At 51.6% G+C, this 142,291-nt stretch overlaps 1 protein-coding gene and 1 pseudogene across 3 annotated transcripts; one reads left to right on the top strand and one right to left on the bottom strand.

The window, feature by feature from the left end:
• Positions 1-26,620: 26,620 nt before the first annotated feature.
• ESRRB (estrogen related receptor beta) lies at positions 26,621-135,114 on the top strand. Of its 2 annotated transcripts, none has more exons than XM_080679320.1 (7): positions 26,621-26,662; positions 80,963-81,372; positions 97,094-97,210; positions 118,596-118,706; positions 119,216-119,377; positions 127,742-128,011; positions 134,634-135,114. In XM_080679320.1, exons 2-7 carry the CDS (start codon positions 80,976-80,978, stop codon positions 134,876-134,878), a joined length of 1,302 nt encoding a protein of 433 aa, XP_080535446.1. In that variant the 5' UTR covers positions 26,621-26,662; positions 80,963-80,975; the 3' UTR covers positions 134,879-135,114. The 2 variants fall into 2 exon arrangements, with proteins under 2 accessions (XP_080535446.1, XP_080535447.1); XM_080679321.1 differs by lacking the exon at positions 26,621-26,662 and adding an exon at positions 30,944-31,026.
• LOC308253494 (large ribosomal subunit protein uL11-like) lies at positions 86,756-90,273 on the bottom strand (annotated as a pseudogene). Its single transcript has 2 exons — positions 90,268-90,273; positions 86,756-87,275 (listed from the first exon to the last, which is right to left on the bottom strand). The product of its transcript is annotated as a large ribosomal subunit protein uL11-like (transcript).
• Positions 135,115-142,291: the final 7,177 nt, after the last annotated feature.

The raw sequence follows: 142,291 nt of genomic DNA, 5'->3' as shown, positions 1-142,291 counted from the left end.
GGAGTGGGGATGGTTTAGATCATCAAAGGCTAATGGCGAAGGCTCCTGACTTTCCCGGGTGACTCTTCCGCTCGGCAGTGTTGGCAGATCTCAGGGACGTGGCATCTGGGGGTGGTGAACAGGGCATGGAGCTGCAAATTCTGTTTCGGGTGAGGTTCGCTGGCTTGGAAGTGACAAATACCATGAGTTTGGGCACTGGACCTGGGTTGGACCGATTGAGCTCTGTTATGAATTGGATTAATCGTTCATTTCTCTCTGAGCCTCAGTTTCCTCGTGAGCTGCATGGGTGTGATCATCCCTCCCTCTCGGGGCTGGAGAAATAACCAGACTGGGTCCAGGCTACACCCGGGTTAATCAAAACGTGCTCCGGCTGCTGTCCCGGGGAGCCCCTTCTCCTTGCTCCCTCCAGGAACGGGGTCTCCCCTCTGCCCCTGTGCTCCACCTCCCGGTCCTGAGACCTGACGTTTCTCAGAAGAGAAGCCAGCGGGGCTCACCCAGTCTAGACACCATCCAGCTCTTTGCTCACTGGTTCTCCAGCTGGGGCCTGTGTCCGCTGTCCGTCCCCAGCCACCACATTTGGCCTCTTTCAGAAATACCCCAAATTCACACCCCTTTGGCTGCCCCTCCGATAACCAGGTCCTGTGATCATTGCCCGTGGCGTCCTGTCCCCTGAGACCTGTCTGGTCCCTCCTGACGCCATCAGAGAGCCCTTGTTCCCAGGCCCTGGGCACCAGTATCTCTCCCTCAAGAGAGAGTTGGCTTGACAGCATTCATGCTTCTGGCTGCCAGCCTCTCAGGCCTTGGAAGGAATGAGCCCTGGGGTTCTGGATGTGGCGTGGCGAAACAGGCCTGTTAGTTCTTTATGAATTATGTAATTTATTAGATAACCTTGCTGCACAGAGATCTTAGTTTCTGCTCAGACAGGTACATAAACCTACCCACTGTCTCTCGGAGCCTAGTACGGTAGTCAAGTGGGTATTTTTAAAAACTACTTGCAGGAAAGTGAGAACATTGAAAACGGAGAGAAGGGCACCACAGGCTCGGGATATCTGAGAATGTCCTTGGATGAGAATTCTGTGAGACATGTCGACACTCCAGACTTCCCTTTCTCCAAGCAAAAACTCTGTGGGAGAATGATGGTGTGGGAGACGGGTCCTCGGGGGGCGGAGTTAATGTGTCGCTGAGCATGCCCCATGGGGCCGCTCACCTGCTTGACCCTGGACTTGGTCTGACGGGGAACCCAGGGTGGAGTTTCATAGGCAAGGCTGATTGGGGCATGGAGGACAGGCGGGGGAGGTGGTGACAAGGTATACAGAAGGAAAAGACACGGTCCAACCCTAGAGACACCAGGACGTACATGGAGAGACAGAGCCAACACCAGACCCTACTGGAGAACCATGGAGGGCTCCCTGGTGGCACAGTGAGAGTTCACAGGAGGGACGGGCAGCATGGGCCACAGTGCCTGGAGGCCTCCGCGGGTGTGAGCTATCATCTGTCCTCTGTCTCTCTAGATCACACACCTTTCTGAAGAGGTGGCATTCCTTCTAGCAGGGAACAAGGAACATCAGGAGCAAAGGTGGCAAAGGGAACTTGGTGAGAGCCCTAAGCAAGCCTGTAGGCAATGCCTACCAAGCTCCGGGGTCTTTGCCAGACCAGGGAATACTGCCAACCCAGCAAAGGTATTCCTCCACCTGACACGTGACGTGTCCCACTTGCCTTCTTCCCCCGTGGCTAGCCAACATGAGAGGCAGGTGATGGGATGATTCCATTGATCAAGATGAGGAAACTGAGGCAAGTGAAGAGACTCGTGCAGAGCAGACTGGTGTTAAGCACATGGGCGATGGGGCCAGAGTGCTGGTTTGAATTCGGTGCATTGAGCTTTGATTTTCTTGTCTGAGGAAGGGAATTAGTATCGTTCCTGCCACAGAATTGTAGGATGGACACCACTTAGCATACTTCCTGGCACAGAGTAAGAACTCAAAAAATAGTAACTGCCTGAATTTTTCATTCATTCATTCATCCATTCGTTGAGATGATATTTGCAGAGCACCTACTTTATGCCAGGCATGGTGCCAGGTCCTGGGGTCACAGCAGTGAACAAGGCAGCTGAGCTCCAGCTCTGGTGGCACTTAGGAACTAGTGGGGAGATGGGCAATGAACAAAGAATGGGATCGTAACAAAGTGGGATAAGTGGTGATGAAGGAGATGAACCGAGTGGTGGAGAGACAGTGGCCGGGGGAGACGGAGGGATCTTCTAGGCAGCGTGCTCAGGGAAGGCCTTTCAGAACTTCCTGATCTCAGGCCTGAAGCGTGAGAATGACCGAGTCCTGCCAAGACCAGCCCAGGTAGAGGCACAGCAAGTGCAAAGGCCTGGGGTCGTTCCACTGTCAGAGGAACAGAAATGAGGGGAGCCCAGTGCGGGGGAGGGTGGTCCAAGGAGAAGTTGGACCGACAGACCAGGCAGGGCACTAGGTGCTTGGAAGGCCAGTCCCCACGCCACGCCTTATTTCCCAGGCACCCCGACTCTGCCCACACCCCTCCGCTGGGCTGCTGCCTCTGGGGCCTGCTGTCCGCATGGCCAGGCCCTGGGGATGTCTGCCCCGGCTGCTCCCGACAGGCTGTCCCAGCCAGGCTGAGCCCAGGCCCTGCCAGCACTGAGTGTGCCGAGAATCAACCAGGATTTCGTAATTGGACTGTTGTTCTTTCCTTTTGCCACGCCGTAGCGTGCAGATTATAGGCACCACATGCTATAGATTTCCTGTCAGACCTCATGAATCAAGCCCCACTGTCTTATTTACTGTTGGCCAGCGACTGTGAATAACATCGCCCCAGGCCCGTGCTTGTACACACCCTGCCTGCAGAGCTGAGCTGCCTGGGAGGGGGCAGGGAGGGAAGTGCCCCCACCCCCTCTCGGCCCTGGCTCTTGGGAACCAGCAAGGGGTTTGGTCGCTGGGACAGCAGCCTCACTCTGTAGGGAGATTGCTTCATTCAGACTTTACTTTTCTTTATCCAAGTTGGAATGACTCTCTGTGGGCTTCAGGGAAGTCAGACCCTATAGACCAGCATGTTGTAAGTCTGGGCCTATGCATGTAGATGGTAGAAAATGGTAATATTGTTCATGGGCTCTGGGATCAGACAGATGTGGCTCAAATCCCAGCAAGGCCTCTTGCTACCTGTGCAACCCTGGGTTGGTTCCATAGACCCTGAGTTCTAATTTTCTCATCTGCAAAATGCAGTGATACAGCACTAGTGTGTGTGTGTGTGTGTGTGTGTGTGTGTGTGTGTGAGAGAGAGAGAGAGAGAGAGAGAGAGAGAGAGAGAGAGAGAGAGAGGATCATAGATACTGAGCCAACTCACCAATCTGCCCAGAACTCCTCCAGGTGGGGCATGGCTCCATTTTGCATATAAAGAACCCAAGGCTCAGAGGGGTTTAGTAATTCGTCCAAAGTTGCACAGCTATTAAGTGGTAAAGCCAGGATTCACATTCAGCTCTTTCCAGCCCTGAGTTCCAGGACATCTTCATTAGGCCCACTTTGAAGTCAAGGACTCCAAGCAAACTATTCAGGAGCCTCTTCTCCCTACCAAGCCACCAACCAATCCAATTGCCAAGGCGACACCCCCTTCATCCCTTTCTCCTGACCTGGCGGGGACTGCGAGGATGGACATTTACCCTCCTTGTGGAGCTTAAACCCTGATCATCTTGCTCAGGGCTGGCGGGGGGTCGGGGTGGAGCTTAATAGATGTTTGCCTTTTGTTACAGAGTGCCTATCACTGATAGCATGCACGTCAGACAGGGAGCCTCTGAGGGCATGCGCCATGCATGTCTGCTCCACGGTTCTCCCTGCACTGAAACCAGACAGGAAGTGTCTGAATGGTTAGGTGGATGGATGGATGGATGGATGGATGGATGGATGGATATGTCCCTACCAGCTTCATAAGAAAAATGTCTGAGTGCATTTTAAACATAATATGTGCCACATTTCCCATGGAATGTCTCTTGTCCAGGATCCTCAGTAACAACCCCTTCGAGATGGCACGCACCTGGGGAAATCATCATTGAAATTCAATTTAAACAGAGATGCCGGCTCCCAGCAGAGGGAACACCAGTGACCTTCTCCACCCTCAGGAGTGGGGCGGACCCAGCCCCAGGGTGGGTGTCTGGGGTGTGACCCTGGTGCTCCCAGAGGCTTGCAGGGGGCTGGCCTTAGACAACAACGGGACCTTTCCCTCCTGAATGCTGTTTCATCACAGCCACCACAGCCTGATTTCTTACCTTCCTCTCCTTGAGTCTTCAAGACCCACGTCGGGAAAGGGGACTGGGGCTTCCATTTTTCCTGGGTTTTCCCCAGTCACCGGTGCTAGAACTCAGGATCATTTTGACTAATTTCGTTGTTAAAGGCCGTGTGGTTCCTGAGAAAGCAGGTCACTTTGTGTCTCTGAGCCTTGATTTCCTGACCCCTGAAATGGGTTGAAGAATACCTGTCTCACGGGGATGGTATGGAGCCTGGAGGCTTTGGTTCTTCCCTCAAGCCGAGGATGACGGATCATATTTCATTTCTTCTGTGTCTTGACAGGCACATGGGCGCTTTTATTATTTGTTTCGTTTTGTTAATCCTCACTCAAGGATATTTTTCCCACTGACTTTTTAGAGAGAGAGGAAGGGAAGGAGTGAGGGAGGGAGAGAAGAGAGAAAGAGAGAGGTTGGTTACCTCCTGCACATGCCTCAACTGCACTGGGGCCGGGGATCGAACCTGCAACCAGGTACATGCCCTTGACCGGGAATTGAACCTGCGATCCTTTAGTTTGGGGGTCAGTGCTCTAAGCTCTGAGCCAAACGGGCCAGGGCTAAGCATAGGTGCTTTTGCCAGGACCTGGTACAGCCCATGTTGAAGCATGTACCAGCCCCTTTCTCTGGGGGTAGACACATTTCCTTCCTTCCCCCAAGAAGAAGACTTCCACGTTGGCCCGCCAGACAGATAAGGTTGGAGTGAGACCCACGCCCTTTGGGGCACCGCTAACCGCAAGGCCTGTTCTATAAGTCATCCCCAAACAGCCCGCTCCCGCTCCCCCAGAAATGCTTTCACTGGCTTGTTCTGTGCCCAGAGGAAATGCTTCATCCTCAAGTGTAATTGTGTCTGAGGAGGTGTCCTCTGCGACCAGGCGGGTCAGGGAGCCCACGAGTGAGTCAGCGCATCCGGGCTGAGTTAATTAAGGCGGTGAGGGCTGGCGGCAGCTGGAGTCCGGGTGCGGGGCTGCTGCGGGGGAGATGGCTCCAGTGTGGGCCTGGGCTCCCCTCTGCGGTCTGCTGGAGGCCGTGGGCATGAAAGGGGTGGTCTGGGTCTGGGCACAGAGGTGGAAACAGGGAGGGAGGTGGAGGCCTCAGTGGCTCCCCAGCCAGCTCAACACATTGGCTTAATATTGGCTGTTTCCACTTCCCTTTGGGTTCTGTACACAGTATCCACAAATAATCAAGTTTCCTGTGGCTTCTCTGTGTCCAGTGAGATGGACTGGTCTGGCAAGGAAGGTAATTCTCTTAGATTGCTCTTCACCCATCAAGTGTGGCCTCATGATGGGCTCCCAGGACATCCAGAGCCTGGCATGGGGCCTGACACCCTATAGGCACTTCATTGATAGCTTCACATGAATATTGAGATTGAGACTCTCCAACTGGAGGCTATCTTAGCTACTAAGAGCTAGGTCAGAGGTCAGAGAAGAGTGGAAAGAAATGAGCTGTTAAAAGGGCATCCGCTAGAAGTAGATTCTACAAAGGCGGGATTTTTGCCTGTTTTCTCACTGCTGGGTCTGTCCTAGCACCTAGAACAATACCGGGCTCAGAGTCATGCTCCTTAAAGGCTTGTTAAATGATGAGTTATAAATAGGGAAGGAAGGAAGGAAGGAAGGAAGGAAGGAAGGAAGGAAGGAAGGAAGGAAGGAAGGAAAAAATGGAGGGAGAGAGGGAGGACTCATGCACCTGCGTGGGTCTAGTGAAGGCCAGGCAAGCTTGATGAGAACAGTACTATTCTCTATACTGTCTTCCTTTCTCAGGCACCTCTTCATGGGGAAGACAAACATTCTCTTAGTGAATGATGTCCCAGGTTTCTTTTCTCCTGCACACCCTGATGCCACCCACCAACCTGCTCTGATTTCTCAGTCCCAGGGTCGGCTCCAGCCAAGGGCTGTCTCCAGTCCCAGCTAGGACGTCTACCTGGAGTCTCTGCCCCTTTCCCTCCCTCCTAAGCTGGGCAGACAATCCAGAAGGAGCCTCTACTTCTAAAGCATGTCCCCATCCAGCCAGCTGGGGCTGGGGTCGGGCAGGCCACGCGCCAGCTGCCTTTGATTGCGGAAGGTGCTGTGCTAGACAAGAGGATTCAGAACAGCCTCTCCCTCCCAAAGTTTGCCGCCTTCCGCAGACACAGGGCATCTGCATAGGAAAGCCTTCGTGCCCAGAATAATGCAGTGGGCTGAGGGTTACGGGAGGCTTGCCAGGCTGCCCAGGAGATGGGAAGTGAGCACAGCTGAGGCCCAGCCTCCCAGAGAGTAGAAGCCACTAGGTCCATTCGTATCCGCGGCTCCACAGTGAGGGACTCGGTCAGTCCAGTGTTTAGATTTGTCACTCATTTCCCATCCGAGTGAATCAGCGTCAGCCTCCCGAACCCGGAGCCCTCAGATGCATCAGGCAGGCTGACAGCTGTAACCAGGCACTTTGTGGGGTAACTGTTGAGTGACTCCCCACAGCCCTGATGGCCTCTGTCTGCCACTGTCGTGGGCCACCTGGACACAGCTGGTTGGACTAGTATGAGTTGGCCTCTCCCTTTGCCCCTCCCCCTCCAGGAATCAATAAGCAGCACAGCAGCACCACCGGGCCTTGGCAATGCCGAGGGGGGCTGGCAGGGCTGAGGCGGGCAGGGGAGGTGTGGGGGCCTGGGCACACCTGCCAGCTGTCTGCCCTGCCTCTGCCAACTGGATACACCTTTAGCATCCTGGCTGGGAGCCATGGGCTGGTGCAGACAGGTAGAGGACGGCGAGGCTGAGACCATGGCTCAGTTGTGGCCAGCGAGCTTTGTACCAGTGCATGGCCACGGTAACACCCCTGACCCTGACCTTGACCACTGGGAGGTGGAGGGAGAAAAACACTGGATGGATGAGCCAGGTTCATCCCTATTCATGGGAACAGAATTAAACTTAATACCATTAGAGGAGCTTCCTAGCAGCAGGAGTACCCTGGGTGGCTTGAAACCACAGAAATGTGTTGTCTCAGTTCTGGAGCCTGGAAGTGTAGAATCGAGGTGTCAGCAGGACCACGCTCCTTCTGAAACCTGTAAGGGAGAATCCCCTCTTGCCTCTTGGTACCTTCTGAGGTGGCCGGCAGCCCTTGGAGTTCCGTGGCTTACAGGTGCATACTCAGTCTCTGCCTTGTGTGAGTGAGTGTGTGAGTGTGCGAGTGTGCGAGTGTGAGAGAGTGTGTGTGAGTATGTGTGTGAGTGTGTGCAAGTATACCCCCCACGTCCCACGTGGTTCAGGGTTCAGGTTCAGGGTTTGGGTTCTGGAGGAGGCCGCACACAAATGAAAGAGACAAGACAAGAAAATACTAATTGGGAATTGGGGGCCAGGCGGAAGCCCAAGAGAGACTCCGCTTTGCTCTGGCCTTACAATCCCTTTTATTCAGGTTTGGGATCCACCTATAGCCGTTAGGCAGGCAATTTCCAGTAACAGGCAAACTATCCTATCAGTAAGGATTTACATGAGACTAAAAGGTGGAAGTTGCTTCAGCTACCTTTGTCTCCACCAGACAGTGGGTGTATAGCTTTGACCCTTGCCAGAGCCTCAAGGTTGACCAGCCTTCCAGGTTCCTTGTCCACCCCTTTCTGCTAGTGAAGGCAATGGGCAGCTTCCAACAAGTGTGTGTGTGTGGGTGGGTGTGTGAGAGTGTATGTGTGTGAGTGTGTGTGTGTGTGAATGTGTGAGTATGTGTGTGTGTGAGAATGTGTGTGTGTGTATGTGTGTGAGTGTGTGTGTGAGAGTGTGAGTATGTGTGTGAGTGTGTGTGTGTGAGTGTGTGTGAATGTGTGTGAGTGTCTGTGTGAGTGTGTATGTGTGAGAGTGTGCATGAGAGTGTGTGTGTGAGTGTGTGTGAGTGTGTGTGTATGTGTGTGAGTGTGTGTGAATGTGTGTGTGACTGTGTGTGTGAGTGTGTGTGTGTATGTATGAGTGTGTGCGTGAGAGTGTGTATGAGTGTGTGTGAGTGTGTGTGTGTGTGTGAGAGAGAGAGTGTGAGTGTGTGTGTATGTGATTGTGTGTGTGAGTATGTGTGAATGTGTGTGTATGTGTGTGTGTGAGTGTGTATGTGTGAGTGTGTGTGTGAGAGTGTGTGTGTGTGAGTGTGTGTGAGTGTGTGTGTCTTGTCTAAGGACACGAGTCATGTCCCATTAGGGCCACCCTACTCCAGTACGACCTCATCTTAACTTGATTACATCTGCAAAGACCATATTCCCAAATGAGGCCACATTCACAGGCACAGGGGGTTAGGGTTTTAAATATCACGCTGGGGGACACAATTCTACCCATAACAACCATCAGGGTCAGGAATATGCTCACATATGGCACCACAAGCAGAAAGCTTGTTTTCCTCTCTGTTCAGTACACATGGCCTCCTCTCCTAAGCCATCTGGAAACAAGAACTGGGGTGATGTCACGGGCTGATGAAGAACGGAAGCTCCGAGAAAGCAAGGGGTTTTATCTGTCCTGTTGACTGTTGCGTCCCCAGCACCCAACCAGTGCCTGGCACAGAGTAGGTGCTCAATGAAAGTTTGAGAAATGAATAAATGAATGAATGGATGGATATGGTGGTGGGACCCCCAGAGGTTGTCACGTTTTAACTGTGTCTTAGAATCACTTACCTCTCTGACTTGCGTTCCTTGTATGTAAAATGGAAATAAGAACGAGCACATATAATTCACACAGTATTGGGAGCGTTGCATGAGAACCTGTGTCAATGCATTAATGAGTTAATTCCTGGCACATAGTAAGTGATCAATAAATGTTAATTACAGCAGAGTCTGTTGGAGGCCATGGCGTGGTTGTTGAGTTTGGCAGCTGGAGAGATGCCAAGCTGCCGAGTGGAAATGTGGCTCCACACCTTCTTTGCTGCAGGGAGGGGCTGAGCTGCTTTAACCTGGGAGGTGCTAGTGAGAAAGTGATTGACCCTCAGATGGAAGGAGAAGAATGGATCACTAGAGGGAGATCATTATAACACGTCTCATGAGGGCACAGGCTCCGAGCGGGTCTCTGGGGATTTGGATCCCAGCGGTGGCCCTCGCCAGCTGAACGACCTGTGGCACACCGAGGCTCAGTTTCTCCAGCTATAAAGTGAGGCAATCATAGCATCTATCTCCTGGGGCTGCAGTGCGTGAGGATCGGATTACGGTGTCCCGCACAGAGTGAGAAATGTGTGAGTTTAGAATGATTAGTACCACTTTTCTAAGTGCTCTGCCCTAATTGCTCCGAGCTAGATCATTGGAAAACCTAACCCTCCAGTTCTCGGCTGACTTCCGGGAACGCAGGCTCGCTCCCCTTTCTTTCCGTGCTCCCCAGCACACAGGCCGGCGCTTCCCAGCCCGCGCCCGCGCCCGGCCAGCGCGCGCACTCTGAGATCCAGAGCGCCCTCTGGTGGCGCTCTGCCTGAGATCGGTCGCAGGAGGACCCTTTGCTCACAGCTGGCGAGTGGAGACTCACCGGGTGGGAACTCCTGCTGCTCTGCCACTTCCCATTCCCAGGCACGCTTGGCTGTGCCTTTCTACCCTTGGGGGGTTTGGAGAGAAGCTGTTTTGCTCCGCAGCTTCCCTCGCGCCGCTCTCCTGGAGCGCTCTGGAGTCCACCGGCCTGGAGAGCAGGGAGGAGAGGTGTCAGGGTCTGCTCTCCTGTCCTGAACAAAGGGCGGGGGCGGGGGCGGGGGCGGGGGCGGGGGCGGGGGGGAGCGGGGAGCAGAGCTGAGGAGCACTGTTTTGCATACCCTCAGGTACTTTTAGAAGTACCCCACTACTTCTCCCTCAGTATGATGTTGAAACCGACTGGCTGCTGAAAGGGGCTAATCTCTGCAAATTGGCCTGTTTGAAGGTTCACCCTGTATACCTTGGATTCACAGTCATTTCCAACCCCTAAGACCAGGGATTAGAGTTCCCACCCTGTCTATTTTGGCATTTCAACGTCAGGATTCAGCAGTAGCATCTCTAACTTTTATTTAGACTAAGCCCGGGCCAGGCACGGTGCTAAGGGCTCTGCGTGTATCACTCGTTTTATCCAGGAGCGCCTATGAGGAAACTGAGCTCGGAGAAGTGAGTGACTATGGCAGATGGCACAGAGCCGGGGTTTGGATCCTGGCTCCAAGCTGATGTCACTCCCACTGTGTCTTACTAAGCCCCCTACTGATTCTGTGTAGTGGACCCGGCCCCATGCCCTTGCATATGTGTGCCCTGACCTCTCCATCCAGAACACTCTTCCTCACCACCAGGGCATCTGCTTGGCAAACTCTCCGTGAGTTCTCCCCCGCCTCCCCCGTTCCACTGCATCTCTCCATGTGCCTGTCACCTGTGCCACTCATTTGCCTCTGCTGCTGGGCTATAGAGTCTTGCTCTCCCTGCTGCTGAGCACAGATCCAGGCACACAGCAGTGCCCACTGGGTGAAGCCAGGCTCAAACAGTGGCCGCCTTTTCCCAAGGACACATCCCACCCTTACCGCCTGAAGTGGGGAGGGAAAGTACGTTCGTCCCATGTTAGAGATGGGAATGCCGAGGTCACAGTAACAAGGGATTCCACCAACTCTGCAGAGTGAACCGAATCGATGTTCTTACCTCAGCCCCTTGGTCTGTGTTCAGCTTCTCGGGCCAGAGACTTACCTGGGGGTGGGTGTCTATGTAGGAAGGTCCTAGGTTTTATCTGTATAGGAGAGAATTTGAAATCAACTTTTTTTTTAATTCCCCATCCTGTGAGTACAACTTCCTCCCTGATGTGTCTCCTTTGCAGGCAGACTTCTTGGCAGCCTGAAGCAGGGACCACATGGGCAGAGACAGTGGAGCCCTAAGTGGGGGCTGGAGGAATTGAGGACGGTTACCAGAGACTGGGGTGCTGCTCTCCAGGGATAGCTGGGGTCTGTAAGGCAGAGTGTATGCCTGTCAAGGGCCCTGACACACTCTCACTCGCCCCTTCTCCCTTTAGTGACCGAAATGCTTGCCTCACTCCCAGTGCCCACCCCGTCGTTCAACCTTCCAAGCCCAGTCTGAGCCTGGCCACGCCTCTTCTGGCCCAAGAGGCAGGTCTCCTCTGCTCCATCCCAACTGCACGCCGCTGAGCCCCGAGCCACGGCACGGAGCACTCGGTCAGCATGGGTCGTAGCATGGATTTGCCAGGCCAGTCCTGTTTCTCCCCCGACAGTGGATGCTCCTTGAAGAGAAGGCACAGGTAGAAGGTGCAGGTGGAAGGTGCGGCATGGCTGCCATTGACTTCACCCATTACAGAGCCCCTTCCCACCTTTCCCATAAGTGGATGGATGAATGAATGGATGGAAGAATAGGGCCAGGGCTAGATTTCTTATTGATTTTTAGAGAGAGAGGGAGGGAGAGAGAAACATTGATGTGCGAGTGAAACATTAATCAGCTGCCTCTTTTTTATTTATTTTATTTTATTTATTTTAATTTTTTTATTGTTTGAAGTATTACAAATAGTAGTACATATGTCTCCTTTTTTTTTTTTTTGCCCCATTGACCTCCCCCCCGGCCTCCCCTACCCCCCAGTACATGCCTTTACCTGCCCCCCCCCCCCCAGTGTCTTGTATCCATTGGTTATGCTTATATGCATGCGTACAAGTCCTTCGGTTGATCTCTTACAGCCTCCCCCCACCCCCACCCCCAACCTCCCCTGCCTTCCCGCTGTAGTTTGACAGTCTGTTCAATGCTTCTTTGCCTCTGCATCTATTTTCCCCCCCATTTCTTTCCTTTAAAAAGTCTTGCCTCTGCAGACTAGAAATAAACATATAATAACAAAAAATGTTTGAGTCCCAATTTCAATGTCCAACAGTTCTGAGTCCCCGTTTCAATGTCAAATAGTTCCTTATGTGTACATGTCAGCAATGATATCTGGATGGTGGGCACATGGTGGCAATGCAGGTCCGACCCTCTCTGGTTTGGTCCTAGGCAACCTAATCAGCTGCCTCTTGCACACCCCCTACCAGTGATGGAGGCCAAAACCCGGGCATGTGCCCTGACCAGAATCAAACCAGCAACCTTTTAGTGCATGGGGTGATGCCCAACCAACTGAGCCACACTGGCCAAGGCTAGGATTTCTTTCCTTTTTTTAAAAAAAAAAAATATATATATATTTTTATTTCAGAGAAGAAGGGAGAGGGGAGAGGTAGAAACATCAATGATGAGAGAGAATCATTGATTGGCTGCCTCCTGCATGCTCCCTACTGAGGATCGAGCCCACAATCCAGGCATGTGCCCTTGACCAGAATCGAATCCGAGACTCTTCAGTCGGCAGGCCAGTGCTCTATCCACTGAGCCAAACCAGCTAGGGCCAAGGTTAGGATTTCTTGATGTGCACTTGTGTTCATGGGTGATGGTGTGAAGGTCAGGAGCAGATGCTGCTTAACCTTTCTCCCCTGGCTGTCTTCCAGCCAAATCATGGCTCCCCCAGTGTATCCAGAGGTAGGTTTATTGGATATGCCTAGGTGTTTTCTCATATTAACTCATTTCATCCTCATAATAACCCTATGAGCTAGGTACTGTGTTTCTCACATTTTACATGTAAGGATACAGAGAATTTAGCTCTGGAACCTGTGCTGTCTACTGTCACGCTGTCTCCAGGATGACAGAGCAAACATTTTAATTCGAACCCCACGGCCTGATTTCCTCTAGTCCCAGCCTGCCTTTCTGGCCCATGGCTGAGTGGGCCTGCCCACCTCACATGGACCAGGGGAGGGAGAACTCTCTACTCAGGCCTCCCAGCTCTGAGCTCTCTCCAGACTCATCCTACCCTTTTGGCGCTGCCCAACTTTTGAGGAGAAGAGCAAGTCCCTGGGAATGGGGAATGAGCAGCACATGAGTCAATAATCACTCCTGTCGGGCTCCATCAGCTCCCGGGCCCATGATTGCTCAGGGAGGCTGGACTCTTTCTGTGGGTTTTAACCCAATCTTACTTTCTTGTCCAACCTTATGACCTTTCACTGCAGGGCATCCACCATCCCTTGCTGGGCCTTTGAGGGCCACAGGGAGCTTCCTGTGGGGACCCTAGGAAAGGTTTACACTCTCCTGGAACCACCCCCACCCTGGGGGGAGGGAGGTCCAGGCTCCCTGCCTGTTGTTGGGGTCAAGCTACTGCCTTCCTAACGGGGTCAAGGGCAAGAGTAAGTCATCAGCATTCTCCACTCCCACCCAATGTTACCAAAAGTGTTTTCCTGAGTTCGAAGGAGGGTGGGATTTATATTCAGAATTCTAAGATGCTGGGAGGAGCTCAGAAGTGCACAAAGTATTACCCAAATGAGATGGGGTTTGAATTTTAAAAAACAATGCAAATGATAAAGAGGCCCACTAAAATGCCAGGGCCTTTGACAGTAACTTCACTTCTGAGAGCTGAATCTACAGAAATCGTTCTGGAAAAGAAGGAAGCATGAGGTCCAAAGAAGTTCATTGCAGAAGTGAAAGTTAGAAACAGCCTAAATAGGGGGTCTGGTGAAATTGATGGACAGTGCAGAAGGGAATGAGCAAAGTTGAAATAATTTTGGTGTAAGTGATTAGGGTGGCAACTTTCCTTTTTAAAAATAATTTTCCTCGTTGAAAATATTCCCACAACTGAAAAAGAAAAAGAAATGAATGGGGGCAAGAATAGTGATTGAAAGGGGGACCCTGGGGTGTTGACCAGGTTCCATGTATTGATCGGTACCGGGTACATAACTGTGTTTATTCTGTGAATATCCAGGGAACTGTCCACTTAGCTGTTTCTATATGTCTCTTACTTTCATGAAAACTTGAAAAAGAAATGTGAGATATTAAAAATGAAAGGGTGGTCCCCCATGTTTAATCAGATGCTTGGTGAAGTGCAGACCGCACCATTAGTGAGGGTTTATTTTTCCTAAAATGTCCTCTTATTAAAGACCAGAGGCCTGGTGCATGAAATTCGTGCACGGGGCAGGGGGGAATGGGGGAGGCCGGGGGCGGGGAGTGTGTGTCCCTCAGCCCAGCCTGCACCCTCTCCAATCTGGGACCCCTTGGGGGATGTCCGACTGCCCGTTTAGGCCCGATCCCAATAGGATTGGGCCTAAACGGGCAGTCAGACATCCCTCTCACAATCCAGGACTGCTGGCTCCCAACTACTCGCCTGCCTGCCTTCCTGATTGCCCCTAACTGCTTCTGCCTGCCAGCCTGATCACCCTTTAACCACTCCCCTGCCAGCCTGATTGATGCCTAACTGCTCCCCTGCCAGCCCGATTGCCCCTAACTACCCTCCCCTGCAGTCCTGTTCCCCCCCCAACTGCCCTTCCCTGCAGGCCCGGTCACCCCCAACTTCCCTCCTCTGCTGGCCTGGTAACCCCTAACTGCCCTTCCCTACAGGCCTGGTCGCCCCCAGCTTCCCTCCTCTGCAGGCCTGGTCACCACTAACTGCCCTCCCCTGAAGGCTTGATCCCTCCCAACTGCCCTCCCCTGCTGGTTTGATCACCCACAACTGCCCTCCCTTGCAGGTCTGGTCCCTCCCAATTGCCCTCCCCTGCTGGCCATCTTATGGTGGCCATCTTGTGTCCACATGGGGGCATCCATCTTTGACCACATGGGGGCAGCCATCTTCTGTGTTGGAGTGATGGTCAATTTGCATATTACTTTTTTCTTAGATAGGATAGAGGCCTGGTGCACGGGTGGGGCCAGCTGGTTTGCCCTGAAGGGTGTCCTGGATCAGAGTGGGCATTCCCTTGAGGCATGGGGCGGCCTGGGCTAGGGGCCTGTGGTGGTTTGCAGGCCAGCCACATCCCCCAGTGACCCAAGCGGAGGCCTGGTATCTGGGATTTATTTATCTTCTATAATTGAAACTTTGTAGCCTTGAGTGGAGCCAACCCTCCTGCTTGCTCCATGGCCTTAGCCATTTTTGTTGGGATTTATTTATCTTCTATAATTGAAACTTTGTAGCCTTGAGTGGAGGCCTGGGCCAGCCAGGGTGTGCGGAAAGCTTGGCTTCCTCCATTGCCGGGAAAACCCAAGCCTTCTGCTCACTCCGTGGCTGCAGCCATCTTGGTTGGGTTAATTTGCATACTCACTTCTGATTGGCTGGTGGGCATGGCTTGTGGGTGCAGCGGAGTGGTGGTTAATTTGCATATTACTCTTTTATTAGATAGAATTAGTAATGACTATTTAAAAAAGTTCTTTGCTCTGGGATTGTTTGAAGCTGAAGACATGGGCTGCAAGAAGGTAGACTTAAGAAATTATACTACTTAATGTGTGTGAAACCTTTCAATTAGGTTTCCAAGCCTGAGGTGCATCCAAATCTTCTGGGTGCCTGACTGCTTACTACAGTACAAATTGCTGATCCCCACCCAGGGCTGGAGTGGGGCCCAAGACTCAGCATTTCTTCTTCTTTTTTTAAAGAATAGTTTACTGATTTTGAGAGAGAGGGGAAAGGAGAGAAACATCTATGTGAGAATGGAACATCGATTGCCTCCTGCACAACCTCCCCTCCCCCGCCACACACACACACACACAGGGGATCAAGCCGAAACCTGGGCATGTGTCCTGACCGGGAATCAAACGAGCAATCTTTCAGTGCACGGACAATGCTTGACCAACTGAGCCACACTGGCCAGGGCTAAACTCAGCATTTCTAACAAGTTCCAGGGTGATGCCTGTGCTGCTGGTCTGTGGAACCCACTTTGAGAACCATTGCCCTAAAATAACCCTCTGGAATTCCAAGCAAGATGGCAGAGAAGGATCATTGCTGATGAATATTGAGGCATATTCTTCCTTTTGCAAAACCAAATCAGGTCTGGTGTGAGAGGGACATAGAGACAAAATCATTCAAGGATGCAGAATATACAAATTAAAACTCTTGGCATTGTATCTTTATTTTTATTATTTTTTAAAATATATTTTTATTGATTTTTTTACAGAGAGGAAGGGAGAGGGGTAGAGAGTTAGAAACATTGATCAGCTGCCTCCTGCACACCCCCTATTGGAAATGCGCCCACAACAAAGGTACATGCCCTTGACTAGAATCGAACCTGGGACCCTTCAGTCCGCAGGCCGACGCTCTATCCACTGAGCCAAACTGGTTAGGGCGGCATTGTATCTTTAAACATAAATGAGTGACATTTTAGGGGTGAAAAACCAGTAAACACCTATTGAGCAATAATTCTGGGCCAGGCACTATGCCAAGAGCTTTATTATACCCTTGTCGCAGTTCAGAGCCATCTTCTGAGGTCACTACGACCATTATCCCCATGGCCCAGAGAGTTAAGTAACCGCCCAAAGCCCTGTGTCTTACACAGGGAGGAGCAGGATGGAAGCCCAGGTCCAGAGCCTGAGGCCCTGCCCAGGCAGAGGCGATGGGCACGCATCACCTGCTCTGGAACCACCTGCAGAAGTGGCCGGTGGAGGAGAGAGGCCGTGGACAAACCAGGGAAGGGCTGGGTTTCACGGGAAGAGATGGTAGGGAGATATGCTTGGGGAAGGCAGGCCTGAGAAGGAAGAGAGAGAAAACATAGTGTGGGGAAAGACCCAGAAAGCAAGGCAACATGGGCCTTGTTTTCGGGAGTGAAGGAAATGCAGCTCACTAAAGCCCCCAAGGCTCCCAATGGTTTTCAAAGTGGGTTCCACAGACTAGCCCCACAGGCACCACTGCTTTTTAATCCTGACTTTCCTGCAGGACATAATAGAGAAGGAACATAAGTATCTACAGTCAGGTGGCCAGGGGTCTAGTTTTAGCCCCTGAGGGTGCTGCCTCAGTGCTCTGAGGCCTCAGGCTGGGATTGCCCATGCCAGCGGCCGCTCTTCTTCCCTCACAAGCAGTGAGTGGCAGGGTGGGAGCGGGTGCCCACAGCCTGCATCCCTGTTGTGCTATCCCATTGCTCTGCTCTGTGTCCAGCCTGGTGTTTGAGGGTGGCATCCTATTCTGTGCAGCCCACCCGGACAGCCGTGGACCTTAGTAGGGTTCCTGTTGGTACCACTGGGTTTCCTCCTGCAAGTGCTTGTGTTTCACTCTTGCTCCCTCCTCCCTCCCCATGACCCAAGGCTCAGGGCTCTCTGGAGCAGACCCTGACCAGGTTGGTCACAGACGGAGGAACTGGAAGAAGAGAGGAGAACGGGAACAAACTGGTTTTGTCTGTAAGAAGAAGCTGGAAGCCTCGAAGGTCAAGTGGGCAAGACAGAGTCCTGGGAAGGTCCTGCCACTAGTAGAATGTGGCCCAGAAAATGTCCTAGGCACTAACCGATCAGATGAACTCCTCCTGCCTTTCCTGTGGGCAGAGGGGGAAGTGTGGGGAGCGGGCTGCCAGTCCCCTTTCCTCTTTAGCAGGCGTCATTATATTAGGTGGGGTGCCCCACCAAGTTGAAGGTGACTGCTTCGCAGACTGCCTTATTACGGGCTCTTTGTAGTAGCTGCGTTGAGTATAAAAAGACTGAACAGATGATAAAGATGCACTATGTATTACTCTGATCCTGGGTTCAGATCTGTAAGCACCTACTTTTTGGGTTGTTCCATCCTGAACTCCAAGAACATGCTGTTAATCTTCAGTATCTTTTCTCTGCACAACCCCCCCCCACCACCACCACCACCAAAAAGGGCCCGCGAGTGTGACACAGAGGGTGGATTGACTACTTCCCACTTGCCAGGTAGAAGGTATTGCTCTGCCTCTGACTGTAAGCTAATAAGACTCATGAGATAACATTGAAGAAGGGCTTTGAGATGGCAACTCATCGTACACACGTAGGGCTTCCCCCTGCTTGGAGGTGATGCCACCTGGTTTCTCCTGCAGATGTTGGACAGGGAACTCTCTCACATTGTTGGTCATGAACTCATGAAGGACCATTTGAGAAGCCATCTCTGTGTTTTCATTACACCCAGGCCATCCTACATTGGAGATGGTCCCAACCCATCCCAGGTGACATGGCTGCCCAATGGCCACATAGGTGGGGCCAGGGGCTCACATGCCTCTCTGCCTGGGCCCATTCAAGGTGGCTGCATTGAGCGGTTCCTTGAGATGGGCGGCTGGGGTGTGAGGGGGACCTCAAGGTAGTCATCTCCCTCTCTGCCCCAGCAGGGAGGTGAGGCAAGTTCAGCTGTGGGAAGTTAAATAACCCTGTCCCTTCATTACCTCCAAAAGGTCCCTTGGAGAAGAAATGGCCAGCATTTGGATTTTTACATATTGATGACTTTTCCTTCAAGATTAAGAGATGGGAGTAATTAATATATACACTTCTGAGGGTTGTCTGGGCAACATCTGGTGTTATTAACAGGTGTGTAGAAGAAAGGACTTTTAAGGAGGAATAAGTCTCAGAGGCTGCAAGAATGCAGTTCTTTAAATCCCTGCTGAAGGACGCAGATCCCATTGAGGTGTTAGGTTGGCATAAGGTTTCATGTTTGACTCACAACATGGATTTGAGAGCATCTCTAATGGGTGGTCCTGATGGTGGCCTTGACCCTGATATTGAATGAGAGTCTACAGCTCACCGTGATGGGCCAGGCATTCAACACTTGGGCTGTGAGTTTGAGGAGCTCATGGTGAGGTGGGCAGAGGATGGGGGGCTCTGAGGAACCGTGCTCCAATTACAGCTGAGAAGATGCTGTTTCACATCCTCAGGGATCTGGAAATGAGATGAGGCAGAGAGGGGAGCATGTGAATAGGGCTGTCACCGTGAATAAAGTCAGCCACTGACTAAATGCCTCAGTTGCTCTCTCCTCTGGGGAGCTGAGTGTAATATAGATGATGGATATGCTATAGAGAAGAAAATCACCGTGAGAGGCAGGCTAGAGTTGAGGTCAGGACCTCCATTTAGGGAAGGATGGAGCAGAACTAGTGTCTGTTGACCTACTATGTGCCAGGCACTATGCAAAGTGCTTTATACACACTCTCCTGCAACAAAACATTTTAAAAGTTGAGAAAACATGGATAGGGAGGTTACATACTATCTCCGTGTCATAGCTAATGAAGGGCAGAGTGAGGATTTGAACTGAAGTCTGCCAGACCCCCAAGCCCACGCCTGTCAGCTGCTTCCCCCCCAGATACATACAACAGGAAACATTTACCTGGAGACATGTTCCCATTAGCATACAGGGTGTTGCTTGTAATTCACAAAGCAGTAGATGTATCTTCATTCACCCCTTATGCTCCACCCAAGAAAGCAATCCCATGCAAGTAAGTGAAAGTGACATTATTAGGTACTAAATGAGGAGGAGTATTGTGCTTGCGAATGTTGGTACTTTACCAATATTAATATTCCTAGTAACTGACTTCATACCTGATTTGAAATCTACCTGTACAGCATGATGCTGGTTGAGCACCACCACGCTACACTACCCTGATAATGAACTTGGTCCTTGCTCATAAGTATGCTGTAAGGCCAGCCACCTACATGGGGTTGGTCTCATTCCGAATGGCAAAGGACAGTGATACAAAAAGCATGATGTTTGGGCAGGTTACTACCTTTTAACCATGGCCTCCTCTAGCATGCCCCCCAGGCCTCCAAAGGGATGCCGTTCTAGGCATGGGTCTGATTTATAGTAGTGATGCTTCTTATTTTATTTTTATTGGTTGATTGAGTCGATGCTATTTAGAGAACACTGATTTTAGAGATACCATTTTGATTTTCAAAGTGTGCTCCCGGGGGACCTAGGGTTCTATAGAGGTGGCTTTGGATCTCCCTGGGGGTGGGAGGGAAGGACCGAGAGGGGACCCACTTGTCTAAACCAGGACAGCTACTTTTTTGCTGCTTTATATATCAGAGTTCTAGGTACAGTTCTATCTGAAGACTCTTAAAAAAATTAGAAATCATTGCTTTAAAATTATGCTTTTGCAATCCCATAGGTAAAAATCATTGTGGGAGAGTCTGTCTCCTGTGGACCACTTGGTTGGCTGTCACTGACGAGTGTTAAGGAACTAAGTCTCTGTAGAGACCCATCTAGCCCATCCTCTGATATTGAAGCTGGAAGTGAATCTCCTTAATTGAATGGGTAGGTAAGTTAGGATCCAAGAAACAAAGGGAAATGTGCATTGGTTGATGTTGGAAGAAATAGGGGGGAAAAACACACATATTTGGTCTTGTGGTGGCCTTGCAAACTAGAAGGAGAAAGACTATAAGGTAATGGGCCCTCCTTATTTTATTAAGGAATTCACTCTACCTCTAGAGGGGACCTCCTAATTTCCTGGGTGTGTTTATAGAAACCATTCAAGCACACCCAGCTGTCTCAGAATTTCTGCCCATTTGAACCTGCTCCAACCAAGCAAATTGGCCCAAATGAGGAAATTTTGCTTGGCAGTAGATCATCTTCCTTTTCATCACCTCCTCCTCCTTCTTCCGGTTGCCCTTCACTTTCTCCAAGTCACAGAAAGTTAAATTTTACCCCTTGGCATCATTCCATGAAGTCAGTCAGTTTCTTCCCCAACGTTACACTCCTTTTCTCATTTTCTCCCTTTCGTGCTGAGTGCACACCTCACTCTGATTTTAAAGAACGCCTTTATTAGGAATGAACCTCTTGCTAAATGCATGTACAATGGGGATAGGTCTGGTTCTTGCTGACTACCCAGGGTCTATGTTCCTAAAGTCCTCTTATAAATTGGTTGCTTGTACCTGAGCTCTTATTTTCCCAGGTCCCTATGATGCTAAGTAAGGTTCCCACACTAGCCCACAAGAGCCTTTTCCTTAGTCATAAGATGTAGTGCGGTGTGGACTCCATTAACGTGACCTAGTAGAATGGACAGGGATTTGGGGCAAGCTAGAAGTGGGGTTAAGTTTCAGGTTGTCTTCTGACCTTGGGCCACTTACTCTCACTGCTTCAATTTTCTCCTCAATAGATAAAATGAGGGTGATCATAGCCACCTCAGATGGAGGCTGGGCTTGATTACCCTGTGCCAGGGCTAACTGGCAGAGCACGGTGGGTGCCCAGCACAGAGTGGGTGCTCAGGAAGTGGTAGTCCTCCTCACCCCTCTCCACCCTCGTCATTGAGTCTGAAGAGTCACACTAGAGTTAGTGTTCTCCAATGAACGGTGCAAAATGAAAACAGAGAATTAAACATATCATGAATAAGAAATAGAGTTTCTGTCTTTATTGATGGCATTTGGTAAAGGGCAGAATTATTCAATTAAAGGGAGACATGATAAAGATGCTGAGGGGATTTTTGGACACTTTCAGGCTTAGACTGGTTACTACTGATCTGTCTGGATATGAGTTCCCTTAAATATATCTTAGAGGATGCCTGCTAGTGTGGCTCAGAGGTTGAATGTTGACCCATGAACCAGGAGGTCACGGTTCGATTCCTGGTCTGGGGTGCGGGCTCCAACCCCAGTAGGGGGTCTGCAGGAGGCAGCCAATTGATGATTCTCTCTCATCATTAATGTTTCTTTCTCTCTCTTCCTTCCTGTCTCTGAAATCAATAAAAAGATATTTTTAAAAATATACCTTAGGGGAATATGGACAGTTGTCTTTCTGGTTTTGAGGACTACTAGCCCAGCTCGGGGTGGGAAGATAAAAAGAACAACTGGGAAAGAGGAGGAAAGATGGGAAAACCTTGAGTATTTGACACCTGGATCTGCCCTCCTCTGTACAACAAAATTATACTTAGTAATAATCGTGCCATAATTAATAATTAAAATTATTTTCCTGATTTGTTGATTAACTTAAAAACCATAAACAATTCAAAATGAAGAGTAAATGTCTATGCTAAAATATATTCAAGTTCAATAGAATTTGTCATGTAGGAACTAATATTTGAATTTACCACATCTCACAGTTCTGCCCTGAGCCACAGTTTTAAAGTTTAAATGCAAACAGAAACGCCAAGGGTCACATACAAGACCATGACTGGAGCACTTCCAGTTCTTCCTCTGTCTCAAGAGTCACTGTGCCTTAACTGTTGTTTTCTTCTTATTTTTTAAAAATAAGATTTTACTGATTTTTTTAGAGAGAGAGAAAGGAAGAGGGAGAGATAGAAACCTCAATGAGAGAGAAACATCAACATCCATTGGCTGCCTCCTGCATGCCCCCTGCTAGGGATCGAGCCCACAACCTGGGCATGTGCTCTGACAGGGAATGGAACCATGACCTCCTGATTCATGGGTTGACAGTCAACCACTGGGCAACACTGTGGGGTGCTGACCCACAGTCATTCCCACCTCTGCTCTAACAGAAGCAGATTTGTTTGCCATTGAACGTTGGTGCACTCAGGAACGGTGAGCCTCGCCCCCAGCTTTTGGGAGTAAACATATTTTAAACCAATCATGGTGATCCATTTCTCCTCGACAGTGATTGGTTTGGAGTGAGTATGTGACTGGATTCTGGCCAAGAAGATGTGAGGATAAGCCTGCTGGGATGGGGATGGGGAAATTCTGGGGAAGAATTTCCTCTCGACTAAAGTAAAATCAAAACAAACAAATGACAAACAAACTAGAGTCATAAGGAGCAACATTTCCCCCAACATAAATGCACATCTGCATACACCCCTTTCCTGGATTTGGGCACAGCTTGGGGAGGCAGTGGTGCCTATGCCACAAGAGCCATCCTTCAATCACGGGGGACAAGCTGGATGTGACAGCCATTGTGCCAAGGACGGTAGACCAGAAAGTTGAAACTACTTGCTGCTTAGATGTCTGCTGTGTGAAGCCACAGACTTCTACTCCTAAAGCCACTGGACTCTCCTGGGCCGTAAGCCCAAAAGCAGCTTAGAGTTATTGTTGGGTGGGTGTGGGTGCGGGGGAAAAACAGGGAAAAGGGAGCGTACAGTACAGGTGACCCATGAACAACCTTTTGCAGTCAGAAATCCACTAACTCCTGGCTCCCCAAAACTTTATATTAATAGCCTACTGTTGACAGGAAGCCTTACCAATAACATAGTGGATTACCATGTATTTTGTATGTTGTATGTATTACATACTATATTGTCACAATAAAGTAAGCTGGAGAAAAGGAACTGTTATTAAGAAAAATCATAAGGAAGAAAAAATACATTCATGGTATTTATTGAGGGAAAAATCCAGGTATAAGTGGACCTGTGTAGTTTAAACCCTTGTTGTTCAAGAGTTCGTTGTATGCGCTTGGCCTTCTGGGTATGTTGGGTGAAGGAAAAAGAAGAGTGGAGAAGGGATACTGGGCCAGATGGTCCCATCAGCTGGTTTCAGATGACACCATGGAGCTGAACTTCTTGATGGTAGAGTCAGAGTGTCCGAGTGGATGGGTGAGTGGGTGGGTAGGTGGGGACCACGTGGGCCTTTGTAAAACAGGGAGTCTGTAGCTCATGCAGTGACCACCCATCGTAATCCATCAATTGCTGTCCTCATTATGCTCGCCTCTCCTAACCAAGGGAGGGGTAGTAAATAATAAAATAGTTTCAAGTGAGAGCAAGTCAGTGGACCTTCGTTGTTTGCTCATTCAGCCTGTATATTAGCCCTGGTCCCCTAGAACGGAGAGCCTGAGACAGGCATGGAAAATGCTGACACTTCATTTGGGAGGTGCAAGGCCAGGGAATCGAGGGTGAGAAAAACGGGGATTGAGGTGAGGATAGATGCTAAGCAGTCTGACATGATATGCTGTGGTGCTGGCCACCACTTCCCATGTAGCCCCGAAGACACTTGCAGGTGGCTTTGGCATGTGTGTCTTTTTTGGAAGGTTTCTTTGAAAAAAAAAAAAATCACCACAAAACAGTACACAGAGGGCAGAAAAGGAGGAATTTGGGGAGCTACCCTCCTTCACGTCTGGGGTACATTATCTGGCCCCTCGGTAAGCCAGACTCATGCACTGGAAGTGGAGGTGAGACTTGGCCTGAATGGGGTGCTGAACAAGAGACAGAAAAAGGAGGCAGTCACAGGAACTTGAGACGACACCTACTGGGTGTGTGACTCAGCGCGGGGACCCAAGTATTTATCCATCCGTGTGCAGGGACAACCCATCCCACCTTGCTCCACGTTGTCCCTCTCCTGGCGGGGCTCCAACACCTTCAGGAGGCCGTGGGCACTGTCTCCACCTCTCTTTGAGACCTTTCCTCCTCACCCTTCCGGTCTGCTTTCGAAGCAAGCTCCTTGGGGCTGAGCATAAAATTCCATCTATGCCTTTTGTAAGGGAGAGTAAAGAGGAATTATTGCTGCTCCTTGCTCGGCTGGGTTTTGTAGAATTACCCCAAAGCAGTGTTTATCATGCCATTGAGCTGGAGGCCCATGCTTAATGTGCTATCTGTTCTGACCCCAGATGTCTCTCTGCATCGCTGCTCTCCCACCGGCTCTGCCACCGTCCGCTCCTTCTAGGGTCATTGCTGACAAGTGTATTACCGGTGTTTATCCATATTAAATCTTGTATCACTGACTGCCTTCCACCCATTTTTTCTAAGCTTTGGTGGGTTCTGCAGTTTCCCTTCCTGCCTTGTCTCGTCCTTCTAGGAAAGGCAACCGCTTCTAAGTCAGGAATCTTCCTGAAGCTCCATGCTCCCAATTGCTTGTGAAGAATAAAGATGTGAGGGATGGCCCTGCGACAGAGCCCAAGACTGCAACTGGAATTGGTACTGACCACTCCCGATCACGTTGTCCCGAGCAGTGGGCAGTTCACCAGCGGGGCTGGCTTCACTGTGATATACATTGTGAAGGTCGTGCTGGGCCAGCAGTTTGCTTCTGGAGGAACACCGTCAGAAGGTATCGCCTTGATCATGTTTATGTAGGGACAGCACTTTACAGTTTACAAACCACATTTGATTGTTCCTAAAACCTAAAAGCATTTGCTGGTGTTTTTTTTTTCTTCTCCCATAAAACATTTTATTAGAGTGAAACAAACAAACAAAAAGCATTTTATTCTGAAAAAGGATGAAATAACAAGGTCTACCTTCACCGAGCCATTAGGAAATGAAGGCGCGTCTGAATGTTCCCAGTTTTGAATCTCATGTCACTGATGCCAGGGAGACAGGCTCGGCCAACATCTTCCTTTGTTCCCACTCAACAGCAACACCTTACGTGTGTGTGGTCCCTTTGAATTCATTTTCCAAACATTTCGTGTATTTTGAGGTTTCTCTGAGATAATTATCCTTGAGAACAGGAATGTACACGGAGGCGTAATCTGTGAGTTTGCAAAGCAAACTGTTAATGCTGTGGCCAGTGTTGACCATGAGATATTCACAGTTGTTTTCCCATCAAAGAGAGGCTTTCCTTTTACTGATGATGAGACCTGAGAAGCAAATTGTATGGCTATGTGAAACCAACTCTGGTTTATTCTTCAATGGATGCAGAAGTCATAAGAAATTGGATGGTAGATTAATTATATGTGACACAGGATGCAAATAAGGTCAAATTTCTTTGTTATAAGGAAAGAAAACCATAATCCACTCTCACGGAAAATATTTAATCAGACAGATCACTCATTTAGTCAATAGCCAGTTGTTCGATGCCTCTTGGGTACCAGGTACTATCAAGGCACAGTGCTCCTTTCTCCTCCCCTCCTTCCACTTCCTCCTCCCTCTTTACACTTCTTCTCTTCTTGTCCCCCCCGCCCCCCCGCAACACACACACACACACACACACACACACACACACACACACACACACACAGAAATTTGGCAGAGGCAAAGCTACCATGTCTTAATGTGCTTCTGTTCTCCCGGTGATTGGGAGGGAGAAAGGTCGTTGTTTCTATTGAGAGACGTGTGTCGCACGCCTGACCCCCACCTGCATGGTGGGCAGTTGCCCCCTTGCCCACTGCCCGAAGGAAGGGGCCTTTTTGGCAAACAGAGAACTCTGATATACTATTTAGCCATGTTGATGGGAATAGGATTTTGAGACTCAGAAAAAAAGTCATACTGGATCTTTGAAATGCCTGGAATTCATTCCAAGACTCCTGGTAGGGCTTTCAGATAATGAAAGGGATGACGGTGATGGTGGGAGGGACCCAAGCATTTCTCCACTCAAGACGTCGTCCCCTTCATATTTTCTTTGGTGTCATGGTGGCAGTGCTAATAGGACATGAGCCTTCTTGCCCCAATAATGGCCCATTACAGCGCCAGGAAAAGCCATCATGCTTCCGCAGCATTTATCTGTCAGCAGGAGACTATTATGGGAGTACAAACTCACATTGTATTAGTGTTATCAGTTAATTATGATCCTTGGGATGCGTGCCAGCCAATGGGCCGCCAGTCTGCTGACCACCACTCGGGGATATAACTCCGCACCCCCGATTCAAGTAGGGGGACAAGGGTGAGTGGGACCGCAGATGTGTGGGGCCAGCAACATTCTCCCTAGCCTGGAGGCCATGGCGCCCGGGCCTGATGGGCACTGTGCCCGGGGATGCGCGGGTTAGGCTTGCTGTCCAGGCCAGGCCCTCCTTACTCCTCACAGACTGTCAATGGACCCTCCTCCGCCAGCGCTGACCCCGGGGCAGAAGAGAAACAAGCTTGGAGTGTGATTCAGACAGTGGGTTCCACGGAGCTCCTCTCCGTCCTGGGCTGGTGGTAAGAAGTGGCTGAGCACCTCGGGTGTTCCGCAAGGCACCATTCTCAACTGGAAACGTGGGTTCAGGGGATGTGGGTGAGGCTGAGGGTCAGGGGTGGCGTAACAAGTCAATTAGTGTCCACATTCACTGGACTTGGGCACATGCGGCGGAGTCTCCAAAACTTCCCGGTGGCTCCTGTCTTTGAATGGGGAAGCCATCAAGTCCTCTGCCCTCCTGGGGCCCAGGTTGAGCCCACCAGCTCCTACTAAGTTGCCTGGCTTGAAAAGTGAGAGAAAAAGAACTGCCTCTTCTTATTGGGTTGTGAGCATTACATAAGGAGGGGATCCAAGAACCCAAGATAACCTCCTTGCTGCTGCCTTATGTGTGCAGAAATGACTGGTGTCAGGGAGGCTGCCTCAAGCGAGGGACGATGCACACCAAGACCAGACTCTGAGAGCAGTGGGGTTTTCACCATCTGTAGCAAGGGGTGCTGTGCTGAGGTCCGCCACTTGGATCCCAGCAAGGCCACTTGGGTGACCCTTGAGATCCAGGTGCAGGCAAAAGGACAGCCCATTCTAAGGACTTAGTCAGACTGGGATGGGAAAGTGGGGTGGGTAGCGTGGACCTGTGTCCCACATCCACCATTCAGTTGGAGGTTTTCGTACCCAGAGAAACACAGGTTTGGGGAACAGGAGGGCAGGACTGCGTCTGGGAATGTTTTTCCTAGGCATCTGCCTCCAGGAACCACCTCCCAGGAAACCACCTGGGGAAGGGTGCGGACATAGAAGCCTGGGTGTGTGTTGCCAGTGGCGCTGCTCGGGTTTGGCTTCAGATTCCCTAGGAAAGAGCTTGAACTTGGGGGAGGAGAGAGGAGAGGAAGTGAAGAGACTTGAGTACAAAGATTCAGGAGCTGGATAAGTAGAAGTCCATAGATGGCATGCTTTGCTAGTTACTTGCTGTGTGACCTTGGGTAGGTCACTTCACCACACAGCGAAATTCACAAACTTCCTTAATTATAAATTCTGATGATGGTTCTAAATGATCCCTAAGCCTTCTTACCCGTAAGGTTCTGTGAATGGAATACATATCTATTTAAGGGGGTTTGTCACGAAAACAAAATGAGCTGCGGTCCCCTTACACACTCTGCAATTACTGTGTCTAATACCTTTTGTCCCGTTTCCTTTTGGCTGGCTTGCCCAGTTGGGGGTGCAGTATTGGGACATAGGACAGTGAAGGGGAGGCGTAGAGCTTTTTGTGAGAGATGGATTACACATAGCCCCTGCTCTGGGTGAGCAGTGGAGGTATGAAGTGATGATTGATTGGTTGGGTGAATTTCCGGTTTGAAGGAATCCAAGAGCCCTGCCTGTCCCATTTACCCCCTGTGCCATCTTGGTTTTCTGGAGAACAGATGACTTTGGCAAGGTCACATGGATCCAGGATCCTCTGCACTCATTCCTCACCCCACCCCCACCTCCCCACCCGCTGCCTCTCCAGCTACATGGAAACAGACCCTGGCTCTGGGGAGAAACCCTGTCCCCTGTGAGCTGACTGTAGACAGAGTGGGCTGGCCCCATGAACACTGTGTAACCTGGCCATGGTGGCCTGGGCCTGCCAGGCTGCATCGGATTCCTAGGGCGTCCCTGCCGGCAGGCCCTCATCTCTCCTGTAGCAGGGTCTGCAGGCTCACGCTTGCCAGGGAGGCAAAGGAGAAAAAACTCTGCCCCTAGGCTAAGGCGGTTGGATGGGCACAGTGGAGGGGGGCAGTCTGAGGAGGACGGGTCTCAAGGACCTCCTTCTAGGGAGGACAACCAGCTCATGCCCAGAAGCGAGGCGAGACAGACAGTGCTTGCGTGCAGGTGCTAGGCTAGCTTCCTAACCGACGCAGACCTCCTCATGTCCCTCATTTGCTGCCAGTGGCTTTGCATCCACGGCTCTAGGCTGTGAAGTGTTCTTTTCATGCTCCACCGAGTGTTCTGCCTCCAGTTAAACACAGTGTACCCACACAAAGCAGAGCCAGCTGATCCCAAGCAACCTGCCAGGGCTTCACCCCCTTCTGGGGCAGCAGGCTCTGGCACCCCACCCCAGAAGGCTACAGTTTACAAATTCATTCACAAAATCTTTATCAAGCAACTTCTAAGTGCCATGAGATTCCCCAGTTAACCAAAACAGACATGGTCCTCGGTCCTTGCCTTCACAGAGCTTACAATCTAGTGTGTGTGTGTGTGTGTGATTGCTTGTACCGATATACATATATGTAATTGCAAACTGGTAAATTACCCGAAGCAAAGTGACTAGCAGAAGGTTCTGGTGTGGTCTGGAAGGTGGGGTGTTCTAGGTGGCAGACGCAAGGACTGAGAGGCGTGTGGCCTGGGCCAAGTGGGGCCTTCCTTGTAGGCCACAGGAAGAACTGGGGTCTCTTTTTGAATTGTGACAAGGGCGCATCGGACGTGCATTTACAAAGCGCTCCCTGGCTGCTGTGTGCTTGGAGAAGGGACTTCCGGAGCCAGACAGGATGCAGAGAAACCAGCACTGAGGTCTTGGCAAGATAGGGTGCTGGTGTAGCAGCTCAAGGAAAGAGTCTCGGCACCCTTTCCTTCTCTAATGTCACCAAGTCCTTATGCGGTTAAAACAAAAAACAAAAAACCCCGGGGCTGCTGGGGTTCTGCTGACAGAGCAGACATCTTCATCCATCTCTCTGTGAGATACCTGCCCCAGCCCATGCGCGGAGAATCCCGCGTTCCTCCACTTCAGCGCTTATGAAAGATCTCAGCTGCGCCCCAGCCTGCGCGCTTTCATTTATCCAAGTCAAGAATCATCTGCAGCCTTGCTGCCCAGTCCCCAGCCCCTCCCAGCAGCTGGCCCCTCCTGGGGTTTCTCACAACCCTCCTGCTTTTATTCCTGAAGTGCTTGAACACTGCCTGGAGTTACACTCCATTTAGACGTTATTTTGATGATAAAATTATGTCTTCCCCCCCCCGCCACCACCCACTGCTCATTGTCTTCTGTAGAATCTAGGAGAACAAGGTGGTGATCTCTCCTGAGGGCTTTTCTTCCCCTTTTAAATAATTCTATGCCTACCTCCCTCCCTACACTCATTTGAATCATCAAATTGATTATTATCCCTGTGGCTGGCACATCTCAAAAGATGACAAGCCCCAGAAGAAGAATTGGGGCATGGCTTAGAGCTTGCTTTTGGTTCAGTGGCAGCCCATAACATTCAGGTTCATGGAGGGAGCAGCAGACAGGAATGCAGGTGTTTTCGTAGCTGGGGATTCAGGTGTGTATGTTGAAGTGTCTACTGTGTGCCTCGAAGTGGATGTGGCAGGGAGATTGGTTGTGTTAACCACTATTGTATTTTCCGAAGCGGACTGGAATTTATTTGCCTGTGTCTGTGTCCTGGGTACATTTCTGAGAGTTGCCAATGAAGAGAGCGTCATTTTATGCATGTAGAGAGCATTTTATAGATGCACACTCTGGGTATGGAGCCATATGAAAGCGGTTCAGAACCAACTGGCCCAGGTGAGGGGCGCTGGGCAGGGAATTGTTTCTCTTCTCCTCTCTCTCGCTGTGCCTCACCTGCTGGCCTGACCCTTTGCACTTCTGCACACCAAACACAGGGTTTGAGGCTGCAAATGTCTAGGGCGCTGGCCTCTTCTCCTTGTTGTGCGAGTGGAGAAATGTGACTCATTTTTAATCTGGAAAACAGACCCATTCCAAAAAGCTGAGAGGTGAGTTTGCTAGACCTGCCAGTTAAAAAGATAGGACGGAGGTTGAAGGGTATATAGGCAGCAAATCTTTCAACCCCCCAGTCCCACGAGCCAGTTGGACAAAAATTGTTTTTTCTTTAACGGTGAGAGGGCAGGCTTTGTGGCTCCACTGCCTAGTGCCCCTGCTCCTCAGGAGGTGGGGACCTCGCTGGAGCGTTTGATTCCATTGAAGTCTCTCTGGCTCCCCCCTCCCCCCACCCCAGCTTGATTCTGTCACTTTAAGTCCAGCCCCTGAGAGGTAGCCAATAGGAGCCAAACCATACATCAGTCTCCCAGCCTTAAAGCTACAGTAGGGTTAGTGGGCTCCAAGTCTCCAGTGCCCGAGCTTCCTCCACGGCCCCTGTCCCCTCTGCCCGCTCGGAGTGTGTGCAGGAGCCGGTGCGCCGGGCTGTGCGCGCACCGCTCCCCGCCTCCCCCTCGCCCCGCCACGGCGCTTCCTCCCGCCCTGCCTCCTCCAGCTCACGGTGCCCGGCCGGACTCGCACCTCGCCAGTGCCCTTCACTCGCTCTTCCGCGTGATTTCCCCGCCGTCTTTCTTTACCAATTGGGAATGCTAAACCGGGCCTGATGGACGTGTCAGAACTCTGCATCCCGGACCCCCTCGGCTACCACAACCAGTAGGTGCACGGCTCCTCCGTGGGTTGGTCGGTCTGTCCTTCTGCCGGTGGGGCTGTCTCTGTCCTGGGTGTCGCAGTTCTTCTCGGCATCCTTGAAGTGGCCGGGACCCCGGGTGCACTTGGGGAGTGTCGGAGGGGGAAAGCCGCACACTTCCTGGGTTTCCTTCTCGGGGGTGGCCTGCATCTAACTTTTCCCGTATCCCCTTTACAAACTCTTGACTTTTGGAGCAGCGGTTTCTCATTCACTCTCTCTTCCTCTCCTGAAGAGAAAATATTTGCGTTTCTGTGGAACGGGGAGGAGCAAGCCCAGAACAGGTGCGGGAAAGTCGCAAAGATGTCTCGTCCTGTGTGAGAAAGCCTCCCTTTAACTTGAACATTTATTTCCATACTGGGGGTCAAAAATGGTGGGCAAGGGAGCGAAATCATAGGTGGTGCGCGGGTTTGGAAACAGCGGGCGGGCAGCGCCGCCTCGCCCAGCTGTCCGAGTGGGGAGCCCCGAGGGCGCGCACTCAGCGCGGTTCCCGGAGTCCAGGCTCCCCAGGGGTGCGGACGGCACGGCCGGGCTGGGACGCACTGCGCCCCGCAAGCCCTGCGAGGGAAGCCCGCACCAGCCAGGAGTCGGGACACAGCCCGGTGCTGCGGCACCAGCAAAGTTGGTTCCAGGCTTTGGAGGAGGTTGCGCCCTGCGGAACAGACAGGCGAGATTTCCGTGCCCCGGGGCGGCTTTGCACTCACCTGGAGGGAACCTGGGGTGGTCCAAGCAGCGTTGGCGTAGGTGGCGGCGGGGGGCTAAGGAACTGGACTCCCAGGAACCGCGGGTCCCCGGGCTTGGGCAGCGCGCCGCGCACGCGCGCGCGCAGAGTGGAAAGTGGAGAACTGATCCCCCTGAACGACGGGGGGCTGACCCAAGCATCCAACCCTGGGCTCCGCGGAGTCAGGCTCTGGCCACCGGCAGTTTCCCTCCCAGGGCCACCTGTCCGGGTCCCTCTCCGGGTCCCTGCCCGGGTCTCCCCTCTGGCGCTCAGTGTCCCTCCGCTTCCGGGCAGGTGCCCAGGCATCTGGGTGTGGGAGCCCGCAGAGTGGTCCCTCGGAATGCTTAGAAAATAATAATAAAATGAAAAGTCTAGTTTCTCGCGGACCTGCTCAACTTCGTGCTTTTCTTCCTCTTTTTTTTCTGAAGCTAACTAAACTACCAGAGTCACTGCTCATTCCACCGTCCTTTCATTTTTGTACCCCTCCTCCCAAGACGCAGTACATCCCTAACATAAATACTCTGGGTAGTGAATGTGGGGTTCCAGGGAGTGTTCAACCGCCCCCTCGCTGCACAGACCACCTCCACCCCGGGTGGACCACGCGCGCGAGAGCCGAGGCAACTTCACAGCAGCATCTCCTGTCAACGACCGGACTGCTCCAGCCTCCACGCTGACCTTTTCGGTTCTAGTTTTAGGAGTTCCTTGGGTGAGGGTCCTTTTGGTGCCGCTAGAATTTAGACAAGAGTGTCAGAAGGTGGTGCGTGGCTTGGGAGATGAGGGGAACCCTTAATTATAATGGATTCAGATTTCCCTCCGCTTGAAAAGTGGCTCTTCATTCTATTTATAGGTTACACCGATGATCCCAGCTTGTATGGCCGGTGGGCTGAGGGGTTGGGTGGTGCCATGAGATGCTCCCTCCTCAAAGCTAGTGGGAGCCGTGAAAGAAACCTCGGGGTGGGTAGGTGAGGCTGAGAACAATGTTTGATGCTTGTGGGGCATTTTCTCACATAACACTACCAAGTGAGACAAATATTTGATATTTAAATTATTTAGGCTCCCTCTCTCCAGAGGTGACTTCTTTAGGTGAGCTGGAAATATCTATGTATGTGTCCCTGGCTCAAGTCATAGACAATAAATATGAAAATTCAAATGGGGGAAATACGTCCTTTGACTATGTTCAGAAAGCAAGGAGAGGGGAGATGGAGGGTTTAGCAGCTGGGTAATTCATCGAGTTGATGGCAACCCTGGCTTGAGTTTGAGGAGAAATATGGGCAAAGAGGGAATGTCAGGGAAGCAGCCAAGGGGAGTGAGGGAGCCGAGTCCTAGGTGTCTGGGAGGTTTGATGTGGGAGTCATTGATGGAGTGAGCCTGACCGTGGTTTGGATTCCCTACCCTTCCTGGCTTCTTTGCAAAGAATTAGCTTCTCACTCCATGGAGCACAGGAAAACCCATAAATATACCCGTTGTTGCCCCCGAGGAGCAAGCAACCCTGTGCGATGCCTGGCACATTGGTGAGCTGGCCCCATGCACGGAGGTGAGCCTCCTGGCGAGGTTTAGGTCTGCTATGGTGCAGGTGCAAAATCTCCAAGGGCCCGGCTGGGAGGGCAGAGGCTGGGGTGCCGGGAGGCAGCTTTCTGACCTCAACCCCCGTGCTTCATGACAAGTAGCTTTAGAGCCCTTGGTAGCATTTTGTGGTTGGTTGGAAGGACAGTAGGACGAATCCATTCATTTCAGTGCTGATGTTTCTCTGGGACCATATCCATGAATGGGTGCATGTGCTCTGTACACACAGTTTCTACCCATGTGGCTTAGTCAACATTCCTGGACTTGAGAAAACCCAGGGCCACAGGGACCACGGTTCAGCTCTCCTCACCTGCTAACATTCAGAGAGCGTTTTTCAAGGCTTTAGTGTTATTCTCACTTTCCCAGGTGAGAAATTCTCTCTCCCTGCCCCACACATATACATGTGCACGCGCGCGCACACACACACGTACCTTCATACCTTTCTATCCTTCATTTTCATTTTCCTGTAGCCAATCCTGTAGGTGACTCCATTACCATTTCTAATCAATATTTTATGTACATATATAATCAGCTGGAGTGGGAGTGAGCGTGCTGGCCTGCGTGTGCCTGTGTATAAATGTATCCGTGAGCCACCCGGCTGGAGACCCTCAGCATAAAAACTGGGGGGTGGAGGGGGGGCTGCCAGTGACCACTTTGTTGCTATTAAAGAAACAAAGAACAAATTGTCCTGAAGGTAAAATATGTGGCTTCACACGTAGGAAAAATGCCACATGGTAATTCAGAATCAGTGACCCAGAGAAAAACAAAGGGGGAAATTAATTTTTAATGGTACATTTAAAAATAAATCACAGTGAGGACATTAGCCTTGGTTTTCCAAGGGAGGGGCTCTAGGAGATAAACCTATGTGCCTGCCACCATTCTGGAAATGCAGGCTGCCGTGGAAGAGGATGGGTGATAGGGGGCTGGACTTGTTCAGGCCCAAGGGCGATAAACTAGGAGGAAACAGGAGGTCAATGAGGAAGGCCCAGTCCCGGGAAGGCCCTTTCCAGCTCAGTGAGAGCCTGACATCAACTGGAAATTTCCTCCCGGGGCTTATTATTTCCCCAGTCCCCTTCATTTTAGAAACAATCCTCTATTTTACCAGTAATGAGGATATATGAAAAGATATTTCATAAATATATATATATATATATTTGTAGAAACAACCTGTCCCACAATTAAGTATCCCATTTAGTCCAAGAGAGAGGGACAGAGGGGACTTTTCAAGGAAAGCAGTGCGAGGGAAGTGGCTGTGATAGAGAATTCATGTCACAACCCCGCCGTCTCAGTCTCAGAGTGCCCCTGGCCCTAGCTCAAGGGGTCCTTGTATCTTTGTCTGGATTCATGTTCCTCATAACTGGTTTTTTAAAATATATTTTTATTGATTTCAGAGAGGAAGGGAGAGGGGAGAGATAGAAACATCAATGATAAGAGAGAATCACTTATCGGCTGCATGCTTCACGCCCCACACTGGGGATCGAGCCTGCAACCCGGGCATGTGCCTTGATCGGGAATTGAACCGTGACCTCCTGGTTCACAGGTCGATGCTCAACCATTGAGCCATGCCGGCTGGGCTCCAATGGTTTTTAAAGATAATATAAACTCAATGAAGAAGTTTGCCTCCTTCCTCAGTCCTTTGCAAAATGCCTTGTTTCTTTGGAGCGCTTGGAACTGGAGGGGTCTGCGCAAGTTTAGCAGGCCAAAGGAAAGGGTGTGAGAGAGACATTGAAAACGCATGTGCATTGGGGGTGGCGATGGCATTGGTGTGTGAATGGGCAGGATGCAAAAGGAGAGACAATTTACTAGTAGAAGACAAAGGGACAAGAAACAGATGCTTTTGACCGTTCTACAGTGCCCTTCTCTGGAACTTGTCTGTCCAGATGCTCTAGGACTTCCTCAACACGATTCAAATTATTTGTGGTTCTAATTTCAGGGGGAGGGATAGCAAATATTTAGACCATAAGCTATTCCTTCCAAGTGAATTCTGACCCACACCCTGAACACCCCATGCTGATGCCTCCCCACACCTGTGGGCCCCCCTGGGGCTCTTTCCACCTCCAGAAAGTGAGGCCCCCGAGTGCTGGCCCAGCCTGACCAGGAGGTCTGCCCAGAATCAGCCAGAACTCCCTCCGGCTCTGCTGGGAGCCTCTGTCTTACAGTCTGCTGACTCTTGACCGAATGTTCCCGTAGGGACCCTTCGTGCTCAATCTCTGATGTCCTCCATAGGCACTTAGTTCTTAGAGGGCACGTGCGCCCAGGAAGGGGTTTTAAGTGGAGGGTCCACACACCATGCCAGGAACTTGGGATGGGCTGGAACCAGACAAGTCTGAGTCCACATCCTGCCTGTTTGCCTTGAGGCCTTTTGCTGATTTCTACGGATAAATCAAAGACTGTAAATGCTGGTGACCCCTGACTGGGCTTCGTCTCTGGTGAGCTTCCCTTTCTCAGCCCCAGCAGTCCCAGACCTCTGGGAGCATGCGCGTGGTCATTCTTCGGAGATGGGGCCCATAGGCTTCCTCTGGTCCCGGTGTCCCCTGGCGTGGCTGGTGTGGCCTGGTCCCTGGGCAGGGAGGTGTTGGTAGTTATAATTGCAAATGTAATTAGCAGACCAGCTCTGGGGGTCGGGGATGCTCAACTTCTCTGCACATCACGGTGACCCTGCGATGGCAGGCCGGGCAGATTAACTCTCACCGGGCCAGCCTGCCTCCTGCCTCTGGTGCGGCCACTGACCTTTCACTGATAATGGCAGAGCTGTCCTGGTAACGAGCAGACCCCATCCTCAGAGGGGATGTCAGGGCAGTGCCTGGGAGAGGTGAGTTATTTCTTCCCTAGGCCACTGGACAAGTGACCCTCGCCTCCTGTAACAGTGTGACCCTGTGTGGCAGGCTGCTCTGGGGCGTTCCCTCCCTCTCTTCCCCAGCATGCTGCAAGGCTGTGACTTTGGGCCCATGCTGGTCTGCAGCCCTGGGGGCCTTCTTGGAGAAAGGCAGGCTCTAGAAGGGACACATCTTAACTTCCAGCGAGCACTCCTAAGGCTCAGCGGGCAGGGGGAAGGGCCTGCCTGCTGGCTCCTGGGTTCCACAGAGCTGGACAGCCCGGGGGTCCCACTCAGGGAGGGGCTCAGCCATAGGAGAGCAGTGGCTCCATTTGTCCCTGGGAGCAGAGAGCCCCCAACCAACCACCTGGACAAGTGGGGAGCCACGGAGCCACGTGGTCTCCCCTCTCTGGCCGGTGAGTGCACTTGTACCTGCCTATCTAGAGCATCTTTCTGTACTGACCGGGATTAGAATAGGAAGGATCCTACAGCGCCTTTATTTATAAGCAGTGGCTTAAGGGAGTGTCAAGTCCTTTCTTATTGCTGTCAACGCCCCTGTTGGAGGGGATTTCTCTGAACCTCGAAACGTGAAAAGCTGCATCCATTCCTGGGAGAATTCCTACCTGAAGGGTGTGTGTGTGTGTGAGTGTGTGTGTGTGTGTGTGTGTGTTATGGACTGTTCCCCTTCAGGATGGGAGAAAGAGGGGGCAAGGGGCTCTGCTATTTAAATGCAGCCCCTGCTGCCTGCGGTACCCTGGCCTGGGCTGAGGTCAGGCTGTGGCCACATTCCAGTGGAAGCTGTGGAGCCTGGGGTTTTTCCATGGTGCGAAAGGGAGCACGGAGGAAGCTGAGGGCAGGCTGTCCCTGCAGCTGGCTTCGGTCTTTCTTAAGGGCCTCTCCAGTGTGCTGGGCTGGGCAGGGCTGGGCAGGGCCCGGAGGACGTGAGGGGGCAGCCCTGGCCACACTTGCAGGAGCATTTGGGCAGTTCGGGGCCAGGTTCCTGGCTTCCCCTCTCTCCCTGGGTGTAGCCATTGATCATCTATAGCTGAAAGGGTCAAAGGTTTTCTTAAATCGAGGAAAATCATACCAGTTAACCTGCCCATGGAACTTTCAGTATGGAATTGGACAAGGTAGAAAAACACCCCTATTGCTTGAATGGCTTAATTCAAATATGTATGAACTCGGATCAAAATAAACCCCAAATGAAAGTTTTCCTGGGGGTTAGAGATATAATTTTTCCCCATCTTTTTTTTTTTTTTTTTTTTTTTTTATATTTTATTGATTTTTTACAGAGAGGAAGGGAGAGTGATAGAGAGCTAGAAACATCGATGAGAGAGAAACATCGATCAGCTGCCTCCTGCACACCCCCCACTGGGGATGTGCCCGCAACCAAGGTACATGCCCTTGACCGGAATCGAACTCGGGACCCTTCAGTCCGCAGGCCGACGCTCTATCCACTGAGCCAAACCGGTTTTGGCTTTCCCCATCTTTTTAACCTATACACATTTTAGTCCCAGAGAAGTGTTCCCTCTCTCTCTCTCTCTCTCTCTTCCTTAGGACTTTAAAATATTCTATTCACTACTATTGTTCTGCATCTCTGGGATTGAACCTTTTCTGGGAATGGTTTTCTGGACAATGTTATTTTATTTCTCAATGTCATTTCATCCAGAGGTCAATAGGCAGTCAAACAAACTCCGACAAGGTTTTGTTGTTATATTCTGGTTTTAAATGTGATCAATTTTCATTTAAAACAATATCAGGGTCCTCTCCTGCCAATCAGCAGCCAGCCTCCCCCGGGACATCGGTGTTTGGGGAAGACTGTATGGATGCCAAGTGCCAATGAGAGGCAAACCTTTCACCTAGGAAACGAGGAGTTTCCAAACCCCAGCCCAGGTGTTATCTTAACTTGGCGCTCTTTTTTAAAAATTTGTTTGAATTCACTTGAATTTATAAGTTAGGTTTGTGTTTTATTCTTCTTGTTAATTTTTTAGGATTTTATTATATTTATGGTTTTGGTATTTTTTTTTTTTTAACCTGGCGTGTATTTTTTTTTTTTTTTTTTAAAGATACCTGGAAAATGGTTTTTGAGTGTTCCTGGCCTTTTTGTGTTTTCTTGGTTTCTGAAGGGCAAAGAACAAGGAAAGATAGTCGTAAGGAAATGCTACGGGAAGGTGGGGGGTGTGAAGGGTGATGTTTTAGATGAGATTTCTCTCATGTCTTACAACTTAACATTTTCCTTTGTCCTTACTTATTTCCCCCTCTATTTGTATTCCAAGTTGCTCTAGTTTGCCCTTGTCCTTTTCTCCCTCTTTGATTTTCTGTTTTGGAGGAAGGAAGATAGGGTGTGTGGGTCTGTGTGTGTGTGTGTGTAGGGGGAGGGGGGGTCTCCCTGAGTGTGTGCGTGTGTATGTGCCTGTATGAGTGTGTGGGTGTGTTCAAGCTGTTTTGAGGGGCCGAGCAGGGTTGGCGGGGTGAAGTCCCAAAGCAGTATGCCCTCGGTGGCCAGCCTGTCCTGATGCAGCCTTCAGTGTCTGATGCACACTGTCAGGGGTCGGCTCACGGGCATTGGTGGGAACAGGGAGGCAAAAGCCTCCTGGTTACAGGCAGATGCCAGGTTTGCTGTGCCTGTTACCTGAGAACGATGGTGCGGGCGAGGATATCAGGAAGCACGGAACTTTATTCAAAAGCAATATTTAAATCTCTCCTCTCGTCTCACTTCCTGGCACTTGGAGCTCTTGTTTGGGACTTTGGCCACGCAGAGTAAACGTTTTGTTTTTTGCATCGATCGGCAGAACACATCCCCTTCTGATGGCACAACACCCCTTCAGCACACATGCAGAGCGGGGTGCTTATCCTTTCCTTTTAGCCTCCATCCTTGTCATTTGTCTCTTGGGTGTGTTGACATTGTCTACCTAGGCAATCAAGCTTAACACGCTTTGGCAGAAAGAACGCCGCTTTTCCAGAAATAATAGCAATAATGCGATGGTTGTAATAATTATGATAACGGTAATAATAGCTTGCAGCTTTTTCTTCCCCAAAAGCACAAAGCAATTCCCCTAACCAGTTTCTCATGGTAACCGGATGAGGGTTGCTGTGGCTTTCCCCCGAACATAAATGTTTTCCTGCAAACATAACCATGCATGTCTAAATCCATCCAGGAGCTAAAACTGTCTGGTCTCTGAAATAATGGACAAACGGGTAGTCAGCCACGTGCCCCACCCTGAGAAATGCTGGGTGTGTTGCCTTTGAATTAGGAGGGGAGAAATGTGTCTTGTAGAAGGATGCTGCGTCAGGTCTGACCACTGCCACGAGCGAGCGAGTGTCTGAGGCCCATGCTCTGCCTCTAGGTCTCCCCGAGTTCCATGGTTCCTCTGGCTGCGATCTCAGGAGTGGTTTGCAGACCAAAGGCACACAGAGGACGGAATGGGGGGAGGGGGGGCTTTGACTTGGCGCATGTGAATAGCTGGGAAAAGAACTGTGTGAAGAAAGAGGCAAAGTCACCTCGCCACCCTTGATTGCCTTCTTGGCCATCCAGCTTCTCTGAGGCTGTTGTTCCCTGCTCCTGGGTACCGCCACCTGCCCCCTGGAGGCAGAGATTAGAGGGAGACCACCAGAGAGCCGACCCTCTGGGTCCTGTGACCCCTCCTGCGACTCCTCATGCTGACTTCCAGACTCAGACCTGCTCCCGCGCAGACTGCTCATCTGGGCGTTACTTTTGAAATCGGAGCTGCCTTTGTTATTTCCTCCCATTCCTCACCCCCCACCCCCTTTTTTGTATGTGCCTTGAAAATAGGAGGCAGCCTAATACACACACCAGCCTAGTATAAAGGAGGCACCTCATATACCAGGGTCCCTCAGCTGTCTGCCTTTTTTTTTCTACTTTAATTTTTTACTTATGTTCTTATTTAATTTTATTTTTTTCTAAAAGAAAAACAACCCAAAGCTTTGGGCTTTTAATTGATTATTAACTGATTTAACAAACAAAACAGCCTGCCCTCAAGGATCCCAGCCAGAGTGGCCGTGCTGCGCAGGTTGAGCGAGATCTGCTTTTTCCCCCTCAGTCAGTGAGAAACGTGATAGCTTCAATTCCCTTGTTGGACCCCGAGTAAAAAATTAATTCATGAATAATAAAAACCAATCAGTCTTGTTGAGTTTAAGAGGGATTAGGAGAAAGGGTGTTTTTTTCTTACAGAGAACATTTGGAATCTGCATGTCATTGTCCCCGAGTGGTGGGATGGCTTGAGCGTGCCTTTATTCACAGCAAATGAGCTGTTTATTATCCCGGGGTGTAACACACCTCCCTCAGTTGTAAGGCCAACTTACTGAAGATTGTAATGGGTTTCCCACCCGCCTCTCCCCCACAATCCCGTACCCCATGCCAGTGATGGTTTATTGAAATTCAGACAGTTTCCTGTGCAAGGGGCACAGAACCAAACAGCGGCAGACCTGGGGTTGCATTAGGAATACGCCGGTTTGTTTGTGGGTGGGATGGAGTCTGTCTTGGTTTCCTTCCTCTTTCTTTCCCGGGGAAGTAATTGACCAGAAATGTAGGTGCCTTTGCAAGAACTACAGAAACAAGACCTGTAGATATTCTGTTTAGTTTCCACTAACAGTGTCTACCTCCCAGGGTTGTTGTGAAGAGTAAACCTTGTTAATTCACAAGTGCCAGGTCATATGGGGTGTTCATTAAGTGTTCCATGCTCTTGCTAATTTCTTGATGTTATCTTTTGGAAGTTACTTTTCCTCCCTTTGACATAACCTCACAATAAGCGTCCTCAGCAGTAAGATTGGGGTGCTTGGACTAATTACCTTGTTTAATGCGATCAACGTAGCTTGGGTTTCCCTACGTAACACAGGGGATTAGAGAAGGAATTATGATTTGGGACAGGGATAGGGGTGTGTGAATAGGGTATTTCCTCTGAATGAATCTCTATATCCTCAGTCCTATGGGCAGAGTTGCCCAATAAAATATAGGACACCCAGTTAAATTTGGATTTTAGGTAAACTATGACTAATTTTTTAGGATAAGCATGTCCCAGGCAGTATTTGCTAAATCTGACAATCCTACCCATGTGTGTTTTTTTAAAGTTGTTTTGATTAAGAAACACAGTTCCCTTATTTTTTCTGTGTTTGGAGCCCAAAATAATGATTACATGTTTAGTGTTTTTAAATTGTTTTTTTTTTAAATGACAATTATCTGACATTTCTTTTTTTAAATATATTTTTATTGATTTCAGAGAGGAAGAGAGAGGGAGAGAAAGATAGAAACATCAATGATGAGAGAGAATCATTGATCGGCTGCCTCCTGCACGCCCCACACTGGGGATCAAGCCCGCGACCTGGGCATGTGCCCTTGACCAGAATCGAACCCGGGACCCTTCAGTCCGCAGGCCGATGCTCTATCCACTGAGACAAAACGGCTAGGGCTTGTTTTTTTTGTTGTTTTTTTTTTAATAACTATCTTTAACTTTTTGCCAATATTAACTTATTCGGTTGAGCGTGTCCTTAGAAGTTAGTGGGTACTAGTGATTTCTGTCATCCAGACACATCGATAGCATTGCAATCAGGTAAGTAAATCTGCCAAATGCCGTCTCCACACCCAGGACCCAAAGCTGTTGAGTTTGCCTTGGGGAGGAACAGGGTAAGCCAAGTCTTTTCAGGAACCTGTCTCGGCGTGACGTTTCCCCAGCAAGCAGGTTGGGGGCTGGACTGCTAGAACCTGAGACCCCAGCAATTGGAAGCTACCCTTGCTGCACCTCGGAAGCCAAAGCCGTGGCCTCTGCCTGCCTTCCCGCACAAGGACAGGAGGCTGCCCTTTGGTGGCATCCCCTAGGTGGCTGTGGAGAAACTGCCCCAATCAGTGTTAGACGGTGGGGTAGGGAGGACAAGGGGCTAAATCTGCAACAGCCAGTTGGGAGTGTGGATGAACTGGGGCTCACTAATAGGGCACCAGCAAACCCCAGCTTCTCTTCACTGCCTCTTTGAGCAGCAAAGTCACACAGCCCGCGTAAGCACACCATTGTTTTAAGTGTGGTCCCTTCACAGCCCAGAGTATGGGAATGGAAGAGCTCTAGAGCCCCCTACAGGCCTTTGATGGCACTACACCTCATGGGCCACTACGGAAACTTCCCAGGGTGGGAAGGAGTGTGGAGGACCCCACTGGGTGAGCCTGCAGAAACACAGGATCCTGGAGGAGTGGATGCACGACTCCTGGTCCAGAAAGCAGGTCCGGGTTTGGGAACCGCCTTTCAGAGTCACACACACACACACTCACCACATACTCAGTCTCCATGGCTTGTCTGACCTCTAGGCTGGAAAGTGCTCAGGTCTCGTTCCATCGGAGGAAAGCCATCCAGCTGCTGGATTTGTCGAATCAGCACAGCCAGAGCGCAGCCGGCAACATTTCCAGAGCCCAGTACTTGTATTTAGATTCTGTAGTGTCAGGCGGGCAGTTGTAATCATAGTAATAGCATGAGCACATTTATTGAGCACTTACTATGTGCCGGGCTTTGTCCTAAGAACATTCCATGTATTAACTTATTTCTTCCTCACAGCAATCCCATGAAGTAGGTCCTATTACCATACCCATTTGACAGGTACGGAAACTGAGGTACAGAGACATTAAGGCACTTGTCTAAGGTCACATAGCTGGGATTTGCTCAGGGCCAGTCTAGTCTGGCTGCCAGCCTGCTCTCCTAACCACCATGTGAAATGTCACTCATTGTGTCTGGAATTCCAGCTAACTCCGCTCTCAGAACACCCCTTCTTGGCTGTGTGGGTTGTTGGACACATAGGTAAAGTTTAGTGCGGAGATGGGAGGGGAAATGGGGCCCATGTCTCGTTTCTGAAATGGCAGATGGAAGAATTGCCACACCATGCGAGGCCTCTCCTCCCCCTCAGCCTGTGTGGTTGCAGAGGGGAGGTTCGGACTTCCCGACATCCTCCTCCAGGGCCACCCTGATGCTCTGCCCTGCTCCGTGCCTCCCTTTAGCCTGGCATCAACATATTTGGAGGCGGAACCCCTCTCTTCTGAGCCGGTGCTTTCCCCCATCCCATGCCCCTCCTTATTCTCTCACCACCTGCCCTCAATGACCCCGATGTCTGAATCTCAGTGTCTCACTCTGGTGACGACTCAGGATGCCTCACACCAGCACATGCAACATGGGATTGCAGCCTCGCTCTCCACCTCTGCTCCTCCCGTGCCTTCCTCATCTCTCCCTCCTTTGATGCAGGGACCCCAGCCAAGACATGGAGGGTATCTTATCCTTCTCTCTCTTCGTTGTCCAATCGCCTCCTTAATCTGGGCAACTTTTATCTAAGTATACACCTCAGACCTATTCCTTTCTTTTTGTACTATGGCTGACCCCGAGTCTGCCTGGCAAACGCCTGTTTATCCTTTAAAACCCTTCTCACCCATGAGGGAAGCCATCCCTGACCCCTCCTGAGGGGAAATGATCTCTCTCTCTTTGCAGCTACAATCTGGCCCATCCCCTTGACTGGTTATCATCTGTTGGACTTGATTATATGCTGATCTTTTCTTGCCAGATTATGAACCCCATGAATAGAAACTCATCTGTGTCCCCAATGCCTAGAACAGCACATAGCACAGAGTAGGTGCTTAATGCATATTGGTGGAGTTAACCTAGGGAGACAGGAAGTGGTTCAAGGGGAATTCAGAGGGCATAGAGGGAGGTCAAAGCCATGGAAAAAGTGTCCAGGAGGGACCTGGTTCTGCAGAGTCTGTTTCCTTGTTGATCGACAGGGGCAAAACTGGCTGGCTAGGTGAGCATCCTCATCCTTCTCGGGGGCAGTATAGTGTAGCGGTTAGGACTGAGTCTAAAGCCTGGCCCCAGTGGTATGCTGGAACCAGCTCAGACTGGCTTGGGAAAGCTGATAGTTAAATTTTCAGGAATTTTGTGAGCTGATGGTTAAATACAAACATTAAAAATGAAATGATATACACTTACAAGTAAATAGATTGTATTAAAAGCAATGATAATGAGTACTCAAAACTCATGACTTCCCAGTATTTTACTACCTTTAGCTTTACATGCTTGAAGTCAGTTTGCATCTCACGGATCTGCATGGTGGAAATACGATATGAAGGTTTGTTAGGGGCCCATGGCTTCACAGTGCACAATGCCAGTGATGTCACAGTGGAAGCTGGAAACGGGCCATGATGGGAGTATCTACCCCATGGAGATCGGCAAATGCTTCCATCAGCCCCCCCTTCTAGCCAGTTGTTAAACCTTGATCCCTACCCACTGCCTGGCCGTGTGACATCCCAGCTCCATGACCCTGGATGAGTGACTTAAACCCTCTCTGCCTCAGATTCCCATTGGCAGTGACCCCCTGGTTGTTATAACGATTAACCAATCATGGATGGACCTGGAAAATATTATGCTAAGTGAAATAAGCCGAACTGAGAAAGGCAAATACCACCTGACCTCCCTTATTTGTGGAATCAAATGAGCAAAATGAATTGACCAGCAAAATAAGACCTGAAGCAGGGAGTCATGGAACAGACTGACATACCTCCATGTGGGGTGGGGGGGACCAGAAGAGATAAAGCACAGAACTGATATACTTATATGCATAGCCCATGGACATGGGCAATAGGATAGTGAAGATCTAGGGAGGGAGGGATAGGGGCTAGGAGGAGGGAGGGGAGATATCTATAATACTATCAACGACAAAAGATAAAATAAATAAAGATTCACTATTGATCCACACAAAGAACTTAAAGCAGAGGCTGGTTTGGCTCTTTTTAGGATTTCTTCCTCATGGCTCCAGGCTTGTCCCTATCTAAATCCTATCAGAACAAATGACCTTCCCAGGTGGAATGTGAGTTTTATGCCTAAGGTGTAAGGTTATTGCTTTCCCCTGCTGGGCTCTTGGTGTAACTGTAGTAGCTAAAAGCAGGAAGCACGAAACACTAGTTTTCCAAGGGGCAAGGTGGGGAGGATTGTGCCTCAGGCCCTGTGAGGAATTGGGACCTCAGCAGCAGCCAACCCAACACGTGAGGCCTGACACGGGTGGGGTCAGAGCAGATGCTAAGAATAGCCAAGCTTCAGGGTGAAGGGAGGCTCTGTAGGGGGCTATGGTGGATCCCTAAGGCCATGCAGCTCCTCTCCCTGAAAATGCTGGGGCAGGGAGGCAGGCAGAGGGGGAAGAGTGCGGCCATGTCCACAAAAGCAAGGGCCCCTCTGGCTTTGGGAGATGAGGAATGTTCCAGACCATTCCCAAGTTAGCGCACATGCTGTCCACAGCTTGAGCTGGGGTTGCGCGGGCTGAGCTGCAGTTGCTGGGGATGCCGCAGGAGAGCATCTGTCTGCAGTTCCCAAGGCGGCATCGACCCGGGAGTTGCCAGAATGCGCTAGGGCTCTCCTGGCTCTTCCTCAGCAGGTTCCTCAGTTCCCAGCCAACCTGGCGGTGTCTTTGCCCTGGCAGGCAGTTCACGCAGGTCACTGGAAATTGGTTCGGGCTCAGACCTTTGGCATCAGGAGGCCCAGCTCAGTAGTTACAGCCCAGCCCAGCCCCTTTCCGTGATAAGCGAACTGCAAGCCTGCAGACACCAGGGACTGGCTGGGTCGGCTTTACAACCCGGGAATTGAATCTCAGCGCTGGGGCCTCATTTCGTCCTTTGAATCCCTGGTCTGTAGAGAAATGCCCTTGGACGTGGCCTTGCCAAGGAGGAGGCAGCCTTGACAATGAAACCATCCCTCCCACCTCTCCATGAGAGTCGTTCCTTTACCCTGAGTCCCTCCGGGGCCTGGGTCTGATTTCGTTGTGAAGGTGCAGCACAGGGCTGGGCCTGGAGGGGCCTTCAGTAAATATGAGGGGGAAACTGGGGTACATTTTGAGAAAATGTGTGCACTAGGCTGCCCTGCCAGTGGCTGAACTGCCAGTGGCTGCACTGCCAGTGGGCTGAGCTGCCAGTGGCTGAACTGCTAGTGGGCTGCCCTGCCAGTGGCTGAACTGCCAGTGGGCTGAGCTGCCAGTGGGCTGCCCTGCCAGTGGCTGAACTGCCAGTGGGCTGAGCTGCCAGTGGGCTGCCCTGCCAGTGGGCTGAACTGCCAGTGGCTGAACTGCCAGTGGGCTGCCCTGCCAGTGGCTGAACTGCTAGTGGGCTGCCCTGCCAGTGGCTGAACTGCCAGTGGGCTGAGCTGCCAGTGGGCTGCCCTGCCAGTGGGCTGAGCTGCCAGTGGGCTGCCCTGCCAGTGGGCTGCCCTGCCAGTGGGCTGAACTGCCAGTGGGCTGCCCTGCCAGTGGGCTGCCTGCACAGTTGCACAGGTTGACTGACCAAAGTGGCTGGTTGAGGGGGAGTGAGGTCTGAATTTAGTTTTTCTAATTCACATTAAGGCATCCATGGCAGCAAGGGGTTCAGGGCCTAGAGGGGAGCTGAGGGTCAGGCCCCGACTCCGACACTGCAGCAGCCCCTGGCTGAATGTGCCCTGGTTCTCTGAAGCCACTGTATTTCTGTTTTCCCAGCACCGTCCCTGCATCCTGAATGGGGAGCTTTGTAAGTCTTCATCTGGAGGACTCGCTGCAGTCTTAGCGGCTCCCGCAGCTCTCAGCAGGCCCCGCTCCTGCTGCTGCTACTGGTTGAGGATGCCCACGGAGCAGGGCAGGCAGGGAGCCTGTGTTCCCAGACTCAGGTGGCAGGTGGGGTGTGGGTGTGGGGAAACTGGGGGCCTGGCCAGCAGGGGCACGTTATAGGGGCTGTGGCCAGTCCCTAGCAGACCCAGCTTAGTGTTTGAGGCTTTATCTCCCCTGGGTTCCCTGAGCTCCCCCCTCCCCCCAGCTCCCCACCAGTCGAGCAGTCCCAGGGGGAGACCCTGTAGGCTTGACTTGGGGCTCTGACCTGCCCTCCATAGGGACAGGCTCCCCTCTCCCCCCACAAAAAGGCTCTCATCGCCCTGGGCAGTGCCTCTAACGCCCCCCTGTTTGCCCCTGGCCATCAGCCTTACTCATCCCCTCCACCCCTCAAAACCTCCTGAGCCTCCACTCTGCCAGGCCCTTCCCTGTGGTAACAGCAATAAAAACAGTTACATGTAGTCTGGCAATGGATCACTTTTTGGAGGTCTGTAAATGTGGTTATCTAAACATTTGCACATTTTATGCCATCTCGACGTTGCATGAAATATCTTTTCTTTATTGCAAAGAAAAAAGTTAGGTGGGATCAGAGCAGTCCAAGAAAATAGGGACCCCTGACAGCCAACCCATGCCCATAGGGAGAGGGGCGGTCAGGCCAGGAGGTGAGCCCACGGGGAGTGCCCATGCCGAGGGTGTGGCCAGGTGTGGGCTGCATGTGGGTGAGTCTGCAGTGTTTCCAACCTACAGCGGCACCTGCAGGATCTGAATCAGAGGCCTCTCCACAGCGGCAGGGGGCCTGGGTGCACAGGGGCGCGCAGGCGAGGTCTCCATCGCTGCAGTCTTCTCAGGGGCAACACTTGGGATTCCGTTTATGCTGCAATCTCAGCTCCTGGCCGCCCAGGTGAGAGCAGAGACTGTGCCCCTGACAGGTGGACTTGACCACTCCAGGCTCAATCAGTGTCTCTCCGATTCTGCCTCTCTTTGCTTTCTCTCCATCAGACTAGTGCTGTATGTCTGCCTCGGTCATCTTAGGCTTGTCACTGTATTTTTCTCTTGGTTGCTGGTGACAACATCTGCTGAATGCCTACTATGAGCCCCCGCTGAGGGCCCTGCATGACTAGTCTGGGACTTCCTACTTCCCAGTGGGAGAAGGCAGGATGTGTGGGGGCAGGGGAAGACCCAAGAGGCTCATCAGCTCCTGAGCACGCATTTCACAAAGGGGAAAACTGAGGCCCTGAACAGACGAGGGCCTTGTCTACAGCCCTGGAGCTCAGGTGCAGAGCTAAGCCCAGGCTCCAGCCTCTTAACCCCAGCCAGCACCTTGTCCCACACTGCCTGTCTTTCCTAATGTGAATCCTATCTGCCCTCAGCTTCAGTAAGGCCCCCATGGCCCTGTGCTCTGAGGGACTTGAACTTGAGCCGCAGGGCCGAGTAGTACAGCTAAGGAGACTGCAGGAGCCAGACAGACCCAGAGGAGGTCTGGACAGACTGACACAAACAGTCCCAATTCAAAAAAATAAATCAGCCCATCCGTCATGGCTCAGTGGCTGAGTGTCGACCTATAAACCAGGAGGTCACGGTTTGATTCCAATTAGGGCACATACCTGGGTTGCAGGCTTGATCCCCAGTAGGGGGCGTGCAGGAGGCAGACGATTAATTATTCTGTCTCGTCATTGATGTTTTTATTTCCCTCTCCCTTCCTCTCTGAAACTAATAAAAATATATTCTAAAAAATAAATAAATATAAATCAAAGAATTGAAAGAGTTTCAATAGATGGAAACTGGTATGATGCAAGGTGAGCAGATTTTCCTGGCAAGATGGCCTCCTCCACAGGGTTCCTCTGCCGTTGCCCCTCAATGCAGGCCCTTGACCCCTTCATGCATCTCTCCCTGAGCCATCTCATTATATATATATATATATATATATATATATATATATATATATATATATATATGTTTTTATTGATTTTAGAGAGAAATGAAGGGAGAGGGAGAGAGAGATAAACATCAATGAGTATGAAGCATCCATTGACTGCCTCTTGCATGCCCCCTATTGGGGGATCCAGACCAAAACCTGGGCATATGCCCTGATAGGGAATTGACCCTGTGACCTCTCTGCATGGGACAACACTCAACCAACTGAGCCACACCAGCCAGGGCATCCCCAGGCCATCTCTTTAGGCTGTTCTCTGATCTTGGTGACGAAAGGGGAGACACAGTAAGAAGGTCCTCTTCCCGTGGGCATGTGGAAGAGACGATGGGAGAAACAAGCCATGTGACACTATAGACCACGTAATCTGCCTGGCTCACATTGGCCTTCCTGGTGCCTCGCCCCACGGCTGGCGTGAAAATAGGAACGCCTGGCCCCATTGCCAGCGCCATGGGTACTTCCAGGCAGCATCCTGGCTAACTGCAGCCCATGTCCAAGGTCAGCACCTAGCCGGCCATCCCTGGTCTGAGGTCAGCCTCAGGCTCTGGCAGTGTTCCTGTGTCCACAAGAACAGCTGGCCCAGCTGCCAAGGCTAAGGAAGGGCTCCTTGGAGGAAGGAGAGGGGTCCTTTCTGACTCAGGACTCACACTAGATGGACGGACGTGCGGAAACAGGCAACCCCTGTGCGATGTGGTGGAGAAGGTGGGACCTTTGAAGTCAGACCGGTCTGAATTCACCTGGCAACTCTGCCTCCCACCTTTGCTGTGCAACCTTGGGCAAGTCACCTAACCTCCCTGTGTCACGCTGGCCTCATCTGAAAAAATTGAAATAATAATCCTTCCCTTATAGGGTTACAGGAGGATTCAGTAAAATAACACTTGTTAAATGCTCACACAGGGGTATGGTCAGGACTTCACGGACTCAGCCGTGTCCTGAGCATTCTCTGTAGATGTTGCTGTGGCCATTTGCAAACTCATTTTAAAGTCATTTTAAAGTATTACTGAACGGTGAGTTTATTATGTTTTTTTCCAGCTAATGGAGAATAAAGGTACTGAGATCATGGCACAGGGGATCAAGAAATATTGTGGCATTAAAAGGAGACCCTCAGAGGTCCATCGGTACCAAAATACAGGCAGCAGAGAGCTAAGTGGAAAAAAGAGGTGGGCAAAGGTAGGCTTACCGTTGTTTGTATGGAAAATAAAATAATACAATTAATAAATAATAATTCAAGAATAAACTTTGTGTTTTGTGTTCTCACAACTGTAAACTTACTTTTGCCCCACCCTAAACGTAGTAAAATCACACTGAGGGGTGTTAAGTTTCAATTGCTGGGCATTAGCTTTGGAAACTTCTGGGATGTGACACAAAGGCTGTCATCTGAGTCACCTCTGGGGAATCTGCTTTAAATTCCTGGGATTGGGAGAGATTGTTACTTTTGATTGTACCCTTTGATTGTATGCAAGTATGTACAGTATTCTATAATGAAACCAGTTTTCAAGTAGAAGTTAAAATACCTCAACATAAAAAAGGGTCCTTCTACCAACCTGGAAGCCAGTGTGCAGACAGACCAACTTCTAGAAACAGGGTCTGTCCTTGCCCGGCTCCTGCACCTGCTCCTGCTCCTCCTCTCCCCCCTGCAGGCACTTCTCCCCAGCCCAGGGGACCTCTGCCAGCAGCCCCGACAAAGACAAGCCAGGTGGGCGCTCAGCCCGCAGGCTGGGCTCCCAGCGGCGGAGCTGACAGTGGACGTGGCAGGCCGGCCAGGCTCGGCCCGGCTTGGCAAGGGTTGGCCTCTCACCAGCTCCTTTCTATACTTCACGCCTCACGGAGCCAGGCCCAGGGAGTCACTGGAGGATCGTGACTGGACGAGTGGGCGGCTGCCCCCTGCCTCGGAAGCCATTAATCTTGTGTCTCCCGGCCTCTCGTGCTCCCACCCCGGCCGCCTTGGCACAGACTGACTCGGGGAAGGACATGAAAAGGGACCCTGGGCTTCTCTCCATGGTGGACCGTGACCCTGGAAAATACCATCTGGCTTTTCTGTGTGTCTTCTGACACTCATTCCCCAGGTCGGGACACATCAAAAAGAGCTGTGTCTGCTGACAATTCTCATTGTTATTCCTTTGGCAGGGCCTTCAGATTCAAGGTCACAGGTAGACTCCTGCTTCCAGAGGCTGCCTGTGGGACCGGGGGCCTTCCGTCCTAGGATGCCTTGGAAGGGGGCTTGTAGAGGGTGACCCGGGACCACGCCAAGGGCAGGACCCTCTGCCTGCGCCAGACCGGCTTGCAGGGCCAGGCCAGGCAGCAGAACGTCCTGGCTGTGCATTTCCTCCCCTGCAGTCTGACTCTTCCCACGCAAACTAGCCAACGTGCCGGGTACGCAATCTGGGGTGTCAGCCAATGTGCGTGGTTTGACCTTGTCCCTGGGAATCTCGGCTTTCCTCTCAGATCGGCATTTTCTTTAAGATGGCGAGGCTGCTGGCTTCAGAGTAATCCCAAAATAGAATTATTTGGTGTAAAATCAGTTTGTGTCAACTAGAGGGTCTTTGATGAACCTGGACGCTTAGTACTCAGAAGTGGACTTCCTTCTGAGCAGTGAGTCCTCCGTCGCTAAAGGCATGTAAGTGGCAAGGGGACTTGTTTGGAATGTTCTAGAGGCTATATCAACGGGCAGGAGATGGAACACTCTGTCAGAATATCCCCCTTTGGAATAAACCTCTCCATTTTGTATCGGTGGGGAGCAGAGGGTGGGCCTGAGCGAGCCCCGTTGGACATCTTCTCACTTTTATTTTCACATCATCTTGCTTGTCTTTCCAATGGGGCCAGTGCCTCCTGAGCCGGCCTGCACTTACTAGGAAGCTGGTTCCCTAACCCTGAGAGCTAACATACGTGTTTTCTCTGTGCCAGGCACAGCACTGCTTTTACCTGTTTTCTTTTTGTCTCTGAATCTCCATTGTACTGCGGCGTAGGCACGTGTGTTTTCCTCCTTTTACCGATGAGAAGGTGGGGCCCCGGAGAGGTTGAGGAGCATCCCCAAAGTCACGGAGCTAATAACAGGCAAAGCCAGGGTTCGAACCCAGGTCCACATCCAGAGTCCACTGTGCTGGACACCCCTGTGGATGACAAGCGATCCCCCCTGTATTCAGTCCTCTCTTTGTTGGAAATTGTTTGGTTCTCCTTTATTTATGCCATCAGGGCTCAGAGGCAGCCAAGACACTGGGTGGTCCCTGCTCTGCTGCTTCCTGCCCTGGCAGGAGCGGGGGAGGGGTTGGAACCACCCCCCTAGGCAATAAGGGGGCAGGGGCATTCCTTGGGGTTGGCCTATCAGTGGCAGCATCTCATCAGGTACCAGAGCCACATGCTCATCGAATCCTCACTTGAGGTTCCCGCTGAGGCAGAGGCTCTCCTGCACTTGGTTGGACCGATGTGGAAACTGACGCCCAGAGAGGCTGTGCGGGTCGTGCAGCTAGTGGACAGTGGAGTCAGATTCAGACGAGGGCCTATTTGACTCCTAAGCTCAATGTCACCACCGCCACCTGCATGTCATACAGTTCAGCCTCCGCTGTCTTGTTGAGGGATGGACAGGGAACGGGCAGGGCGCAGGTGCACAGGTGGGCAGGGATTATTTTAATCCCCATTTTCCAGGTGGACACCTGAAGCCGAGAGTGTCTTGTTGAAGTCAGAGGCTGGGGACGTAGTTACCACCGGCCCCTTGGTGTCCCCGGCTCCGGGCTGCCCTCTTTACATACCGAGGGGCCCACACAGCAGACCCGATCCTTTAGGAGGAAATGGCCATGTGGCTGCGTGCAAGGGGAGGGGACTGACGATTGGTTGCCTGCCTGGGTGTTTTCTACAATCAGTGCACACATCTTTGTTTGAACAGATGGAGTGCTTTGACCAACCCAACAGGAAGCTCCCTGGGGTGGAGTCCGAGGCCCTGGAGTAGCCCCTCTGGTAGATCCGTGATCTTAGACAAGTCACTTAGCCCCTGAGCCTCCATTTTCTCGGCTGCAGAATGGGGATAATAGCACCAGCTCACTGGGTTCCATGTGAGGGTCAAGTCTCCAACAAAGGTGAGATCTGGCTCCTGGGAAGCAGGCTCTAGCCGCACCTCCATCCCTCACTCCTCCTCGTAGGCCGTCAGAGTCCACATCATCTCTGAATATGCCCACTGGTGGCTAATCTTCTTTCTTTGGGGTGGATTTCATTGGTAATGTAGCCAAGGTCGTCTGGAGGCACGTGTAGGGAGTTAGCTGGGTGACAGAGCTGAGCAAAGCGATTTTTGATGACAAAGAAAAGTGAGGATGAGACTCTGTTTCTCAGGTAATCTGGCTGTAAGGCAGTTCCCAAGAGGAACTCCAAAAGTGCTCTGACCAAAGACAGCGTCGCCGGGAACGGGGAGGAGATGCCAAGGTGACCACGCTGAAGGGGACAGCGCTCCCCAGGGAGTGTACAGATCAGTTGGTCACAGTAGGTCTCCTGACTTCACAATCACACCTGCTGCTCCTGACCAGCTGCCACCACTTCGTGGAGCAAACTCGGAGGGGGGCTCCGCAGACATCGAGGGCGGGGGGGGGGGGGGGTCGTGGGTAATTGTGGCAGCCCAGGGGCAGGCCCCTTGCAGAATAAGCCATGGCCCAGCAAGATGCCTACAACTTCCTCGTCTTACCAGCCAAACCTGAAAACTACCCAGCAGAACGCACCCGGCTTTGGCCAGGAAGCCAAAGCAGCCCCAGCTCTCCAATCTAGCTGGAGGCAAAGGAGAAAAGGACACCCCGCCCGTCCCCATCCCCAGTACATTGTTTGCTCTTGAGAATTAGCCTGGCAGTGGGAGCCCTCAAAGTGGGCACTTAATCCCCCTTTTTTTGTATGGTCATCCCCTGGCATGTTGCTTCTGAGAGAACTTCTGGAGAAACCATTCTGGGAAAGGTAGAAATATAGGATATGTTTTGAATAAGAAAATAGCCAAGACTTGCCCTGGCTGGGTAGCCCAGTGGGTTGGGGCATCGTCCTGTATACCAAAAAGGTGCAGGTTCGATTCCCAGTCAGGGCACATACGGGAGGCAACAGATTGAGGTTTCTTTCTCACATGGATGTTTCTTTCTCTCTCTCCCATCTTCTCTCTCTCTCTAAAATCAATTAACAAAACAACAACACCCAAAACAAAACCATATCCTCTGGCAAGGATTAAAAAAAGAAAAAGAGTAAGAATGTAATTTGGGGAGACAGGTAGAGCATGAGGCCGAGAACTCTGAATGGCGGCAGATGGACCTCCAGCGCCAGTCTGCAGACTTAGAGATGAGAACAAAACGGGAAAGTCAGAGGCACCCCGCGAGCTTTCCCAGCGCGCTCACATCGAGTGCAAGGCCTTGCTTTATTCTGAGATTGTGGCCTTCCGCGCGGGTATTAAAGTGGCTTTGCTTTTGTGAAATGACAGATATACCGGATTCTGTAGGGAGCCTGAGGACAGCAAGCACAGACACGAAACAGGTGTTCCCACGTGCTGGCCTTCGCTGGAGGCTCCTGGGTGTCGGCTCCGTCTCCTTGTCCGGGGACCCGTGCACTGTGTGCTCCTCACAGGGCCGCCGGTTCGAAGTCGCAGCCGTAGGAGATCTTTTCTCTGCTTGAGCACCTCTGAGAGAGCCACGGTCCTCACCCTGCGGGTCAGCTCTGAGGTCTGCCTCCTGCAGGGAGTGGTTGCATGTGTCTGAAAAGAATGGCTCCTGGCACCCTTTGTCTGAATGCAGTCAGGGCCAGGCCGCTGCTGAGGCCAGCTCAGCCCTGGGTATTCATGTGGGAGGACGGAGAGGGGAAAAGCGCTGAACTGCGTGTGTCAGAGACAGGAACAAAAAGGGGAAATCTGAAACAGACTGGGGAGTGCCACTCATGAAAGGGCAGGCCTCCCTAATCCCCTCCCGGTCTTCTCAGCCTGGAGACTTCGGATTCAAGAGAAGGTGATGAATGGGGACCACAGTGATACATTCTTCAGAGGGCACCCCGGGTGTAGGCTGCAGGTAGCCCCAGAGCAGAGGCCCCAATCCCTTAGATTCTGACCCTCAACTGCAGCATTCCTGGAAGACTTTATGGAACTTAATAACTGCACGATGCCCTTGTGGAGAAAGAAGCTTTCTGTGGTTGTATTAGTCAGGGTTCTCCAGAGAAACAGAACAAATAAGGGGTGTGTGTGTGTGTGTGTGTGTGTGTGTGTGTGTGTATACCCTCACCTCCACACATATTTACATATATATATATTATATATATACACACACACACACACACACTAGAGGCCTGGTGCACCAAGATTCGTGCAAGAATGGGCCTTCCTTCCCCTGGCTGCCGGCACCGCCTTTCCACTCCGGCCTGAAGCCGCCTTTCCATCTTCACACGCTGCCTAGAGGCCTGGAGCGGTTGGGTCAATGTGGAACACCTGTGTCGTCGCCATGGTGACGATGCAAGCATCCTGCCCCGCCCCCAGCCACTCAGCACCTGTGTATGCAAATTAACCCACCATCTTTGTTGGGTTAATTTGCATACTCACTTCTAATTGGCTGGTGGGCGTCACAAAGTTATGGTCAATTAGCATGTTACACTTTTATTAGGTAGACTAGAGGCCCAGTGCATGAAATTTGTGCATGGGGGGGGGTGTCCCTCAGCCCAGCCTGCACCCTCTCCAATCTGGGACCCCTCGAGAGATGTCCGACTGCCTGTTTAGGCCCGATCCCTAAACAGGCAGTTGGACATCCCTCTCACAATCTAGGACTGCTGGCTCCCAACTGCTTGCTTGCCTGCCTGCCTTCCTGATTGCTCCTAACCACTTCTGCCTGCCAGTCTGATCACCCCCTACGCACTCCCCTGCCACCCTGATTGATGCCTAACTGCTCTCCTGCCAGCCTGATTGCCCCTAACTGCCGTCCCCTGCAGGCCTGGTCATCCCTAACTGCCCTCCCCTGCGGGCCTGGGTCCCCCCCAACTGACCTCCCCTGCTGGCCTGATCGCCCACAACTGCCCTCCTCTGCTGGCCTGAACCCTCCCAACTGCCCTGGGGGCATCCATCTTTGACCACATGGGGGCAGCCATCTTGTGTGTTGGAGTGACAGTCAATTTGCATATTACTCTTTTATTAGATAGGATGGTTTCTCCAGATGTTCTCTCTGAAGCAAAATGCCAGGGGATGATAATACAAGAAAAGGGGAATTAAGTGCCCACTTTTAGGGCTCCCACTGCCAGGACATTAAAATATTTATAAATATTTATGTAAAATATTTATATTTTTTAAATGAATTGACTCATGCAATTATGGCTGTAGGCAAGCCCTAAGATCTACAGGGTTTGATAGCTAGTCCAAAGGCCTGAGAACCAGGAGAGCCGGTAGTGTGGTGCAGTTCCAGTCCAAAGCCAGCAGGCCTGAGGCCCAGGAGGAGCTGATGTTTCAGTCTGAACCCAAAGGCAGGAGGACGCCGATGTCCCAGTGTGAAAGCCCTCAGGCAGGAGAAACCCTCTGTTACTTGGAAAAGGATGAACAGGCCTTCAACTGATTGGATGAGGCCCACCCACATGAGGAAGTGCAATCTGCTTTAAATGTTAATCTCAAAAACTGCCAGAACAATGTTTGACCAAATATCTGGGCACTGGGTGACCCAGTTAAGTTGACACAAAAAATTAACCATCACAGCGATCAAATGAACTTGGGAGGAGATTCTGTATGCTACAGCTCTTAGATCTTGCACTGTGTGTTAGTGTATTAACGGTTATGAGAAGTTTTGCAATAAAAAAAATCTATTTGACTTGTTCACCCAAGGGTTTTCCTTATGTTTTGACAACGGTACTGGTGGGTTTTTTGTTTTGTTTTGGCAGAGGGAGGGGAGAAGGGGCAAGATACTTGTTAAAATCCTGTGGAACTGGATTCTATGGACCATACTGCAGAACACTGCCCCGGAGACAACAACTGAGACCTCACTGGTCCTCAGAACTTCCTCTGGCATAACCTCCATCCCTGAAAATACTTGATGTTGGCTTCTTGGGCCCCTCCTCCCTGCTGTCTGTTGTGCCGTGCTGGCTGGAGAAGGCGGCCTGTCTTTGATTGGCACTATTGTGCATGTTGAGGCCTCCACACGCTGTCATGGTCAGACTGCATCCCACAGTGAAAGGACTGGAGAGAGCTTTCTGAGAGTTCTGTTAGGCTGTGTTCACTGGTGCTTACTCAAGTAGTGCTGGCTTGCTGGGTGCTAGGCTCTTTATATGCGTTATCTTCCTTAATCTCTCCAACCACCCTTTGAGTTGGGAAACTGGTGTCTCATTTTACAGGTCCAGAAATAGGCACAGAGAATTCCCATGACCTTCTAGCAGGTGGGAAGAGGATTTGAACCCAGGCCTGTGACCACGGTGTGGCTGGGAAACCTTCAGGAGCGAAGGAAGCAGAGGCCTCACCAGGCGTGTAGTTTGAGTCGAACAGTTTATCAGAAAGCCCTTACTTGACAAGATGCCTTTTGATGGGGAAAGAGAAAATCAGAGAGATTAGGCGATGGGAGGAAGCCAGTGAGGGGAGACAGACTTTGTATGTTTGCTAAATGTGCTGACGTTCCAGAGGGAAAGGCAAAAAAAGGACATTGGCTTAGGATGTCCTGGGCCATCATCCCCCTTGCTGGTGCCAGACAGACCCTGCCCAGCTCTGCATCTCACTTGGTGCACAAATGGCCTGGTGCCCTCGGAGGTGGTCCCTAAAGCGCCAGACGGAAGGAGGTGATAACAGGCAGCAAGACCCTGCTTGGAGGGAGCAGGACTTGGGTCCAGTAACAGGTGTGACTTGGAGAAGTCCGGGTACTCTCAGGTATCTGGCATGCTGTCGGCCTGTCCGCTAAGTGAGCGAGGTGCTGCGTCCTATTTTGCACAGGGGTGTTCCACAGAGGAAGAGCACCATGTGCCACGTGGGCGACTGTGTCTGTCTCCGGCCGCCAGTGCTTGTCCGGTGCCCAGCCCCTGCCGCACAGGTGCCCATGAGCAATGTGTCTGCATACATGTGTGTACATACATACCACCCGAAATGCATTCTTGCATCACACTTTTCAACTACTTTTATATTACATAATTATATATATATATATATATATATATATATATATATATATGGTATGATATGACATGATATATGATGTTATGATTTGATATAATATCCTTGTTAATCATCTGTCTCTCCCACTAGAATAAAAACTGCCGGAGGGTCAAGGGCCTTGTTTTCACTGTCAGGCAGTGTCCAGAGCATTGACGTACCCGATAAATATTACGGGTAAAGGCATGAATGGACAGACTACGAGGTACGAGCTTTTCGTAAGTGCCCTGGATTTTACACCGGCATCTGAACTGCACCCCTTCAGCAGAGTTCCTGGAAACTGCAGTTCGCCGGCCCAGCCTCCTTCACCTCCCCTTCCCTCTCCCCTCCGTCCTCTGTCCCTCCTCGCCTTCCTCCTGCTCACTCGGTATCCCCTCTACTCCCCTCTTAGCACTGCGCTCAGAGTCATCTCTGGCTCCAGCCCAGCCTCTTGAATATCCTTAATGATGATTTTGACTTTGTTCCCCCCTCAGAGACAAAGTCATTTGAAACCAAGCATATGAGCTTGTTTGTTGGCCAAGTTAGTCACTAACCCAGAGATGATAAATGAGGTGTAGTAATCAGACACATATCTTTGAATCCTAATAATATTAATAGTTTTTGAAGAGGGCCCGGTGCCCAGAGGGTACGATGAACCGCCCTCTAGTTTTCCTTGGGAGGTGGTTTGGGAGCTTCTCCTTGGGCTCTGAGTCCCTGGGTGTGATCAGAAGACGGCAGAATGTGCCTGGCGGCTTTCCCCAGTGAACCTGGGGGTGAGGCATCGGTAAATGTGCCCAAACAGATCAGAGAGGGAAACAGAGCCTAGAATCTTCAAGCACCTGCTGTGGTCAGGTCAGTAAACCACCAGTAGGAATGTCCTCTGCCAAGGCTTCTCTCTGTGTCACTGCATCACTGTGGGGCCTTGGCAGGGACCCCACCCCCCCCCAACACACACACATACACTCCGATTCCCTCTCCCCTGTGCTCAGGCCCCGCCCTGCCCTCCGTGGGCACCTTATTCCTCCCCATGCTCCGGGCTCCGTACCTGCCTGGGGAGCAGCTGTTCAGGAGGCGGGCCCTTCCCCTGTGATAGATGGGGTGGCTGCTGCAGGGGCTGGCCCCTCCTGGGAGTGCAGGTGGAGTGGGGCAGAGTGGCTGTGTCCTGCCTCACGGATTAACCTTGCTGGGCAGGCTCCTCATTCTGTCCACAGCCCTGGCTCTGGGGCTGCATTGCTACTTCCTGCCTGAGCTCCAGGAGCCCTGATCCTGGGCCAGTGGGCGCTGAGCCTGGTTGGGAGCCGCTGCCCCTGCTTTTGCTCACACAGCTCAGCCTAGAGCCATGCAGGCCCCAGCCAAGCCTGTCCTGAGAGCTTCACACATCTGTACCAGAGCATATAGATTATACGCCCCATTCATACAACTTCTGTTGTAAAAATTACTTGGAACTTTTTGGATGCAGTTTAAAATAGGCTTTGATTTCTTAGAAATCATCAAGGCAACTCAGAAATTTCTATTAAGAAAATCTAATCTATGTTATGTTCAGATGTGGTGAAATGTTTATGAATACAGCCTAAACGAACCAAGTTGCCACGTTATGCTTTGTGGACATTTAATCGAGTGTTAAAATGTTTTATTTTGCTTTTTTTAATGTTTATAGATAAACATGTGAAGTAGGGAGTGTCCTGTCCAGCACTAGTTTCTCTAATTGCCTGTGGTCTGTCTGGACCCGCTTCCTGAGGCCCCAGCTGGGATTGTGTTCTGTTCGCCACACCGTCTCCAGCACCTAGGACAGTGCCTGGCACCTAGGGACTCCACAGGGTGAACAATGGCTGGCTCCATAAATGAGTGAGTGAATGGATCTTTACTCACCTGCCTCCACAGGCTGTTGGGAGAATCAGGTGAGAAGAGACACATGTTTCAAATGATAAACCAACATGCCGGTGGCCCAGGAGTCAGGACACATTTTCTGCTTGCAAAGGGCTTTCCGGATGTTCACTATGTGACTCACAGAACCGCGGCTCTCAATCTCCTGTCAGCATATTGCTGAGCAGGTTGACCCCAGAGGCTCTGACCCGGCAGGTCTGGGGCAGAGCCCGGGCATCATTCCTAACGAACCCTCTGCTGGTACTGATGCTGCTGGTCTCCAGTCTGTGCTGAGAGAAACTCCCACGAGAACTAGTGATTTTCACTTCATTTGCAGGTAGGACAGAAACCTAGGGTCCGTGGGCGGTCTCAACTGGAATGCAGTGTGACCCAGGAGCCAAAGTTGGTGAAAGGGTTGGGGTTGGGGGCTGCCCCTCTCTATGTTTGAGGGCCCCAGAGCCTGCATGGAGCTGAGTGCCACCTTGACTCTGGTTCTGGCACCCCTCGGAGTTCTAGTTTCCCCATTTCTCTTCATTAGATCAGAGGGGTTGGGTGCTTCGGGCCATGCAGGCTGCTCAGGGCACTCGTTGGGTCCTGCAGGGCCATGCAGCCTGGTTCACACTCAGCCTGAAGCCCTTGTTGCTGAGCATCGATGGGCAGGAGTGGGTCTGGGTGCCTCCAGGCGGCAGGGGTACCACCCCTCATGACCTTGGAACAGGGCACAGAGGTGCTGGCATTGGAGGCTGGGCAGCCCGAAATCAGTGAGCCCACCATGGATGAAGGCGGCCAGTTTGCTACTTCCCCCAAACGGGACGGATCCTCCCGGCCTGCTCTGCTCGTCCCAAGCTGCCTGTGATTTCCTCTTGCGCGGCCCCTGGGGGAGGTGTCTGTTGACGATGGACTACCCAGTCCTCTGACAATACCAAGCAGTCCATGGTGTATAGGTCACACACACACCAGCACAATCTTTGAGGGCAGGGTACCAGGCTGCAGTCACTTACAGCTCAGAGCAGGCTCGGGACCCTGAGTCATCAGGCAGGTTGGAGGGGCCATCAGGCCTTGGCCCCCAAAGACTGCAAAAAACCGGGCTAGCCCTGGGGTCACCTGGTCCGCCTCATTGATTCATTCTTTTGTTCATTCCACAAAACATTATCAGGCACCTTCTACGAGGGCACCAAGATGAATAGGACGGTCCCTGTCCTCAAGGGACTTACCTGGTCCTTGATGCCCAAAGCACAAGAAGCACAGAGAGCAACGAGCACCCCCGGGTGCTCCATCAATCTGTCCAAAGAGCAAGTGCTGGGGGAGCGTCAAGGTGAGCCTGGCCAGGCTTCTTTTTTTTAATATATTTTTATTGATTTTTTTACAGAGAGGAAGGGAGAAGGATAGAGAGTTAGAAACATCGATCAGCTGCCTCCTGCACACCCCCTACTGGGGATGTGCCCGCAACCAAGGTACATGCCCTTGACCAGAATCGAACCTGGGACCCTTCAGTCCGCTGGCCGACGCTCTATCCACTGAGTCAAACCGGTTAGGGCCTGGCCAGGCTTCTTCGTGAAGGAAGTGGGGAAGGCATTCCAGAGAAAAGGTGTGACGTCATCAAATATTTGCAGTCTGACTAAACATTCGGTGTGAGTGGCAGTGTAGAGAAGAGAAGAAAGTAAGGACTGATGTTAATTGAGCCCTTGGTTCTAGCCAGGCAATGCTCTGAGCACAGTCCACATCCCATCTTGTTAACCCTTTGAGATGAGCCCTATTGCTGTCACTCCCATCTGACAGTTGCACAGCCTGAGGCCCAGAGATGTTACCTCAATGCTCCAGGCCAGGCAGGTAGCAGTGGCAGTGTTAGGTGTTAAACCGCCCCGCAGCTGGCACTTAACCCATCTGAGCCTCCATTGCTCCATCTGTAAAATGGGACACCAGGCTTCCCTTGCAGGTCTCTGAGAGGGATTAAGTAAGCTGTGTATAAATGCATGTGGAAAATCTGTGAAAAGATTACACGAGTCACAAAAAAACTGGGTGACTTTGGGGAGTTGATCTAGGGGGCTAAGGATTATAGGAGAAAGAATAACCATCGAGTTCCTGGATCACTCATTGGGCCGCTGGTACAAAAAGGTTAAATGACAAGGAAAGTTTAGGGGAAGGAGTTGGGTGGGGGGCTCAGTCGGAAAGGGGACAGAGAAGTGAAGCTGGTGTTCCTGCTTTGGTGGGGATGGCATTCGTCTGTCGTGGACACGCCTGCTGCACTCCGCTCTCTTTGAGAAGGACATTGGCGACAGGCTTCCTCCTTAATGCAGTATGTGCGCTTTATCTCTGCAGACTTCTTGCAGACTTGGTTTAGAGATCTCAGCTCAATACCATTAGTGTGTATCTGCAGAGGGCCCTTTGTAAAATTGATTAGAAAGTGGGCTTTTGCATGGGAGGTGGGGTGGGGGTGGGACCTAATCGGATTTGAACACTAGATGGTATCTCGTTCCCTGCATCTACTGAAGGCCGGGGGACCTCCCAGGGAGCCAAGGCCCCTAATTTGGTTTGAGAATACATTAGCCAAACAAGCCGAGGGGGCTCCTTTGGGGAGTGAGGTGGGGGGGCGGGGACAGGAGGTGGTGGGAAGGCTGAGGAAGGAAGAAGGGGTGCTTGCTACATAGAGCCTGGGTGGAAGCTGTCCCCTAGGTCACCCACGGTGTGCATTTCCGATGGTTTTACCCAGGCCGCGAGAACGAAGCCCTTTTAAGGGGACTTGTTATTGTATCACCTCTCATTTACTGAGTGCCCATCGGTGTGCTTGTTCATTTTTCAGTCTCAAAACAAGTTATATTCCCATGTACAATGACGGTCACACAGTACCAGAGTGTAGGCAATGACTGTGTTATTCTTTCTTTCTCCCCTACGCTTCATCCCCCGGACCAGTAGTCGGCAAACTCATTAGTCAACAGAGCCAAATATCAACAGTACAATGATTGAAATTTCTTTTGAGAGCCAAATTTTTTAAACATAAACTTCTTCTAATGCCACTTCTTCAGAATAGACTCGCCCAGGCCATGGTATTTTGTGGAAGAGCCACACTCAAGGGGCCAAAGAGCCGCATGTGGCTCGCGAGCCGCAGTTTGCCGACCACTGGCCTGGCCCTTTCTTCTTCCCACCCACCTCTCCCCATCACCAAGTACCCTGTACCCCACTGTGGCCACTGCTGGAAGCTGGGGTTGGCTCATTCTCAGGGCTGCAGGAACACACTGCGGATCTGGGGACCTCCTTCCCTCCTCCCTTCAGCCCTCCGTAGCATGCCCCACCACCCCTCCCCATACAAGCTACACCTTTTCAACAGTTCTTTATCCATCCTCTCCCCACAAGGAAGGTTTTGTATGGACCAGAATCCCTCAGCCCCAGTACTGTAAGTAAAACCCAGAATTATGTAACAGCTGGATTATGGGCGATTATTAGCTTTGCTTAAAGATTTTCCGTTTACTCAAGGATTAGCTGCAGGGTTCCTTTAAATAGCTAGCTTTGCTAATACATTTGTATTGCAAAGAAAGGTGGCTGGGAAAGAGGGTGGGGCAGGACTGGGAAACAGACCGATGGAGTTCTAAGCCAGCCGTGTGATGGTCGTTTTCCTCTTGGGGCCTCAGTTTCCTTGTTGGGGACAGTGAAAAGCGGCTCCCTGCCCAGTCCCAGCATTACCCGCACAGTGAACGCTGCCTGTAACCCTCTGCCCTGCAGATCTAAGGCGGCTCTGGCTGCAGGGCCTTTGTGCGCCCGGTGGGGCGGACTGCCCAGCGTGGTGCCGGTGTGCTGCAGCCAACCCCTCTCAGGCCCCAGGATCGCTGGAGTTCCAGTTCCAAACCCCTACATTTAGCACCCAAGGATTTTCAGGAACTGGTCCTGCCCACCTCTTCACTGGGTCTCCTGCCATGCCCTCACCTGACATAGTCCTGGCCCCGCCCCCTGCCACACACCTCTAGTCCCAGATGTCCCTAGGTACCTGCACTTCCCTGGATGTGTATGCTGTTGGCCACCTCTGTGCTTCTAGCATGCTGGTCCTGGCTGCCTGCAACACCATTCCACACCCGCTCCCTTTACTGGCCTGGTTAACACCTTACTTGTCCCTCAAGACAGCCCAGATGACTCCTCCTCCAGGAAGCCTTCCCTGATCCGCTTCTCCCAAGGAGGGTTAGACACCCCTTCTCTCTGCCTCAGGAGCATGCATGTGTGACTCTATCTTCACACTTTTGGCCACATTGTTGTGATTATCACTTGTTTGTATCTGCCATGAGCTGCTGTGCTTACGGGCCAGGCCCCTGTTGTGTAGAACTCAGTAAATGTGTGGTACATGAAATTAAATAATCAAATGAGTAATAACTGCTTTTATAGGAGATAAATGTGCTTTCTTCCCAGGCACACAAGCACCCCACCTCCCAGGCAGCAAATGGCATGTTCTTTAAGGGCAAAATCCTGGTGTTAGACGACAGGAGTCCAAATAAATCTTGGCTGTACCCCAGCTGTGGGGCTAAATGTGTTTGCCCCTCAGTTTCCCCATTTGTAAAATGGGATCATTGCAGTTCTCTGATCTCTTAGGGTTGCTGTGAAGACGAAATGAGTTAATATGTGTGTCACACTTAGAACAGTGCCTGCACATAGTTTTGTGTTTGGTAGTGGGGTTTTTTTGAGGGCCCTGGAACTGCCCCCATCGGTCCTCCCAGCCCCCCCCCCCCAGTGTCCCCTCCCAGGCCCTCAGTGTCCCCCGTAGGCCCCCAGGTTGCTGAGCTGGCTGTTTGTCTCTCTTCCCTCGCTCCGGTGAACTTTTTCACTTCCCTACCCACCCCAACCAGTCAGCACAGTAATAATCCAATTTCACTTGATTATTAGTCATTACCTGCTGCTGCTGTTTTGTTTATTACTTGTTTTTAAGCATTCTAGATTTAATTGAGTTGATTGATTAGCACAATCGCTGATTGGAAGGAGATGCTCTGTAACCCTCTCCTCCCCCTGCCTGTGCCTTCCCCAGCGAGCCTGGGGCTGACGGCTGGAGTCCAGGCCTCCTGTTCAGAGGTGCAGCGGGGTAGCCAGGCACGGGCTGAGGGACCTGGGGCCATTCCTGCTTCTCTCTGAGCCTGAGGTCTTCATCTGTGAAAAGGGAGTTGAACTAAATGAACCTTCTGATCTCTTCCAGCCCTAAAAGTCTACGAAAACTCTTCACCTAAGCTCCCTGGCCCTCCCTGGTTGGTGAATCACTCATTTGTTCAGCATCACTGAGAGCCCGCTCTGTGCCCAGCACTTAGCCAGGTGTTGTAGGATCCAGATGTGAGCAAGACAAGACCCCTGCCTTCTTGGAGCTAGCGGGGAGGAGGCTGACAAGCAGCAAAGGTCTAGGGTTCATAAGTTTCCTGTGTCCTAAGTACAGTGGGGCCCCTAATTTTTGGAAAGTTGTAGAGGGAGTGACATTTGGGTTTAGTTCAAAACAAAAACAATACAAACAGAACTGAACGGACTGTGATGGGGGAAGTGACCTTTACGGAGGTGCGCCCTGCATGCCATGTACTGCGCTAAGCACTTTCTTCTCATTTTCTCTTGCATCCTCCCAGCAGCCCTCTGAGTAGGGGAATGTGGTACCAGTTTTACAGAACCACTTGCAGCTTGGAGAGGCTGAGTGGGAGAGGCAGGTGTTGAAATGAGGTCTGAACGATACGCAAGCACATCTTCTTTATGCAAGTTCATACCAGGTTACAATATTAAATAATTTGAGAAAACGTTTTTAAAAGTTCAGCTACTTCCCCAACGGTCACTTCTCTTTGCATTTTTGCACATTATCTTCCAAATATACTCTTTTTATATTGTGTGCCTATCCAGCCAGTGCAAGGGCCCTGGGGTAGTAATGCTCTTGGCATATTTGCCCGGAACACGGGGGGAAGGGCAGAAGGTAAAGTGGGAAAGGTAGCCAGAGCTGGTTGCAAACGTCTTTGCAGACCACCGAAGGGACTCTTATTTCCAACGTGTTTTTCCATTTTCTTCCAATTCCCACTGTTTCAACAATGCCACAATTCAACCCAGTGGATTTGGCTTTAAAATCCAACATTAAGTTTGTTTTCAGCGGTGTTGGTGCACTCGTGAGCGTGTGAACACGTGTGAGTTTGAAGTGAACACTTCAGGTCACATTTCAAGCATGTGGCTGTTGCTTCTGATTAGCTGTGTTTTGGCTACATCGATAGGAGTGAGATTCCTGATTCGAAGTGTTTGGTCACCTGTGTGGCTCCAGACCCGTTAGGCCACGAGGTAACTGCAGGTGGAGAGAGGAGCCTTCCAGGCAGTGCACCTGTGTGTGCAAAGGCGCAGAGCCGAGGCAGAGCGGGCTTGCTGAGGCCTCTGGCCTGAGGAGGAGCGGGAGGTCAGAGAGTAGGTGCCTCCTGAGGAGGCAGCACGTGAGTCACGTGGCTCTTCACCTTCAGTTCAAGAAGCAAAGTTGGGGCTTTACAATGGTTTCCAGTTTCAAAAAAAAAACCCACCCAACTTTTTATTAGCTTAGTTTTGCATTTACAGAAAAATTGCAAAGATCAGGCAAACAGTTCCGTACGATGCTGTCTGTGTTCCCCACTTGCTAACCTCTGCTTACTGTGGCACATTGGTCACAGGAAGGCACTGAGGCGGGTGCATTGCTATTAACGAAACTCTGTACTTTATCCAGATTTCATTTGTTTTCCCACCGATGTCCTTTTTCTCCTCCAGGACCCACAGTCCCACATAGCATTTAGTTGTCGAGTCTCTTTAATCTCCTTTGGCCTGTGACAAGTTGTCAGACTTGCCTTAGGTCATGACCTTGAGCCTTTGGAGGCATGCTGGCCAGGTAGTTTGCCTCTGCATTTTTAAACTACTTCCGTTTGGAATTGTGATCTTGAGAGGCTGCGAAATGCTGAGATCAAGCTCAGAACTCAGGAGCTGGAGGGCTCTGGGTTCAAATCCTGATTCTGTCCCAGCCCACGAAGGGACATTGAATGAGAATACCTTCCATCCTCAGTCCCTCCACTCTGACCGTGGCCCTGGCGGGAGGCTGCTCACCTTGGTTAGCTGGACAGATGTGTGAGTGCTCATCAACTCAGGGGTCATTTTTGGTTTCATCTGTGAGTGGCCACCCACTAGGATCAGTGGGACCGATGGCCCTGAAGACCTTGTTCGCCTCCGCCTCCCCACTACCCAGGAGCCAGGGTTGTGAATGCCAGAGTGAGTGAGGATGGGGAAGATGTGACAATGTTGCAGGAGGCTGACACTTTGCAAAGCTTTTGAAAAATAATGTCCTAATTTGATCCTTGCAGTAACTCCACAAGGTAGCAAGATGGGTTATCACTGTTTTAGAGATGAAGAAACTGAGGTCCAGAGAAGGTCAAGAACCTGCTGAAGGTCATGGAGGAAAGAAGGGGCAGAAGCCAAGACTTGAACCTGGACTGGGAGAGCCTAGGGTTGGGCGGCTACTCCTCCCAGCATAGCCCGGCCTGAGCTGGCCGGAGGATGGGGCAGCGGCTCTGGGTGGAGAAGCCCTGCTCCCCTGACCCTGGGCTGGGGAGGGGGGTGTCGTGTGGGGCAGGAGGACTGGCATTTGGCTGGAAAGGCACATCAAGTGGGAGACTGGGGTTATGGATTCCCATTCTGTACACGTCATACTGATCTCAGGTCATTGTATTACAGGGAGTGTTTCATTTTGTAATGTGGTGTGTGTGTGTGTGTTTTTTTTTTTCCCTTTAGGTGATCTCATGTTTAACCCTTACGTTACCTGTGAAACCAGCGTGAGCTCAAAGCTTGTGACTGGTGTCCAGCTTCCCAGGTTAGCCTGGGGACCAGCAGTCCTTCCACTGTGTCACCTCCTGTGTCATGTGTCTGCAGGCCTCTCTGGTACATGGCTAAGGGCTGTCTCCATTTCCATAGAGGGAAGTAGAATGGCTGAGACCAGATAGGGCAAGTGACTATCTCAAGGACACACAGCCTCAGAGCTGGGCCAGAAGTCATATTGGTTAGGGCCGTGTTCGGCAAACTGCGGCTCGCGAGCCACATGCGGCTCTTTGGCCCCTTGAGTGTGGCTCTTCCACAAAATACCACGGCCCGGGCGAGTCTATTTTGAAGAAGTGGCGTTAGAAGAAGTTTAAGTTTAAAAAATTTGGCTCTCAAAAGAAATTTCAATCGTTGTACTGTTGATATTTGGCTCTGTTGACTAATGAGTTTGCTGACCACTGGGTTAGGGGATTGAGCCTGCAAACTGGGGAATATGCCCTGACCGGGACTCTAACCACGATCTCCTGATTCATAGGTTGACGCTCAACCACTGAGCCTTGCCGGCTGAGCCAGAATCAGTGCTTGATCTTAGCTTGGAGGAGGAGGAAGGGGGTGAGTCAGAGCAGCTGAACCCCCAGACATGGGTGTCACAATGGAGTTTAAAACTTTACCCTTTAACGTACCGGAGACACTGTGTGACCCATGACGCTCAACATCCTTGCACCTCAATGGATTTTCCCATCTGTAAAGCAGGATTGAAAATCCTGAGTTTTCATGAGGATTCAAAAAGCTGACATGGCCCTAGCCGGCTTGGCCCAGTGGATAAAACGTAGGCCCACGGACTGAAGAGTCCTGGGATTCTGGTCAAGGGATTCCGGTTGCACACCTGACAGGAGCAATGAGAGGCAACCAATCGATGTGTCTCTCTCACATCGATGTTTCTCTCTTTCTGTCTCTCCCCCTCCCTTCCACTCTCTCTAAACAAAGAGTTTATGGGAAAATATCCTTGGGTGAGGATTAACAACATCAACAACCACAACAACAACAAAAAGGCTTATCTGTGAAAAGCACATAGTTAAGTGCTTAGCAAGAAGGGACATTTCATGGTCTTATTCCATTAGGATTAAATAATACAGCAGCGTTCATGTCTTTTTTCCCTCCAAAGGGCTTCCATGTCTGTTTTCTCATTGTGCCTTTACCACAGCCCAGCGAAGGAGGGTGGTTGTTCTTGGGTCCAGCTCACCAGTGCAGCAGCTGAGAGGCAGGGGGGTGTGGTGATACACCAAGGCCACTCAGCAAACCATTGGGCTCGCCGAGGCCGGACTCCGAGGTCCCAGGGGCCACTGGCTGGGTTAGGTGTGTCCAGTCTGGCATACCTGCAGCCACAAGGGCATGCAGCAGCCCCGGCCCCTCCGTTCTTCACTCCTCCTCCTCCCTCACCTCCCTGGGAGCGGAGCGGCTGTCTTCTCAGGGAGGCTCTGCCTCTCAGGCCTGGGGCAGGGCTGGTGTCATTGCCAGCAGCATCTTGGTGGGATGAAGGTTGCATTAGTGAGCAGTAATTGAAATGCAAAATAACATTTTGATCGAGCCAGCAGGCTGTTTATTTACCAGATCAATATTCAAAATGCTCCATCTGGGGAAGTCAGCTGTGATAAGTGACAGCTCTTCCTAGGGCAGTTGGTCGGCAAACTGCGGCTCGCGAGCCACATGCGGCTCTTTGGCCCCTTGAGTGTGGCTCTTCCACAAAATACCACATGCGGGCGCACACGTACAGTGCGATTGAAACTTCGTGGTCCATGCGCAGAAGTCGGTTTTCGGCTCTCAAAAGAAATTTCAATCGTTGTACTGTTTGATATTTGGCTCTGTTGACTAATGAGTTTGCCGACCACTGTCTTAGGGCAAGCCTGGTGAGCCAGTGCCCCACCCCCCACAGCCCCAGGGACTGCCCCAACCCCATCCCCACCCCCCACATATACCTCTGCTTCCCCTTTTCCACATTTTCTTCTTCCAGGCAGCTTACAGAGGAGACTCAGACCCAAATTGTCAGGGCCTCCTTGCCGTGGCTGGAGGGACCGGTACCCGGAGAGCTGAGGAGTCATTGTTAACAGCTCATGTCGACTGAGTACTTCCTGTGTGCAGCCACCGCTGTGGGGGCTTCACATTTATGGTGTTATTTATTTATTTATTTATTTATTTTTAATATATTTTATTGATTTTTTTACAGAGAGGAAGGGAGAGGGATAGAGTGTTAGAAACATCGATGAGAGAGAAACATCGATCAGCTGCGTCCTGCACAGCCCCTACTGGGGATGTGCCCGCAACCAAGGTACATGCCCTTGACCGGAATCGAACCTGGGACCTCTCAGTCCGCAGGCTGATGCTCTAGCCACTGAGCCAAACCAGTCAGGGCTTATTGTGTCATTTAATCCTCAGAGAAACTCCATGAGGTTGGGCGACTTTTCAGGTTTTGCAGATGGAGACACTGAGGTGTGGAGAGGTGAAGCAACTGGTGGTACAACCAGTGAGGGACAAGGATGGGATTCGAACCCAGGCGGCCTGGGCCCAGAGGCTGCGTTAGTGAGCAGGCATCGTGCCTGGCCCCTCCTGTCCTGGTTCTAGAGGGCAGGGAGCAACCGTGTGCGCTTTTCACTTAGACAGTCGCGGTGCTGGCTCTGTGTTTCCAACCTCACTTTCCACAGGTTTTCATAAATCACATTGATTCTTGTGTTCAAGTATCCTTTTTAACATTTTGAAACCAGGTGTGGCTTTTTGTGTGTGTGTGTGTTTTGTGTGTGTGTGTTTTTTTCCGCTAAGGGGGTCCTCAGACTCTAGCCTCTAGAAATTGCTTCCAAACACATTCCATGGTTTTGGGTGCTTAAAAAAAAGGGCACAACAGGAAGAAAACCCCATACATCTTTTGTAAAGTCTTTAAACCAGGATTAGCCAGATTCAGTGGGAACTGGTGGCGAGGTCGATCCTTTAGGTCCTTCGGTGGGGATGTGGGACTCGGCCTCTGGGCTCTGCTCCTTCAGCACTGGCTGACCCCCTTGCTCGGACGCTGGTCCTGTCCTGTGGTTCAGTCCGTGACTGTCACATCCTGAGCAGGTGTTGGCCTTGGGGACTCATATCCCACCCAACTCTCAGGCCTCCTCATTCATTTGTTCAGGTATTTACTGAGCACCTATTGTGTGCCTGGAAATGTTCCAGACCATGGAGAACAGAGGAAAGGAAAGCAGACACGGTCCTGCCCACATCTCATGTACAAAGGTGAAAGCATAATGTCAAGAAACAGCCCTGAGGCCCGTGTGGCTGGCACAGAGCAACGGGGAAGGGGGGGGGGGGCGGGGGGGCGGGCAGAGGATAGCATCACAGAGGTGGTGGAGCCAGACCCCAGGGCCTCCCCAGCTGAGGTAAGGATTCCTGACTTCCGGGAGTGTGATGGGAAGCCCCAGACTGTTTTGCGCAGAAGGAGTGTTGTGACGTAGTTCTCTTTGCTTTGTAAACCACTGCAGCACCTTCTGGCTGTGTGACCCCTGCCAAGAGAGTTAGACCCTCTGAGCCTCAGTTTCCTAACCTACAAAATGGGGGAAATGTTGAAGTACCTACTTCAACAGGTTGTTGCAGGGAGTCAGTGACTGACTGCGTGTCGTTCTGTGCCCAGCATAGAGAAAGGCCTCTCTCAGCACACTGTCCTCAGCATTACAGAGTCAGAAGCAGGTTCCCGGGTGGCTGCAGCGCCAGGCTCCCACCTTGTCCACCGAGTTATGATTCTTGGTCATGTGCCCGGTTGCCCATTAGCACAAAGACCGGAAAATTGAGTCAGGAAGAGCTTCCTGTGTCATCTCTCCTGTGCATAGGCCACACAGTCAGGGTCACTGCCATGGCCAGGCGGTGGGAACACACATGGGGAAGTGGCAATAAGACCCACCCACAGCACACATGAAAGAGACTCCGGGATGTGATCACACAAGGAGCAGAGTGGAAGTTGACAGTGTGAGCCAAGGGCCTTAAACACCGATTCCATCTCGGGTTGCATCAACAGAAGTGTAGTGTCTAATGAGGGAGGTGTCAGCACAGTCTGTGCTGGTCAGAACTCTCCTCAAGAGCTGTGCTCAGTGCTTATGCTCTTTAGGAGGAACAGACAGAGCAGATGGATTCTTCTCAAAGGAGGGAACATGTTGATCCTGGTGCAGAGAGGGCTTACTAGGGAGCAGGAGCATCTTCACCAATCTAGAGGGCGCAGAATTGTTCTGTGGGTCCTGAGGGGGAGAGCTGTATAAATTATACTGGAAGCTCCAGAGGGAAGAAATATTTGGGGTCTTGACAAAAGCTTCTTCTTCTTTTTTTTTTTTTTTTAACAATCTGAGTGGCCTAACGATGGAAAAGCTGCCTCCTGAATTAGTGATCTCCCTATCGCTGGGGTCTTCTCCAAAGGCAGGCGGCCAGCTGGCCATGGGGACACACCAGAAGCCCTTTGGTCTTGGTGCCTCTGGCTGGAAGAGGGCCCTGCCTGCCTCCCCTGGTCTCAGCTGTTCCTCCCACACAGCACTTTCCCCGTGTGCCTCCCTCCGTCTCTTTCTTCAGGCCTCTGCTTCCATGTCCCCCTCAGAGAGGCCTTCTCTGGACACTCCTTCACCTGTCGTCTGTCCCCTTCCTTAGCACTCCTCACTAACTGAATCTACACTGAGTGGCCAGATTGTTATGATCTCTGAATGCATAATAATCTGGCCACTCAGTGTATATCCTATATAATAAAAGGCTAATATGCAAATTGTCCCCTTGACCAGGAGTTCGACCAGAAGGCAGGCCAGCCAACTGCCCATGTTCCCTCCCCCTGGCCAGGCTGGCTGGACCGCACCCATGCACGAATTCATGCACCGGGCCTCATATATATATATATATATATATTGAGTGGCCAGATTATTATGCATTCAGAGATCATAATAATCTGGCCACTCAGTATACACTATTTGGTTGTTTGGGTACCACTAGCTATTATTACACACAACCCCAGTATTTCAGTGGCTTAACACAGCAGAAGTAAATTTACATCTTGCCCACTCAACATTCTGGTGAGGGTGTTCAGGGGCCTGGGCTCCTTCCAATTTGTGGCTTTGCCATCCCCCGGGGCCTTGGAGCTGGAGCCTTTGCCCAGATCCTGTATGGCCTGCAGAATGGAGAAAGAGAAGGAGATGGGGAGTAGGGTGCAGGAGTGAGTGCCATTAGAGATTTTTATGGGCCAGAAAGGGGGCGTGGCTTATATCACTTTGACGACATTCTATTGGCCAGGACCAGTTATTGGGCAGGGCTAACAGAAAGGGAAACTGGGAAATGTAGTATTTCTAATGTCTAGGAAGAAAATGAAATTGCTTTTGGTGAACTCATAACAGTCTCACCCATACTTTTCATATTTCATTGAATCTGTGATATCATCTATTGCTAAAGACACTATTATTTTTGGAACCACAAATTAAATCAAACTATGGCATGCTTTTTAAAAAAATATATTTTATTTATTTTTTTACAGAGAAGAAGGGAGAGGGATAGAGAGTTAGAAACATTGAGCTGCCTCCTGCATACTCCCTACTGGGGATGTGCCCGCAACCAAGGTACATGCCCTTGACCGGAATCGAACCTGGGACCCTTGAGTCCACAGGCCGATGCTCTATCCATTGAGCCAAACCAGTTAGGGTTTTGGCATGCTTTTGATTCAAGATACATTCTGATTATAAGATGTTAAAATGTGAAAAAATAGTATAGCTTAGAGTCAGTGAAATATGGAATTGTCACTCCTTGAGGGCAGGAACAGAATAGTACCTGCCACACAGCAGATATTCAAGAACTGACAATGAAAGGAGAAGGGAAGAAGGGAGGGCATAAATGAATGCGATGGTGTGTGAGTGGTTCTTTTGGTTACGTATCAGGACCCCTTGTGTGAGCCATGGTGTCAGGGAGTCAGGCTCTTCTCACTCACTCGAGCAGAGGTGCTGCGGGGCTTGTGAGCACCTGCCAACAGTGAGTAAGGCTTGCTCCCAGGACTCTGCCCCTGGCCAGCCCTTCTCTGCTGCCAGCTTCCACATTCTTCTCCCTCGCTGCACATTGGTGTGAAGTATGACCTTGCTCACGCTCGAGCTGTCCATCTTACTGCTCTGTCCCTAGAGAGGCAGACCTGACACCTCAGATATCCTGGGAAAGCTACAATAGCCCTGCTGGGGTCTGGTGCACACCCCTGGGTCGATCAGCTGGGCCAGTGGGGATGGAGATCTGTAAGAATAAGAATGTGGCGATTTCTGTAGGAGCTGTGTGTGTGTGTGTGTGTGTGTGTGTGTGTGTGTGTGTGTGTGTGAGAGAGAGAGAGAGAGAGAGAGATAAGGAAAGAGAGAGAGAGAGAGGGAGAGAGAGAGAGAGAGAGAGAGAGAGAGAGAGAGAGAGAATGCTGGAGTAGGATTTCACCTCCTAGGAGAGGAGCTAGTTAATTCTAATAGTTGGTCCTAATATAGTGCCCAAATGAGGAGTCTCTTTGCCCAAAAAGGGACTTTCTCGATGGAAGTCCCAGCATGCAAAGAGGAATACAAATGTATGATTAAATGGGCAGCTAGGTAGACGTATGGATGAATGATGGAAGGAGAGGGAGTAAGACAGTCTTGTTTGCTATGGGATTGAATTTTTAGAGACTGAATGGAAGCCATCTCCTCATTACCAAAAAAAGGGCTGCTAGGAACTGCTAACTGCCAACATTTATTTATTGAGTGCTTCCTGTATGCCAAGCACTGTTCCAAGTTCGTTTCTGTATTGACTCACTAATCACTCTATGAGATGAATATGGTAACTATCACCCCCATTTTACAGATGAGGAAACTGAGGCACCGAAAGGTTAAATAACTTTCAGGGTCAGAACTGGAATTCAAACTCAGTCAGTCCAGCTGCAACCACTAAGCTCCAAGGCCCAGCAGCACAGCTACTGTGAGGATTCCATGCCATGTGGAAACGGCCGAATCGGATCAATGACAGTAGGTGGGATTCTTATGCCATATCAGTGCTTGGTATAGGGTGAGCATAAGAACAGATTCAAGAAGAGTTAAGATAATTTACAGATGTCAGCTCTCCAATAGCTACGGAAGGAAAGAATGCTAGAAGTGTGTTTGGGGCATATTCTGAGTGTGCGATGCTGTCCTTCCTCCCAACCTACCCTCTGTGGTGGTCAGAGCCCAGAGTTGGTTGAGTGGGCTACAGTGAGAGCCACCAAGTACCTGTGGGTCCTGCATAAAGGCCCTGAGAGGACCAAGGTCCCCCCAGGGGGTGGGGGGTTGAGGAGGTCTTCTGATTTGCGTGGAGCGGAGCCAGGGTCTGACCCACTGTGGCCGTCCATCGTGGGCCCTCCCGCTGTCCCGAGGCAGGCACTCCACGTCCAGTTATCTCATCCTCCTTTGGAGAGCCTCTCTCTTCTCATTATGATGGATGCAGCCTGGAAAATCATGGATAAAAAGCCCCGATTGAAAGGCACTAATTACCCATCATTATTTTCCATGCCGTAATTTGTGTGGAACGAGATTTCAATCAGTTGTCTGGGATCAGCCTGGTTTTGACTAATCCTTCTAACGACAAGATGCTTAATTACAGATGTTTGCCTGAGCTCCAGCGCACAGCGGGGGGGAGGCAGGTTGTCACTGAAGCCAGTTTGCTATTGGGGCGTTTGGCAGCCCCAGGTCCCGGAGGGCCTCCCAAGAGGAAAAGAGGAAGAGAGTGTTGGGAAAGTCTTACTGAGGAGACCAGGTAATAGAACCACCACGAGATGTGGCGATGGAGGCGGGCAGGTGGGCCGCCTGAGTCAGCTCATTCTCCAGGGCAGCTCACCAGCTCCCTGTGTCTCTAAGCCCCAACCAGCCTGGCTCTCTAGTCAGCAGCTTTGGGTGAGTCACAACTTCTCGGGGCGTTAGCCCCCTCATCTGAAAGTCTCCAGGTCAGGCAGGAGATTCTCTGAGGACTTAGGTTCACGCCTCCAGCTGCGCTGCTGTGTCTGTCCAGAGAAATGGGTCTACTCTTGCAAGATACACATATGCAAGATTTCAACCACACGGTAGTGACAAAACCCCCTTCATTACAATAGGTGATTCAGAGTACTCAGGGGGAAAGTCAGTTTGAAACATCAGTGAGGAGAGAGAATCATTCATCGGCTACCTACTGCACACTCCACACTGGAGATCAAGCCCACAACCTGGGCATGTGCCCTGACTGGGAATCGAACCTTGACCTCCTGGTTCATGGTTCGATGCTCAACCACTAAGCCACACCCGCCGGGCTCATTTATTCTCTTAATTTGCCTAACCAACCACTTTCCCTCCCGGCAAATGGCAAGTCCTTATGGAAATAGCTATTCTAGATCTGGGGACTTGGTTGAGGGAAGAGCTTTGCTGGGTTTGGCCACAGGCCTCCAGGTGCTGGCTTTTTTGGAAGGGGTTTCCTGGGAGAACCACAACAGCAGCCAATGCCCTGAGTGCTTACCGGCCCCAGCTCTCTCTGTACCTTTTGCCTGCATTAGCTCATGCTCACCCAGACCAACCCCAGGAAGGAGGTGTTGTGTTTGAGCCCATTTTACAGATGTGGACCCTGAGGCCCAGAGAGGGTGACCTATTTACTCAAAGGGAACAGCTACCATGTCATAGAACTGGCTGGTTTGATGCCACAGTGCAGGCTCATAACCGGTAAGGAGCTCAGCTGCTTGTTGCTGTTCTTACAGGGGCAGCCCCAGCGAAAAAGAGGGCTCTGAGGGCCCCTCTGCATGTGGTGGGGGGACACTACCCCTTAGAGGAGAGCAGGCCAGACACGGGCCAGTCATCCCTCTTTTCTCCAGAAGCTTCTCTCCCGCTGTCTGCTTAGAAGTTCATGGTTGTCTGGTGGTGACCGCCTGGGATGTCTCTTCCTCTGGGACCCTGGGAGACTCTCAGCAGTTTGGGTTTCACTCAGATCTTCCAAGAGTCTGAGGCCTCTGCATTAGGAAAATCTTCAACCCACGTTGCTGCGCAGCAGAGCCAGACAGCCCCGCAGTCAGCTCAGGCACCCCTGGAGCTCAGGCCGCTCTGGGTCCAGGGCCCCGCACTGTCATGAGGAGGGCCAGGGCCAGGGCCAGGGCAGGGTGGGGTGGGGCGGGAGGAGGCCCCATCCTATCAGAGGCGGTGGAATCGAGGCCAGCGCTATGTCCCCTTCCGAGGAGGATTGCAGGGAAAGCGATGCCTGGAGCGGTTTCGACCATGGACCGCTGCTCTTCCAGAGGCTGCTGAGATGTGGCATCTGTCCCCTGCTCATGGAGTCAATAGCCATCGACCCAGCTGGGAACTGGGTCTCAGCCAACCGGGGATGATGGGCCCAACATGACTCCCCTCCCCTGAGCGAGTGTCAGCCACCTCCCCCAAGTCCTGAGGCTACACTCTTCCTGCAGCCACACCCTCCTGGGCCTGCCACCAGGCCCCACCCCTGAAGTCTTCCCTGACCCAGCCCCCTTCCTTCCCTTCTCTTGCTCTTTTTCCTCCCGAACCTCAGCCTCCACCCCCTGGAAGCCACCACACTCAGACCTCTCTGGTTCTCCCACATCCACGATTTCTTTCTTTTTTTTTTAATTTGGGAAAATGGGGGGCCAGGCGGGAGTCAACCTCTAGTGGGAAGACTACTCTTTGCTTTGGCCTTGCCATCCCTTTTATTCAGGTTTGGGATACATCCATTGCCCTTAGGCCCACGTCCACGATTTCTGACATCACTCCCCTGTATCCTGAAACAGCCGCATCCATTTGCCCAACCCTCAGTTCCTGTACCCTCTTCCCTCCTCTTCCCTCATACATCTAAGTCAGTGGTTCTCAACTGGGGTAACTTTGCACACACACATGCCCCCTGAAACATTTGGTAATGTGTGGAGGTTTCAGTGGTCAGATCTGAATGAATGGAGCAAGACTGGTGGGGCACCGCAGGTCCCCCCCTCCCCCCCACCCCCCTACCCCCCGTCGGTGTTGTATCCTCCCTGCCCTTCCTGGAGCTCTGCACATTTGTGTTTGTTTAGTGTCTGTCCTTCCATGGGAGTGTCTGAGGTCGAGGAGTGTGCCTATCCTGTTCCCATTATCTGGCTAGCACTTAGCACACAGTAGGTGCCTGAAATACAGGTTGACTGTCTCTGGAAAAGACATTCTAGTGGAGCCAAAAGAATGATCACAAATATGAGAACGTTGCAAGAATGAAATCGTTAGCCTGGCTGGTATGGCTCAGTGGTTCTGTGTTGACCTATGAACCAGAAGGTCATGGTTCGATTTCTAGTCAGGGCACGTGCCCAGTTTGCGGGCTTGATCCCCAGTAGGGGGCGTGCAGGAGGCAGCCGATGGATGATTAACTCTCATCATTGATGTTTCTATCTCTCTCTCCTCCCTTCTCTCTGAAATCAATAAAAACATATCTTTAAAAAAAATAAAAAAGAATGAAATCATTAGAATCCCCCCCTTGGCTGGGACTCAAACATCAAATTGGCACAGCTTTCCTTGCCAACTCTGGCTGGTCAAGTTTGCTTCCTTCTCAGCCCCAGGGTCTCTGATGTGGGTCTGCAGGCAGGGTCTTTACAGGGCCTGTATCAGCTGCACCGCCCACTGCAGAAGCTTTGTGCCCTTCTGAACCAAGAAAGAGAGGGTCAGGCCCGACTTGCGGCCAGCATGGCTCAGTGGATGAGCGTTGACCTATGAACCAGGAGGTCATGGTTCAATTCCCAGTCAGGGCACATGCCCAGGGGTTGCAGTCTCGATCCCCAGTGGAGGGCGTGCAGGAGGCAGCCGATCAATTATTCTCTCTCATCACTGATGTTTCTCTCTCTTCCTCTCTCTCTCTCTCTCTCTCTCTCTCTCTCTCTCTCTCTCTCTCTCTCTCTCCTCTCTCTCTCTCCCCTCTCCTCCTCCTTTCTTTCTGAAATCAATAAAAACAAAACAACATTAAAAAAGAAAGAGAGGGGCAGGAGGGGAAACGAAGGCTTAGGGGACTGCGGCCCTGGGTCACCTTCAGGGCTGTCTGAGCCAGGAGGCTGGGGACGAGCGTGGGGACACTATGGCTGCTGTCCGCTGGGAGCACCTGCAGGGCTCTCCGTCTCCCCTCAGGCACATGCTTCTTGTACATCCCCAGGACAGTTCTGAGGCAGGTGGCACATAATTCATGCTCACTAAGTAGTAGTTGCCATAATTACTGTTTACGTCAAGTGTATCTCCTGGATCTCTGGGTCTCTAGGGGAGGGCAGGTGGAGGGCTAGGGTGGGAGCTGCCTCACCCAGCAGGGTTTGTAACGGTGGGCCTGGGATGTTCCCGTGCATGGCAGAGCCTACAGCGGTGGGCAGGAGGGGGTGAGAAAGGAAAGGGCACCTGGTCGGCTCTCCCTGCCTGCCCTGTGCAAGGGCCTTGTGGGAAGGGACCCAAAGGTGCGCTTGTGTTTGCTCGGGCAGGTTTTCTGCCTGGTTATACACCCTGCCAGGCTGATGGTGTTTCCTGAAGACAAATCGGGACCCGCTGGTGGTGGAGGGGAAGCAGGCGGCTGTGGGGAGCCCAGGGCACCAGCCAGGGATGGGTAAGGACCCGGAGGAGACCCTCAGCGGGGGCACCCTCTGCCCATGTAAGGGAAACCTGGGGCCTGTAGGCGAGGGGCTTCAAGGACTTGAGGACTCAATGGTTATTTGGAATAAACCAGGGAGCCCCTGTTTTCAAACACTACACTACATGTTTGAAAATAATAATAATAAACCTCTTAAGAGTGGGAACCTTTTATCTTTGTACCTGCAGCACCCAGTTTCTGTTTAGAACTGTCTCTAGGGCAGTGGTCGGCAAACTCATTAGTCAACAGCCAAATATCAACAGTACAATGATTGAAATTTCGAGAGCCTAATTTTTTAAACTTAAACTTCTTCTAACACCACTGCTTCAAAATAGACTCGCCCAGGCCATGGTATTTTGTGGAAGAGCCACACTCAAGGGCCCAAAGAGCCGCATGTGGCTCGCGAGCCGCAGTTTGCCGACCACGGCTCTAGGGCAATGGATTCCCTATCTCCAGACATCTTCAAGTTAACACACCTGCCTGGGACAGCCCCTTGGCAGGTGTGTTAACTCTGAACTCATTAGTGAGTGGGGACAATGAAGGCCCCTCCCCATCAGGAGATAGCACTTGGTGATGTGGGTGTGTGGCCAACCTCGTGTTGTGGGGGTGGGCTCTGTGGGGTGAGAAGGCGGCCCCTTCCCCAGGGGGTAACCAGCCCCTTCCCTAGTAGGCTGCTCAGAAAATAGGGGCTCCCTCTGAGCAACACTGGAGGTAGGACTGTGGCTGCCCCCCCCCCCCCCCAGTGGGCCCTCCTGCACTGAGACCCTCCCTCCCAACCTGGAGCCATCTTGCCACTCATGGGCTGTACTGCTGACCTCTCCAGCCCTTTACCATCCTCAGGACCTCTCCTTCTTCCCTGCCACCTGCTCCTCGGGCATCAGCCTTGGCCTCCTCTTTTCCTCGACATGGCCAGGCCAGGCCAGGGCCAGCTGGACCCTGCAGCCTCCTGATTCCAGATCCTGCCTGGCCCTGAGGGCCTGAGCATGGGCTGCAGCTGAGCTTCCCTAAATGCACGCCATCTCCCGGCTGTGAGCTTTTCCAGCCCATTCAGAGGCCCCTCCTCTCATCCTGGGAGCTGGGCTGCGGGAGGGTCACACCTGCCGGCCCTCACCCCCCAGCAGGGTGCTCATCCCCCACAGGGTCTCAGAGGAGGGGCTTTCCTTATGGGAAACCGGATGCTTCCTAATGTTCCTGTCACGTTGGTAATGCTCCCCTGAGTCCACGGGTGAGGCAGGGGCACTTAAGCGTTGAAATTTAAAGTTAAAAACTGCTGAGGATGCTTGCAGTTGGGGTTGGAAGGTTCTCTTTTACTGCCTGATGGAAGCGCAGTGTCCGGGGGGGAGGGGCTGGGCGGGAGCCTGTCTGCTCCGGGTGCCAGGCAGGGCAATGGGAGAGGGGCCAGGAGCCACCCTCCCGTGTGCCCTGGGCCAGAGGCAAAGCCCAGAGGGCAGCCAGTCTAGCTGGGACCTTTGCCACAAGCCCTGCCTCTTGGCCTGGTCGGGGGTCTGGTTCCAATCCTGGTGATGGTGGTGGGCCGGGGAAGCTCCAAGCTTGGACTTACCTGAAGCACCAGTGGGATTGGGCAAGATGGGTTCCCAAGGGGGTGTCTGGTCCCGGGCCTGACATGCCCACACTTTCGAGTGTAGCCACCATGTTTTATTCTTGTTCAGAAAGTTTGGCCAAGTTGTTACCTTTTTTGGTCACCCTCAAGCCAGCAGTTTGCCAAGGACTGGGTGCCTAACCTGAAGCTAATTGATTAAACATAGTTTTTTTTTTTTTTTCTTCAGAAGGTTCTAGGGATTGGGAGTGTCATGATGGAAACTTGCTCTAGGCTGTGTGGTTTCAGGTCCAATTGACCTTCTCCAATTTTATCTCCCTGAAGCCTTCGCATAGAGCCCCTCCCAGCCGCCCCACCCACGGTGCCCCGAGCCCGGAGCTAATTCCTGGGGCCGTGTCACACCTCCCGCCTCTGTCCACAGGCTGCTGAACAGAATGTCCGCGGACGACCGTCACTTGAGCTCCAGCTGCGGCTCCTTCATTAAGACCGAGCCGTCCAGCCCGTCCTCGGGCATCGATGCCCTCAGCCACCACAGCCCCAGCGGCTCCTCGGACGCCAGCGGCGGCTTTGGCCTGGCCCTGGGCCCCCAAGCCAACGGTCTGGACTCCCCGCCCATGTTTGTAGGCGCCGGGCTGGGAGGCACCCCGTGTCGCAAGAGCTACGAGGACTGTGGCAGCGTCATCATGGAGGACCAGGCCATCAAGTGCGAGTTCATGCTGAACTCCATCCCCAAGCGCCTGTGCCTCGTGTGTGGGGACATTGCCTCCGGCTACCATTACGGCGTGGCCTCCTGCGAGGCCTGCAAGGCCTTCTTCAAGAGGACCATCCAAGGTGCGTGGGCGCTGGAGGGGTGCGGGAGGGGTGCCTGGCCTGCGGCCCAACGGGAAGCCTGGGATCCCCCCAGGTCAGGGCTGGGTGCTGGGAGCAGAGGTTTGGGGGTGTTCTTTTCTGTCTTTCGGGTTTCCTCATGCTACGAGTCTGGATAAGGACTCTCCGGGACTGTTGTTGAAACGGCATGCACCCTGAGATGGTGCCCCAGAACCCCCCAAACCCCACACAGTGTCTCACCACAGGTGTGCTTTCACCGGGATGGGGAACATTAAATGTGTGCCCCTCAAAAAAGCTGATTTTGGGGGGGAAATAGCATTTTTTACAGTTGCAGGCCTCTTGAAATATAAAGGGTTTCTCTTTTTTTAATGACACAAGTGAAATATGACTGTTTTCATGTGAAAGGCTCAGACTGGCCGAGCAAGGAGCCGTGCCCCAGTCCGGGCCCCAGCGTGCCCTGTCTTCTAGGCTTTTTTGGTTCATCTGCATATCAGCTGAGTCACGGCGCAGTGGCTGTGGGGAGGCTGCCTCTTTCCATGGGTTCTGGAGCAAACCATTCTGGTGAAGGTGTGCGAGAGCCCTGATGGGTGCCCTCTGCAAAATGATCCCTAGTTCAACTGGGGATGATGATGGGCTGTTATCAAGTTCAAGGCCCAGGCCCAGGCCCAGCACAGAGAGACGGCGGGGCATGTGGGAGCTGAGACTTACTGCACCAGGCCGTGGGTAGCGCAGTTGCTTCATCCACCCCACCTGGTAACTTCTGAGCACTGTTCTAGGTGCTGGTGGCAGGATGGACAAAAAGCCTGGCTCCTGCAGGTCACTGAGATGCGCTGATAACGGGCCACTGGGACAGACACTGAAAGCAGACTGGGGAAAACCAGGGCCCCTGTCCTGTCCTTGGCCCAGATCCCTCGTCCAGGGCGAGGGAGCCCTTCCCCCCACTTCCCCTTTGGAAGAGTCAGGCCGGTCTTCCCTGGGATGAGTCTCCGTTGATTCATTCAACAAGTATTTGTTGATATCTCTTCAGATGACAATCTATTTATTAAACCAATCGAGGACATTAAGCTTGGTCCTGTTTCCAACTCTGCATATGAGTTGAGACTGTGTGGTGTAGTGGCTAGCCACCTGGGCTCCTGGATCAGACCACTCCATTCGTTACCTTACGGCTGAATGCTTTGGGCCTCAGTTCCTCTCTCACCTTCAGTGAGAGGAGAGTGTCCCTACCTCACAGAGAGCTGATAAAAGAGGATTAAGTGAGTTAATATATATCAAGCACTTAGATTATGCACTGGCACCTGGTAAGCACAAAATAAATGTTTACGACGATTATTTTCACTTTTACAGTATCACTGAAGACATACGTTACTATGACAGCAGACATACTAATTTGCTTTACCTTACAGAGCAAGCTTTTATAGTTACATATATTTAAACTATAATTACTTTGACTTAACAGGACTTAAATTATCTTAGCTATTTTAGTTTTAGATAGCGTGTATTTTTTTTTAAATAAAAGGAACTCTTTTTAAAAAATGAATATAGTAAAAATTCAAACAGTGCAAAAGAGTAAAACAGTAAAAAGTAAATTTTGTGAAAACTTTTGACTCTGGTTCCCTGAACCTTCCCCAGAAGGAGCCATGATACGATTTCTTTCAGCAAATACTGACTGGGAGCACTTTCCCATCAGGCCTTGTGCCAGCCTGCAGCACAGTGAATGAATGCATCTGCTCCTTGCCAGCTCTGTACCCCCAAGTCGGAGGGCCCTGGCATCTCTAGATTTGAAAAGCCTTGGCTGGTGGTTCTAAGTCTCCTGCCTCAGCCAGGGTTGAAAACCTCCATTCTGATTGCTAATCGATACCAACAGATATTTGACAAACAAACATGAGGTGTTGAAACCATTTTAAGTTACTGAACTAGCATTTTTTTTCTTCCCAAATCGGGAAGTGATCTTGATATAAGATTGACTCTTTGAGGTCAGTTTTTGAAAAATTGCTTTTTAGGAGACAATTGCATTTTCTCTCTATCATGTTCCTAAGTGGGCTGGAGAGTTCTGGATCAGATGTCCTGAAGGCAGAGGCTGGTGTGGACTCAGAAACCCTGTTACACTCAACAGAGGACAGTGCTGGGAATGTCCTTAGCAAATCAGGAGTCCACAGGAAGGATCCGCAAACAATCTTAATTATTTGCTCCCACGAACAGGATAGCCATCTCTTCCGAGAAGTCAAAGACAAACAGCAGCCTTTGAGTGCAATCAAAACTGAATTGCTCTCCCCTCTTTCTCACGAGAAACAGGTTTCCATCTAGAACAGGGAGAAGTAAACGCCAAGGCTGATGAATCGCTCTGGCTCCTTTCTCAACTCTTTGCCTTTGTTCTAACAAAGATTCTGATTTTGTTGTTTCTGAACATAATGGTTAGAGCATTTCCGTCTGCAGGCAGGCATAGCCCTGGGCAGTTTCCTAAGCAACAACCCAATCAAGAAGGATATTTTAAAAAGCTCAACATCTTGTCATAGAATGATCCATGTACAAATACTCAGAATGCTCGGAAAGCTCTGAAAATCTTGTTGGCTCACACCCACCACCTCCCTTGTAGGTAACTTGAATCTGCTCAATACAGTGGTTAACTAATATGGAAAGAAATTTTGCAGAAGTAAGGCTATCATGATAGATTTAGGGAGACAGGCCTCAGTCATGACTTCTCTACACACTGACTGTGTGCCTGCTTGTGCTAGGTGCTAGCACTGTGGGGGAGGGGGATGTGTGGTAGTGGGGGGTGGGCGGTGGGAAAGGTGGGCAAAATACAGCCTGCGGGCTGGTCACCTGCTTTTGTAAATCAAGTTTATTGGGACCAGCCACACCTGTTGATTTACATATAGTCTTTGATGAGCCAATAAGCCGCATTGAGTAGTTTTGACATAGACCTTCAGGCCACAGAGCCTCAATCATTTACCACCTGGCCCTTCCCAGATAAAAGGTGCACTCCCTTGCAGCACAGCATTGACCTGGGGAGATGCAGTCCCCCACGCCCTCAAGGGCCTTAGAGGTGATGCCTAACAGTGCCTGTGAAGTGTTTATTATAATTCTCCCTGCTATGAAAAGGAGTTTCTTGTCACTGCTGGAGTGGTGGTGACACTCATCCACAGTAGATGAGCTCTGAGAGGGACAAAAAGGGCACCCTCCCAAAGGAACCCAATGGCTCCAAAGGAGCGAACCCCCCACCTGATTGGATTACAGGGGGAGGGGTAAGTGCCCATCAAAAGGATTGATCAGCCCTGGGGGCGTAGACTCAGGTAGACCTGGCTGAGGCACCTCTCCTGGGGAAAGGGAGTCAGCTTGGGGCCAGCCTGCTGTGATCAAACATTCCGGTGGTCTGACCTCGTCAGGTGGTCTGATCTAGTTCCCGGCAGGCCTTCTGCTCTGAGTGAACTTGCTGGCCAGGCCCCTCAGCTTCTCCGTGGACTGGAGTGCGCTGCTGTCTCTGGTTCCTGAATTGGAGCAATGGGAGTCTGCCCCTGGAGATGGAGCCCCTGCCTGTGGCTGGCGTTAAGCCTCTGGACCGTAGGGCTGAGCGCCAAATCTGGCCTGTGAGACCGACCCCACAGCAATGAAAGCCTTTGTAATGGGTGCCGACGTGGTGAGGGGAACATGGAGGAGCCTTTTCTAAGCCCTACTCCTTGGACTCTGTCAGTCTCTCATTCGCAGCAATGACCCTGCCTCCAGAGGGGAACTGCTCAGCTGGTTGCCACCAAACCTATACACTCCCACATCTGCGGTATCTTGCATTCACTATTTGCATAGTTATTTATAGCTACCCATGCACTGCTGGAAGCTGTCTCCTCCCCCAGGCTCAACCCTTCCAGCCTTTGAATCTGTCTCCTCCCTTCTTCCCAGAGACCCTCCTACCATTATCTCCTCTCTTTTTATCTTCTTTGTACTCCCTTCCTTCTCTTTCTGTCCATTAGCATTTAAATACCTCTAGTATCTCCAGTTTAAAAAAATATATATATATATCTCCCCTCAGCCTTCAGTTTCCAGTACCCCCTTCCCTTCCTCCCCTCACTTCTTGTCCCACCTTATAAGTCTCTGCTGATGCACCTAGTATCTCCTCCTGCCACGGATTCAACTGCCTCTGGAATCGTAGCTCTTGCCCTCAACTTCTCCCTGAGTTCTAGCCCTTTAGCATCCAATGAACGTTTCCATGGGATGTCCCAGCGCACCCCAAACGCAACAGGTCCTAATCAGAAGCTAAGTCTCTGCCATCAAGTGTTTCTCCTTGTGTTCCCAGGTCATTACCGACGCACGCTTCCAGTGTTTAAGCCAGAAATGGGTCTTCCCTTTAACTTTGCTTCCTGCAGTTCCCCTCTCACCCCCCACCTCTCCAACCCAACAGCTTCTCCATCCCCCCTGCTTCTGCCCAGGCCACCACCCACTGCCACGGTTTCTGAAATGCTCTCTCAGCTGCCAGGCCCACCCGCCTCCCAGTCTGTCATCTTCAGTGCTTCCGGAGAGACCTTTCTGAACACACATCTGAACACGCCACTTTCCTGTCTTGTTTGGGTGAAATCAAAGCTCCAGCACATGACCGAGGATCCCCTTTGGGATTGCCCCACGCTGACCTTGCGGCCTTAGACTTCGCACATAGTCTTCCAGTCTTCTCTTTGCTCCCTGTCCCAACCTCCAGTCCTTCCTTTTGTCCATTAGATCTTTTGGCATTTCCTCCAGGAAGCCTTCTCGGACTTCCTCTGCTCATTCGACACGTGTAGCGCCCCTCCTGGCTGCTCCTGGGAATCTCCCAGCACCCCGGCAATACCACACTGTACGGTTATTGCAATTTCTTGTCCAAGTGCCCAAGAAGGTTGCATGCTTTTAAGGAACAGCGTTAATATATACCTTGATTTTTCACTGAGCCTCACACCCGCCCACATCCCTGGCACAGAGGAAAGTCTCAATGTGTCTGAGTAGAAGATGATCCCCAAAGTGACCCCCCCATTTTCTCAATGAGGACACACCGAAGAAGTTTGGCCTGTTTGTATATTTAAACTTTTAGGGATCTAGGTAAAATAGTCAAACGTCTATGCATCACAATATGGGAACCTTTGCTGTATTGCATATTTTAAGTCACATTGTATAAAACGATATATTTTTGGGGAAACCTTTTCTACTCACATTTTTACTTTTTAGCTAAACAATAGACTTTTATTTTTTTCACAGTCCTGGAGGCTGTAAGTTCAAGATCAAGTTCCCAGGGCAGGCGGCCTCTCTTCCTGCCTTGTAGCCGGCTGCTTTCTCACTGTGTCCTCACGGGGTCTTCTGCGGCTCCACCACCATTTTTCCCTTTTTCTCCTTGTCAAATGATCTTTAATCAAAACATTTTCCTTTGCGGTTCCTAACCAGCTGGACATTCCACTGCACCACTGTTGATGCCATCTATGCTGTCACGAGGTGGCGGCCATCCGCCTTGCAGCCCGCAGCCCGGGCCGTCCCCAGGATCTCTGTAATGGCTCCAGAGAGCTCTCCAGCTAACGATCGGCGCTGCATCTGTCGGGCGATGCTGGCAATCTCGTCAAGTGATAGTTCCGCTGTGCTTAATGGGTTTTGGCTTCTTTCTGTCTCTTGGCGGGTCTTTGAGGGCTTTGAGGACCAGGGCAGAGGCAGAAGGCACTACTTGTATCAGGGCCTGTCTGTTCTGAATGGTCAGTTTCACTGTAATCCTTGGACCCTTCCAATCACCGGTTGCTTTGGCGATGTCATCACCCACCTTTTTTTGGAGACAGGCCCAGGGGGCCGATCTTGGGGGACAGGGCAGGCGGGGCACCCACTTCCCCTCCGGTGCACCTCAGGTATATGCCTTTGATTTCGTTAGGGCTGAACTTCAGCCGCAGGGTGGTGGAGGCGGCTGGTGCTGGCTGAACCCAGATTCAGGACCACCCCAGAAAGTTGCACCTGAGAACTCCTGGGAGCCGAGAGCCGGAAGTCCACTGCCATTGTTAACCCTCCCCCCCTCGTGCACTGTAAAGCAAGGCTCACCAAACGTGCCACGTGAGTCTTTGCTGGCAGTGCTGTGGCCTTCTCTCGGGCTGCTTTTGAACCAGTCTCTTAGAGCGCGCTCTCTCCACTCCCATTTCTGTTACTTGAGATCTTACGAGCTTGCTTGGGCTGCTATCCCTGAAAATTTTACGTCAAGCCATACGTACAGTTCTTTTTCATTTGGGTCGGTTTACAGGCACGGGTTCAACAATCAGGTCTGTACTGCTTTTGACACTTAGCATCTGCAATTGTGAGCTCATAGTCTCAGGACTGAGTTTGTGTAAAATTTCCTACTCTCTTCCTTCCTGATTCCCTCGGGCAACTGGCACTCATTGCGGTCTTCTCCAAGGGGGGCTGTTCGATACAAAGTGGTTGGCATAGCACCTCCACTGTGAGGCCCCCTAAAGAATGAAGTGTTAAGCAACTTTCTTTTCTAAAGGACAAGGTGTGGGGAAAGCGCCTGCCTTACACGTGAGCTTATGCGGCAGAGGTTCCGTCCCAGCCATTGTTCTGGGAGCTAAGATGGAGCAATGGCCCTACCTTGCTGGGCTGGGGTTCTAGCGAGGAAGACGGACAGTAAACATGCTAACAAATAAAGAAGCACAGCCCTGGCTGGTTTGGCTCAGTGGATAGAGCGTCGGCCTGCGGACTGAAGGGTCCCAGGTTCGATGCCGGCCAAGGGCACATGCCCGGGTTGCGGGTTCGATCCCCGGTAGGGGGTGTGCAGGAGGCAGCCAATCAATGATTCTCTCCTATCATTGATGTTTCTATCTCTCTCTCCCTCTCCCTCCCCTCTCTGAAATCAATAAAGAAATATATATTTTTTAAAAAAGCGCAAAGACAGACTGAGATAAGTGTTTCAAGGAGAAAAACCAAAGAGACGAAAGGTGATTGAGAGAGGGGGGTCTCCCATAGATGGAGATTTAGGGCAGAGGTGCTAAGAAGGTGACTTTCAAGGTAGGGTGGAGTATGGGAAAGAATCCTGGGACCACGTTCAGGCTGAGGAAACAGCAGTGTGTTTCAGGACCAGAAGGAAGGCCAGTGCAGCCGGCCTGACTGACTGAGGGCAGAGTGGACGGAGAGGGGGCTGGAGAGAGTCGCAGGCCACGAGGGTGCCACTCTTGGATTTTCTTCCAGGTGGAATGAAAGCAACTGACGAATAAATGGACACTGGATGCATGGCCGCAAGCGGCTGTCAGAGGGTAAAGCCAACCTGTGCCCTCCTCAGGTTCCCAGGGCATGTGGCCAACTTCGCAGGTCACTGGGAGGCCCCTGGAGCAGCTCCTGGTCTGTAACTTACACGTGAGGAGCTAGTGAGACAGCGGCCCTGGCACAGTGCTGCCTCTGTTCACCTGGGCCCAGATGCAGGCTTAGAAGGAAACTCCCTGTGGAGAGGGGCAGGGCGATGATTGATGGGTTATTCTGCCTTGGACTACCTCCAGGCCCTTTGTCCTGGAGAATAAGGCTGGAGGACCCCAGGGGACACAAGACAATGGGGGGTGGGAGTTGTAACAGAGACAAAGCCAGAAGTGGGTGAAAGTTGAGAGTGGGGTACCACTCACCAGCTGGTTGACCTTGGGCAAGGTTAGTGTCCTCTGGCCTCAGTTTCCTCATCTATACAAAGAGAGTCAATAAACCCACAAACTCTGGGTGCTGTCTGGAGGGCCCTGAAGGAATGGGAGGAAGAACAAATCACAATTCCTCTTTTCAGAGGCACAGCCACATGCAAGTCAGGGGAGACACAGAGGTCAGAGAGGGCCCGGAGGGCTTCCCAGAGGAAGGGCCATTTAAGCAGGAGTGAAAGGTGAGCCTGTGTGGCAGAAAGAACAGCCAGAGCAGGGCCCAGAGGAGGTGAACGTGCTTGGCTAAGGAAGGGGGTGCTGAGGGGTAGATGCTGGGCTGGGAAAGCAGTGCAGGCTGGGAGAGCAGTGCGGGCTGGGAAAGCAGTGCGGGCTGGGAGAGCAGTGCGGGCTGGGAGAGCAGTGCAGGCTGGGAGAGCAGTGCAGGCTGGGAAAGCAGTGCGGGCTGGGAGAGCAGTGCGGGCTGGGAGAGCAGTGCGGGCTGGATGTAGAAGGGCTTCCTAGGCTGTGTTACTGCTACTGTTGCAATAACCAGGCTATTAATTAACACATTGCAGACCAGTAGTTTTATTGCTAGCTTTACCCAGTGGCCAGATAAGTTTCTCTTGAACGAGTACAAAAAACGTTTTACATAAATGTTAAAGGCACCCCTTAAAATTAAATACCCATTGCATTTTGGAGTTATTTATTACATGTTCTTAAAAGCTAATATCTTTTTAAAGTATGATACTTTGTAAAATACTGTGTAATATGAAAACACGAGAATTCTCGAGATCCGTCTTCACAGAAAAGGAGCAAAGGGCAGGCCAAATGTTATAGACATGCCCAGTAAAGTCTTGTAAAATAGGGAAGGTACTTTCCGTCAGTGACACCTGGGAATAGGTCATTGGCCAGAGTAGGCATGGCTACTGCAAGCACAGGACGATTTAATATACACTGAGTGGCCAGATTATTATGATCTCTGAATGCATAATAATCTGGCCACTCAGTGTGTGTATATATGTGTGTGTGTGTGTGTGTGTGTGTGTGTGTGTGTGTGTGTGTGTGTGTATGAGGCCCAGTGCATGAATTCATGCATGGGTGGGGTCCGGCCAATTTGCATATTAGCCTTTTATTATATAGGATATACACTGAGTGGCCAGATTACTATGTGTTTAGAGATCATAATAATCTGGCCACTCAGTGTATTTAATCTCCTAAACAAAGGAGTTCTCTCTCTCTTGCTCTTAACTTGCTCGTGCTTGACTCCTGGCCTGTGGGAGTAAAGCACGCATTCGCCCACATGGCTCACAGCCATGCGGACCTCACTAATGGACCATAGCTAGCCTGATGCTACACCGGGCCCAGCTCCACCATGAAACGGAAACTCTCTGGATGCTGGCTTTGCTTTTAGCTCTGCTAACTCCCCAGCTGCACCTCTTCCAGGACTGGATTAAGGGAAATGGGACTTGGGAAACCCAAAAATATAATTCCACGCAAATGAAGACCACTCATCCTCCCATGGGGCCTCTGGAAATGCTTATTCCAGTGGCACCCCAAGAACCCCACGCCCACGAGCCGTGGAGAAAGAGCCTCCATTTCTCCGATAACATTAGGAAGAATATAGAGTAATATTTCAGTGTGAGGGCTGCTTCACCTGGCTCAGAATCCCAGCCGCACAATCTCCTAGTTGTGTTAACTTGGGCGAGTCCCTTAGTTTCTCTGGGCCTTGAAATCCTTGTCAAGAAAATGGGACTCGTGAGGCTAATAAATAGTTCCTGCTCCTAGAATGTTATTGCAGAAGTCAAGTGAGACACATTGTAAAATGTTTAGCTTTGTGCCTGGCATACGATAACCATTAAATGAATAGTAATTGTTTTTGTTTTTTATGCTTGGCAACAGGAAGCCACTGAAGGTTTTTGAGTAGGGAATGAACCAAATCTCCTTTTTTAAAAATCAATTTATTGATTTCTTTTAGAGGGAGAGAGAGGAAGGGAGAGGGAGAGGGAGAGGGAGAGAGAAAAACACCAACGATGGGCTGCCTCCTGCATGCCCCTCACCGAGGATCAAGCCCGCAATCCAGCATGTGTCCCGACCCTGACTGGGAATTGAACCGGTGACCTCCTGGTTCACAGTCAACCACTGGGCCACACTGGCCGGGCCCACATCACCCAGCAAGATGGTCTGGCAGTGATAGGGAAGATGGTCTGGATTTGGAGGAGCCTGTGGGCAGGGAGACCTGTAAGGAGGCGATTTAACTGTCCAGCGAAGAGATGTGGCTCACAGTCCACTTAGAAAGGCCCCACGCGGGACAGTGGCCGAAGGTTAAAGGGGAGGGCAGGCTCGAGAGACTTTTGACAGTGGAGTCAGGATAAAAAGAATACTGGCTCCTAGATTACTAATCTCAGCTCCTGGGGAGATAGTGAGGCCATCAGGGAAAGAAACCCAGGAAGAGAGCTTTTGCTGGTGGAAGGGGTCCGGCAGGGAGGAAGGGGCCGGGGCCTCGGATAAAGCTGGACACATGCTGAGTTTGATCAGTTCACAGGACTTACCCTGGGGAGTTGGAAATGGGGCCTCATGTGCTCTTCTAGGGTCCTGGTTCTCAGAGCCCTGGCCCCAGGCCCAAACTCAGGCTTCATATGGGACCCTGTTAGAAATGCAAATTTCTGGCTCCTCCCAGACCTGCTGAACTGAGAGGGGTGGGGGGGTGGTTAACATGCCCTCCTGGAGAGCTTGTTTCTGGGAAAGCTGTTCAGAAGAAGTGGGGGAGGGATGGGGTGGGAGGAGGGGCCCTGTGAGAGGAAGGGGGAGGGAAGGGGGGGTGTATAGGAACCTTGAAGGAGACTGAGAAGTACCAGGTTTCATCAGTTCTAAGATGCACATTCTCTCCATGTAACATCTCTGAGTCGGCTGTGTACTGTCCGGTAGGTGACAGCTGTATGTGGTTGTCACTGCCCTCACATGCACGTTAAAGCTGCAGGAAGGGGCCAGTGACCAGGCAGGAAACCCCGGGACAGCAATGGGCATGCTCCCTCATAACAGAGAGGACGATTCCGCAGGAAAACAGGAAAATGATGGCTTTGATAAACAATGATTCAAGAGAGCCCTGGCTGGTAGCTCAGTGGTTAGAGCGTCTGTCCATGCACTGAAGGGTTTCATGTTTAAGTCCCAGTCAAGGGCATCTACATGGGTTGCAGGTTCCATCCCTGGCCCAGTTGGGGCATTCAAGGGAGGCAACCAATCAATGTGCCTCTCTCACACTGATGTCTCTTTCTCCCCTCCCTCCCTCCCTTCCTCTCTCTCTGAAAATCAATGGGAAAAAATGTCCTCCGGTGAGGATTAACAACAACAACAACAACAAAATGATTCTCTTTCCCCTATTTTCTCTTTCATGTAAGCACAAGAATGCTAGATGATCAAACTTGTATCTAAATCTCAAAGAGCTCTTTTAATCAGAAATGAAAATGCCAGTGGCAAGGAAGCATAGTCCTGGTTTGACTGGCAGTTTTTTCTTTCTTTCTTTCTTAGTGATACATAAAATAATGCTGCAGTCTTATCACCCAAAGCATCTTGGATTCGATGTGATAAATAGAGAGGCGGTCAGAGATGCTGCAAGACCCCGCAGGGAGAAGGGAGGTAGAGTCTAAGAGAGGAGTGCGTTTGAAGAGGTGTGAGGGGTGTCCGGGGCTTGAGGAAGGACCAGGACAGGGAGGACCGAGGGCAAGGGATGGCCTTTGACACCTGGGAGGTCGCCTTTGAATTCTAGGGTTCTGTGGGTGGGGTTTTTGCTTTCAGTTCATTTGCTTTTTTTTAATTTTTATTATTTTTTTTATTGATTTTTTTACAGAGAGGAAGGGAGAGGGATAGAGAGCTAGAAACATCGATGGTCAGAGGTGGCCAGTTCACAAAGGGCCTGGTAGGCTCTGCCCTGGGGGTTAGATGTCATTCTTTTTTTTTTTTTTTTTTAGAGAGAGAGGAAGGGAAAGGGATAGAGAGTTAGAAACATCGATCAGCTGCCTCCTGCACACCTCCTACTGGGGATGTGCCCGCAACCAAGGTACATGCCCTTGACTGGAATCGAACCTGGGACCTTTCAGTCTGCAGGCCGACGCTCTATCCACTGAGCCAAACCAGTTAGGGCTAGATGTCATTCTTGACACAATGAGGAGCAGTAGGACAATTTCTTAAATGTAAATTTTAAATTAATTTTTAACTTTTGTCAAAATAATACATGCACACAAATTTAAGAAGTAAATGGCAGTGTAAATTTTTTTGTAAAATATATTTTATTGATATTTTACAGAGAGGAAGGGAGAGGGATAGAGAGCTAGAAACATCGATGAGAGAGAAACATCGATCAGCTGCCTCCTGCACACCTCCCACTGGGGATGTGCCCGCAACCTAGGTACATGCCCTTGACCGGAATCGAACCCGGGACCCTTCAGTCTGCAGGCTGACGCTCTATCCACTGAGCCAAACCGGTTTCGGCAATGGCAGTGTAAATTTGACAATGAAAAATAACTGTCCCTGGCCCTAGCCATTCTCTCTCCTCCCTTCATGATCCAGAATTAGCCATTTAAAGTTCTCTTTCGCCTGGCCTGTAGGGCTCAGTTGGTTGAGCATTGTCCCATGCACCAGGAGGTCCGCTGCTGAGTCTTGAGTCTTCAACATCCGAGGCTTTCTGAGGTTCCACAGGACAAAGGGCTTAGTTCTTTTTCTTTCTTTTTCTTTCAAAATATATTTTTACTGATTTCAGAGAGGAAGGGAGAGGGAGAGAGAGAGAGAAACATCAATGATGAGAGAGAATCATTGATCGGCTGCCTCCTCCACTCCCTGCAAGGGGGATCGAGCCCTCAACCTGGGCATGTGCCCTGTCTGGGAATTGAACCGTGACCTCCCAGTTCATAGGTTGACGCTCAACCAGTGAGCCACACCGGCCGGGCCTTAGTTCTTATCTGGATCCCCCTCCTTAGCGACTTTGGTTTCTACTTCCTCCATTCTTTGTGACAGTTCTCACTCCGGTACTGCCCTGTAGTGGGCTTTGGGGAAGGCCCACAGACAGTTTCAGTGTGCCATGAAGAACCAGAGGTCCCTTGCCCTACCCGGTTTGGTTCAATGGATTGAGCGTCGGCCTGCAGACTGAAGGGTCCTGGGTTTGATTCCAGTCAAGGGCACATGCCTGGGTTGCGGGCTTGATCCCCAGTGTGGGGCGTGCGGGAGACAGTCGATCCATGATTCTCTCGCATCATGGATGTTTCTGTCTTTCTCTCCCTCTCCCTTCCTCTCGGAAATCAATAAAATAATAATAATAATAAAAAAAGAACCAGAGGTCCCTCGAGGGATCTTGCACAGGAAAGTTATTAATGTGCCCCCATAGGCCAAGTGGAAAGGGAGATGGAGACAGAGGAGGCTAGCACATTAGAAGGTGAGGCAAGAGGTGCTGAGCATTGAAACCAGCCAAGGCAGAGGGGAAGGAGGGAGGAAATATCAGGGGAGTGGGATAAAAAGGCTCTTAGAAACATCCAGGATGCCACCTCAGTGTCTGACCTGGGTGATGGGGTGGCCGGTGGCCCCTTTGCTAAGACAAGGAGCACAGTAAGAGGAACTTGTTGGATGAGGATGGGTGCAGTGTGAGGAGCCCAAGGGACTTGCAGGTGGAAATAAGCAGCAGGTAGACGCGTAGGGGTGTGAAGCACAGGCAGGGAGTCTAGCTGCCCATCCTTACAGCTTCCGGATAGCCGAAGAAGCCGAAGAAGCCGTGGCAGGAATGAGATCATGCAGTCATGGGGGAAGGAGGAGGGGAGGGAGCAGAGTTGAGGACAGTGGACCACACAGAGGGGAAGGGATAGTCTCTGGCCCCCCAGAGTGAGATAGAGAAGGGAGTGGAACCAGCCTGCTCACGCCGGCAGCTTAAAATGCGTCCATTCAGACTCTGGGGTTAGCCAGCATCCCCCTCCCTGAGCCCGCAGTCCCCGACGGCCATTTACCTAAGCTCAACAGCCCCATCCCTGAGCCCCAAGAGAGGACCGCTGTCCCTGCCCTTGTTCAAGGACAGAAGCTGATGGGGGATGGCCCTGGCTTTCCTTCTCCTGGGGAGCAGGATCAAAGAGTTGATGGTGGCAATTTCCCCTCTGCCTCAAGGTCACAGAAATCCAGGTCAGGCTCTGGGCTTTCCTGCCTCCCTCCCACAGGCACACGGCATCAGCTCTGAGGTCTAGCTGTGGGAGGCCCATCTTAATGTTCTCAGGTGTCAGAATGGGTGGCTCGCTTCAGGTGACACCGAGCAAAGACTTCCCCAGAGTCTTTGGCTGTGTGCACCCTGGCAGCCCTGCCGAGATGTAAAATAGCCTGGTAACCTTGAATGCGTGCTGGCCCGTGTGTAGGCGTCCCTAAGTCTTTACGTGCTTGCTGTCACCGAATCCGCACAATTTTATGAGATGGGAACCTGTGCCCATTTAACCGATGAGGAAACGGGGGCCCAGAGAGGTTCAGTGACTTGCCTGCCTGCAGTGGAGTCTGCGTATGTCTATAGTGGGCACACTTCCAAGTTAGAACCCTGAAATTTTTTTATTTGTTTGTTTGTTTTTAATTTAAATTCTTTGTTGTTGAAAGTATTACATGTGTCTCCTTTAGCCCCACTGACCTCTCCCCGGCCGCTCCCACCCCCCAGCACATGCCCTTGCCCCCAAGCTGTCTGCATCCATTCCATTGGTTATGCTTCTATGCATGCATGCAAGTCCTTTGGGAGAACCCTGAATTTATGCCATTGACCATGACCCTGTCCTATGAGAGCCCACCCCCAAATCTGCCACACCTGAGCTTGGGGGGTGGTGATGATGATGTGCGTGTGTATGTGTGAGTGTGTGTGTGTGTGTGTGTGTGTGTGTGTGTGTGTGTGTGAGAGAGAGAGAGAGAGAGAGAGACAGACAGACAGACAGAGACAGAGACAGAGACAGAGACCGAGAGACCTCTCCCTGCTCCGAAGCTCTCCTAGAGTGCCCTCAAGAGACCACAGGAATTCCGATGAATTAATCTCATTACTTTATCGAGGAGGCACTTACAGAAATTACAGACCACCAGCCTGGCTTCACTGGCAGTCAGCCGCTGGGGCCATAAAACAAATTGAAAGGAACAAAAATAAATAAATAAAGTTGGAAATTCTCTCTCTCTCTCTCTCTCTCTCACACACACACACACACACACACACACACACACACACACACACACGGATCACTGAGTTCCAGGAACTGGTAACAATGTAGAGCAGCAAGCAGGGTGTTGAGGCTGGAGACAGGGGTGGGCGGGGGCCAGATTCTACAGAGCTTCTAAGCCTGGGTAGACTTGGGTAAATTAGTTTAAGTATAGAGTTTATCTTTTAAATTTTACCATCTTATCAAATATTGAAATTATTTCCCAAGAAGCCAGAGTGACCTAAGAAATGGATAAGGTTTAGGCAGCAGAGGAGGGGGACACATGGAATCTTAATTCCTTCCCTTCCTGTCCTCTCCCATCCCCAGCACGCTCCCTGCAGGAAATGGGATGGGAAAGGTGTGGAGGTGTGGGCTGACTGCAGAGAGAGAGAGAGAGAGAGAGAGATTGAGGTCTTAAGCTTCCCTGGGCAAATCAACCTCTTCAAGCCTCAGTTTCCTCACCTCAGAATGGGGCTAAGAGCACTCACCAAGCCACTGTGAGTACTCAGTACCCAGTCAGGCACTTTGTGTTGGGACTCAATTGTTTCATTACTTCCAAGCACTTTGTGGGTGGTGGAACCTGGCTCCTGGGCGTTCTCAGAAAATCCGATAGTAAATGAGTTCCATATGCCACTGGGGAGACTGAGGTACCCTGAAGCCTGAGGACATCCCCGCAGGGAGTTCTGATGTCCCAGCCCAGTGGGTGGCCATTCTTCAAAGCTGTGGGTGCCTGGCCCACCCAGACTCGGAAACTGGGGTCTCCATATTTAAGAGAGTTGGAAACATTTTGGCAAGTACCTCAGAGCACCTACTTTGAGAACCACTGCCCTGTGGGAACCTTGGTGTGGTGGGCGGTGTAGGTCTGGCCAGTTAATCCCCATCCGGTCTCTGGCCGGTGGGTGGGGGCCCTGCCTGGCACCTGGCAACCCTGTCTGTGTCTGCTTACAGGGAACATCGAGTACAGCTGCCCGGCCACCAACGAGTGTGAGATCACCAAGCGGAGGCGGAAGTCCTGCCAGGCCTGCCGCTTCATGAAATGCCTCAAAGTGGGGATGCTGAAGGAAGGTAAGAGGCCCACCCGCCGAAGCTCCCTGGGAGTCTCAGGGTACCCGCAAGCTGTGGATGGCCCCAGGCCAGCGCATGTGCACACGGTTCCAGGGGTCCCCAGGCCCTAGAAGTCCCTCTGTACATCCCAAATTAAGACCTGCCCCTGCCCCCTGGAGTGCCCATCCTTCCTTTGTCACACACCCTGTAAGCAGGCTCGCAGCCTCCAGCCCCCCACCTGGCTCTCCACTCCTAAAGGAGACGGGCCCCGACCTGGCTCAGGGGTTGAGCATCGACCTATGAACCAGGAGGTCGCGGTTCGATTCCCTATTGGAGCACACATCTGGGTTATGGGCTCAGTCCCCAGTGGGGGTGTGCGGGAGGCAGCCAATCAATGATTTTCTCTCATCATTGATGTTTCTCCCTCTCCCTCTCCCTTCCGCTCTGAGGTGGGCCTGGGCAACTGGCTTGGCCACTCGGCAGAAGGCCCCTGGGAGAGGCAGGCTTGAGATGCTGTTTCACCTCCCAGGAGCCCATGGAGTGTGGGGGTGCAGAGATCACAACATTAAGGCTTGGGGTGACTTTATGGCACTTGTCACTTGCAAAGGGGCAGCCTCTGCTTCCCGGCAGGCGGACAGGACATCACTGTCACCTCGAGGATCCTTTCGCCTTCCCATTCCCTCCTCCCCATCCTCTCACTCCCCTTCTTTCCCTTCCCTTCGCCTCTCTTTCTCTGGAGCTGTGCCGTCCAACGTGCACCGTGAGCCGCCGGTTCTGAGTGTAAAGTACACGCCTGACTTCAAAGATGACAAGGATGATAAGAGGAGGGTAAAATAGCCTGGTAATAATTTTTAAACCATGAGTGCATGTTGGGGATGATCACATTTGGGTACATTGGGTTAAACAAAGCATATTAGGACATGAATGTCACATTCTTCTTGTTGCCTTCTTTAGTGTGGCTGCTAGGACATGTAAGGGGACATGTGGTTCTTGTTATTTGGACAGACAGCGCTGGTCCAGGTCTCATCACCTTCCCTGTCGATCGGATTGGCTCAGATTGACGACTCCTGTGGGGTGCCACTTTTGGGGAATGGGTAGTGTGTGTGTCTCCCCTTCCCTAGCTTTCAAGGAGAGCCAGTGGAAATCCTTACAGGCCAGCTTTTATGATTTTGGGAGGGGCAGGAAGAGAGGTGTGGGTTGATGAAAGGGGGAAGGGGAGGGGCTGGGAGGGAGAAGGGAGGGCAGGACTGGAATGCACTCCCTCCCTAGGAGGGGGTTTGCTGGAACTCAGCCCAGCCTTTAAGAGCCCCAGGGGCACCCCTCCCATGCTTCCCCCCTGGCAAATGGAAGATGCTTTGCCAGTAGGTGGCTTGGATCGTCTTGTGGCAATTGGAGGCCCCTCCACACTTCAGCTCAGCCCTGGGCCTACACCTGTAAGACAGAAGCTCTTGAAACAGTTCCTCCACTAGCCCTGTGTCTACATAGCACGAGGCCTTTTAACTGCTGTCCTCATTACTCACTTCTTTTAACCCCTTTGAGATGGAGAAGGCCAGCCAGGGCTTCATTGGGGATCAAGTGGAGAAACAGCCCTCTTTCTAGATTAAAAATGTGCTGTATTAGACCAACCTCCCCCCCCCCCACCGTAAATAGCCCTGTGGTTGGTCCTGGACGTACGTACGTAGGACGTGGAACAGGACACAGAGGTGGCAGCCCGGAGCATTGGAGGCTGTTGTCAGGAGCGGGCAGGTGTGCAGAGGTCAACCGCCTGGGGTCCAGCCTGGAGAGGCCCTTCGGGAGCTCTGCCTGGAGGAGGAAGGGCCGCCACCAGAGCACTGCCCTCCCCACCGCTTCGCAGGCGCTGGCAGTTCTAAGCCCAATGGGGCAAAGATGCCACAAAGGCTCCCTGTGCGGACAAAGCCGAGCGCCACTGTTTCCTCTCTGTCCCGTCTCGCAGTGCAGAGCCTTGGGGAGACCCTGGGATCTGCAGCTCCGCGGGGACCGGCCCCCTTAGGAGGTGTGTGCCTCACTGAGGAGCCTGAGTCCTTGCCAGGCAGGGGCTCTTGGCAGCTGCCCTGCTCCTGCTTTTGTTTGGGTGTCTCCCCGCCTTGCTTCCCTCGTATGCAGGAGCCCAGACCCCCTGCCTCCTTCTGTTTCCCTCTGGCTCTGACCTGACTCTGAAAGGCAAGTGCCAGCCTTCCCCGGGGCTGCTCCCCTCTCTAAGATCCACAGTGGGCCTTGGGCTTGGGGGTGGTGTGGGGCTGGGGTCCTGGGTCTTGGGGAAGAGGGGCTGGGGAAGAGGAGAATGTGGATGCCAGTCTCCCCTTCCTCCCCATCTCACCTACACATCTGAACCCTGTTCCCCTCCTCTGTGCTGCCACTCTGGATGCCTTTTATAGGGTTCCCTTTCTTTTTACATTTTAATTTATTTTAAAATATATTTTTATTGATTTCAGAGAGGAAGGGAGGAGAGAGAGAAACATCAATGATAGAGAAGCGTTGATTGGCTGCCTCCTGCACACCCCCTACTGGGGATTGATTCTGCAAACCAGGCATGTACCGTGACCAAGAATCGAACCGTGACCTCCTGGCTCATAGGTCAACCGACACTCAACCACTGAGCCATACTGGCTAGGCCCTTTCTTTTTTAAAATCCTCACCCGAGGACATGCTTAGAGAGAGAGAGAGAGAAGCATTGATGTGAGAAACATTGACCAGCTGTCTCTCCACACGTGCCCCCACCAGGAATGGAACCTGCATGTACCCTGACTGGGAATCTAATCGAACCAGCAACCCATTGGTGCACAGGACAGCGCTCAACCCATTGAGCCACTCTGGCTGGGCAGCAGGTTTCCCTCTTTAAGTAGCATAACCTGAGAGGCTGCCGATGAAGGGGGTGGGGCAGTAGCTGCTGGGAGAGGTCAGGCATGGTTCCGTTGGCTCAGCCTCTACCTGGAGGCTGCTGTTGGCTCTGGAATCCATGATGGTGGAATGTGGGTGATGTCCAGGGTTCTGTCTTGCTTTAAGCAAACCCAGGACATAAAAATCTGTATTTTCATGGGGAAAAAGTGGTTATTCTCTTTATAAAGAATTGAATACAGACTCTGCACCGGGTTAGGAGTTGGTGCTGTGTCCTCCTCCTGGCTCTGGGGTATTCTTGCTGTTCATATTATTCTCATGCTCCCGGGCCTCCATTTCTTCACCTGTAGAGCAGGGATGTTGAAACCAGCTCTCCAGTCTTAACCAGTTTGGCTCAGTGGATAGAACATTGTCCTGCGGACCAAAGGGTCCCAGGTTTGATTCTGGTCAAGGGCACATACCTTGGTTGCAGGCTCCTCCCCAGCCCAGGCCCTGGTTGGGGTGTGTGCAGGAGGCAACCAATCGATATGTTTCTCTTACATCGATATTTCTCTGTCTTTCCCTCTCTCTTCCACTCTCCCTAAAAATCAATGGAAAAATATTCTCAGGGGAGGATTAAAAGAAAAAGAATCTGGGTCTCCATCCCAATGGCCAGTCAAGGTGGGGACCACATGGACAACTCCTTGGTGAAATGCACTGTGGGATTGCTTTAAGATGTCAGCTTTCTTGGCGTGTTGTAATAGTGTTTGACTCAAAGATAGCCTCGTTTGCACTCAACTTTTCAGTGGCCCTCCCATTGCGTGGATTGGCTGGGGGGACTCTAAGAGGAGGCATCTGTCTTGGGTTGGCCTCCTGTCTGGGGTCTAAAATCAGCATGAGGGGTTCCCCTGGGAAGCCAGTCAGGCTCTCCCCCATAGGCAGGCTTTGCAGCCCGGCCAGGGTGTGGCCTGACAGCCTGTAAGCCAGTAGAACTTGGAAAAATATTAGCTGAATTTCACAGGGCCCCCCAAGTCCTTAGTACAGTTCTGGGCTTTCAGCAATCCTCCATAGACAGCTTGTCTCTGCAAACTTCTCCTCACCTCCCTTCTCCCTCCAGCCACCAGCCCCCCAGTCCCACTCCATTTCCTCCTCCCATCAGCCCCTGCCTGCCTTTCCCAAGTGTTTTCTAAAAGATATTTGATTTCAGTGAAAGCTAGGCTGACATCGATGCAATGTGCTCTCACCCTTTGTGCTGGTTGGAAGGCGGAGGGCTCCTCCGGGGATTCTGGGTAATTGGGTTAGTGGCCAGCTCATGTCAGGAAATTAAAAGGAGGCCCCGATCAGGTTCCCGCTGCATGGGATTTAATGGCTTTGTATTTATAGAGTATTCTGCCTCTAGCCCATGCCAGAAATACCACTTTTATGGCCCTTTGAATGAAGAAAGAGGATGCGAGATGGCTTACCTTTAAAAATGCTTTTTCTTTTCCAAAATACATTCGTGTTCTGAAACCGCCTCTCCTGCATTTCAGAGAATAGCTTTGAACTGGAGCCGGAGAACTCGGATATATGTTTGTATCCTCCGACCACTTTCCATCCTACGTACACACACAGACACACACACATGCACACATGGGTGCATACACACATATGTCTGATGGCTCACAAGATCATCCCACGTGGCCTAAAGCCTCTGGGCCACTCAGGCACGATGACCTGTGACCTCTGGCCAGGAAAGGAGTACAGGGGATGATCTTATCTGTGCTGAGTCCTTATTACTGCTCATTCAGGCTCTCTGTGTTTCAAGCATTGGGTACCAGGATTAGGGGCCATACAGACCCAGTAAAACTCCAGTATCACCACTTATCAGCTCCTTGGGCAATTTACTTATGACTCTTTAAGCCTCCCTCTCCTCTTCTGTAAAATGGGAATAATAATGGCCATTTTCATCTTGCTCCCACTTTACAAGGACAGCCCCTAGAGTTGTACCACAAAGTAGGGTGTTGAGTCATTGATTTGAGATAGGTACCCTTCATCCTGTTATAAAGTTGGTTTTCCTCTGTGATCCAGAAGGCACTGTTGACTCTCTCACAACCTTTCTCCCCACTCCTTGAATAATGACCTTCCTTCACATTTTCCTGAAAAAAAATAAAATAATAAAATAAAATAGAAGCAGTCACGTGGGGAATTTCTTACCCTTCTGCTATTGAATCCACAAACCAACCTGCTTGTTTTCTGCATTCACTCCTGTTAGAGCCAGCTCTGCTCCTATCAGAAGCCAGTCCACCACCTGTGCTCCGAGTTCCTCTTCTTTATCAAGGACTTCACTCCTAGAGCAGCGTCTCTGCTTCCAGCACCATCACACTCTGCCTCACTCATGAGTGGCTCATTTTCTTTTTTTAAATATATTTTTATTGATTTCAGAGAGGAAGGGAGAGGGAGAGAGATAGAAACATCAATGATGAGAGAGAATTATTCATTGGCTGCCTCCTGCATGGCCCCTACTGGAGATCGAGCCTACAACCCAGGCATGTGCCCTTGACCAGAATCGAACCTTCAGTCCACAGGCTGACGCTCTATCCACAGAGCCAAAACGGCTAGGGCGAGTGGCTCATTTTCATCAACACACTAACTACTATACTTTGGTTCTCCTATTTTGAAAACAAAATTAAAATGCATAACTGTATTTTGAGTCTTTATCTCCATTCAGCTACTGCTCCATTACTCTGCTCCCTTCTCAACAAAATTTCCCCAACGGAGCTGTCAGATTTACTATATCTGCTTCCTTACCCCATCTACTTTTTTAAAAACTTCCTTAAAAAGTAAACACTGAGTAGATCCAGAAAAATATTTATAGTACTGCACATTATATTAGGGCAGTGGTCGGTAAACTGCGGCTCGCAAGCCGTGGTTTGCTGCTCTGTTGACTAATGAGTTTGCCAACCACTGCGTCAGGCATTACCCTTACCCAGAAGTTTTGACTTCAGGTTAAAGACATTAGTACATTATTAAAATGTTTAAGTGTTTTTCCCTAAGACAGTGGTCGGCAAACTCATTAGTCAATAGAGCGGCAAACCGTGGCTCACGAGCCGCATGTGGCTCGCGAGCTGCAGTTAGGGTAAGGCTAAGCTTCTGAGAGAGAGGCGCTCCTTTCCTCCCTCAAAAACCAAAACAAATAAAAAACCAGAAACTTAAGCGTGATAAAAGTTTAGTTCTCTCTCATCTCTCATGTAACAGTCAACAGTCAGAGGTTTTCCGGGATTGATTGGCAGCTTGGCCATCCTTAGCAAGTGGCTTCCATGTGTGGACCCAGTCCTCCATCTCCTAGAGAGCCAGATCACTCGAAGGGCGGGACCCAGAAGTGGCACATGGCCCTTTCATTCACAATCCATTGAAGAACCTGGTCACACGACCATACTGCTCTGCAAGGAATTCCGGGAATTGTAGTCATTACATGTGCCCAGTTAAAATTCTTGATATGGAAGAGGGAATAACATTTTAGAGGACAAGCATTGTTATTTGCCAAAAATATACATGACATATGAAGAATATTGATACCTTCCATCTAGAATAAGAAAAAGACAATTACTCTTGCTTTTGAGGTTCTCTCTGTGTTATTCCTCATTTTCATTACCCTAGAGGTAACCATTATCCCACTTTTGCATTGTTTTCCCCTTGACTTACTTTATAGTGTTATCATATATCTGTATCTCTCATGATAGTTTTTTAGTTTTAATGAAATTATCCAATACATACTCTTCTGCATCTTGATATTTTAGTCAATATTTCTGAAATGAATGCTTCTTGTTGCGTGGTGCTGTAATTTATTTGTTTTCATGTTGACCAGACAGTAAATATTTTAGGCTTCGTGGGCCAAGAGGTCTCTGTCTTGACTACTTAACTCTGACGTTGTAATGTGAATGCAGCCACAGATAACATGTAAATGAACGAATGGGGCTGCGTTCTGTTAAAATAGGCAGAGGGCTGGGTTTGGCTCACAGGTCATGAGTTTAGTGGGGCTTATTTAGCTTTCTGCTGTTGATGGATGTTTGGGCTTCTGGGCTTTTGCTATTACAAATAGTGTTATGCCCATGCTTCCTGTTGCACATAAATAAGGACTTACAGGCCTGGCTGTGGAAGGGCCAGATATGCACATCTGCAGCTTTAAGAGATGACGTTAAACTGTTTTTGACTTGATTGTACTGATTTACCACATGCGTTCAGATGTTCTGGTTGCTCCATATACTCACCCCTTTTACATTTTTGCTGGTGAGTGTAAAGTGGTGTCTTCTTACTGCTTTGACACATATTTTCTCGACTATGAGATAAGCATATTTTACATGTTTATTAGCCACTTGGGACTCCTTTTCTGTGAGGGGCTTGTCCAAGCCTTTCCCTATTTTTCTAGTTACTGTTTGTTTGTTTGTTTGTTTGTTTATTAATAGTTGTAGAAATCTTTATATATTCTGGTCATTTTGTTAGGCCTTTTTCAGTTGTTAGTGTTGTAAAAATCTCATTTGTCACTCCTTTCTCTTTATGGAGTCCCACGATGAACAGAAATTAGTAATTTTATTAAATGGAATTTATCTATCTTTTCCTTTATGGCTTGCATATTTATGTCATTTAAAGAATATTTTCCTAACCTGCTCTGTAAAGATGTCTCCTTAATCTGCCTTACCCACTTGGGTCTTTGGTCCTGCTGGCATTGAGTTTTGAGTACGATGAGCCGGTCACCTTCAGTTTGCTCCGGTGGGCTTCATTCCTGACCACGCAGAACCTGCCCTCCACAGCCCCTGAGTTGCCAAACCTAGCTTCTGCTTACTCCGCCTCTCGGCAATAGTATTTCAAACACTTTTCCAGCCCTCCTCGGACCTTTTTCTCTTTGCTTTTCTGACACCGTGCTTGCCTTACCTCTCTGACCATGCTTTTTAGTCTTCTTTGCAAGCTCCTCCTCTTTCCTCCTGACCTGTATATTTTGGTGTTATTCTGGACGTGGAACCAGGCCCTCTTCTTCTCCTACACCCTGCAGGTGATCTCATCTAGATCTGAGACTAGGTACAGATGACCCTCAATCTTAACCTCCAGTTCTAGCTCCTTCCCTGCATTTAAGACTCCAGAATCTGACTGTCCTACTGGCATCTTCACTTGGATCCCTTACAAGGCATCAAAGATTCAACACATCTAGAGAGGAACTCTAGATTTTTCCCACCCCTCCCTCCACCATTCCAGGCTTCCCCATTTCCGGAATGGCATCTCTGCATGACCATCACTCAAGCAAAACCTAGTAGCCACCCATAGGTTTTGGTCTGCATAGCAGTGTGATGCTCCTCCTCCTGAGTCAATGCCCAAAATGCATTTCAGATCTGCCTCCTTATCTTCCTCTCTATGACCCTGGCCCTGGTTCAGGGAAGCAAGTTTCCAAACTGGACTTCTGATTCTGCCCTTGGTCCTATTCATCCGACTCCCACAGCAGCTAGAGTGGGCTTTTAAAACCCTAATATGATTCTGTTGCTTTGCTTTGCATTATTCAGGGACGTTCTATCGCACTTTGAATAAAATCTAAGCACTTGTCTCTGGTCTTCAAGACCCTGCTCAATCTAGCCCCTCCCCACCTCTTCAGTGGCATCTTGCACCATTCCTTTCCTGCCCCTCACATCTACTCACTCCGTGGCAGCCTCACCAGCTTACTTGTGATTCTCAAGTATGACACACAGGATCCTCGGGCTGTTTCCTCTGCCTGGAATGCTCTCCCCAGTCTGGCTCCTCAACGTAAATGCCACCTCAGAAAGGCCTTTCTTCCCACTTCATTTCTATTGTATCCCGTTGTGTACTTTATGAATTTCTCCCAGTCTGAAATGATCTTATTTATTCTTTTGTTTGTATTCTTGTTCACTCTGACAGCCTCTTACACAATTGTTCTTGATTTAGGAACTCACAAATCCTTTTGAAAATCCAGTGAAACTCTATCATAAAACATACGCAAGTACCAGCACATAAAATTTTGCTGACAATTTAAGAGCTTCACAGAACTAAGAGGTTCCTGAAGCCAGATTGAGAGCTGATGTTGCAGAATCAGACTTTTAGAAATAGAAAGGACCTGAGGAACCCTCGGGACGCCAGGATGGCCAAATGCCTTTAGTTGGACTCTCTCCTCTAGGGTGAGGTGTGGCTGCCTAGAGTGCATGATTGAAAGGCTTCTTAGGCCAGGTCTGGGGTCAGTAGGCAAGAGTGCCATGATTGATTAGCAATGTCTGCCACAGACTGGGAAAGGGAAGGCAGTGGCATTGCCGAGAGCTATTTGCCATGTCTGACAGTGGTGCATCTCAATTTAAATGATTTGCCCAAGGCCACACAGTAAATAACAAAGCTGGATGGAATCTAGTCTCCTGGGTTATGTAAGACTTCCTTCTAAGAAGCCCATTTCAACTCAAGGAGATGGCTTGGCCAGTAGCAAAGCCCATAGTACTTCCTCAAAAGGGAAAAAAGAAGAAGGGAAAGGAGGGGAGTTTGGGCTGAAATAATTTTTCCTTGGAAGGTGTATATTTTGGGGGACTTCCTGGCAGCGGGGAATGCAGCCATAGCTGCTAATGTTGTTGGGGAAATGATCCCCTGGGTGAGAAGGATCCCCAGGAGAGAGCAGCGCCAGATGGACACTTTCCTAATAGGCAGGAGGCCAGAGGCTCATCCCTCAGTACCACTGTACCCACCCTGGAGCAGTTGGCACCGCGCCGGGATATCAGGTGGCATGCGTGCTTCTCCACCTCTTGGCTTTCATTGAGTCCCGTGTGAGGCACTCTTCACTATGACGATATGGCACCGGAGTAAGAGGCAGCTCCCAAGAGCCCTTTCCAAGGTCTCAAGGTGAGCTCACCTGTCATCCAGAAATCCCCGCAGGACAGGTGGCTGGGGGCAGTCCCACATATGCAGGGGATGTGGATGAGTGGTTAGGGCATGCTGCTGGGGCGCCCATCGGCATACCCCCTGACCCACAGCCTCTGGGCCTGCAGGAACCCAGGGTACCCACATCACCCTTGGGTGGTTTTCTCCTCTTCCTGGAGATGGTCAGCTGTGCGTTGGTAGGACATACAGGCAAAGAGTCAACCGCCAAGACCCTTGGGAAGAACATGGGTCAGATAAAAGTACTGAGGAAAAAGAAGAGGGAGGGGGGTTGGTGCAGTGCTCCCCAGACCTGGCAGATAGTCAGAATCATTAGAGGAGCTTTGAAAAATTACCCATTCCTGGACATCACCCCAGAGCCGCTGACACAGGGTAAGTCCTCCAAGTCGGTGTAGCTCAAAGGCTTTCCAGGGAATTCTATGATGATACAGGACGGATGCTCTCAAGTTCAGGGCTAGGGAGATGGGACTGGAGATCCCGGTTCAGCTCCTCCCTCTGACATTTCCTGGTTGTGTGACCATGAGCAAGTCACCTGATCGTTCTGAGCCTCCCTTCCCACATGGGAAAATAATAATGTCTTCTACCTCCCACTGTTACGCAGATCAACAGAGATATGAAAATAGCTCTGTTAACTGTGAAGCATTTCATTGCATGTCCGTGAATCTGCTTCATCGTTAATATGCCAAGGGCATTGGATTTGAAGGAAGGGAGTGGGGTTCCTGGGTAAGGGGAGGAGAAGGGTCTTAACCATGAAAACTTTGCATGTCAGGAGAGATCCCGCCCTCACGTGTGGACAGCAGCTCTGCAGAGGAGGCTGGAGAAGGACACGGGCTCCAAGGCCTTGTCTGAGCCTTTCCTGCCAGGAGGGAAACATGACAGGGGCAGCGCCTGGGACGGGCTCGGGGCCAGGTGCAGGGCCACGCTTTTCAGAGCTCTGCCGGTTATTTTTAGTGCCTGGGTATAAATGAAAGAAATTTAAACTGCCCCCCCGCTGCTGCCGCCCTGCACACTCGGCTATTTTTACTTCCGAAAGACTGGGCTCTGGTCCAGCTTAGGGAGGGAAACCGAGAAGAAAGGTGGAGGGTCGGGTGGGGGTGGAGAATTGGGAATTATTTTTCTTCCATTAAGAAAAAAGTCAGAAGCCCGATGTTATCAGTCAGCAAGTGGACATCCGATCCAGGATGTGGCAGCCACCAGCCCTGGGCGCTCTGGGCACTCCGACATGCCTGCAGTGGGTTGGAGAGGTCAGCAGGTGGGGCCTGGGTTTCAGAGAGGTTTGGGGAGCCCCGCTCCCCTCCTCCCAAGGTGTTTCTGCCCCAGAGGGGGCCTGCAGCTTCTTTGCTGTTTCCTGTGTCATAAGATGGGGAGTGGGATTGGATACTGCCGACTGGAGACAGCAGCCAGTGATGAGACTGTAGGGGGGGTTGGGGGCCTCAGGACTGCAGCCAAGGGCGGAGCCTCTGTCCTCTGCCCTGGGCGCATATTCAGGAAAGCGCGGTGTTGGAGCTGTGTGCCCTGGCACAACCTCTCTGAACCTCAGTTTCTTCCAGGTTTTCATGTAATGCATCTGGCCCATGGCAGTTATAGCGAAAGAGGTGTGTTTCTCCCTCTTCCCAGGAGGAAAGCGGGCAGTTCAGGCCCAGACCCTACCACCTTCAATAGCAGATCAAAGGAAAGAAAGTACTATAAAGTGCCTACTGTGTACCAAGCACTTTGCCATGTTTCACACATCTTATGTTATTTAATTCCTCTAACCTGAGAAAGGTGAAACATGTAAAAAATCTTCTCTACAGCTTTATTGAGATAAAATTCACCCATTTAAAGTATGCAAATCAATGGTTTTTAGGTATATTACATTATTAATGTTTTTTTGATTATGGAAAAATATATATAAGATTCCCACTTTAAACCCATTTTTAAATGTACAATTTAGTGACATGAAGTACATTCACAATGTTTTGTAACCATCACTACTAGTTCCAAAACCTTTTCATTATCTCAAACAGAATTGAACAATAACTCCCCATCCTTCCTGCCCTCTAACCCCTGGCAACCCTCAATCTACTTCCAGTCTATTCTAGGTATTTCTTATGAGTGAAATCATACAATACTTCTCATTTTGTGTCTGGCTTATTTCACTTAGTATGTTTTCCAAGTCCATCCATGTCATAGTATGTATCAGAACTTCATCCCTTTTTAAAAAAAATGTATTTCTTTATTGATTTCAGAGAGGAAGGGAGAGGGAGAGAGAGATAGAAACATCAATGATGAGAGAGAATCATTGATCAGCTGCCTCCTGCACATCCCCAACTGGGGATTGAGCCTGCAACCCAGGCATGTGCCCTTGGCTGGAATTGAACCTGGCACCCTTCAGTCCACAGGCTGATGCTCTATCCACTGAGCCAAACCAGCTAGGGCAGAACTTTATCCCTTTTTATGACCGAGTATAGTGCCACATTTGTTTGTGTGTATAGTGCCACATTTTGTTTATCCCTTCATCTGTCAGTAGATAATTGGGTTGCCTCACCTTTTGGCTATCTATACATATAAAAGCCTAAGCGACCGTCTTACCATTTGACTGTTTGCCTGGTAGCTATGATTCACAATGACCACCAGGGGGCAGATGCTCCAACCAGTAGAGGAGGGAGCCCCATTCCTCACGGAATCGGCCATGGGTTAGGTTGCTCCTGGGGCACTGTTGGCCCCAAATCTGCTTCACTGCACCCTGGACCCAGAGAGGAGGGAGCCCGATTCTGGGGTGCATCACCCAAGAACTGCCCTCTCATAATCCGGGACCCTTCAGGGGATGTCGGAGAGCCGGTTTCGGCCCGGTTCCCTCAGGCCAGGCCAAGGAATCCGTGCACTGGGCCTCTAGTTGTGAATAATGCTGCAATGAACATTGGTGTGCAAGTATCTGAATTCCTGATTTCAGTTCTTTTGCATATATACCCAGGAGTGGAAATACTTGGTCATATGATAATTCTGTTTAGCTTTTTGAGAAACCACTAAGCTGTTTTTTACAATGGCAACATCATTTTATATTTCCACAAGTGCTTACAATTTTTTAATTAACCTTTTAATTTTGAGATTATTGTAGATTCACATGCAATTGTAAGAAATAATACAGGAGATCTCATGTGCCCGTTACCAAGTGTCTCCAGTGGTAGATATTGTCCTAACAGGACAATATCTCAGCAGACAATTGACTTGACTATATCAATCAAGATATAGGACATTTTCAAGGGTGAAGTATTTTTAATATTAATAATAGTAGCTAACATTTCTTTAGCACTTCCTATGTGCCATCTATAATATTTTCAGTGCCTTATATGTGTTTAATCCTCACAACAATCCTACAAGGTAAGTACTATTATTAGCCCCATTTTACAGGTGCAGAAATTGAGGCCCAGAGAAGTGAAGAAGTAGTAAGGGGTAGAGTCAGGGCTGACCATGAGCCTAGTGCAGGGGTGGGCAAACTTTTTGACTCGAGGGCCACAATGGGTTCTTAAACTGGACCGGAGGGCCGGAACAAAAGCATGGATGGAGTGTTTGTGTGAACTAATATAAATTCAAAGTAAAGGAGCAGAGGGGAGAGCAAGAGAACCGGATAGAACAGCCGGATCCGGCCCGCGGGCCGTAGTTTGCCCAAGGCTGGCCTAGTGCTTTTTTCTTCTGCGCCAGAGACCTCCACACAGTTGATGCTCTCACCAGGTAGGCGTAGGAAGCCACAGTCAGGAAGGTCCCTGGGTGCTTGCATCCAGGTGTGATGATGGAGCATCTCAGCATGGACTAGGTTACTCCTTCTGTTCACCTTGTCTGCCCCCTGTTCCTTGCCAGGGTAACCAAGTCCATCCCACCTCCCCGCTGTCTTGGACAGAGTTGGGCCTGAGCAGATGGGAGAACTGAGGCTGCATTTAGAGGTCAAAGTCTAGGGCACACCCTCGCCCAACAGAAAGGGACAGAAGTGCTGAGAGTCGGGAATAAACACCCCAAGGTCCCCATTCCCTCGTCTCCTGTGGCACCTCCAGGAAGCACACCTGGTAGGAAGCCAGAGGACAGCAGGGCAGAGGAGAGGAGAGTGTGGAACTGGAGGAGCAAAGGAAACCCAGCCTACCCAATAGCACAGAAAGCTGCTCAGGGGGGGCTGTCTCTGCCTCTGATAGCGGGGATGCCACAGTAGGGTCTTCTGTGGATTATACACTGTGGTACGGCCTCTGGGCAGGATCGGCCCACCAGCGATGAGGGAGGCTGTCCTCAGCTGAGGCCACACAGGCTTCCACGTGCTCTGTGGCATCTCAGGGGGTGTCATTCAGACTGAATTCTAGTTGAATGGTGCCCGGGAACTGTGCGACGTGGTCCTGGCAGGGTCTCTCTGCTGCTTGTCTTCTAACACGAAGACTCTTGGCCCGTTGAGAGATGCCGGATGCCAGAGAGGTTAGAGCCTGGGCTCTGGAGTCAGACTGCAGTCCTACCTGTGTGGCTTTGGCAAGTTACTCCTCCTCTCTTAGCCTCACTTTCCCCATATGTGAAATGGAGAGTAATAGCGGTTCCCTCATAGGATTGCTGGGATTCCTAAGTGAAACCCACACGATGCTCAGAGCACACCACACGATGCTCAGAGCACAGGCCGCACCTGGTAGCAACTGGTCAGTAGGTTGTCCTGTTGCCAAGAAGGACGACAATTATCTGGTTTTGGGCTCAACTAAAGGAGTCGGTCTGCACAGGTACATGTATTTAGTGATTATCACCCTTTTTTGTGTTCATGGCACTTACAAACTTAAATTTTGGCCTGCATGTGTGAAGAGATTAAACCATGTCGAACAGTGGTCAAAACCAAGGACATATTTATTACAGTACTTGGAGATCTGGTACACTCTACACATGAGTATTATTATTATTTTTTTAATATATTTTATTGATTTTTTACAGAGAGGAAAGAAGAGGGATAGAGAGTTAGAAACATCGATCAGCTGCCTCCTGCACACCTCCCACTGGGGATGTACCCACAACCAAGTTATGTGCCCTTGACCGGAATCGAACCTGGGACCTTTTAGTCCGCAGGCTGACGCTCTATCCACTGAGCCAAACCGGTTTCGGCTATACATGAGTATTATTAATGCTTGTTTAAATTCAGAAAGTACCAATAAGATGATACAATCAATCTAATAATCCCAGGCAGGAATTGTGAATTAATTAGTATTTTGGTATGCTCCCTGAGCCTACTTTTTTGTTAATATAAAGACACAGACAAGAAGGCAACTTTCATTTCAAGCTCAAGTCTCTTTTTTTTTCAGTTTGGTATTTGTAAGACTTCAACATCCTAATTTAAAAGTAATTGCCCAGCCCTAACCGGTTTGGCTCAGTGGATAGAGCGTCAGCCTGCGGACTCGAGGGTCCCAGGTTCGATTCCGGTCACAGGCATGTACCTTGGTTGCAGGCACATCCCCAATAGGGAGTGTGCTGGAGGCAGCTGATCGATGTTTCTCTTTCATTGATGTTTCTGACTCTCTATTCCTCTCCCTTCCTCTCTGTAAAGAATCAATAAAATATATAAAAAATAAATAAAAGTAATTGCCCATCATGTCGGTGGAAATTGCTCTCTGCTGCAAGTTGCGGAGCACTTGACTGGGAGTGGCTTCAGCACTGACAAATGAGCTGGATTTCCCCTCTAACGGGAAGTGTGGTCGGGCGGTTGGAGCATCGTGCAGGCTGCTCAGACACAGCATCAAGTGCTCAGGCTCTTTCTTCGGGCTCTTTGCTGACCTCACCTGGCTGCCTCTCGGTTGCACGGTGGCCGTCACAGCTCTGCGCTTCACCTTTTAGGTCAGAGTAGGAGAAAGGCAACAGAAGCTACATCAACTTGTGTGACTCTTTTATCAGAAAGGCAAAACCTTTCCCAGAAAGCACTCACCATGGAATGTTCCTTCTATCCCATTGGGCAGAACCAAGTCATATGACCAGCCCTTGTTAACTGGCAAAGTGGGGAACGGGATGGTTGGGACTAGGGCACATTGTCTTCACAAACAAAACCCCGGTTCTGTTAGTATGGAAGAGGGGGAAATGGAATGAAAACTGGGTAGACAGCTAGTGATGTCTGCCAGGCCCAACTGTGAGAAGTGGGTGATCCACTTCTCAAGGTTTCACGATCCGACATCTTTTTTTTTTTTTTTTAATATATCTTATTGATTTTTTACAGAGAGGAAGGGAGAGAGATAGAGAGTTAGAAACACCGATGAGAGAGAAACATTGATCAGCTGCCTCCTGCACACCTCCTACTGGGGATGTGCCCACAACCCAGGTACATGCCCTTGACTGGAATTGAACCTGGGACCCTTCAGTCCGCAGGCCGACGCTCTATCCACTGAGCCAAACAAGTTAGGGCACGATCCGACATCTTGCTCTCAGGATGAAAACCCAGTCCATACCTCTTGAGGGGCTTCTTGTTTACTAAAATTATGAGCATCAAACTAAATATATATATATATATATATATATATATATATATATATATATATATATATAAACACACTGGCTGATAAAAGTCTAAGCACCGTTGAGCAATGTCTGTTTAGGTAGAATGCAGAGGAATTCAGACCTCTGTGCCTTTGTGGAGCTGACCCTTCTCAGTGCAGAGCAGATCGCATCAATAAAGACAAATGCATAGGAGGCCGGGAGGGGATTGGCCTGAAAACACTGTAGAAATATAGAAAATAAAGAGTGCTTGGCCATGGAAGGAGGGTGCCCAAGGAAGTTCAAATCCATAAAGGGTTGTCTTGTGGAAGGGTATCATCTTGTTGGATGGGGTGAAAAGTAGGAACTGATTCAGAGACAGAATGTAGCTCAATACAAGGAGGGAATTTCCTGAGGAATGAATGGCCTGTCTTGAGGGAGTGGATTTCTGGAGGGACAAATGGAAACTGGAGAAAAGATCAGACTCTGAGATTCTTCTGCTTCCTAAGTCTGGCGGGGGGCTTCATTTCCGCGGGGCATACCATTTTACTCGGACACTGGGCAACAAAGACGAATGGAAGTCCTTGCCCAGGAGGTGCCCACAGTCCACCAGGGAGAGGGGTGTGCGGTGTATTGTGAAGAGTTGTTTTAACTGTCGTGACTGTAAGAGGATGAGCAAAGGGAGCCCAGGAAGAGTGTCAGGAGAGAGAATGCTTGAACTGGGCCTTCAGATATTCAGGATGTGAATTGCCTTTGGGAATAGTGTGGGCAGGAGGGATAAGGACACTTCCCTTAAGGGGTGCCCTTCTGCCCAACCCCCGCCTATGGGAGGAGTCCCTGGTTTGAGAAGCACATGTTTCTGCCATAGGACCCTTCTGCTGGAAATGATCATTAGCAAACCCTGCCTGTGGGGCAGGGTGTGGGGGCAGGGTGCTCAGCAAATGCTGCAGACCGGGGCCCTGTCCTCTGAGAGCCCATTGAATTGAAGAGCTGATGGGACTAGAGGGAAGCAAGCAGGAGGGGGCAGGAGAAGTGCTAGGTGAATGCTGAAGCACAGGGCGCTGGGGTGACACCTCACCTGCCTGCTGGAACCACGTCCCAACTTACCGAGCATTTCCCCATTAGTTTGTCATTTGATCGTCACAAAAGCCATATTCGGTGAGTGGGGTTGGCGTTACTATTGCCTCCTCCCCTGTACATGATGAGGAAACCAAGGCTGCGTATCCGGTAAGGGGCAGAGACGAACCCGTAAGGGGCAGAGTCGGGCCTGGGACCTTGATCATTGGATCCCCTGGGCTGAGGCGATTACAGGGAAAGCAGGCAGGAAGCAGGGGAGCAAACGCACCTCACACCATGGGTCGGTTTGTGCATAATCAAAACCAACTTTAAAAAAAAATACAACAAAATGACCTGATAATTGATACACTTATTGATTGAAGCCATTGACCACTGTGCTGTAAAGATCTGGAGGAGAAAATTTAAAGGAGAGTTTACGCGTTTGTGCCCCGGGAGGTCATACCCCGGAATGGCAAAGAGCTTGGATGCTGGCTTTTTTATTGGGAAAACTACTAAATCTCTCTGGAAAAAAAAAGGAGGGGCGGGGGAGGAATAAGGGCATAAAAGCACCTGCTTTGTATGCTGTGAATTAAGTAGGGCAATACATAAAGTCTTTGTAAATTAGGCTGTTCACATGATCACTATTAATGTGATTTTCCAGAGAGATGTATACAGTGCGGGGGGAGAAAAACGATGATGATGATGAAGATGATGATGATGATGATATGATGATATGATGATGATAGTTAAAATTTCTTAAGCACCCACTGCGTATGGGGTGCCATGGCAGACCCTGCAGTAGGATTGAGTCTCTCTGGGCATAAGGGGCACCTAGTTGGTACGGGAGGCCCAGTTTGTTTGGGATTCCTGGAAGAGGCCCCCGGCCTGGGTGGGGTGGGGAGAAAGGAGACACCCCCATTTCTGTATTCGCCAAGACTTTCTTGAACACTCACTAAGGGTCAGGTCCCGTACCAGGACAGAGAACATCCCAGATGGAGGCAGCGACAGATGTGGCGACTGCCCCTCTCCCTGTCTTGCTAAGGGTTAGGTCCTTCTTTTTACTTTTTCTTGAGAAGTGTCCACCCTTGTTGACAGCTGCCTGGGGCCAGGCAGGCTGGGTGGGAGGGGAGAGCTCAGGAGGCGACCTTCAAAGAGAGAAAGTCGGTGATGTGGGGAAGGCCCCTCCTGGACTCCGTGTCAGATCCTGGCACATAGTAGGTGCCCAGGAAACGGGGGTCCTCGCGTCCTTCATGAATGAAGGTTGGCATTTTCACACCTGGTCTTACCAGCTCTCCGAGGGAAAGCCAAGCTGGTGGAGGGTTGACTCCCCTTGGGTGTAGTAGGCAGGGGCGCTGCTGTGTGGCTGTGTCACAGGATGGGGCCAGGAAAACTCTGCCAGAGGACTTTCCCCAAAAATCTTCAAGGGAAGAACCATCCTCCCTGTGTTTGTGCGCCTGCTCCTTCTGCCCTCTCTGAAGGGGCTGGGAGGGGGGAGGGAGCAAATGTGGGCCGAAGGAGTAGCAGCACAGGTGTCTAGGTTTTGTGCCAGACAGGATTCAGCTGTCCCTTCAAGGTCCCAGGGATGGAGGGAGTTGATTGACAGCAGACCTGCTAGGATGCTGGAGTGCGGCACTTCCCAAACTCTCGCTTGCTGTGAATCACCTTGTTAAAATGCTGACTCTGACTCCTTGGGGGCCAGGCCTGAGATTTTTGCATTTCTAACGAGTTCCTGGATGCTGCTGATGCCGCTGGCCCTGGACCACACTTTGAAGGAAAGCAGCCCTTGGTGCCCACCCCCGCCCCCCCCCACATGTACTCAGCCATCTATACTGCTTGCTGGTGCGCTGACCTGCCACCTCGGGACTGCAGCTCTGCCCAGGGCTTTCTCTGGCTACCAGAGCTGGCTCAGCCTCGACCTAGGAAGCCCACTGACTGTGTGAGAGGGGGCTCAATGCCCGGCCCTTCTCTGCATCAGGGTAGGTGAAACATGTTCCACATGGTCTCCCAGGGTCCTCAGTAGCGCACAGGATAGCCTGTTCAGGAGCACACTCATTGTTACCTGTCTTCCCGACAGGCCCCCCAAATAAGCTGCCTGCCTGCGCATGCATCCTTGTCTCAGGTCTGCTCCTGGGGACCCCCCTACAGAGGTGGTCAGTTGCAACCCACTCTGGCCCCTGAAGCAAAAGGGGAGTTTATTGGGAACCTATCAGGAGGCCCAAGGACCACACCCAAAACCAGCCGAGGACTGGAGGAAGCCGGGAGAGCCCGGGCTCTGGGGACCCAGTGACCAGGAGGGTCTGGCCCAGGGCTGCCCACACCCCTGCCCCCTCTGGCTTTGTGTCATTTGATCCCGATTTAAAGCCAATTGGCTCTGCCTGTGTAACTAACCATCCATGCTTCCACCTCCAGAGGACCACTTTGATGTCCACAGTGGGGGTGGGCACAGGCCCCGCCCCCCGACTAGCCCACAATCGGGGGATTGATTGCCTCCTTTATACAGGAAGCAGGGTGGGATGCTGAGTTTCCGGGCTGTAGGGTGAAAAGGAGGCAACTGATGAAAATGCTGAGCAGTGACTGCATGCCGCGCCCCCCTTACTCCCTCCCCCACCCCCCCCCCCCCCCGCCCCCAAAGACACATCTCCTAGGACACATCTCCTAGGCTCAATGAGCTCAAGGCAGCCTCCTCGCGCTCCAGGAGGTAGAAGTGTTCAGAGCCCTTAACTGGAAGCAGTGGGATGGGCACTCCTGCCTGGAAGTTCCTTTAGGGCCATTAGCATTTAAAGAGGTGGCCCCTGCCCGTTAGGTAAACAGTAATGTTACTCTCAATTGTTCTCATGCTCTGGGAAACTTCCTCTCCTGTACATCCCAACAGAAGAAAGAGCCAGAAAATCACCCTTAGCTTGAAGGGGATCTAAATTGCCATTCTGTTAAATTGGGATTATTCTTGCCTTCCTCTTCCCTCCCCGCCACCCACCCGCCCCAGGGGAGGCCTGGGCTGGTAGGACCTGCAGGTACTGCAAGCTGGGAGGATGGAAGGAGCCAGGACCCGTGGAGGAGGTGCTGGGAGAGAGAGGACAGGGCTCTGAAGATCTGGACTGACTGGGGCTCTGGGAGGGTGAAGCTTGACCTTTGGGGAAAGAACGGAAAGTTGAACTTAGGGGGTCAAATCAGAGGCGGGGAGGCCACTGAGCTCTCTTCCTCTCAGGACTCTGGCCCCCGACTTCTCATGTGTTTTCTGCGTTCGTTTCCTCTTTGGAGCTAACGTGGTGGGTCCCCCCCATCCTTTCAGGTCAGGCCACACAGCGGGGTGGCCAGTCAGAGCTGTGTGCCCTTGGATGAGGTGCCCTCTCCAGGTCCTGCCCACTCTGCTCGCTGGTGAGGGTGTCAGATGGTACAACGTGTCTGTCTAGACAGCAGGAGCTGGGGGAGGGGCGGGTTTCTTCTAAAAACCAGGGACCCAGTGACAATACAGATCTCTCCGGGATGGGGCCTCACTCCTGGAAATGCGTGTCCGTGTGAGTGGCCACGCTGCTTTTGCACCAGCTGCTGAGATATCTCAAGGCACTGATTTTCCAGATGTGGCCAGGGCCACCTGTGTCCGCATCCTGTGGGGACTTTGTGTAGATGACCTACTCTAGACCTCTGGCCTAGCATCTCTGAGGGTGGGATCCGGAAATTGACTTCTGCAAGGAGGGTCCACCCCGATGCTGCTTAGGTGAAAAGTTTGAAAATCCTTATCTTAACTCTTCAGAGGTACTTGCCAGTGGCAGGTACCCCTTTCCTTGCTTGGGAAGCTGACTCACCCCTCTCCAGATTCACAGCAGACCTGAAACGGCACGTCTTCTTTCCCCAGCATGAGGAGAAGTACTTTTGTTGCTTGTTCCCTTTCAGAAACAGAGACTCAGGAGCTGAAGGTTGGTTGGGATGGATTTCAAGAGGATGCTGAATCCGTAGAGGCAGGACCTGGCCCGGGCAACTGGAATGGGCCATTACTGTAGAAAATTGTTTAGGGATTGTCCAACCACCTGGCCTGAGGCTGGCCATCAGCAGCTGTCAGAGGCCAGGAGGGTGTGGCCCTGAAGGACTCAGCCAGGGCTGAAATCCCAGTCAGCGCTGACAGCCCTGGTGATGTCGAACAACTCCTGAGCCTTCCTGCCTTTCCTCCCAACAGGTGTGCGTCTTGACCGAGTGCGTGGAGGCCGCCAGAAATACAAGCGACGGCTGGACGCGGAGAACAGCCCGTACCTGAGCTTACAGATTTCCCCACCTGCTAAAAAGCCATGTGAGTGCCAGGGCAGTCCATGCCCCTTCTGCCAGCATCTGTACTGGAACATCTGACATCCTTTGGGGACATGCCATCTTCCCAGTGCTGGGTTATGGGATAATGTGGATCTGGGGGAGGAGGCATCAGTGCCTGGCATTGGTATAAAGTGCTTCAGGATGATACTGTATTCAGAAGGCCTTTCCCTATGGGATGCCCCAGAATGTGGTTCCAAATGCAGTGTGGTCCCGAGAGGCCTGGGCTCCAGCATCCAGAACATGCCCCTCTAGCAACCCACACGCAGCAGGTTCTTCTTGGGAGAATTCACCAGGCAACTTCCCTTGGAGGCTATTTCTCGGCAACCTGAATTGCCAGCAACCCTGTGGAGTCAGGAAGGGAGGGACAATTATAGCCAAGTTTGACCTTCCTGGGCTCCTCAGTACCTGACTTGTCTTCCTGACCCATCCCGGCCTCCACCCCAGCCCCGTTCCTCATTTTAGCCATTAACTTTCCTCCTTTGGTCTCTGCAGTGACCAAGATCGTCTCCTACCTGCTGGTGGCTGAGCCAAACAAGCTCTATGCCAGGCCTCCCCCCGGCATGCCTGAGAGCGACATCAAGGCCCTGACCACTCTCTGTGACCTGGCAGACCAAGAGCTCGTGGTCATCATCGGCTGGGCCAAGCACATCCCAGGTGAGTCACATAGAACCAAGGAGAGAGTGCTCGCAGGGGCCTCGGGTCGCTCTCCCCATGGCCGGCCGTGGTTCTAATGCCTGGGAGCCTGGCGTCAGGAGCCCCGTGACACCTTGGCAAGCCTGTTTGTCTCTGCTTTCTTTTTTCTCTCCCTGTGGGAGCGGAGGTGAGCATGTGTTTGGAAGGTCCCGTAATGTCCCTAAACTTCCGGGGGCTCCTCAGAACTGGTTATCATTCTAAAGGGGTTATGATTGCATCTACAAGAGGTGATATTCAAAGGGCAAGTTCTTTGAATCCATGTAGACCCTGTTGGAAACATGCTGGAAAACAACGCAGGAGGGGGATCCGCTCTCCAGCTCCCTGTTAGGGGCCGGTGGAGTGGAATGGCTAAGAACATGGCTTGGGAATCAGATTGGGATTCAAATTCTGGGCCTGCAGCTTACTAGCTGAGTAACCCTGGGCAGCTCCACCCACCTCTCTGTGGGACTTACCTCCTCCGTGGGCTGCGCTGTGAGGCTGACATGTGGCCATGCGTGTGCACACGAGGCACGTGCTGTTGCCAGCAGGGAGATCTGTCTCCTTGTCTGGGTTCTGGGATTTTGCGATCATTTCTGGCATGGGAAGTACGTGTAACAAACATGTTTCAGACGATGCGGACTTTTCTTCATTGTGTGCGGCCCCCGACCCCTCGTTTAGCTTTTCTTGCTCTAGATAAATGGTGGGAGCTGATTTTTTATTTTGGTTCTGTAGACACTGGCACCCACATATTTTGTATGACCCACACGGCGGGGACCTTGCTGAAGTCTGTGCCGTGTATCCCTTTAAGGTTCTAACACACTCGGCTCATAGTGTGGTGGGGACAGCCTATTGTCCTCTGGCACTGGCTCTCCTGGACTTGGATTCTCACTCGCCATGTGGCACGGGACCCCGCATCTTGTCTGTAGGTCCTTTTTCTGTTTGCTTGTCACGAGCTCTGAATGATGAATACGGCTTACATGCTTATGTTGTCCTGGCCTTGAGATGCCGAGACCCACGGTTGATGGGGCGAGTGGAAAGGTCTTCACGTGAGTTGTGTGCACAGCTTACAGGGAGGTCCCTCCCCGCAGGCGGGGGCTGGTGGGGAGCTGTGTGGCTCAGAGGGGATGCCGGTGCCACTTAGCTGGCAGGATGCCTAGAATCCCCGCTTCGGGACTCCCTGTGGCCCGAGGTATTTTGACTCAGGGGTGGGCGCGCTGGGGATCTGGACTGGAGCGCCCTCACTAAGCAGCTCAGCCTCTTGGGATTACACACTCAGTGGTTTTGAATCTGCCCTGTGCTGGTTCAGCACAGATGTGGGGTCAGGCCACTGCTTAAGACACCTCAGCCTGGATTGCTCCACTAACCCAGGGCCAAATCGGGCACAGCTCCCCTGCACCCCTCCCCATCACTCACTCCTCTTCTGGGTTGAGCAGGTTTAGTACCCAAGCGATGGCTCAGGAGTGGCTCCTGGTGGTCCTCCAGTCCATTGCTTCCCTCTCCTACCACCCAGCCCTGCACCACCTCCCAGAGGGAAGGGTAGAGCTCGGAAGCACCATCTCCCCTGCACCCATTCCTCCCCGTCCGTCCTATCATCCCAGCTCTGTCTCCTGTCTGTGCCCAACCCAGAGGGCAATGGTCAGAGCAGAGTGGTTCCTGGGGATACAGACCCTGGATTCAGGCAGACCTGGGTTCTGATCCCAGCTGCCCTTTCTGGTATTACAAGAGATTTCATTTTTTCCTGAGCATCAGTGTCCTCTCCTGTGAACTGGGACTCAGAATAGAGCCCCTTTCCCAGGTGCTAGGAGGATATGGCACGCTTGGCCCAGGCCCGCACACCACAGAGACCACGACCATCGTTGTTGCTAGTACATTATTGTCGATAGTGTTAAAAGCCCTTTTTCACATCATCATTTCTCTTTGTCCACAGCTGAATTCTTTTTGATTGAAAAATAAAATAAACACAGGGGCTCACTTGTCTGCCTCAAAGGCTAATTTGCCTATTTTGCATAAATCTGCATGCTGAATTATTTGGGCCTGACCTTCTAGTGTTTACTAGTAAGGTAAAATTAATTAATAGAGCCTCCTGCCACTGCATGCAAACCTCATATTAAGGGTGATGACACATCAAGTGCCTGATACATTTAAAGGATCTGCATTCTTTGGCCCATCGACTGAAGGGTCCCAGATTCGATTACAGTCAAGGGTATTCACCTTGGTTGCAGGCTCAATCCCCAGCCCCAGTCAATGCACATGCAGGAGGCAACCAATCAATGTGTCTCTCTCACGTTGATGTTCCTCCCTTTCTCTCTCTTTCTCTTCTCTCTCTCTCTCTCTCTCTCTCTCTCTCTCTCTCTCTCTCTCTCTCTCTTTCTCCCCCCCCCTCCCTTCCACTCTCTCTAAAGAGTCAATGGAAAAATGTCATTGGGTGAGGACTAACAAAACAAACAACAAGAATTATCCATCTTATTCCCAAATGAGATCCTTGGGACAGGAATTAATCCAATTCTTTGTATCAGCCACAAATCCTAGCAAGAGATCTTACTACATACAGTCAGTGCTCAATAAATGCATGCAAAGGCAGCTATGAAGCACCCCCTGGGTGCTGGGCTGTGGACTGGAGGCTAGAGGAAACCGAGGCATGAGATGTGGTTCCTTTTGTGAAGGACAGAGGCTCCGGCTCCCCCTCAACACTCTATTCCTGAGTAGCCAGTCCGGTCTCTCCAGGAACCAAGATGGACAGGAGCAGACACCACCCAGGTGGGCCCAGGCTTGCATTCTTCCTACTGGGCCTGCTCTCTTTTTGGTGCCCTTTCTTTCTTTCTTTCTTTCTTTCTTTCTTCCTTCCTTCCTTCCTTCCTTCCTTCCTTCCTTCCTTCCTTCCTTCCTTTCCCTCCCTCCCTCCCTCCCTCCCTCCCTCCCTCCCTCCCTCCCTCCCTCCCTCCCTCCCTTCCTTCCTTCCTTCCTTCCTTCCTTCCTTCCTTCCTTCCTCTTTCTTTCTCTCTTTCTTTCTTAGTGGGAGAGAGAGGGAAAGACAAAGAGAAACATCGATGTGAGAGAAACACATTGATTGGTTTGCCTCCTGCATGAGTCCCAACCAGGGCCCGGGCTGGGGAGGAGCCTGCAACCAAGGTACATGCCCTTAACTGGAATCGAACCCAGGACCCTTCGGTCTGCAGGCCAACGCTCTCGCTGAACCGGAGTTAGGCCTTCAGACTTGATTGGGCAGAGGCCACGGAGGAAAAGTCCAACAGGGCATGAGACGCTGTGAACAGTCTCACACAGCACACAGAAGCTGGTGCTCACGCGGCACTGAGCGACCTGCTTAGCCGGAGGAAGGCTCGTTTCCGCACAGACTCGTTCCCAGCACACCCGCCTCCTCTAACACGGAGTTGAACACACAGGGTGGGCCCTGGGGAACTCGCGCCTGATTGGGATGTGCTCAGAGTAACAGCCGCTCTTCTGTGTGAGTCAGGCCGAAGTGTCCCTCCCCCAGATGTTGACTTTCCAAGTGCTGGGCTGCCCAGGGGACAAGTCCGAGCCTTCTGAGTGTCCACCTCTTGTTCCCGGTGAGCGAGAGGTTAGAAGCAGAGCCCGACCTTTCCCAGGCGGTGGGCACCACTTGACGAATTGCAGCCTCCAGGTGTGATTAACGGGTTCTCGGTTCTCCTCAGCCCAGGCAGCCTCCAGGCTGCCCCAGCCGGAACTTTCTCCTGCCAGCCCCCCGGGGAGTCCCCACCGGCCCTGCCTGCTGACATGTGGTGGCCTCTGCAGGGGACCCCAGAGGCGTCCCCACAGAGGGCCCCTCAGCGGCCCTGCTCCCAGGTAGCCACCGTCTGGCCCGCACTGAGAACAGAATGCCAGCGGCCGATGAAATATGGGCTGCCGAGTGACAGCAGCTGTGTCTGGAGTGGCCTCAGAGCCTATAATTACATCTCCCTTTATTACCTCTGCTAATGGCCCTCCAGGTCGACAGAAACGATAATAAATTAACAGATTATGAACTCCACTTGCCACAAATTATGTGCTCTCTCTCTCTCTCTCTTTTTTTAAATTCTAGGAGCTCCTGCTGTCAAGTCACAAGGGGATGGGGGATGGGGGAGAACCTGACATTATTAGATCAGTTGGTGCAGATAAAGCAACTTTCTGGGGACAGCAGAGCTCAAGGTGGGAGACCCCGGGAGAGAGGGCCCACGGGCAGCTGGCTGGGGCAGAACCCGAAGGGCCCAGTGCCCTCGGGGTCAGCCAGGCACAGGGACGGCTGCACTCCTGGGGCACGGCCACACCCAGCCTCTCTAGCAGCCCCCTGGGCCCCAGAATTGCTAATTACTTGATGGAGGAGCAGAGGAGCCAGAAAAGGGGAAGTGGAGGGTGCTTTGCTGAAGGGTAGAGAGGAATGGCTCAGCCCTTTTGTTTGGGTTTAAATAAAAGAAGGAATATGTGCTTCTGGTAAAGTTGGGGATGTGACCCAGGCGTGGATTTCCAAATGCATCCCTCTGGGAGTTTCCTGCACCCGAACACCCACCCAGCGTACACCCACTGTGTGCATGTGCGTGCGTGCGTGCATGCGTGTGTGTGTGTGTGTGTGTGTGTGTGCACGCTCACACGTGTTCTCCTCCCCTCCATGGATCATACTATAACTTGCTGTACCTGCTTCTTCCATTTAATTATAGACAGTAGCATAGCACCTGCCATGTGCTAAGCGGTGTTCTAAATGTCCCGCCCTTAGCTCATTTAATTCAAACAGCCCCCTGAGGTCAGGACTGTTATTATTCCTGCTTTACTAATGAAGAAACTGAGGCACAGAGAGCTAGACAGCCAGTGGTCAGCAAAGCTGGGATTTTAATGCACGATCCGACTCTGGCCTCTGCCCTTCATCCTTACTCCCTCCCTTATGCTCTTGAGTATCTTCCGCATCCACACACATTCTTCCTCATTCTTCTAGTGGCTTCTAGTGTGCCGTTCATTTAACGAATAAGCACATTTGTATAATAATTGCACGTATTACATGGGTTACATCTGGGTTGTCCTGCTTTGGGCCATTTCAGATGGATCCAGCAAACTCCTCTGCACATGTGGCGGGGTGTATTTAAGCATGCTTTTCTTTCTGGGAGAAATTCCCAGCTGTGGAATCGCTGGGTTAAAGGGAGCATACCTTTCATTTTGCACTTGATTTAATTTTATCCTTGGACACCTTAAACATGGACAGGTTCAAACGCCCCAAAGAGGCAAAAATGTATTCACAGAACTCGTCTCCATCCCTGTCCCCTCCTCCTTCTTCCTCCTAGAGGCAACAGTTTTTATTTCTCATTTTCCCTCCTAGTGTTTCTTTTCTCAAATATTAGAAAAGGTCAAATATTTCCCCCTTCCTTGCACAAAAGCCTGTGTGCGTGGCCGGCACTTGGCATTTGGATTGTCAAAGCTAATCCAGCTCCTTTTGAAGGTGCTCAAGGAGGAAGGGAGAAGTCAGGGGCCGAGTCCACTCAGATCAGCCGAGCAGGGCGGTCTGGCCACGGGCCTCAGGGGCATATCCTCCTGTGGTGGCACACAGCCCTCCCAGGAGCTCTCTCCCTCCCTCCCCGGCCTCTCAGCCCCTCTCCGCACAGGGCAGGCCAGTCTCTGACTCAAAGGCAGCTACATCCACCCTCACGTCTGAAGGACTGAGAGGGGCTCACCAAGTCCTTTTGGCACAATTTCTTATCACCTGGGAGTCAAGGCCCAGAGAGCTTTGTCTATTCTCTCCTCCGACTTGAACACTTGCTGGGCACCTTCTTGGCACCAGGATGGGAGCCTGGCAGTGGGCGTGGGAAGATGACAGGAAGCTCAGGGCATGGGGCACACAGACACCGAGGTGTGTGCTGTCAGAGCTCCTCGTCACCCTTCAGGGAAGCCTTTTCCGGGAAGCCTCCCAGACTCGCCTTTGGGCCACGCCCCCATTGTGTGTTCTCAGAGCCCTCCGTCTCCTCATAGCTCTTCTTCTTGTCATGACTTCACGGTGACATGCAGTACTTGGCGTGTCCTTCCCTCCTTACTGCGAGCTCTTGAAGGCTGGGCCAGTACCAGTTCTGGTTTGAGCTGGCCATCCTGTCCCCAGGGCCTGGCACTTAGTAGGTGTTCAATAAGTGCTCGCTGGATGAATGAAGGGGCAGAAGCATGCTATTCACGTTCTTCTAGTGATCGCACCTGCGTGATTAGCCTCCCAGGGGGCTTTTCTCCTTCGTTTCCAGGAGCCTAGATCTTACCTCACCCTCCCTCTCTGCCACCTTCCAATTCAGCTGTCTATTAATTTCTCCCCATCCACCTCCTACCTCTTTCCTCCCATTCTGTCTGCTGTCAGATGCCCCCACCCCAGCGCCGTCCCCCACTTCCCTACATACACACACCCTCATGGGCTGGCTGATTGGTATCTGTTAATTAATGTCGCCCAAGGCCTCTCTTGCTCAGAAGCCCGATAAGGGAAATTGGATGTCCATTTCTATCTATCTTTTATTACCTCCCGGCTCTCCCCGCCACCATGGGGAGCCACACACCGGCTCCCACTCCGGGATCTGGACAACACACATGCCCCTGACCCTCTGTGCCGCAGCCCGTCCCCTGAGAAGGCGCGTCAATCCAGGCTCGCCCGAATCGTCAGGGTAATTGAGGTAATTGATCCGGCTCTTTTGTCGGTCACTCCGGATGCCAGCAGCCAGGTGCTCATCCAGAGCCTGGGTTGTGCAGATCAGGCCAGAGAACTGCGATGACAGACTAAGAGGGTGCTCATGGGGATAGGGCAGCCTGCCAGGTACGGGGGCTCCAGCCCCAGGGGTGCCCCCTACAGGGGAACACACATGCACAGGTTGGAAAAGAGGAAGGACAGTGTTTTTTAGAGACAGAGGAGGGTGGGACAGACACCACGGAAGCCCAGAGTGAGGGGTCAATCCAGAAGCTTGGGGCCACCCCAGGCCTCCAGTCCAATGGGAGAAGAGAGTCATGCCAATAGCATGCTAACAACATTGGTACTCGTAGCAACAATGATAGCCATCACTACCGCCAGCTCAGGTTTGCTGAGCACCCACTGTGTGCGGGGCGATGCTCCGTGCTTCCACTCACCATCTTCATCCCCACAGCCCGCACATCCAGGCTGGGTCAGGTTCTAGGTCTGCAATGAAGTGAGGAGTCTTACACAAGCAAATTACCCCTGGGAGTCCCTGACTTTCCGTTGCCGTGACACCTGGTGCCAGTGGCTTTGTGGAGACTGCTCCTTTTTCCAGCACATCTGGGGCATGGTCCGTTTTGGAACCAGTCACGGAAGTTACCCCGTGTTTAGTGACCTGCTGTTTGAAATCAGTTTCCTTTCTTCCTACCTCTCTGTCTTGTGTATCCAGATGATAATTGACTTTGCACAGTTAAACACATATAATGTAATTCCAGTACATTATTCTCATTTTGCTGATGAATTTAATCTCATCATTAATAATAATAGTAAAAGCTCCGCAACTGTGCTGTGTGTTCTGTAACCATTGGCTCACTTAGCCCTCACAGCGACGCTCTTAAGCGGGCACTACTGTTACACCCATTTCACAGATGAGGAAACTGAGGCGTGGAGAAGCTGCACAGCTTTCCCAAGGTCAGCCTACAGCTAGTAAATGGGGAGTCGGGATGCAAGCCCAGGCAATCTTGAGAACACATTGGACAAGACAGTGGCACAATTCTGGAGCCATCCCTATGCCCAGGCTCACAGGATACAGGACTGCTGCGTCATCGTTAAATGGAGAGGAATGGCCTGGGCAGCAGGGTTCTGACCCCTGGGAAGACAGGCTGCCCTGTGACAAAGTGCCCCCTGACCCTGGGGGCCCCTGAGCATTTTGTAGCCCCAGGCTGGAGGTCACCGGAGGTCACTGGCCCCGAACAGCTGGGTCCTGCGCAGCTGGGACTCTGCACTGAGGGGCAGGCACCACTTTAGCACATTGAAGCCTTCCCGGGCTCGGGCAGACTGGGGAGCCTGGAAACTGCCCAGACTCGAGGGGACCCTGTACGGCCACCTCCTAATTCTATGAATGCACTAACTCCTTAAATTACACATGCATTTCATTAATCAAAAAGCCTCTCCAGACATTTGAAAAACACCCTAGAACGAGCAGTAATGATAATAACAAGTGTCAACGTTGACTGAGCTTGTTAAGTCTTTTCCATGAAATCCATGTCTGACTCATTCACCAACAGGACGATGAGTCCCAAAGGTATGGGGAATGGCAGGATCTGGAGGTGCCTGGACCCCTGCCCCATCCGGCCCTCCAGCCAGCCTCAGGGAGGCCCTGGCCCGCCCACCTGACCACGGCTGCCCTCCTTGCGTCCTCTCCCCCGCAGGCTTCTCGAACCTCTCCCTGGGGGACCAGATGAGCCTGCTGCAGAGCGCCTGGATGGAGATCCTCATCCTGGGCATCGTGTACCGCTCGCTGCCCTATGACGACAAGCTGGCGTACGCGGAGGACTACATCATGGACGAGGAGCACTCCCGCCTGGCGGGGCTGCTGGAGCTCTACCGGGCCATCCTGCAGCTCGTGCGCAGGTACAAGAAGCTCAAGGTGGAGAAGGAGGAGTTTGTCACCCTCAAGGCCCTGGCCCTGGCCAATTCAGGTAACGGGGAGTATGGGACGTCTCCTCAGGCCTGGGGAGCACCCCTCTGAGGCCCGTGAGGGGGATGGTGTGAGGGGGATGGGTGTGAAGATACTGGAGGTTCTTGTCCCCAAAGATTGTGCAAGGGGAGGTCTGGGGTTAAAAGGGTGGCGACGAAGGCCAGCGTTGGCTGAGTGTTTCCTGAGCTCTGGTTTGCAGCACACGATGCTGGGCCCTTGACCTCCAGGCCAGCACACTGGTCAAGGACACAGATTTCAGAGCCAGGTGACTTAGAGTCAAATCTTGCTTCTTTCTCTTGGGCAGGCTGCTTTACGCTGTGCCTCCGTCTGTTCATCAGTAAAATGGGAACAGTAGGCAGGCCCTACCCCACAAGACGGTGGAAATGATTTATTTGTAATTAAAATTATACTGACAACATACCTGGCCCATAATAAGTGCTCAACCTGTTAAATAAATTAGCTGTGGACTTATTTCATGCTTACAAACAACCCTAGGAGCAAAGTTCTTATTTTAACCCCATTTTACAGATGTTGAGACCGAGGCTCAGAAAGGCGAAACAAAGGGTCATACAGAGCTAGGAGTCAAACCAAGGTCCTATGATTCCAAAACCAACCTGAGCTCATGCCCATTCTTTGAATCTCTCAATCAAATTGCTCGGGTCCAAGTGAGGAAAAAACTTCCCAACTGAGTTGTTTAGTCTGGTGTTCAAAGGAGGCCTCGTTCCATTTCTTCCCTCCCGCCAGCTCCTGGGGAAAAGGGCTGACGGAGGGGAATGAGCTTAAACGTATTCTAGTCTGTGTCTGCACATGGTGTCCACCTGTGCAGGGTGCCATGCCGGATGCAGAAGGGGGAGGGAAAGGCAAGGTCCCTGTCCTAAAGACTGTCAGCACGCGCACGCGTCATTCTGCTGCAAGACGGCGCGTTGAATTAATTACCTGTTCAAGTCTGGGTCACATGGACCCAAGTTCAAATTCTAGCTCTGCTCCTTGGTAGCAGTGTGACCTTGGCCACATTGGCAATCTTCCTAGCTCTGTCCTTGTGTGTCCGGGGATATCCCAGTACCTCCTCCAAGCACTTGTGTATGAAATGATCGACGGAAGATAAAGCACTTAGCCCAGGGCCTGGCCTGGAGGAAATGTTCAATAAATATTAATTATTATCATTATTATTAATATTAGAGGACGCAGTGTTATCAGCATACGGAAGAGGGAGAGCTGGCTCAGATGGAGACAGTACAAACAGGGCAATCAACGGGTTTGCTCGCTATTGTTGTGCTTTGCCTGAAAGCCCCACATCCCGGGAAGCCTCAGTCCCGGGCTAACCCGGTCCGTGGGTCCCCCTCACAGATGGCTCCATAGAGAACACAGAGGACACTGCTGATGCCCCATCTGACCCCCTTCCCTGGGTCCCTGCACGTGGGCCCAGCTGCTGAGTTTTGCTGCTGATGCTCACAGTCTCCCCCCCGCCCCCACTTCGCCAGAGACTCACCCTCACCTGCCTTGCCAGGAGGGGTACCCACCCCACCCACCCCTTGGCACCTTCAGCCAATGGTGGGCCCACACAGGGGAACCAAAGGCTGAACTCCTGGCAGGATGGGGTCAGGCTAAGCCTAGGCCGCGTCCTTACCTTGCAGGCTCCTGCCCTGTCCCATCCCTCTCCCCCTCTCTTCCTTTCTCTTGAAAGCATGCCCTCTATGAACTCCATGCGTCTGAACCCCTGTCTCAGCCCCTGCTTCTAGGGAACCTGACCTAATCCAAAGAGGGAAGCTTTTGTTTTTTAGTTCAAATCCCTTTTATTAGTAAACCGATACAAAATAATAATTTAAAATTTGCATGCTTCTATAGAGACCATTTATGCCTTAAGAGTCCCCTACTGTAGTGTGTGTTTTGTTGGAGAATGCCAGTGCTGTTGGGGTTTTTTAGTGACTTTAAAATGACAGGTTAAGCGGGTGGTATGTAGGTTCCATATACCCCTGTACAGTTCCCCCCTACTAGGAACATCGTACATTGGTGTGCTAACTTGTTACAATGAATGAGCCAATATTGATACGTTATTATTAACCGAAGTCCATAGTTGCCATCAGGGTCTTTACTCTGCATTGTACAGGTCTAGAGGTTTTGACAAATGTACAAGGACAGATCTCCATCCTTACATGTCCTACAGAGTAGCGTCACCACCCTCACCACCCCCTGTGCTCACCTGCTCAGCGCAGCATCTTAGGCAGCGCTGCGGAGGGGCTGGGCATGTGGATGGGCACAGGAAGGGAGGGGACACGGTGAAATCAGAGGGCACAGGGCCACCACAGTGAGATAGCCAGGCTGGCAGGCCTTGGAGGGCGATTTTGGAGTCTCCTGACCACTTCACAGCAGACCTGAGCTCAAGCTTATCCCAGCTGGGAGGAGAGAGAGAAGGGGGGAGGCCACTCAACTGTCACCTTCGTGCCCCCCACTCCCCACCCCCCGCCCCCCCCCTCCCTGCCTCAACACCACGCTGCAAGGACTGTCAGGAGGCTCTTTAGCCTGGCCAGCAGTTCTCACCTTGATCTCAACACATACAGACATGCACACGTGCTTACAGATATTCACACATGCACACACACACAAGTATATACATACACTCACACGGATATACACACACCACCTGAGGTTTGGTGACATGAGCCCATCGGGATCTTCTGCTAGCACCAAGCTTTGCCTAAATACACACTGGGTCATGTGACACGAAGTTCCAGGAGCCTGGACTTCTTGCCCCAGTGGCATCTATCGGGCTATTCTGCTGCTTCTGTGCTGGGACAGGAAGCCTAAGGCGGAAGAGAAGGAGTTGGTGATGCTCAAGGCCCTGGCTGCACAGTGGAGCAATCAGCTGCAGGCAGAAACGGGGAAAGAACAGGCCGTTTGGGGGGTTAAGCTAGAAAAGCAGTTGGGGTCACAGAGGCTCCCAGCTGTGAAGGGATTGGGAGCCATGAAAGATAGAGGAGAAGAGGAAGTGGCCTGTCCCCAGCAGCAAGGTACGCAAGTCACCCATGCTGACAGTGTGTTAGCTGGAGGAGAGACAGGGGCGGGAGGTCATCCTGTGGCAGCCCCATGGGCCACTGTGGGAGCCACTGCTCAGGTAGAGTGGACAGGACAGGGCCTCTCAGTGGCTCAGAGGGCTGACACTAGGCAGGAGGGTGAAGCACATCAGAGACAGGCTGAGCCCCAAACCAGGGTCCCTCAGGAACCTGCTGGCCGACGTTCACCCCGTGTCCTGGCCTCTCCAAGCCTCCCTGACAGCAGGAAAAAATCATCGCCATTGATTTTGTAATTAACAGTTTATCAATGCCATCGATACAGACGTGCTGATGGATTGCAAAGAAATTAATCCTGCAATGTTATTTTATTTCATTTTTGGTCGAAGGCAGCTGCCAATTTTGGCCTCCTTGGGGAGGCGGGGGTGGGGAGGGGAAGCTGGCAGAGGCAGGGAGTCTGGATGGCCAGGTCCCAGCCTACAGGGCCTAGTGCATCTGAAGTGCACACTCTGTAAACAGCTGGGAGGGTAGGAAGGGAGCCCTGCTGCCTCTGTAACCGGCAAAGCAGTCCTCACCGCCTTGGTATCAGGAGCAGGAAGTGTGGAGGGACCTTGGGTATGGGGCCAGTAACATCGCAGCTCTGCTAGGGCACTCATCCCGTTAGAGTCCTCACCATCCTATATAATAAAAGGCTAATATGTAAATCGACTGAACGGCGGAACGACCGGTCGCTATGAAGCACACTGACCACCAGGGGGCAGATGCTCAACGCAGGAGCTGCCCCCTGGTGGTCAGTGCGCTCCCACAGGGGGAGCGCCGCTCAGCCAGAAGCCAGGCTCATGGCTGGCGAGCGCAGCGGGGGTGGCAGGAGCCTCTCCCGCCTCTGCAGTAGCACTAAGGATGTCTGACTGCGGGCTTAGGTTCGCTCCCCCTTAGGAGCTGGCCTAAGCCGTCAGTTGGACATCCCTTGAGGGCTCCTGGACTGCAAGAGAGTGCAGGCCGGGCTGAGGAATTTCCCGTGCCACCCCTTCCCCCTCACAGAGCACAAATCTTGTGCACCGGGCCTCTAATAATGAGAATAGTATCATGTACTAGGTGCTTACTAAGTGCCTGGTAACATGCTATTTCATTTAACCCTCAGCACCACTCTGTGAGGCATGCACTCTTATGTGCTCCATTTTACAGACCAGGAAACAGTCTCAGAGAGCCTAAGTAACTTGGCCAAAGCCACGCAGCATCTAAGACTCCGGAGTCTTGTCTAGCTCATCCTACTGCTATCCTCCCAAGAGAAAGAGGCAGGACCCTTGAAGGCACAGGCTGAGTGTGGACCCAGAAGGTCAGGGGGTGGTCACTGGTGTCAGCTGGCTGGTGCAGCTGCCCTTGGCAGTCTGGTATCTAAACCAACCCAACATGCAAGGGGATTGCCCGCTCCTTTGAGTAGTTCAGGAAACTTGCCCAGTCTTCCTGGATACCCACTCAGCTTCAAGCTTACTGATCCACATACTACCTTCCCCTCCCACCTCTGGCAGGCCCTGGGCACTGCAGTTCAGGGTGGCGGCTCAGGGTCTTTAAGGAATGTCGGTCAGAAGAAGGCTGTTATTTTCTCTGGGGTCAGGGAATGGGTTCCAGGAGATTTCCTTTGCTTCAGCTCAGACCTGACTGTAACCCAACTATCAGCAGGCACCTCCTGCTCTGCTGAGATTTATGTAAATTTTATTTGAACCCCCAAGTCATGGCCTGAGACCTAAACACTTCCCAGGGTTTTAGATTGCAAGGGTCCCTTCCAACAGCTACCTTCATCACTCTGCCTCATGTGTCCAGCCATGTGTCTCAGGACCTGCCATGTTCCCTACCACAGGGCACCCCAACAGAGCTTAGCCTCTTTCTTCATCTGTGTCTGTATTCTGTAATCAGGGTTTTGTAAGGTTAGCGATTGCACTGAAGGCTTGAGCTAGTGTCTGGCATCAGCAGCAGCAACAGTAGAAGTGATGGTGCTGATGGTGATTGTGGTGATGATGGTGGTAGTGGTAATAGTGGTGATGGTAGTGGTGGTGATGATGGCAGTGGTTATGATGATGGTGATGGTGATGATGATGGTGATAGTGCTGGTTATGATGATGGTGATGATGATGGTGGTGGTTGTGATGGTAATGGTGATGATGGTGGTAATGATAATGATGGTGATATTGCTGCTGATGGTGATGGTGATGGTGGTGGTGGTGGTGGTGGTTGTAATGGTGGTGATGGTGATGATGATGGTGGGTGTGATGATGGTGTGATGGTAGCGATGATGGTGGTGGTGGTGATGGTGGTGGTTGTAATGGTGGTGATGGTGATGATGGTGGGTGTGATGATGGTGAGATGGTAGTAATGATGATTTTGATGGTGGTGGTGGTGTGATGGTGTGATGGTGGTGGTGGTTGTGGTTGTAATGGTGGTGATGGTGATGATGAGGGTGGGTGTGATGATGGTGTGATGGTAGCGATGATGGTGGTGGTGGTGGTGGTGGTTGTAATGGTGGTGATGGTGATGATGAGGGTGGGTGTGATGATAGTGTGATGGTAGCGATAATGGTGGTAGTGGTGGTGGTGGTTGTAATGGTGGTGATGGTGATGATGGTGGGTGTGATGATGGTGAGATGGTAGTGATGATGGTGATGGTGATGGTGATGGTGGTGATGGTGGGTGTGATGATGGTAGCGTTGATGATGATGGTGATGGTGGTGGTGGTTGTAATGGTGGTGATGGTGATGATGGTGGGTGTGATGATGGTGAGATGGTAGCGATGATGATGATGGTGGTGGTGGTGTGATGGTGGTGGTGGTTGTGGTTGTAGTGGTGGTGATGGTGATGATGGTGGGTGTGATGATGGTGGGTGTGATGATGGTGAGATGGTAGTGATGAAGATGATGGTGGTGATGATGGTGATGGTGGTGGTGGTGTGGTATGGTTGTGGTTGTAATGGTGGTGATGGTGATGGTGGGTGTGATGATGGTATGATGGTAGCGTTGATGATGGTGATGGTGATGGTGGTGGTGGTGATTGTAATGGTGGTGAGGGTGATGATGATGGTGGGTGTGATGATGATGATGATGGTGGTGGTGGTGGTGGTGATACCACTAGCTGGGTACTTACTTTGTACTGTTTTAAATCCTTGACCTGTATTAACATATTTAACCTCTTGAGGTAGGTATGGCTGTTATCTCATTTCACAAATGAAGAAAATGGGGCACCGAGAAGTTAAATAATTTGCCTAGAGTCACACAGGTAGCAAGTGAGGGACACAGGGTACCACCGCCACCAGTCTGGCTCCAGAGTCCACCTGGCTCCTCAGGGCAGTTACAGGTCTGTTCAAGTTCAAGCCCTTAAGGGTCTCTGCTTCTGTCTCTCAAAATGTCCTCCATAGATAGGATCTCTCGCTGGGTCCAACCCTCGCTCTGCCATTGGCCTGTGTGACCTCAGCCTGGCAGCCAACCTCTCTGAGCCTTGGTTTTCCCCTCCCTAAAATGAGGACTTGGGTGGCCCCAAAGCAGAGCCCAGGGTTCTGCGGTGGCCTCCATCCCCCATGATGGTGCTCCCCACCCAGGGCCCCTGACGCTCTTCCTTGTGCCCACAGATTCCATGTACATCGAGGACCTGGAGGCAGTCCAAAAGCTGCAGGATCTGCTACACGAGGCTCTGCAGGACTACGAGCTGAGCCAGCGCCACGCGGAGCCGCGGAGGACGGGCCAGCTGCTGCTGACGCTGCCCCTGCTGCGGCAGACGGCCGCCAAGGCCGTGCAACACTTCTACAGCGTCAAACTGCAGGGCAAGGTGCCCATGCACAAACTCTTCCTGGAGATGCTGGAAGCCAAGGTCTGACGGCCCAGCACTCAGACGGACTCCTGCCTGTGGACAGACAAACGGCCGGCCGGATGCAGAGACTTCCTCAGCCACCAGCCTCGACCTGCAAGCCTGTGTCTTGGCCACGAGCAGTCCCAGGAGAAGGGGCTACGTGCCTCCCGGCTGCGTGCAGAGTCCTGGGTGCTGGGGAGCGGGAACGGGGATGGGAGGGCAGGGCGTGGGGCTCATCTGTAACTGGCTTTTTCTTTGGTATGTTTTTCCTTTTCCATGGGCAGTGCTGAGACTGGAGACCACCGAGGAGGGGCCCTCTCCCCACCAAACCACCCAGAGGCAGCTCAGACATTTCCCGGCCCCATCCCACCCCCTCCCCCACCCCTGGCCTGGTGGGCAGTGCTGGCACCCAGGGCTCTGGCACACTCACGTGGGTACCACCTGGAGCAGTTCCTTTCTCAGAGGGCAGGTGCTTGTCCCGGAGGCCCTGCCTACTCTGGGGTTCCAGAGGTCCCTCAAGGGGCTCTACGCCTTCCACAGGCCAGCGGGCCCCTCCCTCCACACTTCCCCTCAGCTCCGCACACACCCAGCTCCCAGCAGGGACTCACCATCAGGAGAGCAGCTGCTAGAGCCTCACGCATTTTCCTGGGCACTCCAGCCCTCGGTGTCCTGCCTCCCTGGACCTGCCTATCCTCTTCCTCCTCTTCTCCCCCAGGAGCCTCCTGCTGCTCCCTGCCCCTACCTCAGAGCTCACTGAGACCCTGCTTCAGCCAGCCAAGGGGGGCCACAGCTGGAATAGTGCTGGCTCACAGAAGAGCTCCCCCTTTCTCCTTGCCTTTACCTTCCCTCTGTCAACCTTCAGGGCAGTCCAGACCAGGTGGTCTGTGGGAAATGGGGGATGTGCAGCGCCCTGGCCCTATCCTAGGGCACCCTGGGCACCTTGATTCTAGGATGGTAGTCCTGGGACCCTGGGCACCCCAATTCTAGGATGGCAGTGCTGGGGCCCTGGGCACCCCAATTCTAGGATGGCAGTGCTGGGGCCCTGGGCACCCCAATTCTAGGATGGCAGTGCTGGGGCCCTGGGCACCCCAATTTTAGGATGATGTGCCGGGGCCATGGGCACTCTGATACTAGGCTGGCAGTCCTAGGGCCCTGGGCACCCCAATTCTAGGATGGCAGTGCTGGGGCCCTGGGCACCCCAATTCTAGGCTGGCAGCCCTGGGACCCTGGGCACCCCAAGTTAAGGCTGGCAGTCCTGGGACCCTGGGCACCCTGATTCTAGGCTGGCAGTCCTGGGACCCTGGGCACCCTGATTCTAGGCTGGCAGTCCTGGGACCCTGGGCACCCCGATTCTAGGCTGGCAGTCCTGGGACCCTGGGCACCCTGATTCTAGGCTGGCAGTCCTGGTAGGATCCGGGCAGGATGGAGAGAGGCCCAAACCAATGTTTGCTGAGCACAGAAAAGCCCCGAAGCAGAGATCAGCAGGAGGGGAAACCTGAAGACGGGGAGCTCAGTGGAGGTCACCAGCCTCTCTGATCGTCCTGGTTCTGGGCGGTGGACCCCAGGTCACCCCTCCCCGCCTGCATTCTCAAGGGCTAGGAGAAGGTGCCATGGGGTTGGGGGGCGGGGGGGCTCCAGCCGCCCTCTGACTAAGAAGGTGCGGCACACTGGGAGGGCCCAGCTCTCGCGTGGAACCACCCAACCCCCATGCTGCTGTGAGGGGTGACCAAGCACCCCAGCTTGCCCAGGATGTTCCTGGTTTGAGCACTGAAAGTCCTGTGTCCCAGGAAATCCCTCCATCTGGGCTAATGGGGACAGTTGGTCCCCCAAGTGGCCGTGAAAGTCCGTTGTAGCCCACTTGGGGGAGGACGGCTCCGTCCGGTGTGACAGGTGACTGAGGGCAGCTTAGGGGCCCCGAGGATGGAAGATGCCCTTCCAGGCCTTGTGACTGCCTTGTGACGCAGGCATCAGAGCCACCCCACCTGGGACACTTTTCTGGGGAATCCACACCCATTCTAACCCAACCTCTGGTCACCTGGAGGGCAGGCAGACCCCACCCACCTGTCGCCAGGACACCAGGAGGCCAGGCGCCCTCTTCCACAGCCTCGTGGTCTTTCTAAAGCAAAGCAGCAAGCCGCGGTTGCTGGTTCCCCTCCATCTGTCCACATAGACCCGTTTCCCAGGCAGGAGGGCTGGCTGATGTCCTCCCGTAGGAAAGGTAAAGGGTTCCCAGGGACTCAGACCAGGGACGTGCGCCCCTCCCCTCCCCTGTGGCTGTGGGGAATCCAAGGCCACTTGACAGTCGGCATTGGATCATCCTCCCTCCCTAGCTCGGTGTGGGTCCCCACTGTCCCTGGTCTGGATGGATGCAGACACCTCCTCAGTATCAAGGAACGGGGACCAAAGCCCACGTCCAACTTAACTATTAGCCGTCGTTCCCTGAGGTCTGAACTGGAGAACTCCCGGTGCGCGAACGTGCCCCTCACTGTGCCGAGTGCTGGAGGAGAGGGGGCAGAGGGTGCCATCACCTCACCTGGCTCCCACCTCTATGCGGTATCACTTCCTGCTCGAGCGTGAGGACCGTGCTGGCGGCCTGGCGGCCTTGTGTCCCGCTGGCATCTGCAGTCCCCCTCCTGGGAAAAGCCTCTCTGGCTAAGGGCACCACAACTGGCTTGGAGTGGGCAGTGTTCTGTGCCCGGGGCAGCTCCCTCACCCCTTTCCAGCAGAGCGGGGTGGTGGCCCTGGGTGTCAATGAGGTGTCGCTGCTGATGCTCTTAACACTTAAACTCTTAGGGCAACGGAAGTCCGCTCCGGGGGGCGGCCCTGCGTGCACGTGATGGAGCCACGGGCCTTCAGAGAACACATTTAGGGCGGCTTCTAGGTGGGAAGCCTGGCAGCGCTGAGACCTCCCTGGGAAGGGGTGGTCCTGCCTTAGTGGGGGATGGTGCGTTGAGGAGAGTTTAGGGACACCAGGCCCCCAAACAGGACAGAACTCAAGTTTACCCCAAACCTGCTGTTCCTGGGAACCCTGTAAAGCGGAAATAGCCCTTCTCAGTTGTATTCTCATGATTCAGGTCATCGACATGAACAAGAAATAAAATGGAAAAATCCAACCATGGAGAAGGTGGTATTGGCTGGGTTTTGTTTGGTCCCCCCGTCCCCACCCTTTCTAAAGCCTCTGGCTGGTCTTGTTATACGTGACCCTGGATGGTGACCCCAGGTTATGCATACAGGAAACCAGTTATTTCCCAGTGGGAGGGTCTCAGAACCAGAGTGGGGTGTGGTCTGGGAGGCCATGGCAAGGCCTCAGATGAGCTGAATCTGCACGCAGCCCTGCGCCAAGGCCACCCTCCCGTCCATACTCTCCCCTCCCCCTGTGCAGATGGGAGAGGTGGGGAGGGGGGAGCCTGGGGGAGCGGTGACAAACCTGTGACAAGCAGAGGGGCCCGTGCCCAGGGGACAGCACCAAAGAAAAGCACTATGTGGAAAGATGATTTTATTTTCTAATAATGCTAATGTGGCTGGAATGGCTTAAGATGTATATATATTTTTAAATGGCATCCCTCATCGCATCAGCACCTGTGGTATTTCCTCTGTATGTGTTATCCCCAAGACGCCCCTGTACATGCAACCCCCTAGGATTCTCCAGTCCTGGCCCCGTGTATCTGGAATCTAATAAATAAGGAACGGCCTATTGGAAATTTCTTCACCTTGTTTGGGCCGCCGTTTCCCGGACGGCACAGCTCTCGGGTCTCAGGCTGATGCCAGGAGAGGCTGTGAGAGAACCAGCTCAGCCTCCATTCTCTGGGCAGTCAAGTGTGTTCAGCAGCAACCGCAGGGGTGCAAGTGGAGAAGTCCGGTCCAGGTCTACTGCTTTGTAGACTTTCCGTGCTGATGGTGAGGCCACCTGATTGTGCTTGCACCCTGTCCCCATGTTCAAAGCCCCTCACTCAATGCCTGCCCCTGCGAGAGCCCCAAGGACATGTTCACTGCCCAGCCACTCACTCCAAAGAAACAGTCCAGCAAACCACAAAACTGAAGTGACCCAAGTCTTTACCCTGAGCATTGTCAACATCACCAGTGGGATGTTCAGTTATTAATGCGCAGCCAAACTTCACCAGAAACCTTTCTTCACAACCTCTCTCCCTCGCAGCAGCTGCTCCTGAAAACCACTTGGGCATCTCATGCCCCCAGCTCTCCCCAACTCAGCCTCCGTGGGCACCCGGATTCAGCCCTTTGTTATCTAGATCGGCTCAGCCTCTTCACTTCTTTCCACACAAGCTAGAGTCAGAAGCTGATCCAGTAAACAAATCCTTCTCTAGTGAAGGCTGTGGGGTGGGGGTGGTGGAGCAAACCTCACCACCTCAGATATTTCATTTTTCCTCTGTTGCAAATTCACCTTGCTCCCGAAGAACAGCCACCACCTGGAATCCCAGACAGCTGTCCCTTACCTGGCCTGACACTTAGTTGTGCAAAGAACTGTATGTAGTTTCACAGACTCAGGACGCACCCCCGCAGGCACCCACCTCCAGCCTCAAAGGCGGGCAGTTGAGTCTTATTTCAGAAAACACCCAGAAAGGCGGATCTTTTCTTCCCAGGGTGTGCTCTCGCGCCTCAGCCCTGTTTTCCTGACTGACACCAGTTCCTCCTGACTCTCATCACCTGGCACGGGGCTAGATTTGGGGGCATGGTGGTGGCTCCCAGTTGAGCAGAGAAGATAGACAGCAGTTTAGGAGGGCATCTGAAACAGGAGACCTTCAGCAGCATACGGGCGTGTGGAAGGGGAACCAGTCTGGCCTTTGGGTGGGAAGGTTGTACAAGGAAACCATCCCGAGGAAGCAGGTGGAGGCTGTGACCTGGAGGAGAGGAGAAGCCAGGTGAGTCTGGGGGCGGCATCTCAGGCAGAGAGAGAGAGAGAGAGAGAGAGAGAGAGAGAGAGAGAGAGAGAGCTGCTGAGGAATAGAGAGGGAGAGACATCGAGGCTGATGTGCTCTGGGCTTGCTTGAGAAGCTGGAAGAAGACCATCTGCATGGCTGGTTGGTGGCAGAGGGGAGGACGAGGAGGCTGGAAAGCAGAGAGGCCAGATGACACAGGGCTTGGTCAGTTGCCTATCCTAGGACAAGTGGGAACCCTGACAGAGCTTTAAAATGGGGAGGGACATGGTCAGGTCTGCCTCTCCCACTTAGACACAGCGGGTCAAGTTTTCCGTCCTCTGTGGATCGGCTACCAAGGTGAGGCATGAGCTTTGGATCCAGCCTGGCCGAGGCTCAGAAACCCCTGCTCTGGCCTCACCGGCGGTGTGGCCAAGGGCCAGACGCCTTCCTCCCCATCTGTACCATGAAGCTGACCACACCCTGAAAAGATGCTAACAGGATCCATCTATCCATGGACTGCTGGCTACCTAGACATTCTACCCATATTATTCCATTCATTCCTCACAATGTATGTTTGATGTAAATGCTACTGCCTTCATTTTATGGAAGACTAAAGCTCAGAAAGGTTAATCAACATGCTTAAGGTCACAGAGCCCAGATTTGAGTCCACATCTGTAGGAATTCAATTAAAGTCTCTTTATCTGCCATGCCACAGTATCGACTAGCCAGCTGCAGGGCCACATAGCAGGCACTTAACAATGTCCATTCCTTTCCCCGCCCTATTCCCACTGCAAGAACCACATGGCCTCCCAGGCACCACCCCAGCCACAGACGTCTGCCCTCACCCCTGCCAGGGGCAGCTTGTTGCCCATCCTGGCAGCTCACAGCATTTCCAGCTGGACAGGAGGAGGAGGGAACATGAACAGCGTGTGCGAGTGCAGTTGACATGCACTGTCGCCATGGGGCCTCTGGAGGGGATATGACTAGGCCAGTTTTTTTTTTTTTTTAATATACTAGAGGCCCAGTGTATAAATTCGTGCACAGGTGGGGTCCAGCCGGCCCAATAGGGTGGGCTGGCCCGGGGGAGAGGCCATGGGTGATTGGCCAGCCAGCCCAGCCCCCTGGTCGAACTCCCGGTCGAGGGAACAATTTGCATATTAACCTTTTATTATATAGGATTTTTATTGATTTCAGAGAGGAAGGGAGAGGGAGATAGAAACATTAATAATGAGAGAGAATCATTGACTGGCTTCCTGCACACCCACTACTGGGGATGGAGCCTGCAACCCAGGCATGTGCCCTTGACCAGAATCAGACTCAGGATCCTTCAGCCTGCAGGCCTACGCTCTATCCACTAAGCTAGGGCTGGCTAGGCCGGTTTGGTGGTGAAGTGACTTGAACCAAAGTCATGCCCCTTGCAAGTAACTGAGCTGGGATAACACAACTGGCCTTCAGACCACACTACTGGGAACCAAATTTCAGGGACTGCCTACCTCATTCCTTCCTACTTGTCTTTGGAGAGAGAAAAAAATCAGCCTAAGATTATGAGCCAATATTATGGTGACATTTTTATTATCATCTTAAAGGTCCCTTGGGGGCAGGTTTTTAGACTCATGAAGAGGAAGGTCTCAGCTCTATGATATCAGAGGTCAGAGCTTGGGAGACTCCTATGTCCCCAGACAAAGCTGAGGATATAGGGGACTCCTGGCTTGTATCTTGGGAGCAGGAGGGGCCAGGGATGTCTGAAGCAGGTTTCATAGAGGGGCAGGTTCTGGCTAACCTTCCCCTCTAGTCACAGGTCTCCTGCAGGGTGAGCATGGGGAGGGGCTGGTTGTCCCCTGCCTGGCCCTGGTCGAACTGGGGTCACTACCATGGTGGTGGGAAGGGGGTGGGGAGTGAGCAGGAGGCCAGTAGAGGGATGGGGACAGATGTGGGGGAGGGTAGGGGGGAGGAGTGCCAAAAGGAGAGAGGATTTGACTCAGAGGAAATGTTCCTGAAAGGAGACAAAGCTCCCCCAGGTTCCTCTGGAAATTGCTTTGTTTAAAATGCAAAGTGCAGATGTGTTTAGATGACATCTCAGCATCCATCACCCTATGCAAATGCCGACCCTGGGGAAGAGCAGCCCCTGTAAGTCACATGGATCCCCCTAATCGAGTGTGTGTGTGATGGCAAGCCAAGGGAACAGCGCTTGGGTGGTGACAGCTCGCCACCCAGGAGAAGGGCTTGATAAGGGGGTGGGGGAGGGAGCCCAGCCCTGGGGGGTTGGGTCCCTATCTGCTCCAGGTAGGGATGAACTCAGCTCCTGGCGCTAACCCCTTATCCCACCCCCACTCCCGCAGGCTAGCTGCTCTGGGTTGTGGCTGCAGGATGGGGCTGCTGCAGGCCACTGAGGGACAGAGCTCTAAACAAGGAACCGCAGCTGTTGGCTCCGGACAGTGAATTAAATCCTGGGGAGCAGGCAGGATGCCCCTTGCCCCAGGGAAATGGGAAATTGAAAGCCTGGTTGGGCCCTACCTGGTTTGGCTCAGTGGATAGAGCATCGACCCATGGACTAAAGGGTCCCAGG

The sequence above is a fragment of the Plecotus auritus genome, assembly GCF_963455305.1.
Source record: "Plecotus auritus genome assembly, chromosome: 1".
Classification (NCBI taxonomy): Eukaryota; Metazoa; Chordata; class Mammalia; order Chiroptera; family Vespertilionidae; genus Plecotus; species Plecotus auritus.
This window is presented reverse-complemented; position numbering and strand designations above follow the sequence as displayed.

Coding starts and splice junctions, on each gene's coding strand:
- ESRRB (XM_080679321.1), top strand. CDS start 30,977: ATGGACGTGTCAGAACTCTGCATCCCGGACCCCCTCGGCTACCACAAC. Junction 31,027..80,962: donor CCCCTCGGCTACCACAACCA/GTAGGTGCACGG, acceptor CTCTGTCCACAG/GCTGCTGAACAGAATGTCCG. Junction 97,211..118,595: donor AGTGGGGATGCTGAAGGAAG/GTAAGAGGCCCA, acceptor TCCTCCCAACAG/GTGTGCGTCTTGACCGAGTG.